Source organism: Rattus norvegicus, chromosome 15 (genome assembly GCF_036323735.1).
Source record: "Rattus norvegicus strain BN/NHsdMcwi chromosome 15, GRCr8, whole genome shotgun sequence".
Classification (NCBI taxonomy): domain Eukaryota; kingdom Metazoa; phylum Chordata; class Mammalia; order Rodentia; family Muridae; genus Rattus; species Rattus norvegicus.
Window position 1 is genome coordinate 44,182,403 of NC_086033.1, and position 142,300 is coordinate 44,324,702.

The 142,300-nt window shown below is 44.0% G+C and overlaps 4 protein-coding genes, 2 long non-coding RNA genes and 1 pseudogene across 12 annotated transcripts in view; 2 read left to right on the top strand and 5 right to left on the bottom strand.

Moving 5' to 3' along the window:
- Positions 1 to 8,753: 8,753 nt before the first annotated feature.
- LOC134482136 (uncharacterized) lies at positions 8,754 to 16,144 on the bottom strand. The gene is made up of 2 exons (XR_010058184.1): positions 16,000 to 16,144; positions 8,754 to 9,275 (listed from the first exon to the last, which is right to left on the bottom strand). It is a non-coding gene; the product is annotated as an uncharacterized LOC134482136 (long non-coding RNA).
- On the top strand, positions 16,104 to 27,170 carry Pbk (PDZ binding kinase). 4 transcript variants are annotated; one of them, XM_006252103.5, is made up of 8 exons: positions 16,104 to 16,137; positions 19,140 to 19,217; positions 20,534 to 20,627; positions 21,584 to 21,726; positions 22,340 to 22,509; positions 23,635 to 23,764; positions 25,772 to 25,948; positions 26,377 to 27,170. In XM_006252103.5, the coding sequence occupies exons 2-8, from the start codon at positions 19,160 to 19,162 to the stop codon at positions 26,616 to 26,618; spliced, it is 1,014 nt and encodes a 337-aa protein (XP_006252165.1). In that variant the 5' UTR covers positions 16,104 to 16,137; positions 19,140 to 19,159; the 3' UTR covers positions 26,619 to 27,170. The 4 variants fall into 4 exon arrangements, with proteins under 4 accessions (XP_006252165.1, NP_001073406.1, XP_006252168.1 ...); NM_001079937.1 differs by lacking the exon at positions 16,104 to 16,137 and adding an exon at positions 16,167 to 16,395 and having other exon boundaries at positions 26,377 to 27,168; XM_006252106.5 differs by lacking the exon at positions 16,104 to 16,137 and adding an exon at positions 16,183 to 16,452.
- A 551-nt stretch (positions 27,171 to 27,721) lies between these two features.
- Positions 27,722 to 48,383, bottom strand: Esco2 (establishment of sister chromatid cohesion N-acetyltransferase 2). Of its 3 annotated transcripts, none has more exons than XM_063274882.1 (11): positions 48,124 to 48,383; positions 43,909 to 43,986; positions 42,222 to 43,014; positions 40,781 to 40,868; positions 39,614 to 39,668; positions 38,341 to 38,467; positions 36,949 to 37,080; positions 33,844 to 33,933; positions 33,251 to 33,391; positions 30,820 to 30,980; positions 27,722 to 29,372 (listed from the first exon to the last, which is right to left on the bottom strand). In XM_063274882.1, the coding sequence occupies exons 2-11, from the start codon at positions 43,974 to 43,976 to the stop codon at positions 29,240 to 29,242; spliced, it is 1,788 nt and encodes a 595-aa protein (XP_063130952.1). In that variant the 5' UTR covers positions 43,977 to 43,986; positions 48,124 to 48,383; the 3' UTR covers positions 27,722 to 29,239. The 3 variants fall into 3 exon arrangements, with proteins under 3 accessions (XP_063130952.1, XP_063130953.1, XP_003751543.1); XM_063274883.1 differs by lacking the exon at positions 48,124 to 48,383 and adding an exon at positions 46,776 to 47,855; XM_003751495.6 differs by lacking the exon at positions 48,124 to 48,383 and adding an exon at positions 45,153 to 46,748.
- Positions 48,384 to 48,524: 141 nt separating this feature from the next.
- On the top strand, positions 48,525 to 80,915 carry Ccdc25 (coiled-coil domain containing 25). Of its 2 annotated transcripts, none has more exons than NM_001108382.1 (9): positions 48,525 to 48,656; positions 51,280 to 51,327; positions 57,458 to 57,497; positions 64,769 to 64,820; positions 67,942 to 68,017; positions 70,226 to 70,329; positions 70,497 to 70,699; positions 74,306 to 74,351; positions 79,470 to 80,911. In NM_001108382.1, the coding sequence occupies exons 1-9, from the start codon at positions 48,629 to 48,631 to the stop codon at positions 79,497 to 79,499; spliced, it is 627 nt and encodes a 208-aa protein (NP_001101852.1). In that variant the 5' UTR covers positions 48,525 to 48,628; the 3' UTR covers positions 79,500 to 80,911. The 2 variants fall into 2 exon arrangements, with proteins under 2 accessions (NP_001101852.1, XP_063130499.1); XM_063274429.1 differs by lacking the exon at positions 48,525 to 48,656 and adding an exon at positions 62,560 to 62,695 and having other exon boundaries at positions 51,279 to 51,327; positions 79,470 to 80,915.
- On the bottom strand, positions 59,830 to 61,703 carry Nop53-ps1 (NOP53 ribosome biogenesis factor, pseudogene 1; annotated as a pseudogene).
- A 4,071-nt stretch (positions 80,916 to 84,986) lies between the features above and the next one.
- LOC134482135 (uncharacterized) lies at positions 84,987 to 99,630 on the bottom strand. The gene is made up of 2 exons (XR_010058183.1): positions 96,532 to 99,630; positions 84,987 to 95,399 (listed from the first exon to the last, which is right to left on the bottom strand). It is a non-coding gene; the product is annotated as an uncharacterized LOC134482135 (long non-coding RNA).
- Positions 99,631 to 133,019: 33,389 nt separating this feature from the next.
- Positions 133,020 to 142,300, bottom strand: part of Scara3 (scavenger receptor class A, member 3) — a 32,995-nt gene continuing 23,714 nt past the window's right edge. The window contains exon 6 of the mRNA NM_001108870.1: positions 133,020 to 134,765. Within this exon, the coding sequence (NP_001102340.1) occupies positions 134,314 to 134,765 (452 nt within the window). The 3' untranslated portion in view covers positions 133,020 to 134,313. The remainder of the gene's footprint in view (positions 134,766 to 142,300) is intronic.

The following is a 142,300-nucleotide window of genomic DNA, read 5'->3' on the forward strand; positions in this document are numbered from 1 at the left end:
CCTCCAGCCCGTACCCTATGTCCTGATGCAATGTTCAGGTTCTAATCCTTTTTTTTTTTTTTTTTCCGGAGCTGGGGACCGAACCCAGGGCCCGAACCCAGGGCCTTGTGCTTGCGAGGCAAGCACTCTACCACTGAGCTAAATCCCCAACCCCAGGTTCTAATCCTAATGACAGTCACCTTATACCTGCAGCTTTAAATGTGCCCATGCTTCTTTCCTTACCAAACTGTATGCCTTTACGTCTTTTTGCTGACTCTAAACCTGGCTAAATATAGGCAGCAGTAACAATGCCACAGCCACGATGGACAATGCCCTGCTGTGCTGTGGCAGATTAATGAATTCATTACTTTTTAATTCAGCTCACTCAGAATTTTTGGGCATGGGCAAAAAGAAGTCAGATCTATTGTTTTTATTGCCAGAATGTAACACAGATGCCCTCTAAATCAGTTCCCGATAGATTCCTTATTTGTGTCTCAGCCCCATGGACAGTTTTACTCCCCATACTTCCGGCGGTAGTCTGGCCTTCTGAACTTCCACAGAATGGTTCGTTAAGTTCTGCATACAGTAGTCTAAGACTTCTTTCACATTTTTCCTGAAGTCCAGCTCCAAAGCCAAAGGACTAAATCATTGGGTTTATACAGCAGTGACAACACTCCTGGGCACTATTCTCTGCATTCATTTCTATTCTCATCACTATGACAAAATGCCAGACAGACACAACTCAAGAGAAGAAAGGTTGTTTGGGCTCAATCCTTCACAGAGGGAAGGGCAAAACAGAGTGTTCGGTCATGCAGTGAGAGCACATGTCAGCAGCTCACTAACATGACTGTAGATGAAGAAACAGAGAAAATAGGCCAGAGTCAAAAGCAAGTATAACTTCAAAAGCATACCCATAGTGGCCTACTTCTGTTAGCCAGAGCCTACCTCCTCTGTGACCCACAGACTTCAAAACAGCGCCACAAGGCTAGGAACTAGGCAATCAAAACATGAACCCACAGGGGGACACTTCAGACTCAAACCATGAAATACATTTTAGAAGGTTAAATGAGCCAAATTATACATTTTGGAAGAAGCCAAGACTTAATTCTTGCAGCACATAAAATATCAAAACACTAAATGGATATTCACTTTACAGAATTATCCAATAAATATCCCTTCAACTAGATAGACACCCTGGTGTGTTTGCATTGTCATATTTAAATAGTTGCAATGAAACTTTATGAAATAGAGGGATTTCTCCAGTAAGAGAGATAAGGGGATATAAACTGACATTTAACTATGAATGCAGATTAAGCACGCCTAAAACCATAATATACTGAATGGGGGAGTAGGATTTACATAACAGTTTCCAAGAATGCTGTGAATTATGGGATACTCATGGTCTTTAATAATACGACTTGAGACTAAATCCCAGGATGCTCTTTGGCTCGCTTAACATCTCTCTGAGAAATTCTACACTTAAGGAACACTGCAGCTGCACTGGACGTCATCCAGCTCAGGCTAACATCTCTGTAGTTCTTCCTACATCTAATAAAGTCTCTGGAGGCTTCTTACTGTGATTAAATGCTAGCAGAGGCCTTGCCAAAGCCACTTAGCAGAGAACTGGCACAGCAGGTTTCCAGTAACCGAGTGGCCACAGGCAGTCAGCACAAAGAGCAGAATCAAGTTCTATGGAAAATACATTGCATTTGAAAAAGCGAGGTGGCACCCTTTGTGGTGTGACCACTCCTGAGGTCATCCCCCACGCGGTGCTCACCCAAGGTATATCGTGTGCCACCGGATACCTCCTTTTCCATCTCTAATTCCATGTTGCTCCTCCAAAGAATTCTAAGGGGGTTTTATTTTCTCTTCCTTCTTTCCTCTTTGCAAGGGGAATCAAGTCATCCAGTCTTCCCACAAATTATCTGGCGTAGGACAATCAATGGTGCAAAACAAAATACCCACCCCCAACAAAGTGTCTTTTCTTCAGAACATTCTGTAGACTATAACATGCTTAGAAACAGATCACAATTCTGGAAAGATCTCCTCTTGTATTTAGAGTGTGGGGAGGTAACATTACAGCCTGAGCAAGCCAGAATCCACATTCTGGTATTCCATGCTTCATAGGGTGGAGTGGTTCTCTCATGAAATTCCTTTTGTGTTTGAGAAGATGCCTTAGAGTCAGAATGCCCCAGGAACTTTGCAGGTATGAGGGCTTTAGTTGTGGTTTACAGCTGTCCAAACCAAACAGCACCTAGGAATCAGAACTGTTGGCATTGCCTTGGTAACCAGTCAGACCACATCAAGGTTAGCAACAACAATAGCAACAGTCACAGAAGCAGCAACAACAAGAAGACTTGTGTCGATCCGTTCTCTGTTCTTATAAAGCATTTGAACCTGGATCGTTTGGTTTCTTAGGCTCATGGTTCAGGAGGCTCAAGGGCATGGAATGAACTCCACTTAGCTCTGGTATGAGGTCACAGAAACTCACAGCCCAGTGGTGGCAGCTCGGACAAGAGACAAATGGCACATGCAGAAGAGACATTCTGGAGAGGTACAAAGCAGTCCATTCCTGCAGGAACTAACCCAGTTCCAAGAGGCACACATTAACCCTTTCTGGGGATGGTGCCTCAAGAGTCAGTCACCTTCACTATTAGCTACTCTTCTATTACTTAAGCAAAACGCTGTGCCTGAGGCAATTTATAGAAGGAAGGGCTTATTTCGGACTTAAGGTTCCAGAGGGATAAGAGTCCATCACCATCAATGTGTGGAAGCATTTCAGCGCAGCTGAGCACAGCAGCAGGAAGAGCTGAGAAGCTCACACCCGCAGCCACAGGCAGCAGCTAGCACACAATGAACATGGCTTTGGAAAGCTCATTTAAATCCCCACGCCTTCCATGATGAGATTACATCATCTTAGCACTGAAAAGCTTGGAAATGCGGGGGGGGGGGGGGGGTGGGGGGGGTGGGGAGTATAACCTCCTAGCACATAAACCTTTGGTAGACACGAATCATACCAAACTACAGCAAGAGCCTGACTACAGAATCAGAAAGTCCAGATCAACTGCATATGTGCTGAATCTAGAGGGGTTCAGGGGAACACAGGCTTGCGGGTCTAAAGACCCAAGTAATGAGATTACCATGGCACACACAAGGCAAAGGCAGTGGAGTGAAAAGAGACACAGCAGGAACGACTTGTTCCCACTGGGCCATCTCATCTCAGGCAAGCTCAGGGGAGCTTTAGTTCTTTCCCATTAATATTTATTGAGGAGCGATAAAGCCCTTGGATTAAGATTATCAGGGTGAGGCCTGGAGCGATGGCTCAGTAGATAGAGTGCTTACACTGCAAGCCTGGGTAGCAGAGTTCAGATGCTGTGGGCAGACATGGCAGCTGCTGGTGACCCCAGCACTAGGGAGATACAGGAAGATAGAGACAGGGGCTTTCAGGGAAAAGCACCCTGGCCAGACTAGCTATGATCGGTGATCTCTGGGTTCAGCAAGAGACCCTCCCTCTATAAATAAAGTTAAGCGCCATTGAAGAAGATTCCTAACATAAAATTTGACCACACACACACACACACACACACACACACACACACACAGGAAAATTAAGAAATAAAATCAGGATAATGAGAGACTCAGGGCTATAAGACGTAGACTGGACATACATGTTGTTTCACTGACTTTACAAACCATAGTAAAACAAGAACAATGCGTATTATTCCTAGACACACAGTTACAAGAATGAGGCAGTTTGGGTGGTGCAGAAGCACAGCATTTCTGAAAATGGAGGTGACGTATAAGTGTCCTAGGACCCGGCAGACATGAGTGAAAGCTAAGGCTGGGGGGACCGGGGGGGGGGGACGACGGGACAGTGACTTCCAGATCCTGATGCTTATTAAAGGAGTTGACGACTATCATCTGCACAGAAATCCACACATGGACATTTATAGCAGCCCTATTCACAATGCCAGAACACAGAAGCAGCCAAGCCACCCTTGGGTGGCTGGACAAACACCCAAGCAGCACACAACGGCTGTTATTCAGCATTGAAGATACATGATCTGTCGAGCCGTGATGTGAAATCCAGGAACCTTAAACGCACATCACTCTGTGAACAAAGCCATCCGAAAAGGCTGCATGGCTTTCAGTATATGACATTCTGGAAAATGCAAAAGTGTGTAAAACGTAGAAGACAGTAAAAACATTAGTGGTGAGCAAGAATCCAGGATGAGAGAGGGGTGGGAAGTTAGAACAAAGAAAACCTGGGGATGTGGAAAGTTTCTGCATGAGAACGTCATGGCACAGTCACTATACATCCGTTCATATCCCTGACCTGTGTGAGGTCAAGGGTGGACTCTGATGTGGCAGTGTGGGCTGTGACAACTGTGTCCCTCTGATGGAGGATACTGGCAATGTCTGGACCTATGTGTGTATGGGGGTAGGAAATGCATAGAAACTGTATTTACTGCAAAAAATCTTTTTGTGAACATAAAACTGCTTGAAGGTTGCTCCTCCCCCCCCCCCCCATGACATTTTTTTAAAAGTATTTACTGGAGCTGGAGAGATGGCTCAGAGGTTAGTTAACACTTACTGCTTTTGCAGAGCACTTGGTTTTGGTTCCCAGCACCCACATGGGGACTCATAACTGACTAAAAACTCCAGTTTTAAAACTAAAGTTTTGGCGGGGTGTGTGTGTGTGTGTGTGTGTGTGTGTGTGTGTGTGTGTGTGTGTGTGAGAGAGAGAGAGAGAGAGAGAGAGAGAGAGAGAGAGAGAGAGAGAGAGAGATGGAGATCCAGTGCCATCCTTTGGCCTTGTTGGGTACTGCACCCATAAGGTGCATATGCATCATGCAAGCAAAACATCCATTCACAAAGTAAAAATAAACACATAAAAAAGTCTTTAAACATATTTATTTTGTGTGTGTATGAAGTATGTGTACATGCGGGTGTAAGGATGTGAACATGGGGATTAGAGGATGACCTCAGGTCTTGGTCCTTGACTTTTACTGTCTTTTTTTCTGAGATTTGTTTATGTGGTTGCTGGGATTCGAATTTGAGTCCTCTGAAAGAGCAACCCTGCTCTTAACCACTAAGCCATCTCTCTAGCCTCTCCACCTTGCTTTTGAAGTGGGGCCTGTCCTGTTGTTTGAGGCTGCAGTGTGTTCTCTGGGGTAGCTGCAATCTTGTAGGAGAATCTCTTATCTCTGCTTCCCGTCTCACCCATACCTACACCCAGAGTAGAATCATACACAACTGCATTCAGCCTTGTCCATGAATTCCAGGAACCAAACTCAGATCACTGGGCTTTGGTGGCAAATGCTGTGCACAGATCCATCTTGCATTATCCTGACACCATCTGTTGTTTTTGTAATCCAAGACCTGCAGCTGGCAGCTTGGGTTCTACTCATCAGCGTGCTACATAGTTTCCCTTTCCAGAAACATAGGCAGACTCCACAAGGTTTCTTTCTTTTTTTTCCTTTTTCTTTTTCTTTTTTTTCTTTTTTTCTTTTTTTTCGGAGCTGGGGACCGAACCCAGGGCCTCGCGCTTGCTAGGCAAGCGCTCTACCACTGAGCTAAATCCCCAGTCCCTCCACAAGGTTTCTTATATCCTTGCTTTTGACTGTTCTGGCTTGCCGAGTCAAAGCAACCGGAACGTGAAGCAACTCTGATGTGACATCGCTCAATGATTAACTCTTCTATCTGGGCTTGAGAATCAGAATAAGCAACACTTGAGATGCCTATTCCACCCAAGAAATTTCAGATCTCACCAAGAGATCCAGCATAATGGTGTGGCTGGAGAAGTGGGTCCCACAGAGCTCCTCTTGTGAAGGAGAAGCCCCCCACTTGACTGTGTTCTGTGCGTGACAACAGTTGTAGCAACTGCAGCCAGTTCCTTTCCATTTCACCAACATTTTTTTTTTTTTTTTTTTTTTTTTTTTTGTAGCTGAACCTCTTCTTTCCTCTCCTAGGAGACTGACTGAAGTCAGCCTACCCACAGCGGCCCCTACTGGTCAGTTTATGAGCAGTTCCTAAACTGCATTCCTTCCTGGGCTGAAGAGATAGCTCAATGAAGTAATAAAGAATCAAGAATAGAATGTATCCCCTCCTCATAGAATAGTGAGTAAAGGCTTCATAGTAATGAATTCAATGATCTCTCATAATTGCACTAGAAGAGAAATAGGCTTGGGACGGATCAAGGGAAAACATTCATTCTAGGTCAGGTCCAAGGATGAAGCCACAGGTGTGCACTGTGACAAAGCAAGGCACTGTGAAACTATTGTTTTGAACTTCTAATGACCTTATAGAATGAAACACTGCTTTGAACTTACTATTGACATCCTTTGGGGGCTGTGTCCCATCCACCAAATGGGGTGTGTGTGTGTGTGTGTGTGTGTGTGTGTGTGTGTGCACGCGCGCGCATGTGATTGACTTTTTTTTTTTAAGTCCTCAGTGGCACTTTATTCAGTCAGTTCCTTATATCAAGGTGTTTAGAAAACATCATCATACAGCCTGCTAGCCCCACAGGGCCCTGGGTTAGCCTAGAGTCTAAGAAGTCCTTCCTTGTCAGCTTCTACAAAACGGCTGTATCACAGGATGAGGGTATATGGGCTTCCCCAGGTCCCACAAGTCATCAGCCTGGAACCAAGGCCTGAGCTCCCAAGTGTGAGCTGGCACTCAGGGGCTGAAGGGAGGGTTAAACACCATTAAAAGCTCTGCACACTTGGTGGTCACAGCACAATCATTAGAGCTTGAGGTGGTCTGAGTTTCCATTTAATTTCTTGAATAGATTGCTCATGGTTCAGAAGTATCACTTTGGGCTGTTACATGAACATGGAAAACGCCTACACGTGATTTAGCTGAGCCTCTGAGACCCCTGGAAGACAGAAGAGGGTTCAAAACTTGCTCCCATACCATGGTCCTAGGAGGCACAGCCCAAGACCGTGAAAATGGCTTTTAAGAACTTTATGGTGCCCTTCACATTTAAGATGTTAATAATCCAAAGAAGCCTGGTATTTAGGTGCCAGCTTCCCAGATCCTGTGTGAGGAGGTCGTATGGACTGGAGGGAGGAAACGCCAGACTCCTGTGTTGAAACCTTAATTTCATTTAAGAGGTGCAGGGCGCCTGACTACTACTACTACTACTACTACTACTACTACTACTACTACTACTACCACCACCACTACTATTACTACTACTACTACTACTGCTATTTCTTCTTCTTCTCCTTCTTCTCCTTCTTCTTCTTCTTCTTCTTCTTCTTCTTCTTCTTCTTCTTCTTCTTCTTCTCCTTCTCCTTCTCCTTCTCCTTCTCCTTCTCCTTCTCCTTCTCCTTCTCCTTCTCCTTCTCCTTCTCCTTCTCCTTCTCCTTCTCCTTCTCCTTCTCCTTCTCCTTCTCCTTCTCCTTCTCCTTCTTCTTCTTCTTCTTCTTCTTCTTCTTCTTCTTCTTCTTCTTCTTCTTCTTCTTTTCTTCTTCTTCTTCTTCTTCTTCTTCTTCTTCTTCTTCTTCTTCTTCTTCTTCTTCTTCTTCTTCTTCTTCTTCTTCTTTCTCTCTTTGGCTCATGAAGAGTTAACAGAGCTCTAAGCCTCTTGCCTGGCCAGTGAGCCAAAGCCAGAGAGAAAAGAGCCCAGGTAACTAAACTTTCCCCCCTAATCCCCTGTTGCTATCAGCAGGAGTTAAATTGCCAGAAGCCATCAAATTTTGGTCACAGAATAGCAAAGAATTAAAAAATCTAGAAATTGCCAAAAGTAATCAGCTTTGGCTATGATAACCAACTCCATACCTCCCCTCAGCTGCCTTCCTCAGTACCTGAAGGCCAGGACTGGCCTCTGGCACACCTCCTCCAACAAGACCACACCTCCTAGTTCTTCCCAAAAAGTTCTACCAACTGAGAAACAAACACTCAAGCATATGAGTCTGTGGGACTCATTGAAACCACCACACCTTCTTCTACTACTTTAGCATGAAGTTTTCTGAGGACATTCAAGTGACACCTTAGTGACTTGAGCCACTTCACAGTGCTTGAGGAACCCTTATCCCAAAGTGTCAAAAAGACATGATGCTGAGAAGGTGACTTCCTAGACAAGGAGTCAGGACAACTACAGGTTTTGAGGGGCTAGAGAGATGGCTCAGGGTTAAGAGCACTGACTGCTCTTCCAGAGGTCCTGAGTTCAAATCCCAGCAACCACATGGTAGCCATCTGTAATGGGGATCTGATCCCCTCTTCTGGTGTGTCAGAAGACAGAAACAGTGTTATATATATATCTTTAAAAAGAGTCTCTGCTTTGAACAGCTCCCTGATTTTACCATCTTCCTCAAGGGGCCAATGATTTTCCTGAGAATATCTGGTTTATTTCTCTTCAAATAGTATTGTACAGTTAGGGTTGTTAGAGGACCAGAACTGATAGGATATATATATATATATATATATATATATATATATATATATATATATTCATAGGGGCAGGGTGGATGCAAGAATAGCTTGAAATGGGGGCTGGGTAGCTCAACAATTCATCTTTGAAAGGCTGACAGCTGTTAACTGCTCAATCTGAATGTCTCAGTGATCCCAATCTTTTACTGAAAGAATAGAAAATTTTTAGAGGATTTCTGCCTTCAGTCTACATTCCAAGTGGGAACAGGGTAGTTAAAATGCAAACCACCGGGGGTTGGGGATTTAGCTCAGTGGTAGAGCGCTTGCAAGGCCCTGGGTTTGGTCCCCAGCTCCTAAGAAAAAAAAAGAAAAAGAAAAAAAAATGCAAACCACCAAAATTTATTTCCTGTCATTCATGGATTCATTGGAAATTGAGAACTGATACTTTTTTTTCTGGCTGAGTTAGAGTGAAGAGAATTGTGGAGCAGAAATGACGTCAGGACACTGAGGCTGTGGCCAGCTGCTAGGGCCAGCCTGGAGTCTTATGCAATCATAGCAGATGGAACACTGTCAGTGGCCATCTTCCCTCAGGGAAGGCTTGAATTCCCTGTCACATCTTCCCAGTGCACTGAACCACAATGGAATCAGGATCTCATCAATTATATGCATCTGAGATCATAACACATTTTCTAAAGCGCTCTTGTTTTTCAAGCAAGCCCTATGTTTCCAGAACCAGCAGATTCCACTTCTTACTGGAAGCTGTATTGACACTTTGAGGTTGAGCAGGGGCTGTGCCTTCCAAGCAGGTAGCTGTGAAGGCCTTCCTATGTCTTTCCATTCTTTCTCTGCAGGGCTGGAGCTGAGTCTTCTCTCCCAGATGCTCGGTTGCTGGTCCAGTGCTTTTAATGCCTCGGTGCTTCCTGGGTGATGGACAGACACATCGGTTGTTCTTATAGGTTCCTCACCAGAAATACAGAGGCATGATTAGAAACAAAGAACTTACAATCCACTCCCCATCCTTGGAGAGAAAGTGAAAAGCAAAGATTGAGTTAATAATTTACCACAGCTATATATAATGAAACCTCCATAGACATCCCTAAAAGATGGGGTTCAAGAGGCTTCTAGATTGTTAAACATGTCCATGTGTCAAGAGATTGGTGAGCCCTAACTGCCCAGGGACAGACATTCCTGCTTTGGATATCTTACTGGGCCCTTCTCTACATTTTTTCAAATAGATGAAATATCCTCTGTAATAACTGACAATAATAAGTCAACTCTTTCCTTAGTTCTATGAACAGATGTAGAAAATGAGTGAACCTATGGAGGGGTGGTCACAGATTTGTATTAAATTATGAGTAACCTGGGGTCCGAGTACCTGAGGTTGTGTGCTCACATGAAGGGCAGTGCTATGGGACTGTGCTCTTAGCTATGGAGTCTTTACTATCTTTGATTAATGTTATCATGGTGTAAAACTGGACACTTAAATGATATCAGGGACTTGGTGGCATCTTTTCTCCTAAGAGATGAGTCCTGTCAAACTAGACACCAACCTCCAGACTTCATCCAGATTTCAGTAGTTTCCAAAGGAGGCGTCATCTCTAATATCACTAGAGTAGGCTCTAGGGAATTCAAACAGGATTTTTTCCTGGGGCACGGGGGTGAATGTAGGCATACGGCTCGGCAGTGGCAGATAGCAAACGTGGGCTCAGGGACTGCGACTAAACATTATAATTTCACCTCAGTGACTATTCCCAGACCAGCTGCCATGTCACCGAAGGACAGATAGAGTCTCTAGGAAAAAGAGTTTGTCCATTTTTTTACTCTCTCCTTTCTGAATACACACCCAGGAGCATGATCTAGAACTGATGCTGTAGGAGGTAGACACAAGAGACTTCCATTGTGTTGGGATGTCCTAGACTAGGAGAACAAAGCGGCATAGCCATGATGGTGGACTGTGTGAGAGAAGAGGAGTCTCAACCAATAGTGGAAAGTGAGGTGATGCTAATCCAGACAGGAAGGGCATTGGTTGCTGAGAAGAAAGTGTGTGTGTCTACGCCAGAGAAATGAGAAAAAACAGGAGCTCTCCTGGCACAGCCACACTCTGAGTCTTTACCAGAGCCCAGGGACCCAATGAGGTAAACTCTAGGAGAAGACACTTGGGGTCAGATCACAAAGATGGTGAGTTTTGCCCTGAAGTTTACAAGGTCTCTGGAGGATTTTGGGTTTGGGCATGACAGAATGAAGTTTCCAGACAAAAAGACTAAGCAGACTTCAAAGTGAAAAGCAGCAAGAAGGGAGGAGGGGCCTGTAGCAGGTGCTAAGCTGGGAGGTTAACAGTGTTCTGAGTGGGAGTGGTTGGAGGGCTGGTGGTTCAGGCAGAGAAAGGAAGAGACTTAAAGATACAGGGGAAAGGGAGGTCAGAACAGAGATGAGGGAATAAAAGTGTCTTAGTTAGGGTCTCTGTAGCTGTGATGAACACCATGACCAAACAAACAAGAAAACCCACCAACTTGGGGCAGAAAGACTCATTTTGTTTCTAAGTCCAATTAACAGCTCACTCTCAGAAGCAGCGAGAGCAGAAACCCGAACAGGACAGGAACCTGGAGGAGGAGCTGATGCAGAGGGTGTGCTGCTGACTGGCTTGCTCTTCACGGTCTGCTCAGCCTTACACAACCTTACACAACCTAACCTCAGCCCAGGGACAGCCCCACCTGCAAGGCCCTCTCCCATCCATCACTAATTAAGAAAATGCCTTACAACTGGATCTTATGGAAGCATTTTCTCAGTGGCGGTTCCCTCCCCTCAAATGATTTTCACTTGTGACAAGCTGACAGCAAACTATCTGAGATAAAAGGGAATTTCCGGTTCTGGCCCTCTGGATACAGATAAACAAAAGCCAGCACATGGGAGCATAAGCTAGAGGCAGCGGTGTCTTCACCTTGGGACTTAAATGTGGGTTCCCAGGCCAGATGAGGAAAGAGTGCTGCCGGGATACACACCCCCTCCCCCCAAAGCTCTCAGAGAGCACAGTAGGATTGGGGCTGCTCCCTACCCAAGTCAAGCTTGGGGCTACTCAACCCAATAGAGACAAAGGCCACATCATGATAGACCCAGTTAAGCTTTGGTTTCCACAGCAGAGAACTAACTTCTCAGAAACCATGTGACCTACAGCCTGCTAATCTAAATATTAAGGCAAGGCTCCTCCAGCTTGCCTGATATTTGAATTCATGCTCCTTAGCCTGTCTTCAATCAGGTCCGCATATGCAAATTAGGTGAATTTCCTCTCTTGTCCCTTTTCTTCCCCTCTTCACAGACTCAGTTATATGAGCTAGCCAACCATTGCCATTTCAATAAAGGCGCAGCCTTCCCACACAACCTCCTGTGACTTTGTGCCCAGCATACCCACTGCCACCAGAGACTTTGTTCCTTAGCTTCCCTGCATCTTGAGTCGGGAACAGGAGACCCACATCTAAAGACTTCAGGACGCCAGAACTTGCAGCATGTCTAGGACCATGTAGCATGTCTAGGACCATGCAGCATGTCTAGGACTGTTTGGAAATACAGAAGCAACAAGAAAAAATATTTTTTTCTTCGTTCCTAAACAAGTTCACCATCCTTGTAGCTAATCAGCAGTGAGGACACAACCTCAAAGAGAAATAGAATGCAGCAGCCATAAGAGAAAGAGGAGGGAGACAACACTCTAGAAAGGAAGAAAAGCATTAAAACTCTCCAAGTAAGGTCTGGGAAACCGAAAGTCCCTAAAATGGCTGGCGTGGGGATGTGACATCGTTGTTTGCAGGAAACATCCCTGCACTGCGTAAACATGGCTTGCTGGTCTCCACCCACAAGAGGAAGGGGCAGGAAGATCGGAAGTCCAAGGTCATCCTTGGCTACATAGCAAGTTCAAGCTGGACAAGCTGGTCTGTGGGAAGCACTGTCTCAAAAAACAAGCAAGCAGGCAAGCAAAAGAGCCATGTTACTTTGAAGCCAGTCTGCTAGAGTCAAAGTAGAGCTGGTTCTTCTATTAAAGAGTGGGATTGGAGCTTTACAAGAGGCTGATCCAGGTTGGAGCTGCTCTCTATGACAACCGACTAGCAGGCAAGGTTCTGAGATCACCGGATGCATCCACAGGCAATAGCAATGGACTTGTGATGGTCACGTGTTCCTGGGGGTAATATCTGGGGGTTCTTTTAGAGAGCAGGATAGTCGTAACTGTTAGGCAAGGGTCTTTATTTCTACTGATTCTTTAGCCTCAGTTTATACTGTGCCAATAATTTTATCTCCCTGGAGAGTCCTTTGACAAACAGTGGTTAATTAAGAAGCTTTTGGGTCTGGCTTTAGGCAGAATTTTATCATTTACTAAGAAAATTACACAGAAGGCTTATAAAAACCTAAGACTTCATAAAAATGTAGAACATTATAGATATTTAATGAAGGCAAGGTGTATAACATCATATTTACACTCACAAAATATATTAAGATAGGGCTGAAAATATTAAGATAGTGCTCACTGGGGCTGGAGAGATGGCTCAGTGGTTAAGAGCACTAACTCCTCTCCAAGACATCCTGAGTTCAAATCTCAGCAAATGTGAGTGACCTTCATTTTATCTGAATAGCTGAAATTGTTGGGGAGCAGAGCTGCATGTGACAGAGCTCCTTATCAGCCTCCACGCTGGCCCCTTCCCAGCATGGATTTCCAACAGTTGTTTAATGTACTACAGGGCAAAGAATAAACAATAAATTCATTTTGCTTGAATAATGTCAGATAGTTCAAAAAAAAAAATAGTTCCCAGAAAAACTCTCTGCACTTAGAAAAGAAATCATGGGGCTGGAGAGATGGCTCAGTGGTTAAGATGCTCTCCCAGAGGTCCTGAGTTCAATTCCCAGCAACGACATAGTGGCTCACAACCATCTGCAACGGGATACGATGCCCTCTTCTGGTGTTTCTGAAGATAGCAACAGTGTATTCATACACATGAAATAAATAAATGAATGAATCTTGAAAGAAAGAAAGGAAGAAGGGAAGGAAGGAAGGAAGGAAGGAAGGAAGAAAGAAAGAAAGAAAGAAAGAAAGAAAGATAGATAGATCATGGTGCTGGAAAGGTGGCTCTGCAGCCGAGAGCACTGGCTGCTCTTCTGGAGGAGTCTTCCCAGCCTGCTCTACATATCGGGTTTCAGGTCAGCCAGGGCTACATACTAAAAAAGAAAATATGTTAGTGAAAGCATTGAGAAACTGAATATAGAATATTTAGAAATTTTCCTAACTTAAAAACTTACTGTGAGTGTGCGTGTGCGTGTGCGTGTGTGTGTGTGTGTGTGTGTGTGTGTATCTGCCACCCACGTTGGGAGATCAGAAGACACTGCAGAAACTGGTTCCGTCCTTTCCCCTCAGATTCCTGAGATCTAAATCAAAAGGTCAGGCTCTCACAGCAAGTCCTTATCCTCACTGGGACATCTCACTGGCCCAGTTTTGTTAATTCTTGGAATCTTTGAATTCTTTGAAATTGTAGAAAATAAAATAGGTATTAGTGCCAATGAAATAGATGTCACTAGACAAGTATGTATGCCAATGTATATAAACATGTGAATATGTCTGAGTCATGGCACTGTGTGATACTCTCTTAGTAAGGAAGCTATCCCTATCTATCTGGGCTCAGACTTGTTGTTGTAAAAAAATAAAAAAAGTATATCTGTCTTTTATCCCCCTAGGTTGTGCACTGCTGTGTCCCAAGATACCTGCTGGATATCTTAATTCTCAGTCAGCAAAGCCTCTCACCTGCTTTGCTCCATCCATATCACACTGCCGAAGGCCTCTCTCTGAGCCTGGCAGCACTCTCTCTCTACCTGTCTATTCCCAAGGCAGGTTTCCATACCAGAAACACACATCCCAACTCCATGGAGGCCCAGACCAGCCGCCCCACACTCCATTACACTTAAATCTACACATGAAAGAACACACAACACAATAACCTTTGACCCAATTGATAAGATATAATTGCCCACCTAAACATACTATCACACAGCAGGGAACCTACAGCCAGCCAGCCCAAGCTGCTTCCCTGTTTCTTTGTTTAAATTCCCAAGCTTAAGAGATCACATGACTTAAAATGGCACTGGCCTCCTCTTACTTAGAAAATAAAACTTCCTCTCAACTCTTTGGATTACTAGTGGATTCTTGCCCACAGGTTGGTTCGCCATCTATTGTAAAAATATAAAAAATAAAAAAAAAAGTATTGTTGTCTTTTACCTCACTAGGTTCTGCACCACGGTGGCCCAAGACATCTGCTAGATATCTTGGCGGAAACACATACCAACTCCACAGTGGCCCAGTGTCTCCAGCCACCGTACACTTTCCTACACTCAAACTGTCACATAAAAGAACACACAACACAATAATCTTTGACCCAATTGGCAAGATATAATTGCCCACCTAATCATACAAAGGCCAGTACCATCCATCACTTAAGAACATTAATAACAAGAGCAGAATCAACATCGACTGCCATGGCTTCTCGCCCTCTCCCTCCTCTTCCTCCTTTCGGTTCCAGTCTCCTCCTCTTCCTTCAAACTTCTCTCCCACCCATCCTTCCTTCTCCTCCAATGACAGGCTTCCTTCTATCCTATACCTGCCCCTCACCTGTAGTTTACAAATTCAATGGGGAGAAGTTCTGGTGAAGTCACCTGAGTCCGGAGTACTCACTAGGCAGCTGTCCTTGGGGCAGTGGAATTAGCTTCAGAATACAGACAACTCCAGGGCAAACCACAACACAGACTGTGGTTTTATTTCTCAACGCCACGCCACACAGAGTGCTCCTGCTGGGGAGGCTTCTCAGTGTTTCTTGTATTCTGTTGTGTGCTTTCTATTTTGAAGTATCACATGGTCTTTGAGCCTCCCAAATTTAATTCATTTCTCTAGCAGTGAACACGGTAGATTATGTTATGCAGTGGGCAGTCAAGTGCAGATACCTGGCACACAGTAGGTGCTCTGAAAATATTTGTTAAGTAGAATGTGGTAATTCCAAGAATTAACAAAACTGGGCCAGTGAGATGTCTCAGTGAGGATAAGGGCTTGCTGTGAGAGCCTGACCTTTTGATTTAGATCTCAGGAATCTAAGGGGGAAGGAGGGAACCTGTTTTTACAGTGTCCTCTGACCTCCCATGTACACGCACACGAGTAATAATTTTTAAAGTTAGAAAAACCTCTAAATATTCTATATTTATTCCCAGCCCCGAATAATGAAACTCTTTTTTTTTTTCCCTTTTTCTTTTTTTCAGAGCTGGGGACCGAACCCAGGGCCTTGCGCTTCCTAGGCAAGCGCTCTACCACTGAGCTAAATCCCCAACCCCAATAATGAAACTTTTTTTTTTTTTTTTTTGGTTCTTTTTTTTCGGAGCTGGGGACCGAACCCAGGGCCTTGCGCTTCCTAGGTAAGGGCTCTACCACTGAGCTAAATCCCCAGCCCCCCCAATAATGAAACTCTTAACTACACATTTCTAGTTAGTGTTTTAAGATCACACAAATCTGCAATAAAACATCTTACCTAATTGCATATTCTGAGCAGTGTTTGTAATTTGGGTACATTTGCCTTCAAAACAGACACATATTTTGTTTTTCCACTAGCATCTGTCTGACATTTGCTATACCTTTCTAGCCATTGATCTGGAAGGCTTCTTCAGTCTAAGTCAAATCTGGAAGGCCAAGCAAACCTGGGCGGACTGCGCGAAGGCTTGAGTTTTGGCCCCAGTGCCGCTCCGTAGTCTTCTGGCGGGACCTTTGAAAGCGTGAGTCTTAAACGCAGCGGCGGTTACTGCGAGTGTTGGCGGGAGGGAGCTGTTCCTGCACTTTCGGAAGCAAGACAGCTTTGAGTTCTAACTCCAGTGTCTCCCGACCGGCCAGCGGCCTTTAAAAACGCGCGCGCCCTAAACGCCGCGGCGGTTACAGAGTTGGCGGGAGCTGTTCCTGCACCTTCCGGGCTAGGTGTCCAGACAGCTTTGAGCCAGCTCATTACTTTCACCTTTTTACCCGAGTGTGTGACTGTGGTAAGGGAAAGCCTGGCTGACTGGAGGGTTGACTGGAGGGTTGACAGCGGACAGGGGGTAAGCGATGGAGTATCGAGGGTCGGAGGGGAGGGTTCGCGGACAGGAGAGAGACTTCCTCTACGGGAGGATCCAGGACCTGGAGGAGATCTGCGCGGAAGAACAGCAAACTGAGGGTACAAAGCGGCTAGAGAATGATTGAGGGAGCACCCAGGGAAGACAGCGGATGGAGGAGAGTAGGGGAACCCCCTTGGAATCATCGTGCACCTCCAAGTCCCTGTCCTTGAGCTCCTTGGTCGCAGAGAGTTTGGGGGTTCTGGGAGAAAGTCACCCCCTTCCCCATGAAGGAGGCAGGGAAGCACTTCTCAGGTGAGGCCACAGTCGAAAGGTGGCCTGTGGTAGGGCAATGACTCATTGGGTACAGTCTGTGCCCAGCATGCATGCAACCCTGGGATCCATCTTCAGGACCCAAAAACCTGGGAGCAGTAGTAAGTGCCTGTGGTCTCAGTACTAGGGAATGGAGACCGAAGAAAGGACAGGTAGTGTGACTGTGAGTAGAATTTTATACATGGGAATCCTGGTATTACTTTAAAAACATATTTACATGCGTCTATGAAAACTCATAGTGAAACTCATAACCATGTAGAGTTAGCATATGCTAATAAAAAGATACTTTTGAAAAGTCAAGTAGTGCTGTTTAACACTTATAAAGTTCTGGGTGGAGGACACTGGAGCGTTGATTCAGTGGTTAGAGCCTGCGGTGCTTTTGCAGAGGCCCTGAGCTGGTTGCCAGCACCTATGTGGAGTGGCTCACAACTACATGTAATTCCAGAGGAGGCCATCCTTCACTTCGGGCTCCTGTACTGTTGTGCATATACCACACACCCCGTGCCACACACGTGTGTGATGGAAAGTATATGATGAAAAATCTTAAAAGCAATTATCAGGATAACCAAGCATGGTGCACATGCGTGGGGATTGAAGCAGGAGTAGGTAATGTCCGATACCAGCTCAGTATGCAGAGCCAGTGGACGACAGTCTAAGTTATGATGAGACCCAGACTCAATGGAACAAAACACAAACAGGGCTTAGAAAGCCCATCGGTAGATGCACCAGCTCTATCAAACATGCCTTTTGATCCCTAAGCCTAAAGGTGATGTGGTTTGAAGACGGTATAGTTATTTAACAATTAGTGCCTATGGATTACGACAGTATCTAAGACAGTACAGACTAAGGCTCAAACTCAGCCAGGAAAGAAATACCCCATTAAACAACTGAGCTGTGTGGGACATAGGTATTTTGGTACAAATACGGTAAGTAGAAGGTAAGGCATTTTTGAGTGTCCAGAATATAAGGGAATGTTGAAATGTCTAAAGCTAGGTACCTTAATCTCTTAAAAACACACTGTGCCTTTTGTATCCAGTCCTCAAGCTGTGGTGGCAAGGACGTTCTCCAGGCCACTCTTTGCCAAGCATGTTGTATGTGGCTCACTTTCAAAAGGCTGTTTTCCCGCCTCCCTGCCCTGAATCAGGGTCTTGAGGGTTGCACCCTTTCTCATCTAGGATCTCAGCTTTAATCCCACGTCTGTCGATAAGCCCACAGAGTCATGTTGGCTTTGTTCCATATCTGTATTTGGCTTCCTATTCAACCTTGCCACCAAGATGTCTAATAAAGCATTCCAAAATGAGCTCCCAAGCTCTAGTATCCACTTTTGCTTTTCATTTGTTCAATCTAGAAAGCCACCTCCTTCCCTGTCCTCCCCCCCCCCTTTTTTTTTTTACTTTTTTCTTCCTTGCCACAGTTAAGCCATCAGAAAATCATGTAGTTTCTGGACAGCTCTAGATATGTTCAATCAATGGAATCTTGTGCGTGGCTTTCTCTATCTGGTTTCTTTTGCTTGTCGTGTTTTCCTGGCTCATTTGTGTTGTACATAGCCAAGTTTGTTACTTTTTGCTCTGCATTCATCACCTAATGGGTACTTCTGTTGTCTGTTTGGACTGTTAGGAATGACGCTGCTTGTATGGATGGTTTTCTGTTTTCGTTTTGTTTGTAGCAGGGTCTCACTGTTGCCCAGGGTGGTCTTAGCCTCCTAAGTGCTGATATTACAGGTATGCCTATAAGGGTTGTCTTAAAGGCTAATGAGACATGTTTGTAACTTCTCTTGGGAAGTATGAGAGGGAGACATAGTATTTACCTTTAGGTTTCATCAATGGGGATTGAACTCATGGCCCTGTGCATGCCAGGCTGACACTCTGCCCATGAGCTATATTCCTAGTTTCTGCTAACCTTTTTGAACTAGGTAGTATTTTTTTAATTGAAGTTATATATTTAAAAGTTTTTACAATTATATTTGTTTCTATGTGTATTGTGTATGTGTGTGTGCCACATAGTGTGTATGGTGGTCAGAAGATAACTTGTGGGAGTCAGTTCTCTCTTTCTGCTACATGAGATCCAAGAATTAAACTCAAGTTGACAGGCTTGGCAGTGAGTACCTTTACCTTCTGAACCATGTCTCTGACCTCTAAGTATATATTTTATAGTTAAAATTACAATCCCTAGTCACTGATAGTATGACCACGAGTAAGTGGTTTCAGTTTTACCTTTGTAAATAAAATTGGACTAAGTATTTGCTGAGGTCATTTTCAGGTCTCAAATTGTATATTTCTGTGATAAAATGATGTCATGGGCTTCTCACAATGAGAGTACTTTAGATAGTTGTAGTATAACTTAGCTTGTTTTTATTACAGGACCTAAAGTGATTGCTACAATGGAAGGAATCAGTAATTTCAAGACGCCAAACAAATTATCTGAAAAAAGGAAATCTGGTAAGATTGCCAAAGACCTTCTCTTGTTGCTGTTTCTACTAGAAACATCTTTGCGTTTGTTCCTTTGTCACTGTAAACAGTCATGGTATTGGTCACTATGACAGTGCTAACCATAATGGAGATTCTGATAGCACAGGCCAGGCTTTCTGTCTAGTTGCTGATGGTCGTTCTGGATTTTAGGACCTGCCTAGTAATGGTCTTCTGGCTTGAACTAGAGGGTAACAGGAGTTGTATTCCTTGTAGATGGGATCCAGGAATCAAGCATCAGGCTTGCACAGCAAGCACTTTTGCCTGTGGAGGTGTCTTAAGGATTGTTCAAGATGTCTTTAGTTGGTCATATATAGATTAATAGACATTGAGACTTTTTTCCACTTCAGTATCTATGACTTTTTTTAAAAAAAATTATCTTATTATACTGGCTCAGCATATTTTTGAGTAAAGGTGATAGTGACATATTAGTGTTGTCCCCAATGTATCTATTAGATATTGCTGTCCACAGATGTCCTTATTAGATTTCAGTCTCTCTACTGCCTCCAAGTCCTGAGATTACAACTTGTGCTCCCATACCTAGCCTATGAGGATCCTTCTTTTTCTCTCAATGTATTTTTATTAATTTATGATGGATGCATGTGTGCACCACATCCATGTGGGTGCCTTGGAGGCCAGAAGAGGGCATTAGATTCCCTGGAAATTGGAGTTACAGATGATTATAAGCTGCCTGATATGTGTGCTGGGAATCAGACTCGGGATTTCTGTAAGAGCAGCAAGTGCTCTTGACCACTGAGCTGTCTTACCAACGTCAATATTCTTTATTTTTAAGTAGCCTTTTAAGAATGTAAAAAGCTGAGATGGCTCATCAGGTTGACCCAAGTGTGATCTGCCCAAATAGAACCAAGTTCACAAAGTTCTCCTCTGACTTATACATGTGTGCCATAGCATTCACATCTACACACAGAGACATTTAGACATACCATGTACATACACACAGAATAATTGAATGGATTTTTCAGATCCTTATCTTGTAAGCCATAAAAAACAAGCCATTTACACTAGTGTTACCATGAGAGTTGCAGAAGTCGTCCTAGTCACAGGGTGTCCCCACACTGTAATAAAAAAACCTATGCCGGGTTGGGGATTTAGCTCAGTGGTAGAGCGCTTGCCTAGCAAGCGCAAGGCCCTGGGTTCGGTCCCCAGCTCCAAAAAAAGAAAAAAAAAAAAACAAAAAAAACCTATGCCATTACTAATCTTACAATAGGGCTTTAAGATGATTTTGTACTGCTGTTTTCAAATGCTAAGTTTTTGCTTTTGTTTTTTAGTATTATGTTCAACTCCATGTGTAAATATCCCTGCCTCTCCATTTATGCAGAAGCTCGGCTTTGGGACTGGGGTCAGTGTTTACCTAATGAAAAGGTGAGTGAGTGAGTGAGTGAGTGAGTGAGTGAGTGTAAGATTCTGCTTGGGGGACTGTAGGTCTCTTGTACTTGGATTGGGGAAGTTTCTCATCACACCTGAAGGCCACATTCCAGTTCTAACTGCTGGAGTTCTGCCCCTAATACTTTACTTCTGGATTCCTCCTGCTAGGTTATGAAAAGGGAAGTAGCTTAATCATTTTCCTTTTGGTTCTATAAGGAGACAAAGTGGTAGAAAGATCCGAGAACGCAGCGTTGAGTGTGGTGAACAGGTGGAGAGTGTTCCATGTGGAGCTGAAGTAGCTGATAGAGGAGAGGAGAGGCTAGGGATGGGGAACCACAGTCACTGGCTCTAGGGAAGGGAGAGTCACTTCTCTTTAGGGATGCAGGCCCAGAGAGGCTACCCGTGCACTGAGTGGACTCGGTGGGCCTAAAAAATAAAAACACATGAAGTTAGGAGGGAAGTAGTGGTGGTGGAATAGAAGAGGAGCTGGAGGAGAGGGAGTGGGAAGTAGATTTGATCAAAACAAATATGTGTGAAATTTCAAATTATAATAAAAGAATAGAATTCTATTATATAGAAACTCTAAATTTTCAATATTAATTAAAGCATGTCATAAATCATCTCTGATACATATTGATAAACATTGATTAAATAGTAGGCTGACATGCCAGGATAGAAATGTTAGAAAATAGTGTAGCAGTTCTAAAGTTTAATTGTACTTTGATAAGTTCCTAACAGTCCATCCTTATTTTTGTCCTTTAATCCCTTCTCAGAGCATAGATATCTTATCAGGTTCTGATTAAATGTTGACACTGATTTACTCGAAGCAGAAATGTAACAAGTGCTGACCAGCTAAAGAAATACTTTTAAAAACCTATTTCTATGGAGCAAAATTTGAGTGTTGGTGTTTCTTATTTGTTTTGTATCACTAAGTTTACATATGTATGTTTTAGATCTCCGAGAGGGTTGTCCCATTCTCCTTGGGCTGTGAAAAAGATAAATCCTTTATGCGATGATCATTATCGAACTGTGTATCAGAAGAGACTAACTGATGAAGCTAAGATTTTAAAAAACCTTAATCACCCAAACATTGTAGGTAAGTCTACATTTACTTTGTGGCAATATGTGGTAAGCAATGTTCTGTATAGTATCTGGTTTTGCTAATAATGTTGGGTCTACACGTTGTTGGGGAAAAGTTAATGTGAGTTCACATAAGGGGCTGGAGAGATGGATCAGTAGGTAAGAGAACCTATCATGCTTGCCGAGGACTCAGGTTCAGTTCAGGCATGCATGTGGTGCACATATAAACATGCAGGCAAAATATAAAATAAATAAAAAAATATTTAAAATGCACATATTTTAGATCTTTAAGTATTTGTATTTAACCTTCATGGAGTTGGGTTGGAAGTAGTTGTTTTAGTGCTGGTTCTGAGATTTCTGGGATGTAGAATGGTCTTCATGTAGACCATTCATGTTCATTTAGATGGATTCTTGTGCTGTTTCCACTTTGCATTTTTGATACTAATGAGGCTGGTGGAATCATTGTTTACAGAAGCATAGTAAAGTATTTTGATCTGTGCTGCTAGACACACCCGAAGGCATCTGAATTATGCCTCTGGGCTTTGTAAACAGTAGCTGCTTCACTGTGATAGTCCAGGTACATGTTACATTATGAAGAGTTTAATAGAGAAATGTTATTTTTTCTTAAGGCTATCGTGCTTTTACTGAAGCCAGTGATGGTAGTCTGTGCCTTGCTATGGAGTATGGAGGTGAAAAGTCTCTGAATGACTTAATAGAAGAGCGGAACAAAGACAGTGGAAGTCCTTTTCCAGCAGCTGTAATTCTCAGAGTTGCTTTGCACATGGCAAGAGGGCTAAAGGTAACTATTTCACTGGATTTTAAACAGCTTTGGTGAACTATGAAGAAATGAACATGTGTTGTACCTATTTTGTTTGCTGTGCTTTTGGATAGGTAGAAGATAAGGGAAGAAAAGAAATGGATACATAGCTGGGCACTGGTGGCACATGCCTTTAATCCCAGCAGGCAGGAGGCAGAGTTTTGAGGAAATGGCTACAGAGAAATTCTCTCTGGGGGTTGGGGGGATTATATTAAATACTGGTAATAGTGACTCTAGAGAACTACTTGCAGTGTAATAATAGAGATGTTAGGGTTACATGTTAAGGTTTCATAGGAAATTGGTTTTTGGAGCAGATTGAGAAAAAACATTTTAATTATAATTTTTAGTACATTTTTAGATAACTTTAGATAAGATAGAGCTGGCGTGGTGATACACACCTTTAATTTCCAGCATTTGGGAGGCAGAGGCAGGTGGATCTCAAGGCCAGGGAGTTCAAGGTCAGCAGGGTGAGTTCCATGACAGCCAAAGGATAGCAGCATCCGAATTACTCACTGACTCATGACTTGAAGTATGTATATATAAGGAAATGAATAAATGACAGTGTAACCATGTTGGGGCCTCTTCACCACATGATAGGCTGCATTTGAAATAAGGCAGATCACAGCAAGAATGGCCTCTCATTTCACAGTTAGGCTCACAGTGTAGTACTCAAATGCTGCCAAATGAACAGACAGCCATTGTGCAGCACTGTTCAAAATGTGACTATAATTGTTTGCAACCCAAGAAGTTAATGTATAAAACATAATATAGCTTTGCATTACATTTTTGCTTCTGCTTATGAATTATGGTGGCCCCATCTCACCTGCTTTTCTTGTATTATATCAAAGTTGAGGTAAGTTGTGAAGATTCTGAAATTAAGTCTAGAACTACTGGCCGGCCTCAAGTGAATCTGGTGTTTGGAAATCTTCTGGATAGAAAATTATCTGGGCTTTGAGAATTCAAACATCTTTAAGAAAATTTTTAGAGGACGTGGCATGTTCCCTTCCTGGCTTCAAATACTTGGACAAGTCTAGTTACAAAGCCATTGTTTTAAGAGTTTTTATTCATTTTTCTACTAATGTATTGGATTGCTTTTTCCAATTTTAGTATCTGCATCAGGAAAAGAAGCTGCTGCATGGAGACATAAAGTCTTCAAATGTTGTAATTAAAGGTGACTTTGAAACAATTAAAATCTGTGATGTAGGAGTCTCTCTGCCATTGGATGAAAATATGACTGGTAAGCAGCACTGTTTTAAATTCATACAACTTTGCATTGTAAACATAATAAACCTACATGGTTTAAAATTAACTTTCTCAAAAGTGTATAATAGAGTGTCTTTGCTCCTTCCCTTGCCACATGAACACTTACTGACTTCTTGGTAGTAATTTTTTGTTTTTGATTTGTTTAAATACGTCAGTTGAGGATGGCCTTGGGCTCACAGGCCTCCCAGCCTTCAGCCTGTGGCCACACTGGCCCTAATAGCCTGGATTGTAACTGAACAACTATAGGCAAGACGTGCCCACTAGGTTAGAGCTTCCCCAGCTCCTGGGCATTCTTATTTAATCATGCTAAATAGGATCAACTATTCCATCTTCCCTTTTCTCTTCAAATGTTTCTTTCTTTACTTGTAATTTTATTGAAAGCCTCAAAATAGAATTTAAGATTAGCTTTGATTAAACTGCTTGTTTTTCTCTCCTGTTTGGAATGAGTTAAAAGCATTTTGTTTTCAATTGTATCCTTATTTGTGTGAAAATGGAGATTATAGTAATGAAATACTGAAAAATTAATACACTTTAAAACTATCCAGTGAATTTGACTTATCTTAGTTACAGAATAGTTTTTAAACTTGTAAAGCAAATTCTGCCTTAAGGAAGATATCTTAGGTATAATACTTTACCAGAAAAAGGAATTAAATTAGAAACTACAAACAAAATATCCAGGAGAGCCTTGGATATTTGGAACTTGAACAATGTAAATTTATGTAATTATAGAACGGTATTTAGATCACAGAGAATTGATTCATAAACACTAGTAGCTATTAGTGATTATGTTAAAAAAAGACAAAACTTGCCCCCACTGGCTTCATTTCTTTGTCAGCCAGGAAAGGAAGAGCAGAGTCTGTGAAAGAAATAAGGACAGGAACAGAAGTCAAGAAAAACAAATCCTGAAAAATGTTAGTAATAAAACCAAAAGCTGGATCCTTGGGAAAATAAAAATTCTCACCAAGATTGAGAAGAGAGAGATACTAGGCATGAAGAGGGTCTCAGCTGCATGCTCCACACATTTGTAAGGATGGCTACAGATAGCTGTATTCCACCAAGTTGTGAGCATAGATGAAAATGATTATTTCCTAGAAAAATATATTATCAAAAGAACTAGGAAGGCCAAAAATCTCTGTCTAGTAAAGAGACAATCCTATAAAGACTTTTACATGGTTGATTTTAGAAGAAAAGTGGTACTAGAATGACTGAAGTTACCAATTATATTCCTATATATTAGTAAAATAATAGAATGAAAACTTAAAAATTCCATGTATAAAATCCCAAGATATTTAAAAATCTGAGAATTAAAAAAAATGAATAAATCCATATAAGTTTAAGTCTCTAATCTGGAAGCCCTAAAGCATCATTAGGAGGGAACTAGATGGAGAAAGGTCTCTGTATTAGAAAACTGTTAATGTGGCATAGCACACCTGGAAGCACTGAAGTGTCATTCGTCTCTCGAACTCCGACTCTGCTGCTTGCAGAAGACCCAGGGCCCAGACTTGAAGTGCCTGCAGTGTCACACAGGCCAAGCAAGGCGTGCATCTGTACTCTTTATATTTCTATCACCGGTTAATTGAGACGGTTTATTTGTGTAGCTTTGGGCTGGCCTTGAGATCAACCTGCCTCTTCCTCTTTTTTTTTTTTTTTTTTGGTTCTTTTTTTTTTTTCGGAGCTGGGGACCGAACCCCGGGCCTTGCGCTTCCTAGGTAAGCGCTCTACCACTGAGCTAAATCCCCAGCCCCCTGCCTCTTCCTCTTGAGTGCTGGAATCACAGGCTCGAACCACCACTACCTGGTTGAACTGTTTTCTTACATTCCCACCAACTGATGAGATTTTTTAATACTTGCCAGTCTGATAGAGACAGATTCTTTATAGTGAGGTTGAATATAGTGATTAACCTCTGAACTCCCCAAATGGGTTTTGCTTGTGTTGTTTTGTTGGTTGCTCTCATGACTATTCTACTTGCATTTTGTTTTAGTGACTGATCCTGAGGCCTGTTATATTGGTACTGAGCCATGGAAACCCAAAGAAGCATTGGAGGAAAATGGCATTATTACTGACAAGGCAGATATGTTTGCTTTTGGCCTTACTCTTTGGGAAATGATGACTTTATGTATTCCACACATCAACCTTCCAGATGATGATGATGATGAAGGTATAACCACAAATAGGTTTTAACATAAATCTGAATTCCTTCTAGTAGATTAGTGCATACAATTGTCTTTCTGCTAAATCAAAATTTAGAGTTAAGATTATAGCAATACTGTGATTGGCTAGATTTAATCCTATATAAATGAGATAGACTGATAATAGGAAGATAAGGGTATTCCTCTCCCCACTCATGGGTTCTTATTTTTTCTTAAACAGTTTTACATTAGGTGGGTGGGGGTATCTAGTTGAATAGTTTAACATTTTGGAGAGAAAATAGCTAAACTCTGTGGCAGGAGATTTGGACAGACAGCCTGTGGTATATAGGGGAATGTGTACTGGATAACCCCCTCCTTGCAGGAGGGTAAATCATTGAGCTATTCCATGACCAACTTGATTTTGCTTGTTTTCATCTCTTACCTCCCTCATGTGCAGATGCAACATTTGATGAGAGTGACTTCGATGATGAAGCTTACTATGCAGCTCTGGGGACAAGACCATCCATCAATATGGAAGAACTGGATGAATCCTACCAGAAGGTCATTGAACTCTTCTGTGTGTGTACTAATGAGGATCCTAAAGATCGCCCATCTGCTGCACACATCGTTGAAGCTTTGGAACTAGATGGCCAATGTTGTGGTCTAAGCTCGAAGCATAGCTTGTATGGGAACTGTTAACTAGATGTATTTATTTAGCTAATATAACTTATAGTAGCTAGATTCTAGAAGTAGCTTATTTTAAGACCATTGTACATAGTTAATAATTGTATAACCTTCTGACATGTTATTTCCTATATATGCATTTATTGTACTGGATAGTCTTTGAAGTTTAAAAAACTCTCCAGGTATCTAGATGCTGCTGCCCCTACTGATTTAAACACTAGTGACCTCTGTTCTAAGATGACTTAGAATCAAGGGACCATTGCTTTGTTAAAGACCGTTTTAGATATTCTTGCTTCTTTAATGGGTTACTAAAAATTTCACTATACACACAGTACAGTTAATTGTCTGCTCATAGTGTCCACCTTTTAGTTGGCCTGTTGGCCCATGTGCCCTGAAGCTTAAGAGCTTGGTGCAGAAGCATAGCCCCTAGAATGTTTCAGACCCTGGTTACTGTCTTGCCTCTCTCCACTCCTTAGCATCTAATTTACTTTGTTTTTACTGACTGTATACGAAGTCTTCTAAAAGCTATGTAAGAATAAACAATAAAAACAGTTTTAGTACCAGGCATCTCAGCATTATCTTCTGTTTTTGTTGATGTGTTAACCATTAGATTTGTGGAGTGAATGTGACTTCTTTCTCTCAACCTTGTTTTCTTATGTATAAAGTGAGGTTAAATTGTGTCAATTGTTTTGAGTCATAGCTCCTTGCAGTTACCAGAACTTACACCACCTGGTTTCACCATTTAGTTCTCTACCTTGGCAACAAATAGGAAGCATTAATTTCTAGAATTTCCTGGTAGGTTCCTCTTAGGAGTATACCAAACAGATCACTAATTAGCATATTGTTCATCTAAACAGTAGGAAAGTGACATCAAACTGAAAATTTACTTATGGAAAAATTGTTAAAGTGTGCACACAGGGACTCAGCCTTATCTGCTCCTTCTCTGATGTGTCATTTTAAATAGGTTTGCCCAAGTGACAGGTTCTACTTACTGGCCATAAAGCATGAATTGGCTCAAACATATACACTGGCACTTTGAGAGATATTCCCTGTAGACACCCCATTTTTCACATATCACTTTATATCACTGTACCTGTCACAATAAACCAGTACTGAAATGCAATTCAACTCCATACTTTATTCAGATGTACTGTTCAGTGACTTTTTCTGTTCCAAGATCCCATTCAAATGCCACACTTCAGGATGTCATGACCCTTTGACTAAATTTCAAACTTTTGTTTTTCATTGCTTTTGAGTCTTAGGGTATGGTGGTTATATATTTTGTACAACTGGGACTTGTCTTGAGGTTTAGTTCATGTTCACATGGAATTATACTTGAGAAAGGTAAATACCTTTCTGATGTAGCAAACCAAATCTCAACACAGTAGCACTGGCTGTTGCTATTGTCAGCAGGGTACCTGCTAGTGTGATGCTCATTTTCCTCCTTTCCATTGCTATACTCTAATGCGCAGTCTGCCTTAGGACTTAACTGTTGTCCACAATTCATTTTTTGGTATGGACTCAAATTATTACTATATGTGGTACTTGCAAAAGCCTGGCTATCTGACTTGGATCCTTGGAAGCTATGGTAGGGGAGAAGTAACTCCCAAGGGTTGTTCTCTAACTCCATGGAGGCACCTTGAAATGCATGCATGACACACATGCACACTAGCAATAATTAGAACAACTGTGATTGGCTTCTCACAAGTCACTGAACAATGGAATGGTAATAAAATATAATAAACATTTAAGATTTTGTGCAGAAAATAGCATTAAAATGTTATAATTTTAACACTTTCTCACTATTTTTGGAAGGATTACAGGCAAATTAGACTAAAGATGAACCAATTTTACAAACAATAATACAACCTAGAAACAAAAATTTCTTCCTTAATGTCTCATGCCAGGTATCAGTTAAATGACCTTTAACAATTAAAACCACTTGAATTTTTTGTTTTAGAAATGAGTATCAAATTCAGAAAATCTAAGGTGAACTTAGGTAAACTGAGTATTCCATAAGGTCATTACGTTCTTAGGTCCATTAGTCTGATTCATGACTTTCATTACCTACCAGCAATTTCATTTAATAAAATCAGATAACAATGCCAAATAGCCTTAATTAAATTTTATGATAAGCATGCTTTTGATTAATTTTCTAAGGGATTATGGAATTATTTTACCTAAGTAGATATGAATAATGATTTCTGCTATCTAAACCAGAAATTCAAAATACTTTTAAGTATTTTCAACTTAGCTGCTACAATATGCTCATAAAGTAGGATCACTACATAAGGAATTCCGGAATTGTCTCATGGCCTGTGTTTAGATTTGCCTCTACTGATGTAACATGAGACAACCACATGGTCTAAAAGTGAGTTCACGTGTTCCTTTTAAAGTGGCCCAGTTTTTGCGAAAGCTACCGTTCTGTGAAGTTTTTCAGAATTATGAACTCAAGAGTGTATATGAAGATCTTTTTTCCCTTTGAATCTCAAACAATTCTCAACAAATTATCTAACACATAAAGAAAAAACTTGTATGTACATGTGTACAGTCTTACAATTTTCATTCTGATACTAATTAGTTTTTATCTAGCTGAACTTTTCCACATAGTACCAGATTTGTGGTTACAATTGGTTTTAGCTATGAAAATTATATACAAGGAAATTAGGGGTGTTGCAATACTTGGTTGCAAATAATTTGCCATCTGGTGTTGGGTCAGAAAATGCAATTTCATTAATGCTGAGGAAACAGCCAAACATGAAGCAATTCCTACAGGGGGAAAAAAAAGAGAAAAGACCATTTATCAACTAAAATTTTGGATTTCAATTAAACATTAATACAACAATATAAGCAATTGGCTAAAACTATTATAACTATTATTTCTGGTAACAAAATGCCTTGGACTTAGAAATGATGTCTCATGACATCATCTCAGATGAGAAACTCAAAGGTCCAGAGTGAAAGGAATAAGAAAACCAAGAAACATAACCACTATGCAATGCGATCGTACATTAAAAACAAAAACTAGTGAAAGGTATTTGAAATGAGGAAAATGTGGCCCCGGGTTCGGTCCCCAGCTCCGAAAAAAAGAACCAAAAAAAAAAAAAAAGAAATGAGGAAAATGCAACCTGGACTACCAACTAGATAAAGATGATGTTGATGTTAAGTTTCTTGAACTTGACCATTCTGTAGTTATTTAAGAACATAAATGTAAGAAAAATAAATGGTGTGTTGGGGGTGATATAGAAGAAATGGCTCACTGGTTAGTAGTACATATGTACCTGTAGTAGTCTGAAAGAGAATGGCCTCATAGGCTCATATATTTGAAAACTCAGTCCCTAGTTGGTAGAACTATTTGGGAAGGATAAGGAGGTGTGACCTTGTTAGAGGAGGTGCATCATTAGGGACCAGTTTTGATTTTCAAAAGCCCATGCCATTTCCAGTTAGCTTTCTCTCAAATACTGCTCTAGGACTGTGCCTTCCAGCCTGCCTACTGATGTTATGGACGCTAACCTTCTGGAACCATGAGTCCCCAAAGTAAATGCTTTTATAAGTTGCCTTGGTCATACTGCTTTGTCACAGTAATGTCTGTAACTGAAATAGTTCTGCCCTTGCACAGGACTAGAGTTTGGTTCCCAGTACTCACATTTGGCTCACAATTACCTGTAACTCCAGCTCCAAATCTGTTATTTCCTTCTGGCCTTCAAACATTACAACCACATGGTTTATACCCACTACACATGTATACAAACACAGACTTAAATAAAAACAAAGAAAAAATGAGGGGGGAGCATAGTGGTGCATGTTTGCAATTCTAGCAATTGAAGTAGAAGGATCAGTAGTTCAAGGCTGAGGGATAATGAGACCCTATCCCAAACCATGAACCCCATCTTTAAAAAATAAAGGCAAGAAAGAAAGGAAGAGAAAGAAGAAAGAAGAAGGAAGGAAGGAAGGGAGAGGGAGGGAGAGAGAGAGAGAGAGAGAAACAAAGGAAGAAACAGAAAGAAAGAGGAAGGAAGGTATAAATTATACCTAAGCTTGGCATGGAATGTATATCACATATTTCCTTCTAATGTTAACATCTGCCTTAGTTTGACTTTGACAGTATTTATAAAGAAATGTTTCAGCAAGATTCTGTTTTGCTTGTGAGTCAAGGAAGGTTCTGGGAAAGCCAACAAGTCATTGTGCAAGGTCTAGAGCTATTCTGTCTCCTTACCTGACAGTGTCAACCAATCGTCTTGCAATGCGTTTTCTTCTTTTTAGTTTGAAGACCCAGATTCTACTTATTCCACAAATTGCAGGTTCTGGTACATCTGAACACCGCCAAGCTCTAGAACATTCTTTAGTGGTACTTGGTTCTGACAGGACACGAAAGGCCTGCAATGACACACAGAAGTGTCTACAGCTAAACACACAAGTTGACTTTTCTTTTAAAAAGCAAACAAAAACCCAAACTTTAAACAAAACCTGTTTACAGTTTATCTACAAAAAATATTGTGTTACTCTTTAAATAATATTTATTTATGCATGTATGTATGTGCACTTGTGTACTTGTGTCTGCAGGGTCAGAGAGGGTACTGGATCCCTGGAACTGGAGTAACCAATGGTCATGAATGCAGGTTGAAATTAAACTAGAAACCTTCAGTGTGGAAAAGCACACAACATGGGGAAAGACAACTTAGGAGAAAATATTTACAAATTGTATATGTCAGAGGTTAAAGTCCAAAATATACAAGAAATTCAACTGAATAGTAAGAAAATAACCCTCATTTTTAGATCTGAACAATGGTCCAACAAGATGGTTCAATAGGAAAAGCACTTGCTGTATAAAACTGACAACCTAAATTTTCTCCCCAGATCTCAGAAGAAGCAGAGAACCCCACACATGTCACACTCTCATACATCACGTAATAATACAATTTTGAAAGTGGGACAAGGGCCTGACTACACCTCTGGAAAAGGACCTACAAGTGTCTCACAGGTGTTTGAAGAAATATTTACTACTACTATAGACCAGGAAATGCAGATGGGAATAAGGAAGTATCCCAGCACCTTAGAATGGTTGTTATGTAAGAGCCAAAAGTCTTGGGCAAAATAGGGAACAAAGGGAACCCATGCACACAATCAGTAGTGGAAACAGTATGAAAGTTTCTCAAACACACCAAAATCAAAGTAACTAAAACTATATGACTCCGTGCACCCACTTCATGGTATGTCTCCATCAGAAAACATGGGAGGTTACAGATGTCTAGGAGGTTCACTGAAGCCTCACACAAAATCCAGGGCACAGAATTAACTTAAATGTCCATCATTGAATGAAATAAGATAGCTGAGGAAATTCTATTCAACTATAAAATGAATCTTGTCATCTGGGGCAAATGGATGGACCCATAGTACATGCCAATCAGCCATCACAAAATGGCAGATCTTGCACAATCTAACAAATACAGAATCTGAAATTTGTCAATGTTTCATTCTACCTAAGGCCTCCACAGGTTTATATGTTTAAATGTGTGTATACACACACACACACACACACACACACACACACACACGCATGTATATATGTATGTATAGGGTTATAGTTAAGCTGTAGGTAAGTCACACCTAATGGCACCTTGAAACATGTATGAGACTGAGGCAGAAAATCATAACTTCAAGGCCCACAGAATCAACTGCAGAGAATTTCAAAAAGTACAACCTGCTGTTTAAATCTATGGTGACATTATGAGTTAACTAAATCAAGACAGTTAACATTTTTAACACTATACATAGTTTCCCGTGAGGAAAACATTAAAGATGCAATTTCAACATTCTTCTTCCTCTTCCATTATTATTATTGTTGTTATTTATTATTACTTGGTTTTTTTAAGACAGGGTTTCCCTTGTATAGCCTTGGCTTTCCTGGAACTCGGTATTTAGACAATGCTAGCCTCGAACCACCTTCCTCTACTTCCCAAGTGCTGGGATCAAAGGTGTCCACACCACTGCCTGGCTAATAATTCACACACACACACACACACACACACACACACACACACACACACACACACACACACACACACGGGATTAGACCTTGCACCTTATGGATGTTGCCCAAATGTTTTACTGCCCTTGGGTTCTTTTGTTGTTAGTAAAGTGGTTTCTTGGTGTTCTTTCCAAGCACCGACTTTATTAAGGTGTGACCAACAAATGATTAAGGGATATCTGCTCTTTACTGGTAATGCTCAAACTGCTTTTCTCTGACTTTTAATAAGAAAACCATTTTCTAGAACAATGCTAATTAGTGTCTAAAGTAGATTGTAGTTGGGCATAGACACAGACCTTTAGTCCCAGACTCGGGAGGCAGAGGCAGGAAGACCTCTGAGTTCCAGGCTAGCCAGAGCTACAGAAGCTATCTTTACAATAAATAAATATTTTAAGTGAGGAATGAGTAATGATTATTTTGTTAAATACATCTATCTGCTGAGCTGCGATGTAATAACTTAGGTCTACAGATTCTTACATAAAATCTCTACATTTTTATACTTCTAGGTAGGGAAATGGCTACACAAAAACAGATTTTGCTAAGTACTAAATACAATTTCAATGAATGAATTTAATTACAGTCAAAGACATTTTAATAACATAAAAGACATACAACACACCTGTTTGATGGGTTCCGCAATTAAACATCCAACTACTCTCTTTTCATCAATAAAGAGGAAGGTTTTGGTTTTGTTTGGACACATGGGAACAACTTGCTGGAAGCCCAATTCCAGATCCACAAGTTCTTGGACATCCTCTACCTAACAGTGTTAAAAACCAGAAGTGAATTTCTTTTAAAAAAATCACAACAAAAACTAAAAATGTGTTATTCCCATGAAACATGATCACTATTATTTCTATTTTCTAAAATTATATTCCCTCATACTTATTTCAGAATTGATACACCCGGTACTTAGGGAAAAGGCTGTTTTTTAAAGAATGCTTTTAACAGACATTTAGAATCCTAACAGAGAGGAGTCAGAGCCCCAGGCAGATTTGCTTTAGCTTTGTCATCCCTGTTGGCAACATTCAACTCAGGAAAGAGAAGCAACATCAACAGAGAACACACACATCTGACCAGGATGCTGCACAAGCCAGGATGAACCCTTAAGCCTATGCAAGAAGGAAGGCTGTTGGCACACCAGGATAGCAGTTCACACTTCACTGAAGGTTTTCTTGAGAGAAGAAAGGAGAAAAACAATTGCACACATACCTTTTTGATGGCATAACTTGGATCACGTGGCAGGACCAACACAATCTTCCCATCCCAAAACTCTGCTACTATCCGTTCTCTTTTCCATCCCTGCGAAAGCAGGTAAAGGAGAAAACATTGCTGAATTATGAACAGAACACATAAAGTACTTTGGTTAGGAGATGACAGTCAAGTAATGAGTGACAAGAAAGGCAAGATGGAGGTTCTGGCCTTGACTAACCATGGTGTAAACCAGTGATTTTCATCCTGTGGGTCAAGAGCCTTTACATAAGACCATCAGAAACATCAAGATATTTAATATTTACATTCTGATCTGTAGCAGTAGCAAAGTTAGTTGGGAAGGAGCAACAAAAATAACCTGTAGGGAGTAGGTCTGGTGCTGTTATGTATTCACATGCTAAATTCTGTACCACAAGCTCTGGTTGTACCAAGACTAATGAATTTTCCCGTGCACCACCTTACCAGCTTTTGTTGTGCAAAGTCTGCTCCCCTACTTAAAGTTAATTGGTTAATAAAGGCCTGATTGGGCAGTAGGCAGAGAATGGCAGGACTTAAGGATGGAGTGAGGAGTCTGAAGCAAAACAAAAGAAAGAGAGAAAAGGAGAAAGGGAGGAGGCTGGCATGAGTACTTGGCCAGGAGGAACAGCAAGTAACAAGGGATATATGGCTGGGGTGTAGGTTAGAATAGTTCCAAACCTGCCCAATCTAGGTTTACAGCTAGTAATTAAATACTATGACTTTGTGTCTTTTATATGGCTTAACTAGAATTTATAATTGTTCCTACAATAATCTTATGATGGGGGGGGGGGGTCACCATAACACGAGGAACTAACTGTAATAGAGAGTCACAGTGACTATTCTCTCTGCAGTGAATGGTGCAGAGTACCCGCAGCTGTTCAAGGTCTGAGAACAAGGTACTGATGAATGTTTAGCTCCAACAGGACATTTATACCAATCCCACCAAGGCTCAGAGAACATTGCAGAGGAGAAAATATGAAGAGTGAGCAAGAAGCTGGGAAGCTATGAAGTGCCATCTTCTGGGTATGACACAGCAACTATATTTCTGAACTCATAGTTGTAGCCTGCATTGGACCTGAATAAGACCTGTTAAACTATCTGATGTAGGCAGCTAGGCATGCCGTAAGCCAAGTTTCAAAAAGTGGAAGATTATAGAGAGGAGGCTCAAATACTTTTTCCTTTCAGGAATTCTGCATAGGTCTGACCCTAGATCATGTTTGAATGTGAAATGTCTCCCACAAGTTAATGTATTTGAATACTTGACCCCCTACTGACAGTGCTGTCCGAGAAGGTTGTAGAAACAGAGCTTCACTGGAAGTTAGCTACTGGGGGGTAGGTCTTGAGGGTTAATAGCTGGATCCCATTTCCTGTTTACTCTGATTCCTGACCACAGTATGACCAGTTGGCCTCCTCCTGCTACCATCCCTGAAGCTGTATCTTCACCATAATGGGATGGTCTTGTCAACTAACACAGAATAAACCCTTCCTTCTTTAAGTTCTGCCAAGCAAGAACTTTGCACAGTAAGGAGAAAAGCACCTAACTAGCTCTACACAAAGGAATGCAAAAACTCTCTCTCAAAGATTCCACCTTCAGTGTCTCTGCCCACATCCCTCTAAATGTGCAGACCCTTACAGGGATGCAGTCCTGAAGAGTCTACTATTTGTGCTAAGTTATTTCTTTACTTCCATTGAAGTGGAAATTTCTGGTTCCTTTGGAGACACAGTTGTGTCTCCTGATGTTTTTCTGGAAGCGGTCTTCTGAGAGGATGTTTTTGCAGAAGCAGACATTTGGGAGGATGTTTTGCTAAGAACAGAACGTGGTATTTCTCTGGCGTGTGATGTTTTGTTAGAGCAGATGCTTGAGAGCACACATGATGTTTGGAAAGGATCGAAGTATAACCCAACAGACAGTGGACAATGCTGGATGGTATTGGAATGCCTTATTCTTTGCTGGTCATCACTGGTTGTGACTTCATAGAGAGAAATAGACCAACAAACTGGTGGTGTTTTGGCAGCAGGCTGATTGGCAGAGCCTTGCAGTTTCTTCTGGATTGATGTGCTATTGCTGATTTGTGCAAACTGAACTGCTGAAATCCTGACAACGCAGATTGGATTTCTTCCAAATAAATATTTTTAAATAGGTCCACATCCTCCTTTGCTCTATATTAACCTTTTTTCTATCCAGTATTCTGGTGGGTGGTGGACTAGACAGTAAGTTAAAGCATTTAAGAACCCTTATTAAAAGTGGGTTTTGAAAAATCTGATGATGAGCCTTCTCTATACATGTGCGGTGTGAAATGTATGCAATAGCACTGTCCTTACATTTTTAGCTCTATATTTGAAGAGTGTACATTCATCATTTTATCCCTCTAACCCCAATCTCCTGCAAAGTACAGAGGTTCGCTTAATACTGTACAGTGGATTGCTAAACCTGAAACAGCATTATATAACAACCTAACCTTTAAGTTTAGGTACAGCTTCACAGTAATGTTTGCCTGGCATATGTTAAGCACCTAGGTTTGATGCCTAGCACTGAAGGATAACAAGAAGCAGCCAACTTTTAATACCATGAACCTCAAGTATTTTTATTTTCTAGGTTTGTATATGTGCCAGCTAGATGAGGACATTATGTGTCCTGCTCTATCATTCTCTGCCTTATTTCCCTGAGACAAGGTCCTCACTGGATCTGTAACTATGTAGGCACTTAGCAGAACCCAGAATCCTTCTGCATACTCCCTCACAGCTGTGGGATTCCAGGCTCCTATGCAGCCACATCTGGTGCAACTAGCACTCTTACTCTCTGAACCTTTTCTACAGTCTGTTATATTTGTTTTCTTGAGACAAGGTCTCACTCTTACAGCCCAAACGGACAAGCTGGCTTGAAACTCATTATGTACCCAAGATCAAATCAGAACTCAAAATGATTCTTATGTCTCAATCTCTTCCTAAATGCTGGGATCACCAGCTAGCGTCTACTATAAGCAATGAAATATTTATGGATATATAGATCTTTCAACAATTATGGAACAAATGCCTTCATTCATATGGTTTTACTTTCAGAACAAACTGAAAGATTTCTTGACTCACCACATATTTAATTCCCTCCAGAAATCGGTGGTGATGTTGGAGATGTTGTATTTCATCTTCAGGGTTGGAAGCAGTATAGATCATGCCACAAGACTTACACATAGTCGTCCCAAAATGTTTCTGACCCGCGTCCTACAATGGAAGAACAAGCAAGCAAGCAAATAAGATCATAAACCCAAAGAACTGGGAGAATAATAGACCTTCTTTAGGAAGGACTCACACAAAAGACCAAGAAAAAGAAAAGGCCTCATTTCAAACAGAAGGGATAACATTCTGTATTAATCATAGTGTTTTTTGCCTTAAGTCGTCTAGAGTGTTAAATTCTTTATCTGTAAATGTTAAATTCTTTGCCTCAAGAGTTAAGGCTCTATGAATTCCACTCATAAAACATTGTTTTTAATGTCATTGAAAATACTAAATTCTGAATTGCTATTTAAGACAGTGATTGGCAGTTTTTCTGTGAAAAGGTAGAAGTAAATACTTTAGGCTTTTCAGACCCAGAGTGATCTGCACTGTTGTATTTGAATAAGGAATGTATTTGAATACTTGGTGCACAGTAGGTGGGGCTGTTTGTGGAGGTTACATACCTTTAGGAGGTGCAGCCTCCCTGGAGGAAGTCCATCACTGGGGGACAGGCTTTGCAAGTTTATAGTCTACTTCCTGCTGTTGTCGCTACTTCCTGTGTGTGGCTAAAATGTGACCAGCCAACTGTCCACCCTGGCTGCCGATTATGTTTTCCTTATCATTATGCCTTCCCTTCTGGAACCAGAGGCCAAAAGGAACTTCCTTCTGTAAGTCATGGTAGTTTATGTACCAACAAAACATTAACTAATATAGTTATGTATTCTTCAAAACTTCTAAAAGCCTGGCCTGGAGGCACAGGCTTATAATACAGCTGCCTCAAAGGCAACAGTAGAAAGATTAAGAGTTCAAGGCCACCTTGGGCAACTTAGTGAAATTCTTTCTCAAAATAAAAAGCCTCTGGGGTGCAATGTAGCTTAGCAGCAGAGCCTTGCCTGAGACCATCAGGCTCAATTCCTAGAACCAACCAACCACACAAAAAATGTTAACTATACTTTTCAACTCACAGACTACAGAACTGAATCCAGTCCACAACCACGGACTCCTCAACTTAGTTAATTTAATGTTGCTATTTCCACTGCATCTTTTATTGATCAAGAATTTTCTTACCTGGAAATAAGCCAGTCATAGCATCTACTCAAATACTAGCACTGCCCAAAACTATGAGCTCCATAGTCCTGACTAGCATTGAATGCTATCACAACAAAACTGGTAATTACAAACTTGGAAATCTACAACCCAAGATAACGATTCTGAAAGGCTGACTGCATGTGCTAGGTGTGGAAAGACCTTTGTTTTAAATTTACTCACAATAACAAGCTGGTCTTTTCCTCCTTTATTTGTATCTCTGAAATTAATATTTTTCTGTACATTTGTCTGTTTCAAGAAGTTAGTACATGCAGTGGATCCCACAGAAGACTGTTCTTCAGATGGAGACCTTGAAAGAGAAAGTAAGTAAATATGGGACGGTGCCAGAAATAATCACTTACTCAGAGGAACATAATGAGTAAATTCAGTGTCAAGACTCAAATCCAGATCTGACTTAGAGTCAAAGAACTTGCCTCTGTAGTATTAGACACACATATAGAGAATTACTTTGGAAGCTAAGTGAACTCGAAAAATGGACTTTTCTTTGCTCTGTCAGATCTTAGGACAATATCTACCCACTTAAGTACAAAGAAATTCCTAGGTAGATGTTAATGTTCAATCTTACAACCCAAAGCAACCATAGTCACAAGCATAATAGGCTCCAGGAACATTTTACTTGGGCACTTCCACAGGCTTGTGTATATATGTATACAAGTGCCCACATCAATGTACACACACACACACACACACACACACACACACACACACACACACACACACAACGTGCAGGGGACTAGGCCCAAAATTTCTTTTCTGAATACCTAGTCATTCAACAACAAATGAGTTAAAAAAAAAAACATTGTTCTTTTAGCAAGATGTTCAGACAATATAAAACTTAGACCCTCTACTTGTGTTTTCTACCTACCCACACCACTTCCCTATCATAGTACTTAGCTTCAGCCACAACTTAACGGCACTAAACTACTATTACTTCTCTGGTCACAAATTTTCCCACCTGTAAAATTAAAACTACTAGTACCTATAACATGATTATAAATTTTCATTAAGGTTTAGTTATTGTTAATAGTTCGTCATCTAGGGGAGGCAATAAAACCCAATGGGCTTTTGATTCAAATATGAATTCTATTCCTGGCCCCAGCACTAAGGACCTGATAAACTTTGTCATGGTGGTTAAATTCCTCAGTTTCCTCAGATGAGACGATTACAATTATAACAACCGTGTTTACCTTCTAGATTGTCTGAGGATCTTTAAGTGAAATAATAAACCAATTTCTACAGGCTAGGTACTATATAGTAATGTAACAATTTACTCAAGTCCATCTGTATAAACAAAGAAACTAATCTCACCTTCTATTCTCAATATTATTCTTACTTCCCCTTAGTGGTAAAGAAGAAAATAATGTAGCATTACATGAGAGAAAAAGAAACCTATAAATTAATAAAACTAGGACATCAAAGCAAAAATAACTCCTACCTTTTTGTGTTCGTTGAAGAAACACTGAAGATAGAATAGACAGACTCCGAAGAAACTGTTAGGGGGCAAAGTAGCAGAAGGTTGCATTACCGAATACATTCTGAGCTCTGACTCATAAGACTCTGAAGGTTAATAAGAACAAAAAGTTTACACTGCTTTACTTCAAGAGCCAACTATAATTAAGACAGTATAAACTGCCAAAAAGAGACAGGTAGGTCAGTGGAGCAAAGAGATCAGAAAATGACCCATACAAATAAAGCAATGATTTTGGCAGAGACAAAGGTAGTCTTTCATAAATGGTGCTAGAACTGGGCACCCAGTCAAAATGGATCACCAATCAAAATGTAAATTATGTGATGGTGGTGCTGGTGCAAGCCTTTAATCCCAGCACTTGGGAGACAAGTGGATCTCTGAGTTCAAGGGCAGCCTGGTTTACAAAAGAAACCCTGTCATAAAAGAAAAAAAAAAATAGGATAGAGATGAACTCAAGCTAAAACATGAGGAGAAAGACTCACAGGAACTGTGCTCTCCAAGGCACATCTGGGAGCAATAGCACTCTAGTAACAATCATACATAGACACTGCTCAGATCTTAATTTCTAAATACAATTCTCTACTAAAAGGAGTCAATGTTCCGTGGAGAAATTGATAATTTTGGGGCTAGACCAAGGGAAATGTTGAATGAGTCCATAGAAACTAATACAGTGCTCAAAAAAACAAAGATACGAGACATGCCAAAGTGAATTAAGCTGAAAATGATCCTCATGATCAAAACAGAATAATTTCAGCAATAAAAATATATTGGATTTAAATGCATAAAACAAGCATTTACTTATCCGTATCGACACATATCCGTGAGCTCATTGGCTTATTTAAGTGAAAGAATAAACAAGAGAGATAAATGTGAGAGGGTGTAACTCCCTAAGAGAATGTATGTAGGTAGGGTGTAGATGCCTCAGCAGACAAATCACCCAAGGTGGAGGCCTGATCCCAAGTTCAACCCATGGAATAAAAAAAAAAAAAAAAAAAAAAAAAAAGGCAACAGTTCTCCGGGGATAATCAGATGATAGACACAGTAATTTTTAAAAAGGCCCAGAAAATATTATATATGAAATCTCATTGATATGCACAAGTTGCTAGGCTAATTAATGCAAATTTTCTTACTTACTTGTCTTGTTCTCAAGTGACTTCTCTGAAGGAAAATTATGTTTACCAAGTTTACACTCCTTTGAAGAAACTACTGCACCTGAGGAATTCTAACAATAATAAACAGGTTAATAGAAATGAAGAAAATCCCTAATCCTTAGTTGTATTCCCTTCGAATGAACAAATCTAAACACAGTATAGAATGACTCATCAAGTTTTCCATCTATCTTTTCGGAAATTTCCCCTGCATTCATTGAATATGGTTCATCTTTTAAATGTGAGAGAAAAGACATAGACTGCAATACTTATAAAAACGCATGTTTCAAGGGTTGGAGAGATAGCACAGTGGTTAAGAAAGTTCTGGCTACTCTTCTAGCCAGGTTTGGTTCTCAGCACCTACTTAGTGGTTCAACTGTCTCTATAGCTCCAGTTCCAGGAAGTCCAGTTCCCTTTTTAGCCTGAGGGCACTACTCACACATGCGCTCGTGCGTGCACACACCTTTAGACAGGCAAAACACTCATACACATTAAAGCTGATAATAAGCTTTTCGGTTCTTTTTTTTTTTTTTTTTTTTTTTTTTTCGGAGCTGGGGACCGAACCCAGGGCCTTGCGCTTCCTAGGCAAGCGCTCTACCACTGAGCTAAATCCCCAGCCCCGATAATAAGCTTTTAAAGAAAATATATGCTTCCAGATGAAGATGATGTAAAGAAAATTATATACTGTTCTTTCATTAATGAAGTTAACTTTTAAAAGTTAGCAAAACTGGAAAAAAATAACAAACTTTCTCTTAAACTAGTAAGGGAAACGAGTTTTCATCATGGACTAGAGATTGCTAAAGTTTTAGGTTGCTAAAGTTCTTGCTGTGCAGTATGAGGACCTGAGTTGGACCCCAGCATCAGTTTGTGCTTGTAATCCCTGGGCCAGGGAAGGAAAGACAGGCAGCATATATAGTTGGAGCTTGGGCTAATAAGCTCCATAGAGCCCATCTCAAAAAAAATCCAAGGTGGATAGATAACTGAGAAACATTTGCCATTGACCTCTCTCAGACTCCTGTGTATGCGTGTGTGTGTGTGTGTGTGTGTGTGTGTGTGTGTGTGTGTGTGTGTGCGCGCATGTGCACAAATGCAAACATACACAGAATAGTAACCACATTCTGAAAGCCATTTGAGGGAGTTTTGTCCACAACAGTTCCAACTTTTTAGTAGTAGCAGATAAACTACAAAGCAAAGTAGAATACTTCCTGCTGACATTCCAGAACATACTACCTAAAGTCAAAGGAAAGTTCACTTTTTTTTCTACCCATCTTTAACTTTATATTTTCTGGTTTTATAAAGGTGGCCCTCCAAACTATAAAAAAAATCAAATTTCACTCACTTATCTGATCTACATAAATTATATACACATAATTTATATCTAAGCATTATTAAATCACCAGCTATTATTAAATGGTATTTGGCTTTACCTTTCCCAGTTTCTCTTCACTTTCACTTCTTGCGTCTAGTAGCTCAACATTTGATTTCTCTCCCACTAACAAGGACTTTGGGACTTGCTTTGCCTCAAGGGCATCTTCAGTGACCTCTGGTTCATTTTTCTGCAAAAGTATTGGTAATGGCTTATCTTCTAGAGGTGACTTTTTAAGAAAGTTTCTTTTTCTAACAAAAAATGCTGCTCCACCTTGGAGTGTAACTCGTGGTCTTATTTTCTGGCTTAGAACCCGAGGAGGAGAATTTGGAGGATTTTCTGGGGGAAAACAACTGTTCTCTTTGTCCACAACTGGCTTATAGGTCACTTGACTTGGCTTGGAATTTTTCAGGTTTCTTGATATAGACTTGACGTGCTTGTAATTTGGTTGATGATTAGCAGTTAAACTCTTCTGCCTTTTTTTATTCTTGGTACAGACTGGTTTTCTCTGAATTTTTTCTGTCACACTGGGAAAAGGTTTATCTTCATTTTTAGTTGCTAGACAAATAGATTTACACTCTCTTATCAACTTCCTCTCCAGTGGATTGAGGTAGTGCTTATTTTTATTGTAGAAAGATACAGTAGACACAACTGGTTTAAATAACGAGCTGTGGTTTGCAAATGACAACATATTATTTTCAGTTGTTTTGAGTGGACTTGAAGAGAAATGTCGTTGGTGGGAGCATGGCTTTTCTTCCTTTTGAACACTGCTTTGACAATTATGTTTCTTATTAGGTGATGAATATAGATTTTCAGCAAATCTTAGTTTGCTTGATGAAATATCTGTTAATAGGCTACAAAATGGAAAGAAGGAAAGCTCTTTGGTAAGTTTGTGGTTCTTTTTCAAAATTCATTTAGATCTACTAGTAAACTTCTCCCTACTAGTCATTCAAAAAACATCCCTCTCCATTGTTTGACATATTATGTATTAGTTTAACAGGATCCTTAAAAAAATACATTCATAAGCTGGACAAGGTGATACACACCTTTAACCCTAGCACTTTGGAGGCAGAGGAAGGAGGGATCTCTGTGAGTTGGAGGCCAGCCTGATCTATATGGAGTTCAGGACAGTCAAGATTACACAGAGAGACACCGTCTCAAAAAACTAGCAGATAACATTCATAAAAGCAAATAGTGCTTACAAAGAAACTTTAATATACAAGTAAGTGTATTTCAAAATCGATTTCTCTGTCTAGGCTATATAAAAATTATTCCACACTAGGTCTGGGCATGGTGGCACTTACCTTTAATCCCAACACTTAGGAGGCAAAGGCAGGAAGATCTCGATTAGCTTGAGGCTAACCTGATAAAAATAGTTAAGACTGTTTCAAATAAAACAAAACGCCAAAGGGGTAGAGGGATGGCTCAGGTGATAAAAGCACTGGCTGTTCTTCCAGAGGACCCAGGTCTGATTCCCTGCACAGTCTGTAACTTCAATGAGCATTGCACACATGTGGTACACAGACATAAATACAAACAAAACATCCACAAGCCTCAAATAAGTTTTAAAAGCTTCTTATGTACAAATTATTCTCCATGTATTTTCCCAATTAGTCACTAAAATAACTCTGATAAATTTTCTGTAATAGAAATATTTCTATTATATTTCTGTAATATTAGAAAATCCAGTCTCTGGCAAAACTGGATTTTTCTTCTTAAAGAGTTCATATGCATAGGTTAAGGCTTACCTATCATCATTATCAGCCTTCAGTGTATGTCGCTTCCTCTTCCTTGGAGTAAAAGTTGCCATCATCATAACTAAATTCCTAATGGCAATAAAGGTCAGTTATAATAATCAAAGTCATCAAGTGGATAGAAAACGTACTATGTCAAAATTGTATTTTAAAACTCTGGATTACAAATAAATACCCAAAGGAAAACTTGTTTTTGAGATAGTGCTTCACATAGCAGAAGTTAGCTTCAAATTCAAACTCACTCAGTCGATCGCCTGAAGTTTTGAGCTTTCCAGGACTGGAATTACAAGCTAAGCCACCAGGCCTGGTTCCAAGAAACAGGTTAAGAAAAAAAACAACCAAGCAACTAACCACAAAAAAACAAAACAAGACAAAACAAACCTATTAGGGTTCGAGGATGCTAATGGGAGGCTGAGGCAAAGGGATCCTGAGTTTGAGGCCAGCTGTGATACTGGGGTCTCAAAAAAAAAAGAAGTAAAGCAGTAAATTATTTTAATAGAGACTTAAACAGTGATAAGAGAAGGGAAGGCGAGTGGGTTGGGGAAATCCTGCACCACAGTAGATGAGAGCAGGGAAAGTAAGGATGTGTTTCTAGCTGAGAGGTATTCCACTAACAAGGCCAGGTGGACCCTAATTAGGCGTACACTTTCCTTTAGTTAAACTAATCACATCAAGTTTGAGCACTCCTAGTAGGCCTTCTTTGGCACTGCCCTCCTTCCACACTGCCAGTTGATGAATGCTCCTGTCTCCAGCTTCCCTCGAACACTATGCCTCCTCCATATTCCACTCAGCACACTTTCTGACTAACCAACCATCTTCACAGCCTGCACGTTCAGTGAAGGCAGAGCCTGTTCGGACTCTTCCTGGAAATCTGAGCAAGGTAATGTGGGAAGGTCAGTCCCCCCCACAGGTTCCAGCTGGGCTCCCTCACAAGAGCTTCCTTATTTACAAACGACCCCTTCCTCATTAGGGAGCTGCTAAGGAGATACAGCAGACAAGCCTCGTCCCTAAGGGAGATAACTCTAGAATGTTCTTTCCTTCCTTTCCCCTTCCTTCGGATAGGGTATGTCAGTCACACAGAATTCCACAAGCGCGACCTCTAAGCCAAACAGAAACTCTACCGGCATCAGAGAAGACCTCTCCTGGCTGCGTGAGAGAGCTGGCACCCAGAGCACGAACCCCGCGTGAGGAGCAGACAGCGTGCGCCCACATTCAAGGCCCTTGCCCCATGACGCTACCTTCGTTCCTCAGTCTCCCTTTGGACCCGCGTCCACTCCTGCGAGGGACCTACGGAAAGATACCTCAGCACCTCAGCAAGCGAACAAATCTGCTCACAGGAGCCCGGCGCCCTGCCAGTGCGTTCAAATTCACGCGCGCTACTTGAGATCAACGCTACTGCGTTCTGATTCGTCGCTGCTCAGCGCTTCCTAGAGCCTGCGCCGTGATTGGCTTCTAGCCAGTCATTGCCCCGCCCTTCGGCGAGGTGGTCTCCAAGATTCTCCCGCCCTTGAGAGGCAAAGCTGGTCCCGGGGAGGGAAGGGAGGGGGGGGGACAGAAGGAAGCCACGCCTCCTGAAATCCGGCAACAACTTCTGGCTTCAGACCGCCACCCTGTGAAAGTGCATTCTGGGAATTGTAGTTTGTGGATCAGCTGAATGCGAATAAAAGTCTGAGGCACTTTAGTGTTTGCAGTTAACATAAAGTGACATCTCCTAGACACTGGAGGCTTTTATTTTTCATATTTGAAACCCTATTGTTGATTTTGCATTTTAGAAAAAACGGTGAAATTTTAGGTTTATGTGGGTGCTAGGCATTGAGCGCAGGTTTTCTGTAAGAGTAGTATGTGTTCCAGGTTGGGGATTTAGCTCAGCAGTGGGGCGCTCACCTAGCAAGCACAAGGCCTTGAGATCGGTCCTCAGCTCCGGGGGGTAAAAAAAAAAAAAGACAAAATAACAAAGAGTAGTACGTGTTCTTAATAGCTGAGCCCAATCTCTTGGATGCTTAACATATTTTGTTTCTCGTTCTTCTTTTTTTTCCTTTCTTTTTTTCGGAGCTGGGGACCGAACCCAGGGCCTTGCGCTTGCTAGGCAAGCACTCTACCACTGAGCTAAATCCCCAACCCCGTTTCTCATTTTCCTTACACAATCTGTGAAGATTGTACTATTATTTCTCCTTTACAGAGAATGAAAATGAAGGCCTGAACATAAACACTATAGGGAAGGCCTGTGACACTCCAACTTCACTGCATTTATCAAGTGTCTTTTGGCAAGCAGAAATGTTCTTAAAATAGTCATAGGCTTTTAAGGAGTTATCACTGTCTAGTTCTAAAAAGTTTAAGTGATATCCTTCTTCATAGAACAAAGCTTGCTGGAATGAATTGACAAATGACTAACAGATATTATTGGCTACTTTCAGGGTTCATGAATCAGTCAGCTTCTGTGTTAGAAGCCAGAATAAAGGTTTCCAGTTGGCAATGGTAGAACAGTATGTTTTGTTGAGGGTGATGTCTTTTTTTTTCTTTTCTCTTTTTTTTTTTTTCTTCTTTTTTTCGGAACTGGGGACCGAACCCAGGGCCTTGCGCTTGTTAGGCAAGCGCTCTATCGCTGAGCTAAATCCCCCACCCGAGGGTGATGTCTTTAAAACCAAGGCCTCGCTACACCATACTCCACTACAACTCTAGAATCTGTTTTAGAATTCTGACTGTAATATGGCCCAGACCCTAACAGAACTGACTCCATGATGAAAGTGTCAATTAGTCTATAAAACTAAGCCAGCACATAGACAGCACCACCTGTCATAATGAAAACAAAGACCTAATCCATCAGAGTCCATAGTTCTGGGAAAGTCTCTAAATGTACTAACCTTGCATTTTGGCTTCTGTAGTTCCGCTTCTGCAGTTCTTAACTGAAGAATGCCAACCCAGAACAGTGTGTGTGTGTGTGTGTGTGTGTGTGTGTGTGTGTGTGTGTGTGCTCTTAGAAGATCACCAGGAGACCCAGAATAATAGGTTTTGTAAAGTAGAAGAACCAGAACAATAGGGGAAACTGGTTAGGAAGAGACTATGACTAGTTTCTTCTTTTGAAAGAGTTAAAGCCGGAGCTGGAGAGATGGCTCAGTGGTTAAGAGCACTGACTGCTCTCCCAGAGGTCCTGAGTTCAATTCCCAGCAACCACATCGTGGCTCACAACCATCTGTAATGGGATCTGACTCTCTCTTCTGGTCTCTGAAGAGAGTGATGGTGTACTCACATACATAAAATAAATAAACCTTAAAAAAAAAAAAAAAAAGAGGGCTGGAGAGATGGCTCAGCGATTAAGAGCACTGACTGCTCTTCCAGAGGTCCTGAGTTCAAATCCCAGCAACCACATGGTGGCTCACAACCATCTGTAATGGGATGCTCTCTTCTCAAGTGTCTGAAGAGAACTACAGTGTTCATATAAATAAAATAAATAAATCTTTAAAAAAAAAAAAGAGTTAAAACCAAGGAAGGGGATTTTTTTTTTTTTATCTTGCAGGTTCTACTTGACCAGAATTTCCTGTTTTATGAAAGACTAGGCTCTCAAGGGATGGCAAAACTCCTTTTTTGTAGCACTTTTGTATGGTCTGACTTTTGGGACTGGTTGAGGGATGGGGTCCAAAATAGACTCTCATAATTTTTATCAGAAATAAGAAAAACTACCAAGTCAAACCTAGGTGCTGTGGGAACATTTTGTAAATTTATAGCAAGAGTTCTGAACTCAGAAGTTTGTTATTTGTTCAGTCTTGTAGGTAATAAGGGGCAGACATTAGATTTAAAGGAACAATAGTCTTGAGTCCAAATCCCAATAGGCATCCTACCTTTGGGAAGTAACAGTAACAATTCATCTGAGAACCTTCTATATTCTGCCCTTGATGTAATTTAGTTAATTGTGACAGGGCAAGGCAGTGCAGCACTTCTTCAGTCTTGTATTCTTACTGAGACCATCTCAGGTTTAAATATGGTTTGATGGTAATTACCCAGCTCTATTCTGACTTGTTTGGTCAAGCCAGCAGCAACAAAACCCTCACCTATGTCAAGTAGTGGGAGAATGCCTTCATTTAAAATTGCTTCTTACTGAGTGCCTCCTGAGGAAATGGGTACAGGGACCCTTAACCATACATGAAAAAGGCAAGTTCTGTATTCACAGAGCCCACATTGGGTTGAGTGGGAAGACAGATAAAAAACAATTACCAGGGCCGGCGAGATGGCTCAGCGGTTAAGAGCTCTGAGGTTCTGAGGTTCCAGAGATCCTGAGTTCAATTCCCAGCAACCACATGGTGGCTTACAACCATCTGTAATGGGATTCGATGCCCTCTTCTGATGTGTCCGAAGCTACAGTGTACTGATATAAACAAAAATACAAAATTTTTTTAAAAGCAATGACCAACTCTCATTCCCACTTAGTAGAGCCTCTGAAAATAAAGTCTGCTCATAGCAGTTATGGCTTCAAACAAGATGTATTTTCCAGCTAAAATTCTTCAACTAGAATTTTCAAAATCCCCCGGAACACCTGCCCTTCCGCCAACACTCTTCCCTCCGCCAGGACTAAAGATGGCGCTGACAGGACGGCGTTGTGACGCGACCGCACGTCCGCCGGAAGTGTCCGGCGGAAAGTCTGGAAGCCGGCTCACCCTCGCGCAGGTGGTATCTCGAGCTTCGCGTTTTGAGCAGGAGTCGCCACTCTTCTACCAGGATCATGGTATTCTACTTCACCAGCAGCAGTGGTGAGTGACGCCGGGGCCCTGCCTGCAGCTGCCTCCAAAGCCGGCATTCTCCAGCCACCGCTGGACTTGGACTTAGTCCTGAACCGCGTCCTACCGCGGGAGCCTCTCCCAGAGCCTTCTGGTTCCCTGCTTGGCCGTCACCTCAGCTGCCTGGTCGTACCCTGGTCCTGGTGGTCGCGGTGGGAATGGGCTCCCACTTTCATTACACCTGGTGATCATGCTTATTCCCGCTAGACAGACCCGCCAACGCTTCCTGGACTGGGCAGTGTGTGGGTTCCTGCATAGCCCGCCTTCCCTCCCCGTCGCAAGCCTTTGCCCTAGCATTCTGCCGGCACCTTGGAGAGATACTTGACCAGTGAGACAGGTGCCAACAGTTGTCTCCTACAGGAAGAGTACCTTGCCCGTCTACGAAGGGAGGGCCTGGGATGCCATGGAAAGCAATAGAAAGCTAGAGTGTTAGTAAAACCCCTCCCTGGGCAGAGTTGATGCTCCAATTGACGTCTGGTAATACTACTGAGTTGGTTTTGGAAGGCCAGGTGGTGTTTTGGTTTCCAGAAAATGCCGCGTCAACTTGGTTTCTCTGCCATATTGCTCTTATCCAGAATCAATTTCTAATTTTAAATTCTCACCCCGTTAAAGTGGCTCTTGACTTGAAGACACCGTGTGAGACCCAGTTTCCATGTCAAGATTAAATATACATTTTTCTGGACACCCTTAACATTCCTTTCGGACCGCTGTCGTGTGCCATTAAAAGCTGACTGCTTGAGCTACACGGCAGGTCTCTTGAGAGGTAGTCTGTCTAGCATAGTGCCCTACTTGACTGCTGTGTTGACCCCGCCTCCTTGAGACTGTGTGTGTCAGGTGGTTCCAAACATAGACCCTCTTGCCTAAAGACTCCCTAATGTTGACATTCCTTTCTAGGTCCCCCAATCTGGAGTGAGTGATTGATGGTTTTGTCTCTTAGTACTTTTTAGTTTGTTTATTTTTGAGGCAGGATCTCATTACTTAGTCCTTGCTAGCCTAGAACTCATTGTGTAGATCAGGCTGGCTTTGAAGTTACAGAGATCTGCCACCTTCTGCTTTGCTGCCCCAGTGCTGGGATTAAAGGCATGCACTACCTTACCTTTCATGATAATTTTAATTGAAGCATTATTTTGTGAACTGTCCCTCAGTGTGAGGGTGTTTCTTTGTTTTTCTTTTTTATAGTCATACTATTTCTAAAAATTATTTTATGTCTGTAGGTATTTTACCTACATGCACATCTCCAGTGCCTTTCAAGGCCAGAAGAGGGTGATGGATCCCCCAGAACTGGAGTTTAGTTGTTTGTTTGTCTAGTATTCCTGAAGTCTGGGGTTTGATCTCTAGTGCCACATAAACTGAGTGTGTAGTCCACACCTATCCTGTGATTCAGGGTATGGGAGTAAAGGTGCCCTGGCCTTCTAAATGGATAGCCTCTTAACTTTTTTGTTTGTTTGTTTGGTGGTTTTTTTTTTTTTTTTTTTTTTTGAGTTGGAGTCTCAGATAGACCAGATTGTCTCTGAGCCAGCCTATGTAGCTAAGACAGGGTGAACTCCAGACCCTTGTCCCTCTCAAATGCTGGGATTATAGGCATACAATGCCATCACAGCCCTGTGTGTGTTCTGCTCAGTGGAAAGACTCTAGCCAACCCTATTTCTACCTACCAGGCATTGTGCTTTGTTGACTGAAGACCGGGTCACAAACTTAGCCCCATTTGGGGTCCACAGAGTTTTGGTAAGGTGTGCTTGGCAGCCAACACCGAGTCCTTTTAGGTCTAATCTTGTACTTTAGAATCATGATTAAGGAAAGCTTTCTAAACAACAAAAATGCTCATTACTTCATTGTAAAGATTAGGATTTAGTTTGTTCAAGGTAGCTGGAGGGGGCGTTGGTTAGAGCCAGCATTTGGAGAAGTTTGAGGACTCTGATTCCCCTGAGTGGAAGAGGGCATCCACTAGTGTAGCACAATGAAATATAAGTAACGCCAGTCAGAACAGACTATATAAAAATAACAGCTAGCTAAGTGTAGGAACACACACACACACACACACACACACACACACACACGCACACACATTTACATGGTTTGGAGACAGGGTTACTGTGTAGCCCTCCCTGGCTGTCCTGGAACTCACTCTGTAGACCAGGCTGACCTCAAACTCAGAGATGTGCCTGCCTCTGCCTCCAAGCTGCAGGCATCTGTTTTTAAATGTGCAGTAGAGATTGTCCTTTGTTGTGGGGAATAATTGCTGCTATTGCCATTATCGTTGAGGAAGGCAAAGGTATAGGATTGAGCTGGAAATTGCCATTAAACTTTATCCCTAAAGGGAAATAGAAAATAAAGAGAGATTTTTCTTGAAAAGGAGGAGAGCAACCATTCAGCCATAAAGATTGCTAAACATCTTTGGGGACAAGAAACTATTTTAAGCTCAGTATGACTTATTCAGTCACTAGTTTAATCTTGGCCTGCCGCTATCCGTCATTTGAAAGTATACAACTTCTTCTTAACTCCAAGGATGTGCAAGAACAGGTAGGTAAGCCAGGTGTGGCCCATGACCATGCTCTGCCTCCCCACTAATTGTCTTTTTGTTTTTGTTTTATTTTAGTTAATTCATCTACTTACACTATTTACATGGGAAAGGACAAATATGAAAGTAAGTTTACAAAAGCATTTGATTTTGAAATTTCAGACAGGTAAGTGCTGTGCCTGTGCCCTGTTTGTGGGTTTATGGGTTTTGTTCTTGATTTCTTTAATTCCTTTTGAAAATTAGACTTGGCAAACGACAGTTGCTCACATTTTCAAATACAGAGTTTTGATATGTGCACACATTGTGTGATAATCAAGTTGAAATCCATAGCATATCGCTCACCTCAAACACTTATTATTCCCTTGCAGTATTCAAAATCCTGTCTCCTACCAACTGTAGCATAGACTTTGATTTACTCTGCAACAGAAGTCCAGAAGTGCTACTGACAGATCATTGTTTTACCGATTGACTAGCCTCTCCCAGAGCTCCCCAGCCACTGGTAGCCTCTACTTCTATGAGTTTGACTTCTATTTCTCCTCTGCTTGTCTTGTTTAGCTGGGTCTGGCATGTGGCTTAGTTTGTAGTACATGTCCCTTGTATGTCTATGATCCCAGCATTATGGGGGAGAGTGGAACTGAGGGCCTCATGAAGGCCAAACACAAACACCAGATCCAGTTGAGCACCTTTTTTTTTTTTTTTTTTTTCCACTTCTCAGACAAGATTGCACTCTATATAGCTCAGAGGCTTAGAATTCACAGCCATCCTCCTGCTTCAACCTCTGGAGAGCTGAGCTTACAAATATGAACCACTCTGACTAGCTCAAGTTGACCTTCTTGGTGGCTAGGAGAACACGGAGTTTTGCAACACTGATCCTCACTCTGAAGGTGAGAGAGGCAGAACCTCAGAAGGAGCTGAAGAGAAAGAGTGCCATTCCTCAAGATTGGAAAATACAGGTAGTGTAAGAGTTTAGAAAAGACAACTGTGAAGTCATGGCAGAATCAGCTCCCCAGCAAACAAGCTGCAGTTACTCAACCTCTTCAGACTTCTGAGTTCTTAGACATAAGAGGCTCATGGGCTGTAGCTACTGCAGAGGGTTGTATAGATTAGGGAAAAGGTCCTGAACGCAGTGTCTTAGTTAGGGTCTTACTGCTGTGAACAGACACCATGACCAAGGCAAGTCTTATAAAGGACAACATTTAATTGGGGCTGGCTTACAGGTTCAGAGGATCAGTCCATTATCATCAAGGTGGCATCTAGGCATGCATGATGCTGGCAGAGCTGAGAGTTCTACATCTTCATTTGAAGGCTGCATGGAATACTGACTTCCAGGTAGCTAGGACTAGGTTATTAAAGCCCCTACTCACACACAGTGACACGCCTACTCCAACAAGACCACACCTCCCAACAGTGCCACTCCCTGGGCCAAGCATATTCAAACCTTCATATTCAACTCCCTGACCCCCATAGGCTTGTTCAAACACATGAGTCTATTGGGGCCATATCTAGCCATAGCATGATTTAAAAAGTATAGTCCAAGGTCCAAAGTCCCCATAGTCTATAGCAGTATCAACAATGTCAAAAGTCCAAAGTTCAAAGTCTCTTCTGAGATCCATCCAATCACATAACTGTAATCCCCAAATCAAAATAGGAAACCAGCTGGGTAAATTCCAAACTCTGCATGTCCATGTCTGCTGTAAAGCAGTTTTCGGATTTCCAACCCCTTTTTCCTCTTAACCAAAACTAATTTCTTTTCCTGGGCTGGTTCCACTCCCTATTAGCAGCTTGCCTCAGGAGATAGCCTAGGGCTCTTGCATCTTGAAGAATCTTGGGGTTGCCAAGGCAACTTCAGTGTTGAAGCTTCTTGTTTCAATGTCTGGGATCCACACATGATCTTCTGGACTCCTTCAAAGGGCTGGCATCATTTCTCCAGCTCTGCTCTCTGTAGCGCTCTAAGCTCAGGTTGATCCACTGAATTGCCACTGCTGTTATTGATGGTCATCCCATGGTACTGGCAATAGGCTTTACCAATATCTCTCTCATAGGCTCTCTTCATGGTGCCAAACCTCAAATCTTTTGCATAACCTTTTCTGTCTTGGGTCAGCTACTGCAACTGAGGCTGCACCTTCACCAATGGCCTTCCATGGCCTCTCACAGTGTTGAGCCCCAGCTGCTCTTCATGACCCCTTCATGCCTTCAAAATCAGTACCACCTGGGTGACTGTTGCACATTGCCAAGTCCAGTCACAGCACAAGGTACAACTGTGACTATCTCTGGAACACAACCTCTTTGTGCTCTCAGAAAACACTTCCCAGAAGATTTCACCTCAGTAATGCTGGTCTCTTCTTAATTGCGACTAATTTCTTAGCTCCAGGTGACCAGCATCAATTGTCCCAGTAATGCAAAGGCTTTGTTTTAGTAGTTCTGGTATCTTGTTAATCACAGCTGATTCTTCAGCCCCAGCTAACCAAAAACACAGAATCATCACAATCAAAATAGCAACAGCCCTGATAAGAATCTTTAATCTTCCCTCTGCAATTTCACAAGCCAGGCCTCCAACTTCTGCACTGTTTTCAACATTATCTTCCAAGTTCCTACAGAACATCCCACAGAGCTCTTAACATCCCAGTAGCTCTTCTAACTCAAAGTTCCAAAGTCCTTCCACAATCCTCTCCAAAGCAAGGTCAGGTTGTCACAGGAATACACTCCCAGTACCAATTTGTCTTTGTCAGGGTTTGTATTTCTATAAAACATCATGACCAAGAAGCAAGTTGGGGAGAAAGGGATTTATTCAGCTTACACTTTGGACATTGCTGTTCATCACCAAAGGAAGCCAGGACTGGAATTCAAGCAGGCCAGGAAGCAGGAGCTGATGCAGAGGCCATGGAGGGATGTTACTTATTGGCTTGCTTCCCCTGGTTTGCTCAGCTTGCTTTCTTATAGAACCCAGGACTACCAGCCCAGGGATAGCATCATGCACAATGGGTTGGGCCCTCCCCCCTTGATCACTAGTTGAGGAAATGCCTTACAGCTGGATCTCATGGAGGCATTTCCTCAACTGAGGCTCCTTTCTCTGTGATAATTCCAGTTTGTGTCAAGTTGACACATAAAACCAACAAGTATATGTTATGACATCATGACCAAGGCAAGTCTTATAAAGGACATTTGGGCTGGCTTACAGGTTCAGAGGATCAATCCATCATCATCAAGGTGGAAGCAGGGCAGCATCTAGGCAGACATGATGCAGGCAGAGCTGAGATGTAGATCTTCATTAGAAGGCTGCTAGTGGAAGACTGGCTTCCAGGCAGCTAGGACTAGGGTGTTAATGCCCACAGTGACACACCTACTCCAACAAGGCCACACCTCCCAACAGTGCCAAGTGTATACAAACCATCACACAGTACCTACCCCATAGGAGTACTTGTTAGCTGGTAGGCAGAATCCCTGGAGCTTAATCTCTCAGATTCCACTCCCCACCTTGCTTCTCTGGGGACATTCCCTTGGGTCGATCCGAGAGTTGTCTGGTCACACTGTTGTCTGTGTGTAATCGTTTGATACTCCTTGTCTGCTTTTCTCATTTCTTTCTAAAACTGTCAGTATCTAGTTTAGTGCAGTTTGACAGTGACCACAGTTAGAATTTGATAGTTTATATGCATTAAAAGAGGCACACATACCATTCTTCAATAAGAGATACTTGACAATAATGAGATAAACAAGTCCAAAATGGGCACTCTTAAGCAGAACTCTGAAATGAGAAACAACAGATCACAGCAAAATAAAGTACCTCACGCTTTTAATCAGTCTTTCATTGTAATAAGTGTATGGCATTGACTAAGGTGTGACCTAATGCTAAGTCATCCATATTATTTTAATATTTAAGTTTTAGTTTCTCCTTGTAGCCCATAATATCACTGGTCCTGAAGGGAAGGAGGCTTTCTCCCTGTTCTACACTGAACAGCAAGCCACTGCTACAAGAGCCATAGTTACTTAGAGTGAAAATGAAAGAAGATTGACTGCCAAGTGTGGTTTTTTTTCTACTACATCAGAGGTGGAGGCTCATGAGCCTACAGCCACTGGGAAGCATCTTTAGCCAGACCGCTTCATGAGGGATACAGGTTTTGCACTCTATAACTGGGGGTGGGAGTGGGAGCTGGGTGGGAGTGGGAGCTTTACATATTTCTTAAGCAAAGGCCTGCACTGTTCTGGTTCACGTGGGTGGACTAGTGGTGGTTCTGACATTTCCACCTGTTTCTCTTTTCCTTCTGTGGTTGTCTCCTCTTTATGGAGGGCTTACATATGTGGAGGCCTCATTCTAGCCTCTGTTAAGAAGACGTAGGTGGAGGTTTTGCTGTGTTCTGGCCTCCAGACATAAAAAGTAGTGTGTATTGACTTTGTTGTTAACCTAAAACTGCTCTGAAATATAAAACATTTTAAAATGTGGACAAAATGCAGTCGTTACTACATTACAATATTACATACTAGCACATGCTGTAGGGGGATGGTGAATGTGGTTGAGAAGCCTTCACATTTGTGGTAGAATTTATGTAGAGACACCTAGATGCAGAGTCCATTTGTGAGAGGATGTCTAGAGCCCTCTGGTGTTTTGTGTCATTGTGTCTGTGTATGTGGAACATTTGCTCATCAGGAAACTTAGAGTTGAGTGGACCTGTCAGCTCCTCCAAAGTAGCCTCATAGGAAAAGAAGCTGCATTTTAAAGCCTCCTTTGGAAATATTCGTGGTATCACCCATTTATTGCCAGTAGTCCGGCAGCTTCCAACCAACTACAACACTCGATACAACATAAGTGGAATTGTTAAGTTGTGTATTTGCTGAACTCTTGGCAGGTCTGTTCTCTTCATAGCCAGCAGATGGCCTCAGCCATTCATAGCACACTTAAAAATGCTTTCTATTAGTATTTTCTTTTACTTTTTGGTTATTCGTTCAGCGTCCCACTTCCCATAGTAAAATTCTGATATCTAGCAGAAAGCTCCTGGTGTCAGCTCTTGCCGGCAGTGTCCTCTCCCAAGGGTTGTGTGTAGCTTAGCCAGTAGGCTGCCCTTTCTTAAGTACATTCAAAGCCATCACATAGGAATCACATGCTTTCCTTGCAGTTTTTAATAGATGTTACCTTTCATGACTTACCTGTCACTTGCACAATTTAAAATATCAGATAGTACAGTAAACACACACACACACACACACACACACACACACACACACACACACACACTCACACACTCACACACAATCGGTTCCCCACCCACAGAAGCTTGTTCCTCTTAATCCCTCCCAGGACTTGAGTTCTGCACCCTACCTTCCAGAGCAATTCCCTCTTTCACACGTCTGCTGCTGCTTCATCTCCACTGACGATCTTTGCTTCCCTTTTAGATTTGTTTATAATATCTTTAAGTATACAGTCAAAGGTTGTTTGTTTTCTTTGTCTTTAGTTTTCTCTCTGGCACTGTTCTAAGACAGGGTCTTACAAGGTCTCACTAAGCTGATCTTGACCTAGCTTTTTAGTCCAGGCCGCCCTCAAACTCACCATCCCCTAGTCTCAGCTCCCCAAGTGTGTGCAGCCATACCCTTTGAGTTTTTGGGGTTTCTCTTGGTCTGCCCATTTGTTTGTTTGTTCTTTTAAGACACAGTCCAATTAAGGCTGGCCTTAACTCCTTAGTCACTAGGAATGGCCTGGGTTTTGATCATCTTGTTAGTTGATGAGATTACAGCTGTGTGATCCACACACAGCTTCTGTGGTGCTGGGATCAAACCTAGGCCTTTAGGAATAGGAGACAAACAGTCTAGCCACTGAACTATATTTCCAGACCTTTATTATTATTGTCATTATTATTATCATTATTACAACATAACCCATTATTTTAAAGTTTGAACAAAATCATATTGACATTTAAGCTTATAGTCAGTCAGTCAGTCAGTCAGTCAGTCAGTCAGTCAGTCAGCGTCTCCTGACTCCCAGCTGCTGAGATTTTTTTCAGTATTCAGATCATTCAAAGGGAACGTCTTTGGGTTTTGGATTAAAGTGTGAAAAAAACCCTGCAGTGTATATTGTCTGACTGTAAAAGCTGTCATTCCTTCTTTTCAAGCTCCCAAGTCCCCGCTGCTGTTGTCTCATTAAGGAAGGGAAAGAGTGGTGGTGGTGGGGGGGTGATGATATTTTTTTCCGTTCCCAACATAAAAATCCCGGTAATATTTCCATTTGATAGTTTCCTTAGTTTCTTTTTCCCTCTTGTACTTGCTGCAGATGAAGATCTGATAAAGTATGGCTGGCCTGAAGATGTTTGGTAAGTAGCAGTTTTTATTCTATTTAGATTGTCATTTAGATTTCAGACTTGGCCATCTACCTGCTGCCTCTAATTTAAACACATGGTCTACATGGTGTTTTTGTTCATGGAATTCCTGAGTGAATAGTGTGGTGCCCTTCAGAGTTCACCCTGTGACCTGAGGGAAGGGTGCGGGTGAGCTCCTGACACAGCTTCTCACCATGGTCTTGTCCATGTTCATTCTCCACTGCTTACTCTCTCTCCTGGAAGCCAGTCTTAACCACTTCAGTGGGTATCTCTCTCCCTGTATAAGTTCTCCTTTCTCTCTCTCCTGGAAGCCAGTCTTACCATTTCAGTGGGTATCTCGCTCCCTGCTTAAGTTCTTGGGTCCTGTTTACTCAGGTATGATGGTGATAGTGCACATTTTTCAAGCACTTAACTGCCAAATACTGTCAGCTTCTTTTTTTTTTATAAATTTTTTAACACTTATTCATTTATTATATATGAGTACACTGTAGCTGTCTCCAGACACACCAGAAGAGGGCATCAGATCTCTTTACAGATGGTTGCGAGCTACCATGTGGTTGCTGGGATTTTGAACTCAGGACCTCTGGAAGAGCAGTCGGTGCTCTTAACCACTGAGCCATCTCTCCAGCCCATACTGTCAGCTTCAGTACATTTAATTTCACAACGACCTATAAAGCTACCGGGCCCATCTTTCAGCTGAGAAACAGAACAGGTCTGTACTGGTTATTACTGGCCCAGCTCAGTTTCTAAACCATTGCTGTTGATTTTCCCTCACCTTAGGGCACCATTCTTCCTACCTCAGTTCACTGCTCCTGCTGCCCCTCCCCCACCCCAGGCCCAGGCCCATTGCTGGAATTCTCTGCAGACCTTTCCTCCAGCTGTGAGCTCCCCGTCCCCCTGATTTCCTTACAGTACTGTGAGGTTGGATGGCTACTTTTCAGAAGAGCTGGTTAAGTTTTCAGTAAGGTGGACAGCCTTGAGCATCATATATCATAGCAACAAGCCATTTATTATCTTACAGGCATTAGCTCAAGCTCCCACTTACGTGTGGCTTTGTTTGGAAGCCCCATGTATTTGTGGGGCTCCCCAAACGGGACTTTTATCTACTTGGTTATGAAGGCTCTAGTTCATGGCTCCACTGGGCATGTTCTCCTACCATTCCAAAGTTCACACTGAGAGCCAGGAGATGGCAGGAACACGAGGAATTTCAAAGGTTAAAAAAAACGAAACTGTTCCAGCACAGTGTCCTAGCTTCTGCACTCAAATGTACCACTGGGTTAGACACTGCTTAGGTAGGCCCCTTTGCTCAGGTAGGCAGACTACTGCTGGGAATCTCTGGCCTTCCTTCAGAAGGCCCTACAACCTCCATAGGACAGTGGTTTGCCTGCTTTGAGAACAAGAGCTCAATGGCGCTGGCACATAACTATAGAGTTTATTCTTGACTCACTTGCTGCCTTCATAGGAACACACATGTCGAAGGCTCCCTCACCAGGAATGCTTCCTGGTCTCCCTTTGTGTATCTGTCATCTCCAGCTGTAGCCTCTCTGATGCCAGTGTATCTACCTCTTGGGTAGATAGTCACCTGCTATTTCTTTGTCCCCCTTTATTTTTTTCAAGGTAGAGTTTGACTATTTCAGGCTTTCCTGGAACTCACTTTCTTGCCTCAGTCTTCCAGGTTCTAGAACCACAGCTACTGTGTTCACTTGTGCTGTGCATTAGCCTACAGATTGACACATGGCTGCCTGTATAGGAAAGCTTATATATTCAGATACATCTTGAAAGTCAGTTTACCATACCTTTTTTTTAAAAGACTTTTTTAAATTAATTTTTATTGATATGAGTACACTATAGCTGTCTTTAGACACACCAGAAGAGGGCATTGGATCTCATTACAGATGGTTATGAGCCACCATATGGTTGCTGGGAATTGAACTCAGGTCCTCTGGAAGAGCAGTCAGTGCTCTTAACCACTGAGCCATCTCTCCAGCCCCTTTACCATATCTTTTAAGCATTTTTTTTAAACACACAGGTAGAATTTCTAATTTATTTAGACAGATTCTAATTTAAAGCCCACACTAGTAAATTACAGCTTGAGAGTTTTTTTTTGTTTTTTTGTTTTTTAAGGTTGAAACTTACCAACTTATCTAGGCTGATAGGTACCTCTTTGGCACCTTTAATAGTTCAGGGATGAATGACCAAAGCTCAGCACAGTTGACTTTTATTTTCAGAGCTATTTAAGAACTCAGGGAAGCTGGAGTAGCCCCAAACCTCAGGACCCATTCCAGTTCATGTGTTGTCAATCCTGACAATCTTCCAGGGAGCCAAGAGCCACTCTGAGCTCATGTACAGGGCAGGGTTTTAGCCTGGTGCTCTCTGATGCTGGTTTGCAGAGTTTACCTATTACAGCATCTGAGTCTGTCCTGGTGAGCCTTCTGAGGTTCCTTAAACAAAGAACTTTCTTTTTTGGGGGGCAGAAGCGGGGTCATAGCACTTTATTGAGGGACAGGGCTCCAACATCTGCACAGCTACAACCTGAGGACAGAGGGCAGAGCTGAGGTGGATGAGTGGAGGGTGCACCCCACAGCCTTTCTCACTTAATGCCCCTTCTGATTTGAGACTTTCGGATCTCTTAGGCACCCTCTTTACCTCTAATTCTAGATTCCTGGGGCCCCACTGGTTGACCAGTCATGGGGTTTGGGAAGGGCAGGACACTGGGAGCTTTCAAAAGGGAGGAAGGCTACCACTGGGCAGACCATAGCTCACAGAGTGACAGTCAGCCACATGCTGTGGAGCCTGAATCTCATGAAGGCCCCCTTCTCCACCAGCTTCACTTTGTGTTTGCGCTTGAGCTTGGCTCGTTCCCGGGGCTCAATCATATATCTCTTCTGGAAGGTCTTGAACCTGTCTCAGAGGATGTTACCTTCTTGCTTCATTCTGAGTGAGCCAGACAGCTCAGAACTGAGCTGCACATCAATGTCAGGGGCCTGGTACTTGAGCCATCCCAGCCTTTCGGGCTTGTCAGCCTCTACCAGTCGCTGAATGCGGCACTGCTCCCTCTGGCGTGCCAGTTCTGCCAGCCTTTGGGCCACCTGGGCCTTGATCCCACGCAGCCTGAAGAGTTCTTGGTGCTGAAGCTGGGCTTCCTCAGCACCCGCAGCCTGTGAGCAGCCTTCTCCTGCCTCCGCTGCTGCTGCTCCTCTGTCTTCTCTATCCTCTTCTCAGGACCAGCAGCACTAGTGAGTAAGGTCTCAGTGGCCCCATCATCAGCCTCTGGCTGCTCAGCACAGCCTGGCCCCTCCTCATCCTCAGACTCTTTGAACAGGCCCTCACACGTCTCCCGAAACACGAACTCCTGGGTAGCAGCTTGCTCTATGGTGGGCAGGGCCAGCTGTTGCTCTGGCTTTCCTGTGTCTTTCTCACTCTGCAGCTCCACCTCCTGGGCCTTTCAAAGCAAGGCCTGGTGATCTTCAAAGCTTGGGTTGTAGGAGGTGCCTCCAGGAATCACCTCCACTGCGGGCACCTGGCAAGGCTTAACGTGGAGGTGGGGTGGCTTCCTCGTGCCTTTCTTGTTGGTCTGCTCCAGAAAAAAAATGCATCCTGACCAATCAAAGATTTGCCCAGGGTGTTTTTTGGGTTCCAGAGGTCATAGAAGGGCGGCTCAATGATGTCCTGGGGCCCAGGTTTGACCTTTGGTGCAGGAAGACTAAGAAATTGGGCCTGTGCCTTGGGCACATCCCTGGGCAGCTCACCCTGCTTTGCCAGTTTCTCCCATTGCTCCTTCTTTCGCCTGAGCTTCTTGGCACTGGGGACCTGCTGTGCGAGGTTGTCTTTGGGAGCGGGGATGTTAGAATGATTCTCAAGGGCAAGGTTAACCTGTAGGGGGTTTTGGAGATGGCTGTGAATTCTGGACCCAGGTCCTCTTCTCGCTTAGTTCTTTTCACTTGAATCCAGTGTCCGTGAAGAACTTTCGTTTGGGGCCTCTGCCAACAAACCACCGATCGTGCGCTCTTGTAGACGTACGTCTTCCAGGAACTGGTCTCCCTCTAGCCCCAGTGGCTCTTCAGTGAGCCTCCTCCAGCCGTGCTTCTTGTTTCTGGGGCCCTGCCTCTGCCGCCTCAGAGAGGCATCCACTGAGGTGGACCGCAGCTCCAGGAAGCCAGAGTCCACCTGGCACCGCCCCTGTTAACTACCAGCAGCCATCATAGCTTAGTCGCTCAAATTCCAATATCAGTAAAGAACTAAGGATTAAATGAGATTAGAAACAAATTAGTTTTTAAGTGAGGAAAGGAGAAAAGCCTCATGAGACTGTGTAATGAGTAGTATTTTCATGGGCCCCACTTTAAGGAATTGAGTAACTCCCTGGACCTCTGCATCCTCCAGTAATTGTTGCTCTTTTATTGAAAATTTTAGTCTCTGAATTAGTGAGGGAAGGCGAGAAGGAATGAGGACACAAGGACAAGAGGCTGGAGTGGCCATAGTTTAAACTCTGAGTAAGTGTTTCTAGTGAAGCTGAAAGATGTTTCACAGGAAGCAGCTTGTGCTGAATTGTTTCAGGGGTAGGTGTTTCAGACCCTGCACTTCTGTCTGTCTCTGCCTTTGTAGATCTAAAACATGAAATGAAGCCTGAAGATGGTGTATACAATCTGGGAAAAGACACCATGACCACAGAAGCTCTTAAGAGGAAGCATTAGTTGGGCCTTGCTTACAGTTTCAGAGGCTTAGTCCGCTGTCACCATGGCTGTCACGCTGGCACCATGGTGGCACACATGGAACTGGAGCAGTAGCTGAGAGATGTATCCTGATCTAAGGCAGCTGGAGAGAGACACTGGGCCTGGCATGTACTTGTGGCGCCTCAAAGCCCACTCCCCAGTGACACATTTAAGCCAATAAGACCACCCTTCCTAATCCTTTCAAAGAGTTCTACTCCCTGGTGACTAAGCATTCAGATATGAGCCTCTGGGGGCCATTGTTATTCAAGCCACCACTCTAGCCAGAATACTTCTCTGTGCTTTGATTACTTAGGTATGTTGAATTATTTTGGTGTTTCTATTGACAGCATTCCATTTAAGAGACCTTGAAGAAAAGAACAGAATCTAATAGCCACTCTTGCTGTGTAGGAAGAGCCGTTATTAATAAAGAGCTGTCACTAAGCAAGCAGGAGCCAAGATGGCAGGTGCACCCTTTCAGCTGAGGTCAGTTCATAGCATGATGTTTTTCTTAAGATCCCGAAAGGAGAATGAGATGTATAAAATTTCTAGATTTGTAAAAGATATGAATTTTTCTGGGCAGAAAAATGCCCAGCTAAGAGTGATATTTACTATGAATTTTACAAGGGAATGCAAATGAGTAAAGGAGCAGCTTGGAAAAACATGACTCGAATCTGATGTAATGTCCATTTTTGGCTATCAGTAATGACTCAGAGTAAGAGGCAGCTTAAATCATTTGCCCAAAGTCTGAATATTGTTCTATATAAAGAACAAATAGCAGGATATTTAGCTTCTTTGAGGGCATAATCTGAGCCTTCATACCGAGTCATACTTACTATATCTGGTACTGAGTGTGTGACCCTTTTAACACCTAAAATAGAAGTTGATACAAGAAAATGCCTGAGGACGTCTGTACTGGGATGCAGTGATGCTCCCGTCCTTTGGTTTTTGTTTGGTTTTGAGATAGGGTTTCCCTAAGTAGTCCAGGCTAACCCTGAACTTACGGTACTCCTGCCTGCTGGAACTACAGACCTTTGCTACTCTGCATGGTCTCCATAGGCTTCCCCAAACCTTGTTAGGAACAGTACCCGCTGAAGTTAACAGCGTCACAGTGTTCGTGTCAGTCATGTGTAGCCTTGTTCATTGTTGATGCTTAAATTCTAGGCCCATCTCTGTGTGTTGCAAAGTGAATCAACTTTATTTGACGAATTATATGAAAGAAAATCACTTCGGTTTTAAAAGATTCAGTTTTAAATTGATGGAACCCTGTCTTAGTTAGGATTCTTATAAAACTCTATGACTAAAAGCAGGTTGGGGAAGAGTTTCTTTCAGTTACAGTTCAATTTAACATACCATCAAAAGTAGTGAGGACAGGAACTCACACAGGACAGGAACCTGGAGGCAGGAGCTGATGCAGAGGCCATGAGGAGTGCTGCTGACTGGTTTTCACAGTCTGCTTTCTTATAGAACCCAAGACTACCAGCCCAGAGGTGGCCATACCGACAATGAGCTGGGCCCTCCCCATCAATCACTACTTAAGAAAATGCTCTGCAGGCTTGCCTACAGCCCCATCTTTTGGGGCATATTGTCAATTGAGATTCCCTCCTGTGATGATTCTGCTTGTGTCAAGTTGACATGAAACTAACTAGCCAGTACAAATACTAAAGAAAAGTGAATTTAAGAATTTAACTAAAAGTCGTGTCTTACCTTATTCCCAACAGTTAGGAGGCAGAGGCAGGAGATTCTCTGTGTATTGAAGGTTAGTCCAGTTTACATAGCAAATTCCAGGCCAGCCAGGGCTTTGTAGTGAGGCCCTACCTCAAGAAAGGGAGGGGTGTGCTGTGGGCCATTCTGAATAATTTCCAGACAGTTCCAGGGCCATCTAGGCTTAGGTTCATCCAGGGGTGCATGTTGATGTCATGAGGAGAGAGAGAGAGAGAGAGAGAGAGAGAGTGTGTGTGTGTGTGTGTGTGTGTGTGTGAGAGAGAGAGAGAGAGAGAGAGAGAGAGAGAGACACACACACACACACACACACACACACACACCTTGGTTTTGATTGCTTTGCCATCACTGGAAACCTAGGGCTATCAGGAACTTCCCATTGTCCTCTTCTCCAGACCAAAGTCCTGCAAAGCTCCTAGGTCAGCAACAGTGGCGTTTCACTGACTTCTTCCATCCTTTCTCGTCTGAAATTCTTACCCTGCTTTTCTTCTTAGCCTGTGCTTTGGTTGGGCCAGCCAAATCTCAGCTCTTCCACAAAGCCATTGGTCACTGATAGCTCTTCTTGTCCCTTGAAACTGCACTCTACCCAGGATGTTTCATGTTTATTATCTGACTCACCTTGGCTTGGAGCCATGCACAGCTGCACACCTCTCAAGTTTCTCTTGCCTCTCCAGCTGGCTGGCCAGCCTTTGGAGATGGTGACTGTCTTATGCTCTCCATGGAACCTCATGGGTGATAAGTCCCAGAGAATACTATTTAGGAATGAGATGCTTTCAGTGCAAGTGGACAAAGACATGGTTGTCTTGTTGTTGCTAAAAGTGGTTTCCTTCTTTGTAGGTTTCACGTGGACAAACTTTCTTCGGCTCATGTGTACCTACGATTACAAAAGGTAACTGACTGAATGGAAACATGACCTTTCCTCTACTAATGAACATCATATATTCTTTTCATGCGATTAAGTTGCTTAAATAATAAATGTGTTCAAAGTCATAAAGACTAGTAAATGTCTTCCTCCTACCCAGAAGATTGCTACAGAAAATTCTGGATGATTTCCCAGGTAGAAGCCCCAGGTTGTCTAGCCAGCTCAGTGCATCGCCTGTCCCTCTGCTTGTGTTCCCCTCAGCTCAGTTGATGCTGACATCTATTTCTGGTGGCTGCTGCTTCCCAGACTCACCCAGTCCACCTGGCTCACGAGGGTGCTTGTTCCCCGTTATCAGTGTCTTTGGACAGTCTAAAACAGTAGTGATAATTCAGGAACAAAGATTCCATGTGCCCGGGTAACACAGCACCACCATTCTTTTCTAATTTGCTTGTATTTGTATTTTCAATAGTATGTAGTTAAACTACATAGTGTATGTACTTGTGCTTGTATGTATTATGTTTAAAGTTACAAAGGTCATATGGCTCCCCGGTTGCTAGCATCTCACATTACATGGCAGACATCTCAACCAACAGGCCAAATCCACTCACTACTGTCAATTAATTCTGGACTTGATTTGAGCAGTTTTCCCATTAATGTTTCTTTTCTCTTCCAGAAACCATTGTGAGGTATCATGGTGCACTCACTTGTCCCTTCTGCCCTGACTTTGATGACAATGTTCCTTTTTTATGACTTAACAGTTCACTTAGTGATCTTATATGTGTCTTAGTTTTTCTCATGACTACATAGAATCACAGAGTGGGGGTGGCCTCGTGTCTTAGCGTGACTTACACTAGTAGCATGAGCCTGGATTGCCTGCCCAGGGCTATGCCTGCCACCTTTCTCCACAGTGGCACTACATTTCCAGACTTGGTTACTACATAGCAAGTTGGGGTCCAGCTTCTACTCAGGCAGGGACAAAACGCAGTTCACGTTTTAGAGTGGGGTGGTTTCATTATTTGGGGCTCATGCAGGATGGGACTCTTCTTCCCCCTCATTTGCATAAGCGAGGATTTGCATTTCTGTCTGCCGTGGGCCTTATGTGTATTCAAATGCTGTATTCTGTTGCTCTGTGTTGTATCCAGCTCTGGTGAATTCCCCTTCAGCCTCCTGTGCTCTGCCTAACCCACCCAACCTCTTATTCATTATTTTCATAAATAAAAAATGTTACTAATTTTTAAATTTTGTTTTGAGACAGTCTCATTATGTAGCCAAGGCTGGCCTTGAACTCAAAGAAATCTGTCTGTCTTTACTTCCTGAGTGCTGGATTCAAAAGCATATGCTGTCATGCCCAGTCCATAAAAGGTTTTAACAAAGTCTTGCTATGGAGACCTGGTCTGGAGCTTACTAAGTAGAGCAGGCTGGCCTTGAACTTGTGATTCCCCCTTCTGAATACTGGGATTACAAGCATACATGATGGTAATTTATATGATAATCTCTTAAATCTGAGCTGCAGCAGCTGGCAACATCGTTCCTTGCCCTCAAGTTGTATGGTGGCATGCACCTGCTGTGTGTTTGGAGTCTCTACAGTGACGTCACCAGGCAACATGGGAAGTGATGCCAGAAGGGTTTGATTATGAATTAATTTGGGATCATTGTGAGTTTCAGAAATCTGCAGTTGGCAGACTGTGAGACTGCAGTTCAGGTTCTAAGCAACTGAGAAGTCAAGGACAGTGGTGTAATGATTTTGATCTTCTGCTTTGTGGTTTTCATCCAAAACATTGTTACCGAAAGTTCAATTTAAGCTGAGGTTTCTGTTCTGTCTGCGTATCTGGGATGTATTTAGACTATTTAATCTTGGCCTACAGCCATGCTATCCCAAGCTGATGGAAGTACTTCTTAGGGTCAGGGTTTATAAACTCGGTGCTGTTTTCTTGTTTGTTATTTTGATTGCTGTAGTGAGCTAATAATAGTGGCACAGTTAATAGGAAAGTTACTGGGTCAGAATTTAGATTGTGTGCAGCTTTTCAGCATTATAAACCCTGATTTAGAAATGCTCGTTTGTTTTGAAAGAAAGTCTCACTGTTGGCCATGCTGCTCTTGAACTCTTGGGTTCGAAAGACCTTTCTGCCTCGGTTTTCTGAGTAGATGGGACGGTAGGTGGCCATCCACTGCTCATCTGACTTTGGCCTTTTCCCCCCCTTTTTTTTCTTTCCTTCCTTCCTTCCTTCCTTCCTTCCTTCCTTCCTTCCTTTGTCACTGTGGCTGGTGTGGAACTTGCTAGGTAGAACACCCTGGAATCCTGACTCTGTAGCACATAACTGCTTACTTCCTCCTGTGTAGAAGGGACCGACTCTTTCCTTATTGAGCCACTGTGAGGGTTAAGACCTGGCATATCTTGAAGCTTTGCAGAGTGATGTCAGACAGGTACTGTGTGCCTTCAATGTGGTTTGAATCCAACCCAAAGCATGAAGACCCAGACTCTCAGCAGTGTTTGCTGCTACACAGCCAGTTTGCATAGAAAAGTCATGACCGTTGGGAGCTTTTTTAGCTCACTAGTGTAAAGTGACTCAAAGCAAAGTTGTGGCCTTTACACTTTCTAAGTTCCTAGGCTCACTGGTGTGAGCTCTTCCATTGCTGCTGCTGTGTGGCCTCTGCTGCCTGCTTTATCTTCTATTGGGAGCAGCACAGCAGGTGAAGAACATAAGAACTTCACCCTGATTTTGATTCGAGGTAGATGGCCGGTGAGATGTTTGGGATCCAGAACTCCAAGGCATCTGTTTCAAAGGAAGGTCACGGGGACCTCAGCCAAGAAGATGTCTAGATGTCAGAATGGACACCATTTTCCCCCAAGCTTTCCGGAAATGAATGAGAATGTCAAAAACTACTGAGCCATAAGTGCAGTGAATGTCTTCAACATGGTTTACAATGTGCTAAGTATAGTCTTCTGTTAGTGCCTTCTCTCGGTTCAGGTAGCATTCTGTAGTGGGCACGGTAAATTGACTTCATCTGTCAGTGTTCTAGCATTCTGTAATCCACCTGAAGAGCCCTTGCTTGTAAGCCGGGTCCACTAAGGCAGCAGCAATGCCTTGTGAGTGCTCCAGTGGCCATCAGTAACCCAGAGGAGTATTTGGTTTATTTTGTGTTGCAGGGAGAGAAGATAGAAGACATTCCAAAGGAGGTTCTGATGGACTGTGCCCACCTTGTGAAGGCCAATAGCATTCAAGGTCAGTTTGCCCAGACGTGTTTTCTAAATCCACATGCACCTTTTCTATGTCTGGTCACAGTCCACGTTAGCAGGCATGAGTCTGGGGACAGCAGAAGACATGTCTGAGGAGGTGACCGCTTGTCAGAGAACCAAAAAGTCAGAGCCACTCCTCAGTTTTACTGTCCTGTCTGTCTCCACTCTAGACTTTCCCTTTTCTTGAACAGGAAGGCATCCAGCTCTGCCTAAGACTTTTGCCAACATGGCTGTGTTGATAGCTAAGGACATGTGTCTGCCTCCGTCACTTGTCAACAGATTGTAAAACTAGGACGGTTTAGCTCAGTGTTTTGGATTTTTTTAAAAATAACTTTATGTGTAAGGTGTTTTGTTTGCGTGTATGTCTCTGTGCTGTGTGTATGTCTGGCGCCCTTAGTGCCCAGAAGAAATTTCGGATTCCCTGGAACTGGGGTTACAGACAGTTGTGAGCCACAATGTGGTTGTTAGGAAATTGAACCCAGATCCTCTGGAAGAGCATCCAGTGCTTTAACAGCTGAGCCATCTCTTCAGCCCCTCATTTGGATATTTTGAACCAGGATCTTGATATGCAGCCCAGGCTAGCATGGAACTCACTGTGTGGCCCAGGCTGGCAACTCGAAATTCTCCTATTTCAGCTTCCTGGGTACTGGAAGTATAGTGTGTTTAACTATACCAGGCTTAGCACCAGAGTCTTTAAATCACACGTTTTTCTCCTCCTCTCCCATGCTTTTCCTTCATTTAACATGTGAAGGTTTTGGGTCATTTGACTCTGTTGTCCTCCTTACCCATAAAATCTTACTTAGCTGATCTAGGTGGTCTGTGTGTGTCCTTATCTTCCAGGAACTCTTTGGGTGAGTCCAGTGTGCAGTGTGGGTTGGAAACAATCTCCTTATGTGTTTTAGGCAGTAGTTAAAAATACTGGGCTTGGTGCCTGTGTAATTCTAGCTAAGATTAAATCTAATCGGAAGCTGAAGGATGTTCCAAGGGTGGGGATGGCAGTATGAAGAGGGTTGAGAGAGGGAGATTTTAGGGGTGGGATGTAGATCTGGGTAGAAAGAGAGAAGAGGTTATAAATGAAGTTGGGAGGTGATCCAGAGCAAACACAGCTGATAACAGGCACTGGAGTTCGTGATTACACAAGGAGAGCTTGGCAGCCTTCCTTCGTGTAGCCTGGTGTCTTTAGTCTCAACCCAGGCAGCCTTAATTGCAGACCAGGTACATAGACTAAGAAGCTTAAAGTTTGCCACCTTCATAGTCAGCAGGTTGTTCTGAGAGAAGATGCTTTATTTTATGAGTAGAGTGGGATGTCTCAGATCTTCAGCTACTGAAGTAAAGAAGGAAACAAGCAAGCTGTTTGCTCTGTGCTTCAGCCTCTTCCACAGAGCCTTGTTCTTTCCCATGCCCCTGGCTTGCAGGTAAACCATGGTCCAAAGAGCTATAGACTCCTTATTCTTGGCTCGGTTTCTTCTTAATGTCCTTAGAGTTGATGAGTTCTAGAGAAAGCAGGGGAAGAGTCATGACATGGGATTATTCCCTTCCTTCCCCAGCACAGCAGAAAAGGAGCTAGGCCCCAGGTTCCACTCTTAATGAGTACCAGAGGACCACGCCGAGGACTAAAGAGAATGGTGAACATGCAGAGGACACTCAGCTGGCAGCTCTGTAGTTACCAAGTTCTCTCTTGCTCAGGACCGAGGGGACAGGCATTAAGCTTGCTGGTTTCTGCTAAATTGGCTCATTTTGGTTCAGACTCATAGGTTTTGTATAGGGGAAAAGGCTTCACTGTTAACCCAATAAGCCTTCCTAAACATGTTGATTTCCTCAGTGCCAGACGGGGTTAGTGAGTGATAGGCACTCCCCACTTGGTTGGGTATTGCCAGGCTGTGGCTAGTTAGCCATTACCGAGTCAAAGATTCATTCAAGAGTCTAAGGAAACTCAGTCCTTTTGTCTTGAAAACTATGTACATGGTAAGTTTGCATTCAATAATAGGGACTTTTTGGAGGTCATGGACCCTTGCTTTTTCTACTCCAATACTGTGGCATAATGTTCAACTTCCCACTCACCTTTGGTGCTTTGGGACATTGGAAGTGAGCTCTCCTTAAGCCTTGCCTGGGGTGGCTGATGTTTTGCTGTGGGTGAGGGCTGTGCTACTCAGTCTCATGTTTCCTGCCTGTTGAAGACAGTCTCTCTTGACAGGCTGCAAGATGAACAACGTTAATGTGGTTTACACGCCATGGTCTAACCTGAAGAAGACAGCTGACATGGATGTGGGGCAGATAGGCTTTCACAGGCAGAAGGATGTAAGTGTTCATACCCCTGCAGGAGGTGGGGCCTGACTCCAAGCTGGGTGTCCATGCTCCTTATGTGTGTTAAGTTGGGTGGCTAAAACCCTGGAAAGTCAAAGCCTTGCCCTCTTAGGGGAGAGAAATAATTACGGCTCAATACTTTCCTCTTACCTTCCTCAAAGGTAAAGATTGTGACAGTGGAGAAGAAAGTGAATGAAATCTTGAACCGATTAGAAAAGACCAAGTTGGAGAAGTTTCCGGACCTAGCAGCAGAGAAAGAAGGCAGAGACCGCGAAGAGAGGAATGAGAAGAAAGCCCAGATTCAGGAAATGAAAAGGAAAGAGAAAGAAGAAATGAAGAAGAAAAGGGAAATGGATGAGCTTAGGTACACTGGGCTGGGGCCTTGCTCTTCACTTGGGTTCTCCCCACGGGTTCTGAGGAGGAGGCCCCCTGGGCTGGAGGCCACATAGAAGCTTGGAGTGTTGACTGAGTTGTTTAAGGTGTTGTGTTTATGTGGTAAATCCCCCTGTTATAGAGGTGTTGGGTGTGAGTGAGCAAAATGACAGATTCTACTTCACCATAAGCCACCATGGGCCTGCCTCAGATGCCAGCTTATTCGTTGGGAAGGAAGAGGTATAGGCGTGTGTAGCCCTGTTCAGCTGGGCCGTTGGAACCATGATGTGCAGCCGAGCAACACAGAGCTGCTTTCAATGCCTTTCCTGCCTTTTGGAAATTGAGCGTAGTTAATGTGACAAGACCTGCTTCCGTCCCCTACAGTTTTAATGAGCAGTTAAACTACAGCGTGGCTCCTGAAATCCTAGTGAAGGTGGCCATAAGAACACTGACTGCATCCGTTTTTCTGTCACGTCATTTTCATTCAAACCACTACAACAGCTAATGCTTGGTTTTAGTTTGGAGTAGGGGGAAATTGAAGAAAATATGCCCTTCTGTTTTCTTCTCGTCTTTAACTATTTCATGTAGAAACATGGATGATTTATGTTAGAAACACAATATTACTTCATCTTGCCAAGGAGGAATGGCTGACACTTTTAGCATTTGCCTCTTGACTCACACTGATCTTGTAAGTGCTGCTTGCATGTCCTCACTCAGCAGCGACATTTCTCTTACCTGAATTTGTAAAAAGAACGTGAGTCTGAATAGCCGTAAGCATCCTGCTGAGAGTTTCAGCTAAGTGTGTCCTCTGACTCTTAAATCAACACATTGACAAAGTTCTGCTGAACTCTAGTTAATTCAGTTTATACAACATTCCTTCTGTCTTCTGACCTCCACGGGCTTGCTGCACTTACACACACATACACACAAGACATCATATTTTTTTTTAAGTTTCAAGCAAAGGTGATGAGGCTCTGAGTGGGTGAGTGAGTGGGTGGGTGGGTGAGTGAGTGGGTGAGTGGGTGGGTGAGTGGGTGAGTGGGTGGGTGAGTGGGTGGGTGAGTGGGTGAGTGAGTGGGTGGGTGAGTGAGTGGGTGAGTGAGTGAGTGAGTGGGTGAGTGAGTGGGTGAGTGAGTGGGTGAGTGAGTGGGTGAGTGAGTCGGTGAGTGAGTGGGTGAGTGAGTGGGTGAGTGAGTGGGTGGGTGAGTGAGTGGGTGAGTGAGTGGGTGAGTGAGTCAGTGAGTGAGTGTGTGAGTGAGTGGGTGAGTGAGTGGGTGAGTGAGTGGGTGAGTGAGTCAGTGAGTGAGTGGGTGAGTGAGTGAGTGGGTGAGTGAGTGAGTGGGTGAGTGAGTGGGTGGGTGGGTGAGTGAGTGGGTGGGTGAGTGAGTGGGTGGGTGAGTGAGTGAGTGAGTGGGTGAGTGGGTGAGTGAGTGAGTGAGTGGGTGGGTGAGTGAGTGGGTGAGTGAGTGGGTGAGTGGGTGGGTGAGTGAGTGGGTGAGTGAGTGAGTGGGTGAGTGAGTGGGTGAGTGGGTGAGTGAGTGAGTGGGTGAGTGGGTGGGTGAGTGGGTGGGTGAGTGGGTGAGTGAGTGGGTGGGTGAGTGAGTGGGTGAGTGAGTGAGTGAGTGGGTGAGTGAGTGGGTGAGTGAGTGGGTGAGTGAGTGGGTGAGTGAGTCGGTGAGTGAGTGGGTGAGTGAGTGGGTGAGTGAGTGGGTGGGTGAGTGAGTGGGTGAGTGAGTGGGTGAGTGAGTCAGTGAGTGAGTGTGTGAGTGAGTGGATGAGTGAGTGGGTGAGTGAGTGGGTGAGTGAGTCAGTGAGTGAGTGGGTGAGTGAGTGAGTGGGTGAGTGAGTGAGTGGGTGAGTGAGTGGGTGGGTGGGTGAGTGAGTGGGTGGGTGAGTGAGTGGGTGGGTGAGTGAGTGAGTGAGTGGGTGAGTGGGTGAGTGAGTGAGTGAGTGGGTGGGTGAGTGAGTGGGTGAGTGAGTGGGTGAGTGGGTGGGTGAGTGAGTGGGTGAGTGAGTGAGTGGGTGAGTGAGTGGGTGAGTGGGTGAGTGAGTGGGTAAGTGAGTGAGTGGGTGGGTGAGTGGGTGGGTGAGTGAGTGAGTGGGTGAGTGAGTGGGTGAGTGGGTGAGTGAGTGAGTGAGTGGGTGAGTGAGTGGGTGAGTGAGTGGGTGGGTGAGTGAGTGAGTGAGTGGGTGAGTGAGTGGGTGAGTGAGTGAGTGGGTGAGTGAGTGGGTGAGTGAGTGAGTGGGTGAGTGAGTGAGTGGGTGGGTGAGTGAGTGAGTGAGTGGGTGAGTGAGTGGGTGAGTGAGTGAGTGGGTGAGTGAGTGGGTAAGTGAGTGAGTGGGTGAGTGAGTGAGTGGGTGAGTGAGTGGGTGAGTGGGTGAGTGAGTCAGTGAGTGAGTGGGTGAGTGAGTGAGTGAGTGGGTGGGTGAGTGAGTGAGTGGGTGGGTGGGTGAGTGGGTGAGTGAGTGGGTGAGTGAGTGAGTGGGTGAGTGAGTGGGTGAGTGAGTGGGTGGGTGAGTGAGTGAGTGAGTGGGTGGGTGAGTGGGTGGGTGGGTGAGTGAGTGGGTGAGTGAGTGAGTGGGTGAGTGAGTGAGTGGGTGAGTGAGTGGATGAGTGGGTGAGTGAGTGGGTGAGTGAGTGGGTGAGTGAGTGAGTGGGTGAGTGAGTGAGTGGGTGGGTGAGTGGGTGAGTGAGTGAGTGGGTGAGTGAGTGAGTGAGTGGGTGAGTGGGTGGGGTGAGTGGGTGAGTGAGTGAGTGGATGAGTGAGTGAGTGGGTGAGTGGGTGATTGAGTGAGTGGGTGGGTGAGTGAGTGGGTGAGTGGGTGAATGAGTGAGTGGGTGAGTGAGTGAGTGAGTGTTTTTGAGACAGCATGTCTCTGCAGCCTGGCCTGACCAGGAATTCACCGTGTACTCTAGGCTGACCTCACACTTGTGGCAGTCTCCTGCCGCAGTCTTCTGAGTAGTAGTTTTGCAGGCATGGGCCCAGCTGACAGGCATGAACCCAGCTGGCAGCATACGTTTTAGTAAGAGCTCTTTGCCTACTAAAGATTGTAAGGTGGATTATAGAGGGACCCAGAGGCAGTGGAGACAGAAGTTCAGTGACTGGCAGGGGTCCAGACCATGGACGATGAAGCTTGGACTCAGTGAGAGGGAAATTCACTGGTAAAGTTGTAGGACTTGGTTTGATGGTATTTGGGTTGAGGGGCAAAGCTCAGAATGGCTCCTGGGTTTGAAATGGAGAGGACTGTGATGCTGTTCTAGGCAACAGGAGAACTAAGTGCATTTGTTTCCATAGAGAAATAGATTTTGAGTTGGATATAGACCAAAAGTCTGGGACTGCCTTTTAGGAATCACCAAAGGTGTTGGGGCAGTTGGGTTAATAGGGGGCACAGAGAAAATGTGGCCTTCAGAAAGGTACAGTCATGTGCTGCTTTCTTTAGAGTGGGAACACTTAGCCCACTGAGCCTTCCACCACCGTGGTGACCATCTGTGAAATGTTTGTTGACACAGTGCCCTCATTTGGGTTTTAGGTTGCTAGCCGCCCACAAAATGCTTATTGAGAAATAGCCTCAATATGACTATTTTCTTTTCTTCTAGGAGCTACTCATCACTAATGAAGGTTGAGAATATGTCCTCAAATCAAGTAAGTTTCTTGCTCTAATGTTGTGCCTTGAAATATTTCACAGAGAGTCTTTGGTAGTTGAGTTATTGGTTCTTGTAGTGTTTCAGATTGCTCACCGTGATTGGCAGCTGGTACTCAGAGGAGGTCGAATGGGTGCGGGGGTAGGGCAGTGTCTGCCCTGTGGTCTTGTGTTTGCTTTTGTACAGGTCACTTTAAAGAAAGGGTCTGATCCCTCACCTGCTGTGAAGGGCAGGCCCACTAGTATTAAAAGGTGTATCAACCAATCAGCTTTCTCTTACTCTAGCACAATACCAAGATAATCAATTTAGGAAGAAAGGAGCTTTATTTTGACTTGGGATTTTAGAGGTTTGGGGTATGGTCCATTGCCCTGCTGCTTTGGGTCCAGTGTTAGCGTTGTGATGGGAACACAGGACGTGGCAAGCTGCTCATCTTCCATCGGCAGAGAAGCAGAGAGGTGAGGGGAAGGCAGGAGTCCCAGCATCTGTGAAAGACATGCCTTGGGTACCTGACTTTCTTCACACTGGACACCACTTCACCCTGATGGAGCACGGGCTAGAGACCAGGCCTTTAGCACATGGCCTTTGGGGACATTTCCAGACCCAAACTATGGCACAGCACTGTAGTTCAATTCTTTTCTCCTTTCTAATTTCCTGTTACTATTTCCAGGCTTTGCAAAAACAAAACGAAAAGGAAGTTAGTAAGTTTTCATTTATTAATATCTTCTACTAATGGTGCTATAAATGTCACAATATAGTTAAACAGAGTCAGAATTGCCCCTTTAAATTAGAAATAAATGTACCAAATACAGAGACCGTGTGTAACAGCCTGACACCAGCACTGATTCTTTTCTTACTCGTTAGGACCTGGAATAAGTGTTGACATGTTTCGGGATTTTGTTTTGTTTTTGAGACAGGTTTTCCCTTTGCTGCTCAGGCTGTCACAAAGCTCCCCTTACCCAGTCACCCTCAGACTCAGTCTCCTGCCTCCGTGCCCCAGTGCTAGGACTACAAGCAGGCACCGCACACTTGGCTCAGGCTCTCTCAATGTGGCTTTAAATGTATGCTTTCATTGTATTGTCAGATATGCTAGACATGAATTGCAAATGCTGTTTAAATGAAAATTAAGTTTGGAGCCTGTGTGGCCATATGAGCTTTGTGTGGCCGGCGGCTACTATTTCAGCTCAGATAAAGAACCTGCCATCACTACAGAAAGCTCAGTTTCCTGCCTAAGGTTATCTACTCAAACTCCATGTTAAGTGCATGATTGGAGTCAGTAGGATTTTAGACGTTGCTTATGTCCAGTACCTGTCCAAGAACAGGAAAGAACAGATCTTTACTACCATGTCTGTGAAGAACTAAATTTTTGAGGCTCCTTTATGAATCAAGATATGACTGTATAAATTATTTCTGAAAATTTCCAAAATAGCACTGTGCACATCAGGACTGAATGTGAAGTCAGGAGATTTAAACTGTCACTGGATTGAGCCTACTATATTTTTAGCCTTTTTAGAGGGATTATTGCACAGTGTAGAGACATTACCTCATGAGGTTGTTGTAACCTGTAAACAAGGGTGTGTGCCCTGATGCTAACTTGGCCATGTCATAGGTAATTGTCATTAGTCCTTACTTGGAGCCCTGAGTTTGTTTTGCCCTCGGCATATTATTCTTGGCCTTCCAGAAACTCAGAACATTTTAACCTTAGCAGAGGCCTGTGATAGATTCCAAGTCAAATTCAGTAAAAACTAATGCTCCTGTCTCTGTTGTGCCAACTGAAAACTTTGAAACTTTATTTTGAAATCTGGCCTGTGTTTCAACCTTGTACCTGTTGTTCCCTATGTGCATCTTTAAGAGCTTACATATTCTTCTAGAATTGAAACACATACATGTGCATGCACACATACTCATATGTATACATGTGCATGTACACACACATACATTCACACACACCATCTTTTGAAATTTTTGAGGCATTGGTTCCAAGGCCCTACGAATACTAAAATCTAAAATCTGTAGGTGCTCAAAACCCTCATGAAATGGAAAAGTAGTCTCATGTAACTCATGTTTTAACTCCCCAATAATATTCTGAGTATTATCACTTACACCAAACAGTGTAAATGCAGGTGTAGATAGCTGTCACACTGTAGTGCTTAGGAAATGATGACAAGAAAAAGGCCAGTGCCTGTGTGTGGGATTCCTAAGTGCTCTCTATGTTTGGTCGGATCTGCAGACATAGACCCCACCAATGCAGAGGACCAGCCATGCATGTGTATGCAAATAACTGTCATTAAGAGTCCCAAGACTACAGCGTTTGATGTGAGACAAATGCTCCCCCAACTCCTGCTCCATTACTCGATGCCCTGGGTGAGGTGCTCGAATGGAAAGGCTTCAGTCTCCTGGGAACATTTTCTGTTCCGTTAGCATCTTGTATTGTACAACCTAATTTGTAGTGTGATCACTTGATCTCCATTCAGAGGTTGATGCTTATGTGAGAGAGGACTGTGCAAGCTCATCAGGAAGAGTCCTGGTCTCTGTCTGAGCTAGGTGTTCATCAGAATTTTTAGTTTTCCACTTAGCATAACCTCTTTGATCTGTAATTTTTAGTCCTTTTTTAATGTGTGTGTGGAGGCAGAGATAGTTGCTATTACATTCCTCCTGCTCATCAGCTAGCACTGGGTGACAAGAGGCCCATCTGTAAGCTGAGTAATAGAGGGACTGGGAATCTGAAATGTGATAGTTGTCCAAGGACATTCCCGGATCTCAGACACATAGTTAAACATTCTTGTGGTGCCCGAACACCTGCCCTTGGGCAGTGTGAACTGCCCAATCCACATCCAATGAGTAGCCCCTCTAGGAGAGTGTGCACTGTCACACATCCAATGAGTAGCCCCTGTAGGGCAGTGTGAACTGTCACACATCCAGTGAGTAGCCCCTGTAGGGCAGTGTGAACTGTCACACATCCAGTGAGTAGCCCCTGTAGGGAGTGTGCACTGTCATACATCCAGTGAGTAGCCCCTGTAGGGCAGTGTGAACTGTCACACATCCAGTTAGTAGCCCCTGTAGGGCAGTGTGAACTGTCACACATCCAGTTAGTAGCCCCTGTAGGGGAGTGTGCACTGTCACACATCCAGTTAGTAGCCCCTGTAGGGACTGTGCTCTGTCACACATCCAGTGAGTAGCCCCTGTAGGGAGTGTGCACTGTCATATGTCCAATGAGTGGCCCCTGTAGGGCAGTGTGAACTGTCATACATCCAGTGAATAGCCCATGTAGGGGAGCGTGCACTGTCATATGTCCAATGAGTAGCTCCTGAAGGGAGTGTGAACTGTCACACATCCAGTGAGTAGCCCCTGTAGGGGAGCGTGCACTGTCATATGTCCAATGAGTAGCTCCTGAAGGGAGTGTGAACTGTCACACATCCAGTGAGTAGCCCCTGTAGGGGAGCGTGCACTGTCTTTGTTACCAGCTGGGTGACCTTACAGAATTGTTTGTCCTTGTTGGCTGGGTAAAGAAGCTGGCGTTGGATGTCTCTGACGCTGCTCCTGAAGTTTAGGCCTCTGAGGCAGTCAGTCCTACTACTGGGACAAAACACAAATAATTGAGCCAAGTTTCCCATTGTTCTGATTCTTGTGCTAATAAAAGAGAAGCACATGGATTGGAGGCATGGCTCTGCAGTAAGCAGAGCTTTCTGCTCTTCCAGTAGACCTGGGTTCTGTTCCTGGCACCCACACGGCAGCTTACATCTCCTAAGACTCCAGTTGTAGGGGATCCAGTTCCCACTCCTGACTTCCCAAGAGTTTTTGCATGCATATGGTACATGTACACATACACTAAAATAAACGTATTTTTAAATAATCTAATTTAATTTATTATTTTGTATAGGTGTTTGGTGTGCATGTATAGTGGTGCAGCACATGCATGCAGTGCCCTAGAGGCTAGAAGATGTTGGATCCCCTTGACTGGGATTATGGATGGTTACAAGCCAACATACATGTTCTGGGCGAGCCTGGGTCTTCTGCATGAATAACAAGTGCTTTAACCACTGTACCATCTTTCCAACTCCTAAAATAAGTATTTTTTAAGAAGAGGGGGAAGAGGAGCAGCAGTAGGAGAGAGAGAGAGAGAGAGAGAGAGAGAGAGAGAACGCTCTCTCATGGAATGAAGCCAGAAAAAAAACAGCCTTTATAGAAACTGCGTTTTCTACTCTCACCTGTCTTCCTACCATTTTCAACAAGGGTCCTTAAAAGAAAAAGAAACCTAAGTCCGAGCCCTGCCTCTGGCGTACTGGTGTTGAGCAGTAACGGATAGCAATGGAACTAGTGCAGTGGCTACTGCTACACAAGCCAGCCACGTGCCAGTGTCTGAAGAAAGGCACCTGGGGCTGTCAGCCACGCAGTAAGATTGCCCTTTACCCATGTGCTGTCGGGTAGGAGAGGCCAAGCTGACTAGCTTGAATACTGGCCCACATTTGGCGTCTTAAGGACTTTGCCTATTAAAAGGAAGGAAAGCAGTCAGCTTTCATGTGAAATCACAAATCTAGGAAAACCAGGAGGTCCAAAATACTGAGATTTAGGGCCACAAATATTTTATATATGGTAGTGTTGTTGGCATAAGGAAGCAAGTTACTGTTCATATGGTGTACTTGTATACTTGTGGAGGATTGGTCCTTTCCTAAAATTGTGTGTGTGTGTGTGTGTGTGTGTGTGTGTGTGTGTGTGTTTCATGATCTGATATGACATAAACTATGTTCAGAGAGTAAGGTCACTCCAGGAGAACAGGTTCCATAACGCTCTCTCAGTTACTATTTAAAAGTTCAGGATTTATGCTAAATGATTAGCTATTCACTACGCCTCTGCAGTTACAGTTTCTTGTACTTATTCTTGTCCCATCTACTTGGAAGTTAAAGTAACTTGAGGAGGTTGAGGAACTTGGAGGCTATATTCCTTGGTCATACAAGAGCTAATGACAGCAGACATTGGTGAGCTCAGTCATCTTCCTGCTAACTTTCTACACCCCTGCACCCTGAGATTAGGACTGAGAGCGGGCTGCGGGTTAGCATGATTGTGGCTGTAAAGAACTGTCTGGTGGGCTCAAGGCCTTCACACTCTCTTTCGTCTCCTGCAGGATGGTAACGATTCTGACGAGTTCATGTGAACTGAGCAAAGGACCCTGGGAAGACACGAGTGTGCAGACCACTACAGAGCTTCTGATCTCATCTGGGTTCTGAGTACAGAGACCAAGCAGCCAGCCACACTCTACCTTCATTCTACATGGACATCATTGTGTTTGGAGTTAAAAACAGTCATCTTTCTGCTGATGAAAAGAACAGATGTATAATATAGTTGAACTTGAAGAAAGTTTAGGAAAAGGAGACTATTTTTGGCAGAACATACGTCAGTACCTCATGAAGGCTGACTGCCTTTGCTTTTGAGATAGACATTTGAGCAGACCGACTCTGGAAAGTGTTTCTGTGGCTGTGGTCTGTCCTGGAAATATGTCATGAAATGCGTTAACTATTTTTAAAATACCTACTTCTCTGAAGAGGACTGCTGGGTTTCTCAGGCTGGGCCCTCCTGACGATGGTTTACTGACTAGAAGGAAGGCTCCGGGTTGAGGGCAGCAGTACTTACCTAACTGGGATTTCTCTTGCTGGCGTCAGAGTAGCTGGCCCAGCTCTTAGCTTCTTCTAAGGGTTATGTTCTCACTCCTCTGAGGTGAGGGCCCCATCTAGCATTGTAGTTACACAGTTGATCTTAACCAAGCTTTAGGAACTCATCACCCAAAATCACAAGTGATCCTAGCCACAGATGTGACAACTGGAGTCTGAAGCCATTTGTGTGTGTGGAGGGGGACAGGAAAGGGTGCTCTACTAGTTGTGAGAGTGACGCAGATTGCCTCATAATTGTCTTGACTGTATCATGAAACAAAAGTCCACCGTGGATTGCAAGCTTCAGAAAGAATCAAACATTTTTCCTAGCCAGCCAAGGCATCTGTTTCCTTACTTTGGAATAATATTTATGTTGAATTGTAAGCCCACAGTTGTAGGCTCAGTGACTTCACATGTAACATTGGTACTGGTCTAAGCCACCTGCTATCCAGTAGATACCTTTTTGCTACAGTGTTTAAGGGAACCCCTGTAGAGATTCAACAGAGCAGTGAGAGAGGAGAGAGCATAGCCGGCAGGGTAGTGAGTGGCATGCAGATCCATATTCTAGCCCACCACACAGTGCCCACAGCTCAGGGGTGCTGAGCCAGCAGAAATGATTTCTTCAGCAAATGTACACCAGCTGTCATCACTGACGTATGACAAAACCAGACTGATGATCCCTGGTATTTCAAGTTGAGTATGAGTTGAACTGGAAAATTCTCTGAGGCATAACTTGTTAGCCAATTTGAGGGGTATGAAAATCAGCACCAGAAATCAGTGTGCGCACGTGTGTGTGTGTGTGTGTGTGTGTGTGTGTGTGTGTGTGTGTGTGTGTGTGTGTGTGAGAGAGAGAGAGAGAGAGAGAGCTTTAGACGAGTTCTGTGATTTAAAAAATTATAATAAAGTATCATTTTTATCAGAAAGGACATTGATATATGAAATCTTAAAGCTTGTTTTCTATAAGAGCAGCATCCACCTCCAGGCTGGTTTGAGGCTAATTGTGCTGTAAAAGCTCATTTATCATAGGTTCCTTCTGTGAACTCGAGGTCTTCTGCATTTGAAGTAAGCATTGGACCACAGCCCCATTTTCCTCAGGCTCTGCCATGGGGTCTGCAAGGGTGGCCTCCTTTTGTCAGATCTGAGCATGGAGAAGTTTGAACTGAAGGGAGGCCTGCACAGTCCCACAAGCCCTCCTGCCTAACTCTGCAGGCATTCCCTTAATGCTTCTTCAGCTCCTTTAGTTCTTGGCTACAGACACCTCAGTGGGAGGCTTTGCTGCCAGCATTGGCTGTGTCCCTCGGCCTCTGCATCTACAGGACCCTGGACTCACATAGGGGAGCTTTTGAAGATTGTCCCTTCAACTTCAGGTGCTCAGCTTACATTTGAGGGTAAGTAGTTCAGAGCTCAGCTCACAGGTTTAACATCTGGGCCTCTGCTGAGTTCTCAGGGTTGAAAACCTGGCTCTCACCCCTCACCTTTTTAGCTGTTCCGTGCCTAAAGCTACTCCCCCTTCCCCTCCCCACCTCTCTGCCCCTGTTTTGTTTTTCCAGTTCAGTTGGTCTCAGGGAAAAGCAGAGACCTGTTCTTTTAAGGACATAGTTCAGGAATCAGACTGCCATCATCAAAGCCATTTGTTTTTGCTGCTGGCTTTTGTCCTAAGTGTTTGATAAGGAAGTTCCAGATTGTTCTATGCTTATGAATTACCCCTTTGATCACTTCTGTGTGTGAGACCCCTGCAATCTCTTTCCAGTTTCCTGGCTGTGCCCTCTGCAGAGGAGGCCTGCTTAAGTACTCAATTAACTTCACAAGTTGCTGTTGGCATGTCTAGGTAAATTTAGCTCTCTCATTTCTTACCGTTGGTGTGAGGTCAGATGCCTGGGCAAGGCAGCTTTGACCAGTGCTTCTATTTACCAAATCGACAAGGTTTTAGCATCAACAGGGTAGGTGAGGGCTTTAGTTGAACCCATCTGGGACCTTTTTGAAAGTGTAGATCCTAGAGAGCTTTTAGTCGTTCCTTGTCAGTGGTCCTGTCCCCTAGCATCCCCAGGAAGAAGTACTGTAAGCCACACAGCGAGACTCCAACCTACAGCTAAACACAAAGCCAGACCAGCCCTGTGTGTAGGGGCTCTTGTTTCTCCAAGGTGGGACCCTTTAAGGGGAAAACTGAGCAGGGTGGCAAAATGGAGAAGTAATAGTCTTCCAGCGTGTCCTTGGCCGGGATACTGCTCTGCTTTTTCTTTGAATGCAGTTTGTGAATAGAATCCCAAAGTTGAAAATGGTCATATTAGAGTAGATGGGTGACTTTGCAGTTTCAAAGTAAAGCACCAAACAAGCTATAATCAGAAGTTGTAAAGTTAGAAGCTTAGATTCCAGACCTAATATCAGCCTCCACACGCCTAGTCCAGCTTTTGCCCAAGCAAGTTCTCAAAAGCGGTCAGTGCTGGTCGGTGCTTAGGGAGTGCTCCTTGCGAGGCACCTGAGGGCCCAGCATAGGCAAGATTCCACCTGCATCCTGTATTTCTGTCGTGAGACAGTCAACCACGGACACGGAGTTCTGGAGGTGTTTTCTGTAAAACACAACAAAACCTTATCGTTTAAGTAGAGCTATGTGTGTGTGCAGGATTTCTTGTTTGTCTTCTAGGGCTCAGCCTCTATAGTGGGATATGCACAGTGATTTTAAGAGGGTCAGAAAGAGAATCCTCAGCATGTGACCAGTGATACCTTTCAGTTACTTCTGGGCCTGAGCAGAGGGAAAGGGGCAAATCAAAGGTGAATGTCACCCAAGAGTCCCAGAACCAGAAGCAATATAAAATAATGATAAAAACACTAACATCTGCAATTTGATTCCCTGTCTACTTCAAATTCTTAACTGCTCTGCCTGAACTTTGGGCTGGTAATGTTTGTTCTCTGTTGCTATAATCTGACTTGAAGCTGGATAATTTATATGCAAAAGATTTACGTGGTTTTGATGTTGGTGGCGAGGCCAGGTACCATGGTGCTAGCATCCCAGCAAGGGCCCTCTTCATTGCATCATAACAGAGAAGAGGAAGGAAAATGGCTGCATGCAGAAGGGAAGCAGGGCATAGGGTCAGGGCGAGCTTTATGACACTCTTGGGAGAAACTCCTGTGAGACCCATCAATCCATCATGCCTCCTCGTAGAACTTCAGCAGTATGTCATGGAGCAAGCTTCCAGCACATGAACTTGTAGTGGGCAACCCCAGTAGCTGGAATGAAGCTACAAATGTGAAGACTTTCTGGATGGTTTCCCTGGCGACCAGAGGGCTCCGGGTTCACATTGTTGATTCACAATTCACATTTCACTCCTTCATCACAGCATACACTTTATTGTTACTATGTGTTTATAGAAAGACAGGGTTTTCTTCTCTCAGCCAGGAAAGTATTTGAATTCTTTTTTTTAAAATATACTTTAATTTATTCTTAGTGAATTTCATACATGCATGTAATTTTTATTTCAGTCATACTCACCCTCCACTTCTCCAAGTCCTCCCAGATGCCCTCCCATGTCCACTTTCCAACTTCATGTCCTTAAAAAAATATAGTTCACCACTTTTGCCCGTATCTGCATGGGTGTGGCTGGGCTTATCTGCAGGAGCATGGTCTTTAGGACCACACTCCTAAAGAAAAATGGCTTGCCCTCTCCTAGCAACCACCAACTGTCAGTAACTCTTCAGTTAGGGGTGGAGGCTCCCTCGCACACCGCTTCATACTGACATGGGTTACTTTCTGCCTTTCTGACTTCAGAGCTGCATGAACTGTTAGAACTCTGGTGTTTTTCCCCCCACAAAAGTTATGACTGGATTGCACCCCAACCACACAACACAAGATAAGACCTTACTGTGGACATGCTCTGCCTGGTCCTGACTCAGCATCTTCTACATATGTGACAGCCACAGAATGGCAGCCCTTGGAAATAATTGTTCATTCAGGAAAGCCATGTAGCTTTCCCTGGTTCTCAGACCTGGTGGCTAGGTGTTAATATTTAAAGCTGAAAAAAAAAAAAAAGAATTCTCCAAAGTCAGTATTGTGCTCCCTTCTTACATCTGGCCCTGGAGTTGGGGGATAAAAGCACTTTGTCACACAGGCCAGATGATGTGAGTTTATATTCAGAGCCTATGCAAAACAACAGGAAAAGGACACAGTAACAAGCATCAGTAATCCTAGTGTCCCCAAGTGAAATGAGAGAGACAGCAAACTCATGGTCAGCCAGCCAGCTGTACCACCCAACAGCAGAAACAGCAAGAGAGATCCTGCCTCAAAACAAGCTGGAAGACAAGACAACTCCCAACAGTTGTCTCCTGACCTCCACATGTAACAAACCATTGCTTGCAAGCTTGCACACATGCACACACATGCACCCGAGCTCCATGGGAAATGAACCATAGAGAAAGCCATTTGTGTGTCTATGGAGGGTACAGAGGGAGCATGCATAGGTAGGAACAGGACTCGCCCTGGGCAATTCCAGGCCAGTGCCCTCTTGTCTTTGATTCTCTCCCCACGCTCAACTCACTTCCTTAGCCAGACATGGGCTGACATCTCACCCCATCAGAGAAACCAGTAGTGTGGGAGAGGAGATAGGGAAGAGAGGTAAGCAGTACTTGCACACAGCTCTTTTATTCTGTGTGACATGTCTCCTCTCTGGGCCACCATTTGTCCACTGGAAAGTGAGGAATAAGACCAAAGCAGAGACTAAATTCCAGTATCAGCCTATATAGGGCAGGTGACATATTTAAGGATGTCAGGCAAGATGACTACGGACATCCTAATGATGCAGCATGTCAGCTCAGGCAATGTGCTGCCTCAGGGAAGCCAAGCTTACAGTCAGTGACCTTCGTTGAAGGAGCTAAAGGACACAGGACAGGACAAAGGCAGCCTTTCCTCCCAATCCTTTTCAACAGGGTTTCTCTACTCCACACCTTAGGGACAGACTAAACTGCCCAGTGCTCCAATGCAACCCACTTAAGAACGGCTTCCTTAATTTTTTTAAAGATTTATTTATTTATTATTATATAAGTACACTGTAGTTGTCTTCAGACACACCAGAAGAGGGCATTGGATATTATTACAGATGGTTGTGAGCCACCATGTGGTTGCTGGGATTTTGAACTGAAGACCTCTGGAAGAGCCGCCAGTGCTTTTAACTGCTGAGCCATCTCTCCAGCCCCAAGAACTGCTTCCTTTTAAAACATTTCTCTTCTCATTTTAACCAAAACTTCCTAATGAAACAATCATATATATCTTCAAGCCCCCTTCCCCACCTCCAGGCCTGAACCTTCCCTCTGCCTCTTCCCCAGCAGCCAGCTCTAAGGGGTCAGCTACTGAATAGTTCAGGATGGGGTAGAGGTTAGGGACTGGATAAAGGGGGAAAGGCTGTCTGGGTGCTGGTGGTCTCCAAGAACAGATGACACAGTGCTATTGTTCAAGGTTCTCCTGTGGGTTCTTGGAGCTCTCTCAGAACAAGTAGTAGATGCCACATCTGATCCAGGGTGATTTCTAGTATCTCCTTTATGCCTGTCCCTGAGTCTGGAGCCCACTTGCCTTGGTAGGCCAGTCTTCCTAGTGAAGGCTCAATTTACTTTGCCTGTAACCCACCTTTCTCCTGTTGCTTCATTTAACCAGAAGGAAATTCTATGCACCAAATGAGGCCTGTTCAGTTTGGTCAACTGTAGCATTGTCTCTTCGCCTGGCCACTGTGGACAGTTCCAACCTGTGTCCTGTCTATGGAACTCCCCAGGCAGGTTCAGTCTCTATGGGAGACCATACCAAAGATGGACCTGCAGGCACAGTGAAGCCTCGCTGGGAGATGACCTGCTTATCTCTCCCTAGGACTTGGACCTTGCCTACCCCAGGCCAGCCATAGGTTCTTGAAGGATGCTGAGTATTGAGGAACTGCTGCCACCCTGAAAGTCTATGGATTCACTTCTGTGTGCTCTGTGTGTCCCTTTTGAGTTGTGCCTTAAAAGGCTGTGGAGGTGACTGGCTTTGCTGTCACTTGGCAAGACCCACACTGCCATGTCTTGGAACAGGACTACAGTTGTACAAACCACTTCTTGCTCTCTATTTTAAGACACCATGATCACTCACTAATATGGTGTTAAAAATCTAGAGCTCTAGATAAAAATGTCCACATTTTTATAGGTTGGCTTCAAGTGCTTCCATTGCTCACAGACGACCTCTCAGTTCTAAGCAGGATCTTGTTGATTTGAATTGACAGGCTTTCTCCAAGCCCTTATCCAAAGGTTTGTCGTTCTCTGGAACTTTGTATCTCTGGGGGATAGACGCTCTTAATTTGTACCCTCCCAATCAGGGACCATCAGCATCCTACACAAATTAGAGATGGAGGGGAGGACCAGCAGAGGGCAGGAGAGAGCAAGCCAGTCTCGGTTTCTGTTTCTGGTAAGTCTGTGAATCCCCATCACACTCCTGCAAATACTCTAGCTGTTGAACACAGTATCCTGCAGCCATCTGGACGACTTACACTCTTGGGCAGCAGTGGTGTCTCAGATCACTTTATCATTGGATTAGTAGAAATACAACAACACTCATTGACTTTAAAAAACAGTCTTGCTATCAAGAAGACATGGCGCTTGTATTCGAAAACAAGGCTGGTCCAGGGTCTGTTTCTCTTATGTGCACACAAAGTACAAGTGTCACAGTCTCATCTCGTGGATCGAAGGTGAAGGGACTTCAGGGATTATCTGAGCTCTCTTACTTTTCTGGGGTACCCTTTGCAGTGGCCTAAACAGGAGACCTGAACCTTGTCTGGGACAGGAGCTCAGGACTTCGCACAGGTTTTCTTTTGTTAGGAAGTTAGGCTGTTTATCCAGGGTCAGCCACACAGTGGATTCAGCTAGTCGCCATCCTGGCATCTGGCACTGCAGAGACCAGGCCAGATTCCCCTGTAGAATAACAGCTTGGGAGGTTTGAAAACAGCTGTCAGCTGCCACCTGTGGCCACTCCTCAACACTTCATTTGTTACAATCCAATAGGAAAGCAGGCTCCTCACATCCTGTGGGGTGTGGGCCCCCAACAACTCCAGTACGCCTGAGTCCTCAGAACAGCCCTTGGGCTCTGCAGGGTCTCCAGCCAGGACCTGAGATGGGCAGAGCATGGCACAGAGGATGCTCTGCTTGACTGGATTATTCTGGGATTTGATATTTCCTGCACTCTGGTATAAGACTTTAAAGGTATCCCTTTAAAAAGATTAGCAACGAATATATAAAAGAGTATGTGAACAAATACAGTCATTTAAAGAGTCACCAAATGACAGACATCCCTAACCAAGATCAGAACAGCACCGCCCCCCTCCCCCGCCGAAAGCCTGCTTTGGACAGTTTGCTCCATTCCTACAGCTCTTAACTTTTTCCTAACTTTTTCTTGCTTTTCTCCATCTTCCACCCCCATGGGCATTCCTCTAAACAAGGGACAGTTAGTTTCTCCTCACTTTGAACTTCAGGTGGAACCTACTATCATTTTTCTCCATAACTTCTGTTGACTATCGTTGATCTGTTGGTTTGTCTGTGAGGTCTTCTCAGAAGTGCTGTATCATAGAAGACTGGTCTTGAACCCTTAGTCCTCCCGCATTAACCTCTGCAGGTGCTGACATTATTGGTGTGTGTCACTGCTGCTAGCTCTCAATATTGTTTTTGATGAATTTTCCTTGCTGGAATCCATCAATGAGCTGATTTGAATTCTAATTAGTTATCCTAAGATCACTTTGTGGAGTATGTGCATGCGTGCTATTGTGTGTGCAGACACATGTATGTATGTTCAAAGTGTGGAGGACAAAGGTCAACTTTAGGTGCTACTCCTCAGGCGTCATCTACTTTAGTTTTTTTGTTTGATGGGTTGTTTTGGTTTTTGTTTTGTTTGAAAGGGGGGGGGTCACAGTGTCTCAATGACTTGGAGCTCACTGATTAATATGGACTGGCACTGGGATTGCAACATAAGCCACTGTGCCCAGGCTCTGCTATCCTGGTCCTGGGGTTACAGCATGAACCACTGTGTCCAGGCTCTGCTATCCCAGCCCTGGGGTTACAGCATGAACCACTGTGTCTGGGCCCTGGAGATCACACTCCAGTCACCATACTTTTACAACAAGCACTTTATCAGCTGACCTACCTCCCCAGCCCCACAATCACACTCATAATCATCATCTATATGTCTGCAAACTCCCTGTCTATATTGTCTACATTCTATAAACATTCTGTCTATATTATCTTTGTGTCTGTAAACGTTCTGTCTGAATCAGCTACATGTCTGGACGTGTTCTGTCTGTATCATCTACATGTCTGCAAATGCCTTCTGTCGGTTATCTCTGTGTCTGTAAGTGCCCTGTCTGTATTGTCATTAGGAAATTGGAGAAGCATCAAATGCAGCTGGTCTCGGACCTTTACCGAACATCTCCTCCTACAGAGATCCATCCAATATTCAGCATTACTTAGCACAGACCACCAGTTACAAATCCTCCTGATTTTGCCTCAATGTAGATGTTGTTTTTTTTTCCTCCTTGCTCACATGGCTATTAAAACACACCTTGTTTGAAGTGCAGATAAGGATTTTTGGCATCTTCCTGGTACACCAGTCTTGCAGCCTTGAAGGAAAGGAAGCAAGGCTTAGGGACTGTGTGATTTCACCTGCGGCCAATGGCAAACTCACTCTCTCTAGAGTCCTGGGAACACCGGTGACCTTGGAAAATCAGAACCACAAGTTCAGATCCCTGCCTTGCTTTTCATACTTGACAGAAGCGCTTAAGTGGTCTTTTTTACAGGTTCCAATACCTAGGTATCCTTCACATGGGCCAGGAAGTCAGGGCTCACCAATGTTAGGGGCCAGTTCTGCTGCAGAGAAGGGATGGGGCCAAAGTCCTTAACAGTCAGCTTCGAGAGACTGGCAGATGACATCACATGTGACTTTGAGTATCAGCAGTGGGATGGAGGGCCTGGGGATGGAAGGGAAAGCTCACCTGTGGGAGAGATGAATCATGAGGTCCCAGAGAAAGTGACAGCCAGAAAGACTAAAGCTGGTCCACTCTCTCCATCTGGAATAGCACAGCCATACTGTAGATAGAAGTGCTAAGTGACACCCTAGAATGACCTTAAGTTGATGAAGGCCAAGTCAGTGTCTCAGTGTCTCAGACCCCTAGCAAGGAAACCAGATGTGAAAAGGGGTGCCATGGTAAGGTGAGTGAGAGAACCTGGTGTGTGTGTGTGGGGGTGTCTGATGAGAGTTACGGTAGCAAGGGGGAGGTGCTGAGTGTAAGACTGAACAAATGGATGTACTGACAAGGATGGCGGTGTGGTCTGGGGGTGCCAGGCAGTCTGCTGAAGAAGGGCACACAGGTAGGAAGGAGCAGGTTGGCTGGGGGCGGGGGGCCCTGAAGATGCTGGGCAGCAAGAACACACCAGAGGACAGAGAAGGGGGTTGTTGGCGAGAGTAACAGACCCAGTGGCCTGTCAGGCTTTTTGTGGGTGATGGTGATGAGTTAAGGGTCTGGTGTCCTGCATGGCTGTGGAAATAAGAGGCAGAGGTGCTGGCCAGGAGGTAGCCATCTTAGATAAGGAGAAAGGAGACAGGGGAAATGGAGTTAGGATGAAAGAAGCTGAGAGGGGAAGGTGAGGGATGGCAGCCTCTGTGAAGGCAGCTCCAGGGCTAAGCGTTCAGGATGGTGACAGGATACCTCGAGGATTATGATGTGGACAGTGACACAAGGGGCTGGCAGACCGGTGTGATCTGATGCTGACTCATAGCTTCATGCGGAGGAGAATATGACCTCACTAAACACACAGAAACCCAGAGGCGCTCTGACCATAAGCCAGAAGTGTGCTGTGGGCAAGCACTCCCAGCAATACTATCTTCCCTGCTGGGGCTCGGGGAGGAGTTTATTGCCAGGTCTCATCCATCTCCACAATGTGCACCTTTTCAGTGGTGTGGGACAGATGTGCACTGCCATCCAGACTGAGACAGTGGCCAGCCACAGGATAATGATGTAAAAGCCAGCTTTGGGGCTGCAGAGATGGATTAGCAGTTAAGAGCACTGGGTGCTCTTCCAGAGGTCCTGAGTTCAATTCCCAGCACCCACATGGTGGCTCACAACTGTATTGTGGGACTGTAATTGTCCTGTGGAATCTGATACCTTTCTCTGGTGGGTATACATGCAGACAAAACACCTATATACACATACATGAATAAATAATCATAAATAAATAAACATACATATGCTACATAAATACATATATGTTGGCTTATCACTTACCAGCATCTCATTGAAGTTAAGTTACTCAATACCAAACATCAAAATTCATTCTAGGCTAAGGGCTACTTCTAGAGCCCTGGATAAGAATGTCAACCCCCCATCCATACATGGTACAGTATACTTTTTCCTATATGTTCACACGCCCAGTAACTTTTAGTTCATAAACAAGGCACAATGAAAGAGTACACAGCTATTCATGCAACAGAACAACGATGATAATACACTCCGATGAAAGTTATTTGTAACTTATAGACTGCTTATTTCTGAATTTTCCATTTAACTTTTCAGACGGGAGTTCACAGGAGGTAATACCATGGAAAAAAATTGCTGATAAGGGGGGCTGCTGTGCCTTCTAGTGTTACATTCCAAACATAACCACTGCCTCTTTCTCCTGGCTGTGGCGTGACTCTGAACTTGGATGATTTGGAGGGAGGGAGGTGATGACGGCTCTTTCCCGTTTGAAAGAAGCACATGAGAATTGTTCTCTGGGTTTCTGTGGTTACAAGAACACAGACATCTGACCTCAAAGAAGGGGAGGAGAAAGGCTTGCACTTTTTGCTTCCATCGTTCGCTGCAATTTTGATTGTCAGGAAAGAGGGAGAACACACCGTTGCCGTATTTGGGGGGCTGAAAAGCTACTTTTACATAGCGGCAGCTGCCACTATGGCCTGAGTCAACTACTCCATTCTTTTGCACCCTTTCCCCAGGAAACACTTCTCATTCCCAAGGGACCCAGAACCATGTGTTTGAAAGCAGCAGAGCTGGAGGAGAGGTCCAACAGGCTGAGCACCAGGGCTCTGAGGAGCCTGAAGAGTACCCACCCTCTTCAAACCCATCCTTTTCTTGATTGTCTTGGTCTAGTATTTTCACGAGAACTTTTCTTTATCTGTTTTAATTATGTTAAAGTTTATGGGTCACTTGTCCCCTTCCAGCCTGGTCTGAGTGCTTGGTGAAGAAGACAAGCCTTCCTGAGGCACTGGTGAGGTCACTGCAGTCTGATGTCTTAACAGCTGAATGGTGACCAGATGACAAGGGCCCTGAGAGCCCAGAGGAGAAGCGATTCCCAGGCCTGGGCCAGCAAGGTTTCTACAGAGAAGGTAGTGTTTCATACTGTTCTCCAAGGGCTGCTCGGAATGTCACAGGGTGGCTACAGGTGAACCAGACAATGCCACAAGTATGCGGAGTGCTCAGGGTTACCTGGGGTGCATAGTAAGTACCTTTGTGTGCTGATGGCAGGGACAGCACCTGAGGATCTGGGGTGGGCTTGGGGGATAAACTAGAAATGAGGACAGCAGGGAAAGTTTGAGGGGCATACACAGAGGGTAATCATAAGGATGAGAAGATACCTTCTCTGAAGATCCTTTGCTAGCCTTAGCCTGAGAATAACCCTTCCTCTCTGTTCTCCTGAACATTTGTCCTCTGGTCACCAGGCGGCTGCTAAGTGTATTCTAACTGCTTTATTTCCTGGAGAGTTAACTATGATTATGTAGTTTAAAATAAAACTCGTATTTTATATTGAGAAGTCTGGCCCTACTATGGCTCTACCCATTCATTCTCCTATACATACCCATTCTATCAGGCTGGGTTTAAACATGTATATGCATCAGAGGCAGGAGAGCTGGCTCAGCAGTTCAGAGAACTTGCTACTGTTGCAGAGGACCTGGGTTCAGTTCCCAGATTCCCACATAGTGGGCTCATCTATATGTAAAACCTAATGGGTCTACTTAGTGTTTCTAACATGCACATGTGTTTAAGGCTGACCAGGTGGGGTTGGAGAACCCAGGCTTACCCTGGAGAAGACAGAGCCTCCCTCACTCAGCACTCACTGTTTGCCTGTACCTGTTCATCTAGGAGTATGCTTGATAATTCAAATTTTACCCTATTTGACAAGTTCTAGCTACTGTTTAAGTCTTTTCATATTTCCTCATTATTCTATGAATATTTTATTTCCTGCTATTAAAAAATCTAGGCTCGCCTTTTTAAAATTTAATTAACTAATTAATTAATTAATTTTAATTTTTTAATAGACTCAGTCATTTCCCATGGTGCCTTAGTTAGGGTTTTACTGCTGTGAGCAGACACCGTGACCAAGGCAAGTCTTATGAAGGACAACATTTAATTGGAGCTGGCTTACAGGTTCAGAGTTTCAGTCTAGTATCATCAAGGCAAGAACATGGCAGTGTCCAGACAGGCATGGTGCAGGAGGAGCTGAAAGTTCAGATCTTTGTCTGAAGGCTGCTAGCAGAATACTCCATTCCAGGCAGCTAGGATGAGGGTTTTAAAGCCCATGCCCAGTGACACACCTACTCCAACAAGACCACACCTACTCCAACGGGGCCACACCTTCTATTAGTGCCACTTCTGGAGAAGAGCAAATATAAACCATCACACATGGGCTCCTGGATCTTCTAATACAGCACCACGTGAGGCCCAGTTGCACTGGCTTACACGGGAGTCTTGCTGCTCTCTGGCTTCTCTACCTCCTTCTTGCACTTCTTCCCCTTCTGTCCCCTTCTTGGCCCTCTTTCTCTACTAAATGAAGGAACTATACCACTACTTCCAATTCCAGCCTGCTCCACACTGGCCTTGTTCTGCCTCCTCATGTGTTTACACTGCTTTTGCCTAACAGCAAGGGAGCTGTCCCTGTTGTCCACATGTGTTTTACTCAACCTGGGGATGCAGCTGCCACTGGACTTCCCCTACATGCCCTGATTCATTTTTGTAAGGCTTCCCAGTATCGATCACCTCTAATAAGTGGCGTTCAGCCACTTTTATTTACATCCTCTTGGTCAGAACTCAGTCGATAACTCATCTGATTACAAAGGACGCTAAGAATCATATCTGCATTGTGCCCAGGTGAAAATAGGAAACATTTGGGGGACAATAGCTTGCCAGTGTCTGCCACACACATAGACACCATTTCTGGAGTATGATTAATCATTGTATACCCTGGAGATCTTTCTTATCAATGTACAGAGAACATCCTTATTCCTTTTTTAAAGTATGGAGTGTGCCCTTTTCATTTATTTGTTCTCTCTGTGTGTAGGTGTGCGCTGCAGATGCCACATTTTGTGTGGAGAGTCAGAGGATCCTACATGAATCAGTTTTCTCCTTCTACCCCGTGGGTTCTGGGGATCAAACTCGGGTTATCAGATTTGGCTTCAAGCATCCTTACCCACTGATTCATCTCACTGGCCCAGTACTCTATTCTGCATGTGCCATTTTAAAAATAGTCCTACTAGAAGGGCACTTGGATTAATTGTTGGGAGGCTGGAGTGAATAACCCTCTATGAAGTCATTTTGTACACGTTCAGAATTACTCGGTTAAAGAATTATTCTGATTTATAGGCAGATGAGACTTTTGCTCTGATACAATTTAAGTGAATTCCCCCTAGTTTGTCATCTTTGGAGCTTACAGTGTACTTTACACGCAATAGTTTTTATGTAATTGTGTTTTCTTTCCCTTTATGGAATCTAGGTTCTGATTGGCTGTTGGAAGGCATCCCTTTTATTGAGAATGGACTAGGGCAAAGGCAAAAGGGAGGCAAGGACAGCTTGCAGGACGCAAAGAAGGGTGTTTGTTCCCTACAAAGTGACAAATCAGTATGCAGGTAGAGCGAGAGATGGAATGAGGAAGCAGGTTTCTGCCGGCCTTTAATAACGTTCCCTCTGTTTCTGATGCTCTGGGCTCGTCCTGGGGTCTAAGAGGTGGAATAGACATTCCCTAAGCAGTATGCTCAGCTAGTGCCCTGATAGCGGTCCCACTGAAGGGAGTCAGGATTCCTCAAACAATGTCTAAGACAGGAGATGGTCAAGATAATTCAAGAACTTAAAAACATCATTTTCTGGGCTGGAGAGAGGGCTCAGCAGTTGAGAGCACGTACCTCCTGAGGGCCAGAGTTTGATTCCCAGCACCCACATCTTGTAGCTGACAACCACGTGAACTGGAGCTCCGGGGCTCTCTGCTCTGCTGACCTCATTTGCATGCGTGTGCACATACTTACACACATACACACAATCAAACATATAACTTAAAAATAGCATTCCTGAAGGGAAAGGAGCTATCAAAGACAACAGAGGCTGCATTAGAGGAAGAAACAAATTTGAGGAAGCCAAGATGAGATGATTGACAGAAGTAAGAGCAATCAGTGAGACGGACAACATGCACCAACATTGTTAAAACACACGAGTTTACGGTAAAACAAGACTTAGCTTATAGGTCTCCTGGGACGACATGGTAAAGAGCAGACTTATTTGGTGTAGTAATTATTTAGTCTCAGATCGGGGCTTCTATCTGCCTTAGATCATTCAGTTCCCAGATAAAAGACAACCACTTTTATATGTATGATAAGTCTTAATCAGCACTAGAGCTGGGCAGATGTCTACCCTCTATGCTATGATGTCTACTTCCCTATCAATGACCGAGAGTTACAACTTCCCATGCTCCATCTGGGTTGCTCTTAACCCAATTGACCAGCCCTCATGACCATGTTTTCATAATTCATCTACCTGATGGCTCTTGTCCCTTCTCCACTTCTTTTTTCTTCCCCCTTGTGATCTTCCCACCTTCACCCCAAGCCCAGGAACCCAAACCCTACCTACCTCTCTTTTGCCCAGCTATAGGCTGTAGGCATCTGTATCTCAACCAATAGTTTTAAATTGAGGAGCAAGGTCGCATAGCATTACCTCATGTGCATGCAGATGTGCAGATTCTCTTGTCCCTGGGGGCAACAAGGCCTGGGGGGTCAGATTTAGCATCACAATACACAGCAAAAGACTGAACCTGAAACGCTTATTCTGAAAACTGTAAAACAACAAAAGCAGCAAAGAACAAGGAAAGGGGTAGCCAGTTCTATCTACCCATCTTATAGGAACAGTACTGGAAAGGACTGGAGTGATGAGGTAAGGCTGGAGGAATCACAGCTATTAAATGCAGACATTAATACCAGCACAGCCATTTTCATTGACGCTTGAACCAGAGCCAGTGAACTTAACTGACTGTCAGTGTCCGTGGGCATCAGAGAATCAGGAAACACTATGTGCCTCCGAATGGAGCAGACTCCGCAAAGGACTTTTGCTCAGAATTGCATCTCCTCTTCTGGGATTACAGCTCCAGCTCGTCACAGGAAACACCTGGGGCAGTATAATATTTAAGACATGCAGTCAGCTGTTGACACAGAAACACAGCGCTCACCTTAAAGGGAATAGAATTTACTCTAGAGCCAAATACGAGTGACCAACCATGACCCAGTAACACAGAATCAAGTTACCTCCTTTAACAGTGTTATGAAGTTTTTATAGTAACAGAATAAGGAAAGTCATACATTAAGTTTTATATATGTATATATATATATAGATATAGATATAGATATATTCTTATTTGTTGGTTTTCTTCCTTACATGCACGTGTGTACATGTGTGTACATGTCAGAACCGAACTTACAGGAGTCAGTTCTATCTCTACTGGATGTGGGTCTCAGGGATGGAACCCAAATTTCAGACTTGGCAGCAGGTACCATTTACTGAGCCATTTTGCTGGGCTCAAATCAAGGCATTTAAATATTTATTTTATGAGTATGAGTGGTTTTGCGTGTGTGTGTGTGTGTGTGTGTGTGTGTGTGTATCGCATGTGCAGTGCCTGCGGAAGCCATAAGGGGGCATTGGATCCCCTGGAACTGGAGTGACAGACAGTTGTTATATGCCAGTGGGTGCTGGAAATGGGACCTGGTTTCTTTGTAAGAACAAGTGCTCTTAACCCCTGAGCCATCTCTCCAGCCTCAAATCAAGGTGTTTTGAAAATACATTGGTTTTGGGATAGGGGGGCTGGAGAGATGGCTCAGCTGTCTCTGCTCTTCCAGAGGGCCCAGTTTCAATTCCCAGCACCCACACAGCAACTCACAACTGTCTGTAACTTCAGTTCCAGAGGCTCCAACATCCTCACACAGGTATACATGCAGGCAAAACACCAATGAATTAAAAATAACTTTAAAATGCATTGGTGGGAACATTGCGTTGGTGGTGAGTTAGAGTTAAGTAGGGGAATCTCTGCTGGGGACCTCGAATGATATGTGGTGATATTCTTAACCTTTGAGTTGGTAGAAGGTGGGAGTCTGTTTACACATTCCAAAGGTTTTACCTAATAACCACAAGGATATTAGATCACAATAAATGGCTATCAGGAAACTAAGAACAGCCCAAGAACCGGATTCTGAGCCTGTAAGACTCTTGTCTCTCCAGAACCACAGATGTTATCCGTTATCCCCACCCGGCCAGCCTTGTAGAGTGTGTAACAGGTGCAGCTTCTCTTTGAGTTCACACAGCACAATCCAGACTGTGTAATCTCTGTGGGGAAAATAACCTGGTTTCTTCAACAAATAGCATCTATAAGGGAGAAAGGAAGCAACAGCCTGTAAACCCAGAGACAGCAAAGAGTGTATGGACATGGGAGTTCTGACTGCATACTGGGTGGTATTATGACTTTGCCTCTAATGAATTCCTTTGTCACAATGGGAGTCAGTGGTGATGGCACACACAGACAAAGATGGGTGCCGCTTTTGTTTACTTTTAGACATTCTATGGCTGGGATTTGTGGGTCACGGATCACTTCACTCTTGCTAGTGCTGAGTTCTCATCTTTTCGAATTGTTTTTATTGGTTAAACTTATCCTTTGGCAATTTTACTCATGTATATAGTGTATTCTGTTTTCTCTCACTACCTTTTATCTTCCTGTCACCCCAATTTCCCCCTCTTCTTCCTTACGAATCTCTTTCCCACATTCGTGCCTCTTAGCTTTGCTTTGTAACCCACTGATTTTAACCAGGAGTGCACAGACTGTGTTTGGAACTACCCACCAGAGCTTGGTGGGCTCACGATTGGGTACATAACTGAAGACAGTGACTCGCCCTCCCCAGAGTCCATCAGTAGCCAATAGCTCAGCATGGTTATTGATACGAGCCCCTCCTTCATCCGTTACTGACTGTTGATGTGGCAACCTTGTGCAGGCCCAGTGTAGGCCACCGTAACTGCTATGAGACCATTTGCCATGGCTGTGTCTGCTTGAAGTCCTTCTCCCTAACTTCCAACTCTCACATTCTTTCCACTCCTCTGATGTTATCCGAACCTTAAAGCATGTGGTATTAATGTCCTGTTTAGGGTCAAGCACTCAACCATTACTTATCCTAAGCACCTAAATCACTTGCCATGAATGTCTCTTCATTTACTGCGCCATTCACTGAAAAGCAAAGCCTGATTAAAGCCAAGATCAGTCTTCTTTGGCCTGGCCCAGGTATGCTGGGGTGTTTCCTATAGAACATATTTCCTTGAGACACTAAAGCCAGTGTGTGCTATGAATTTCTGCCTCTACTGTTCCAGGCCTGGTGCCTCCCTTAGCCTAGTTCCCACCACTCCTGAGGAACGGCAGAGCCCCTTTCAAGTGTTCATAGCATTTCCTTTGTAGACAGCCTTTCCTGTACTCCTACCAGAAAGAACTAGAAGTTGGTGAGGAAGGCAAAGCAGGATCTAGTCTCAGAGGCCTCAGTAACAAACATGGCTGTACAGGTCAAACGTGTGAGGTAATGTGTGCAGAAGAGTTTGAAGAGAGAAAATGGTATGTAAACCTAAGGAGAGACTTCATTTTCAATTCCTTCTTCTCAAGAGAAGATTGTTCTTGGCCCCCAAGTCATATGAACATAAGAAATGGGAGTGAGGAGGAATTGTTCAAGCATAAGAGAAGTCTCTCTTTGACTTTTTACAATCAACCACAGTCTAATCCATTGACCTAGGAGTGTTAATGCTGCCTCTGAGGGCAGAAAAGCCCAGGTCAGTCCTTTAGTCACCTGGAGAGAGAGAAGAGGGTGGTTGGGGGAACGGGGAGAGGAACAGGAGAGTGTCTAGGATCTGGTGAAGGATTGAAATGTGTGAATCAGAGTTGCTGTGACTAGGCATCTCAGGCATCTGGGTGAGTCAGGTGGCACAGATGGATTTTCTGGCTCCAGGACTAAGCCCTATTCCTCTAGACACAGGAGGGTCCAGCAGCTGACGACTGGCCTAGGGGAGCCACTGCTATTAAGGGTAAGGGGAATCTGAGAGTGAGCAGGTGAATCTGAACTGGCTTCCACTGGACCCTATGCATGAGATCATGTGCAGAGCACATGTAGAGGCCAGAGGATAGCTTCCAGGAGTTGCAACTGTCCTTCGAGCTTATTGAAACAAGGGTCCCTCTTGTTTCTGCTATGTGTTTACTCCACATTAGGGGTACCCTCACTAGGGATTGGACATTAGGTCTTAAATAGAACAAGCATAGACCATACCACTGAGCCACATCCCAGGCAGAATTTCTATGTCGTTCACATTAATGATGACTTCATCTGATGACCCGTCTTGCAGAAGGGACCCTGTCTATAAACAACCTGGGACCTCCATTTGGAAGTTCTAGTCCTTGTCTGCTCTCCAAAGAGACCATGGAAAGATGGCCATGGGCAAAGATGACAAGAGGAAGGTCCAGGGAACCAGACTAGGTTAGATTTCTGTCAATCACTTTATTTTGGTTTTCAATCTTACCTTCAAGATGGGGTCTGGAGCCCCAAGTCCCTCCATTCCTCCTCTTGAAAGTCCTGCTTCCTCCATTCTTTTCCTCTTGAGAAGGAGCCCCAAGCTCCAGCCTAAGGGCAGGTATCTGACCTCCAGCACTTAAAAGGCAGAGGGGTTACCACCCTCCATTTCTTGCCTCACCCACCTCCCTACCCAGTACCCTCACTTTTTTCTGAGCCTCCCCATTGGGCTCTGTGGGGTAGGCCAGCTTTCCCCAGAAGTATCCTCCCAAACCTGCACCGGTTCCTTCTGCTGGAGGAGTTGCTGACCTCCCACTCCCAGGTCTCCAGCCCTCCTCCCCTCTGGAGAGTCCATTTCTTCTTCCTCTCTGCCCCTATTACTCTGTGTTCAAACATGTGTTGTCTCTTGATTTAAATTCAGCAACAGCACTCAAATGGAAACTGTCCAATCAAGTGCAGACTCTAGGCTTCTGATTGGCCCACCGGGCCTCCATGTTTACTCTCCTTTCCTCCTGGACTTCTCCATAGCACACGCTCTACTCCCTCTGCTGAACCTATCCTTCTCCTCCATGCAGCTGTGCTGCTCCCTCGGCTCCAGCTCTCTGCACTCCCTCCCCTTTTTTGCCATTTCCTTTCCCAGGACTCCTCCTTGCTTAAAAACAAAAACAAACAAAAAACAAAACACCTCAGCTTCGATATCACTTGTGCCCCCCCAATCATTTGAGTAGGAATGGTCCCTGCAAACTCATAATGTTTAAATATTTGCTTCCCAGTGAGTGGAACTGTTTTAGGAGGTGTGGCCTTGTCAGTGCTGTTGCTGCTGCTGCTGCTGGTGATGGTGGTGGGCTTTGAGATTTCAAAAGCCTTGTACCATGCTTGGTTTCTCTCTCTCTCCCTCCCTCCCTCCCTCCCTTCTTCCTTGTTTTTAGCTTTTGTTGCCATGTCTCTGCTCCAACATCATGGACTCTAACCCTCTGTAACAAGCACAATATATATGTTCTTTCATTCTGGGGACAGAAATTAAATGACCGTTATGTCTCCAAGTGCCTAGCATAGTATCTGACATGTGAATGTATAAATAACAATTAGATTCCCTTGGTCAGGTTAAAAAAAGACGTATGGTAATTTTAATGAAAAAGGCCCCAGAAGATCCTATATTTGAATATTTGGTTCCCTGTTGGTGGAACCACTAGGGGAGAGTTAGGAAATGCAACCTTGTTGAAGGAGGTATGTCACTGGGGGTGAGTTTCGAGGTTTCAAAAGCCTCTCCCCATTCCCCATGTCTCTCTGCCTAATGGTTATATCTCAAGGTGTGAGCTCGCAGATACGGCTTCCGCACCATGGCATGCTCTTACCATGATGGCACAGGACTCTAGCCCTCTGAAATCATGAGACCTAAATAAACTCTTCTGCAAGTTGTCCTGGTCACGGTGCCTTGACACAGCAAGAGGAAAGTAACTAAGACAACGTTTGAGCCAAGTGTGGGGGCACACGGCTCTAATCCCGGCACTAAAGAGGCAGAGGCAGGGTGGGGCAGGGATGGGGGCAGAGGATGGGGGCGAGCAAGGGCAGAGACAGAGGAGCAGGCCAGTTTCTGAGTTTGAGACCAGTCTGGTCTACAGAGATAGTTCCAGGACAGACAGAGCTACACAGAGAAGCTCTGTCTTGAAAAACAAAACAAAAACAAATAAAACCACTCCCCCCCAAAAAAAACAGTTTTAAAGAAGTCAAGCAAATAATTTAAGGTCACCCCATTGGGGTCTGACCCTGAGGCCCCGTGGTTCTCAAGCCTGGGAAGTTCTTTGGTGATGGAGTACACCATCTTCAGAGCTGCTCGTGTTTCCTCCCAATACCCCCAACCCCTGTCCTGCTCCAGCACAGAGGTGGTATTGACTTTGGCTCTCTCCACCCAGTGAGGATAAAATTCCCCGGGGCCCTTGGGGCAACTTTACCATCAGCCTTGATCTCCAACTGGTCCCACTTGAGTCTGCCAAAGTCTAGCAGAAAGTTCTTGTCAAGTAGTGTCCCGTAACCAAAGACGCCAGTCCTGGAGGGAGGCAGGTGGAGGTCACTCTGCTGTTGGTGCCAGGATTCTTTGGCCTGCCCCTCCCCTCTCCCTTAGAGCAGTCATTTTCTCTGGCCCTGGCACCCAGGGACATACAGGCTGTGCAGAGTTTTATAGGGACATGGAGTGGAAAGTGTGAGGAAGGTTCCCACTAATTGGTGGCCTAATGGCCCCCTTAATAAGCCAGAATGTGAGTTCCTATTTGGCTGAATCCACGTAAGGTTGCATCTCTAGGGAGATGCTGGGCTGGAAGTTTAGATGATTCTGGAGCTTTTAAAGCAAATATCTACTTAGAAAACATGATGTCATTGAGGACGGTTTGATTACCCTGCAGGGAGCTGGCAGCAGAGGTCCCTCCTGCCTCCGTTTGTATTAGCTTAAGGGAGGGACAAGAAAAACAGTTTTAAATAGGAGGGAAGATGCTTCTGGATGGGTGTGTGTGTGTTGGGAGGGAGAAATAGCAAAGAGTGGGGGAGACAAGAGAGAGACAGATGTGAGAGAGAGAGAGAGAGAGAGAGAGAGAGAGAGAGAGAGAGTAAATATGCCCAAGCAGAGGAAAGAAGAGAAACAGAGGGGGGAAAATGAGACCCAGACACAGAAAGCACACCACATATAGGGACTCATATAAGGACGGTGATTTTACGACTGATGGAAGTACTAGCTGGAGAAGCCCCGCTCCCTTCAGTCCACGGGTCTTTAATACTGACCCAAAGGCAAGTGACCATGTGGGAGTGAGGGCACTGCCCTTGATTCTGTTTTAACAGGTCAGTGCTGAGCCCTGAGAACCTTTGAGGTTCTCTGTGGCTGGTGCCCGAGTTCTTTCTATCTTCTTTCCTCTCTTCTCCTCTGGCTTTGGTTTCTTTCTCACTTCCTCTCTTCTGACATTTCTTTCTTCCCCCTCTGGGGCTTGAGACAAGGCCTCTAGCCCATGCTGGCATCTATACGCAGTGTCTGGAGTGCTGGGACACTGGGCTTTGAGTAAGCAAAGCAATCACTCTACAACTGACCCACACCTCAACTAAGCTTCCCTTTTTCTTCCTTTCTGATTCCTTTCCTCTCCTCTTTCTCACCTTAGAGAATACTGTCTACGTTTGTTTATCTTGTATTTGGCCAGCCCCTCATTCTGCCGAGTGCCTGAAGTCTAGTGTATCATTTCATCAAAATCCCCTTTCCCCTCTATTTTTGCCTAGATCATTCTTGCTTCAACAGGAAACATGGCTAAGCAAAAGACAAAACAAAACACAACTGAGAAACGGAGTAACAAACTCATTTCATTGTTGATACTGACATTCTGTTATATAGCCTCTCACATTTCTGTCTACAAATGGGTACTCCAAGGTCTTCTAGGAGGTCAAGCCTGTAATCCTAGTACATGGAAGGTGGAGGCAGTAGGATCAGGGGTTCAAGGTCACCCTGAGCTACCCAACAGAAACCCTGTTTCAAAACCATCAGGACTGGAGAGTTAAGAGCCCAGCAGTTAAGAGCACTGGCTGCTCTTACAGAGGACCTAGGTTTGGTGTCCAGCTCCTACACAGAGAATAACAATAGTCTGTAATGCCCAGTTTCACAGTATCCTAGGCCCCCTTCTGGCCTTTTCAGGCACTGATGCATCTGTTGCACATAACACACATGCAAGACAAAGCAATCATAACCATTTAATTAAAGAAAAACACAGAACCAAACAACAGCAAAGCCCCCAACCAAACAGACCCCAAGATAAACAAGGAGAGTGTTTGTAAGTGGGGGCCTAGGTTTGAAAGAGTAATGTGATCTTGGTTGACTCAGTTTCTCCAGGCCTTACCTGGAAACAGTCTTGGCAATGCCAGCTGGTAACCATGGCCAACACAAGCTGAGACTATATTTCTCTCCCAAAGAAGCTTTCAGATGGTCTCCTTTTGCCAACACACAAAGGATAGACCTGGTTGCTGGGCGCACCCAGCCACCCCTCCCTTCCTTGGGCCTCACCCTAACCTTCTCCACTTTCACCGTTTCTGCAGAGTCTTTGGAAATCTCTGCACTCTGGCTTCCCATCCATCTGTACCAACAAACTCAAAAGTGCTGCTCCAGCGCTCTCTGAATCCCTAGGGTGTCCTCAGGGATAGGCACTGCGGAATGCATGCGGAATTCGGAATGCGAATGGTGCATGCTGGGGCTTGTGGTAGCACCTAGGGAAGGGGATGGAAGGTGTCCTCCTCCGGTTGGGGGATGGTTTTTCTCCTGGACTTTCTTGGCCTAGTTTCTGTGGCCCTGTGCTCAGGCCCTAGGGCCAGGGCTATGGGCGGGGGCAACCTTGAGGCTCTCAGCAGGAAGTCTTTCAAGTGGATGCCAGCTGGACTCAGGTGCGGGTGCCTTGGGCCTGGCAGTGAGAGCTGCAGTGAGAAAAACACTGTTGGAGAGCTGCCTGGTGGGAAGGGCAACAAGAGTAAGTAGACCTACAGGTCCCAGCGCCAGTGTAGGCAGAGATCAGAAAGGCCATCACGTCTGTGCAAAGGAGCCAAACAGCCTCTTTCATCAAAAAGGAACCACTGCAGGGGCATGAGGGACATTCTGCCTACCCAGGTGGAAAACAGTTTCTGAAGGCTGCCTTAGTCCCCACCCCAGACTCAGAAGCCTAATCAGGTCAAGCAGGCTCCCTGGACAGACACACTGGCATTGTTCAAAGCCACTACCTTCCCCCACTCCTGTCCCCAATCCCCACAGAGACCACAGTTCTGACAAAGGAGGACTGGAGGGACAAGGCTGAGAGGACAAGGTCCAGGGTTCCACAGAAGCAAGGGCGCTTGCTCACTAGGCTCTCTCTCTCTCTCTCCAGCTGGCTGTTTTCTATCCCAAGCTGCCAGCCCTGGCAAACTGAAGGCTGTTTTTGTTTGCTTATGGGCACTTGAGCAAACTGCTCCGAAAGGTCAGTCCTGGTCCCAGGAGGCCTGGGGCTGGGCAGCCTATCTGGGAGGTGTGGGGAGAAAGGAAACTACAGTTCCCTCCTACCCCCCCTTCCCAGATGACTTCATTGGAGCGGGAAATGAACGGGCAAGTCGAGGGAGGCTGTTTCTGGAATACTCTGGCTACCCTATAATATTTAAGTAGGGCTGAGGTCAGCCGTTTATCTGCTTTCCAGAACACCCCACAGAGGGGTAAGATCTCAAGACCTGGGTGAGCCTTGGTTTGCAGAGAGATCAATCAGTCACTGCCTTAGGTTTCCTGTCCCCCCCCCCGCTCAGCACTGGCCACCCGAAGTTGAACTTTGAGGTCTATTCTAGGCTCGGGCAAACATTACTAAGCATACATAACATGCCTGTTGCCCAGCCCTGGATGGAGACAGAGGCAGCCAGGGGTTCTGCAGATGACAGTCAGCCCTCCAACTTGCTTGGGACTTTCCCAGTTTTGATCTAGAGCCTGTTCTGTCTCGGGAGGCTCAGGAAACCACTTAGTTCTGGGTGTACTTGGAAAGTTGCACATGGGACTCTAGGACCAAACAGCTCCTGGTTTGGAAAGTACTGATAAATGAAGCCGAATGCCAAGGGGTGCAGAAATGGGGATTGACTGGGAGGAGGCAACGCCAAGGAGTGCATGCAGGAATGGGGATTGACTGGGAGGCGGCAAAAGCCCTCTTGGAAGGGATGTATCTACTGCTTAACCTGTTTGTAAAGCTCATTCCAGTCTGTGTATCTGGAGCTGGGAGAGAGCTTGCTTAGCGTCTGTGAACTCCGTGATCCCTGAGGCACCCCATACACCAGAACTGGTGGCACTTGTCTGTAATCCCAGCACACCCACGGGGATCAGAAGTTCAAGGTCGCCTTCATCTACAAAGTGAGTTAGAGTCCAGCCTGGGCTACAGGAGACCCTGTCTCAAAAAAGCAAAAGCAAAAGCAAAAGCAACAAAACAAAAAATACCAGCACAGAACAACAACATACAACACAAACAATAACAACGACAGATGTTTAAAATATCCTTATTATTTCATTCTCTCTGTTTTATGTAATTGCTACATGGCTACTTAGTATTCTTAATTTATAGCAGTGCGGAGAATGTGTCCTACGTTGTAACATTGGTAAATTAATTTAGTACTATTTTTTCTGGTAAGTCCCTTCAAATTTTCTGTATTTGTCTATGAGGTCTATGATAAAGACATTTTGTCTCTGCTTTTCCAAGATTTGGTTGCTGATCTTGTGTCATCGTAAATGATTTCCAAGTAAAGCATTGAATAGAAGTGAAAATGGAAGTATTACTTCATTCCTGATTTTAGAAGAGAAAAGCTTCCCCTCTCACCACTGAGTATATGATAAGCAATAGACTTAAACATATAAATTAGTGTTCTTTATTAAGTTGAAAGGTTTCCCTCAATTTGTAATTTGCTTTTTATATTCAAAGGGGGTGGGGAGGTTTGAGCCTTGTGAAATGATTTTCTATTGGAATGGCTAAGCAGTTTTTCTCCTCTGTCTTGCCAGAGTGGTGAACGATACTAGTTGTTTTTCAAATGTCAAAGCAGTATTACACTTACTGGAATAAAGCTTATTTGATCAAAATACATTTTTCCTACTTATTATAGTCAACTTGACTCATACTTATGTGTATGTATGCACACAGGTGTAGAGGCTAGAGGTCAACGTCAGAATGGTTTCTCAGGAGTACTTCTCCTTGTTCTTTGAGACAGAGTCTCTCACTGGTAGACTACAGGGACTGATCTTTGACAGCGGGGAGTCACCAGCCTTTGTATACCAAGGGGAGCTGAGATTACAGGCCACATTGCCACACCTGGCCCTACACACAGGTTCTGGGGAATCAAACTCAGGTCTCAAGCTTGTGAGGGACTAACTATACCATCCCCCTACCCTCCTTTTTTTTTTTTTTTTCTTTTCTTTTTTTCGGAGCTGGGGACCGAACCCAGGGCCTTGTGCTTGCTAGGCAAGCGCTCTACCACTGAGCTAAATCCCCAATCCCCCCCTTCTTAATAATTGTTAATTTACTATTTAGTAAATTTTGTTACTAAAGTTATTCATGGCGTTTGTCTGCAATTTGTTTTCTTTAATTTTAAAAAATTTATTCACTTTACATCCCCATCACTCTCCTCCCTCACAGTCCCCTTTCCTATAGTCCCTCTCTCGGTCCCCCTCCCCTTCTGCTCTGAGAGAGTGGAGGCCTCCCCTGGGTATCCCCCAACCCTGGGACATCAAATTTCTGCAGAGCTGCTTGCTTCTTCTCCCACTGAGGCCAGACAAGACAGCCGAAGTCAGGGTAGTGGATTCCACAGACAGGCCACAGCTTTAGGGACAGCCCCTGCTCCAGTTGTTTGGGTCCCACATGGAGATTGAGCTGCACATCTGCTCCATAAGAGTGGGAGTGGGGATGCAGGGGTCTAGTTTAAGCCTGTGTATGCTCTTTGGTTGATGGTTCAGCCTCTGAGAATTCCCAAGAGTCTAGGTTAGTTGACTCTGTTGGTCTTCCTATGGATTCCTCTCTGCTTCAGGGCCCTGAATCCTTCCACCAACTCTTATGTAAGAGTCCCCAAGCTCCATCCACTGTTTGGCTGTGGTCTCTGCATCTGTCTGAGTCAGCTGCTGGGTGGAACCTCTCAGAAGACAGCCATGCTAGACTCCAGTCTGCAAGGATAACAGAGTATCATTAATAGTGTCATGGATTGGTGCTTGCCCATGGGATGGATCTCTACTTTGGCCAGTTATTGATTAGCCATTTCCTTAGTCTCTGCTCCATCCCCTGGCCTACATTTCTTGTAGGCAGGAAAAGTTTTGAGCCAAAAGTTTTGTGGGTGAGTTGGTGTTCCTATTGCTCCATTGGGGTTCCTGCCTGGCTATAGGAGGTGGTCTCTTCAGGTTCTATACCCCCAATACTGTGTGTCACAGTTAAGGCTACCCCCCCCACATTGACTTTTGGGCACCTCCCAGGTCTCTGATCCATTTGGACTTCAGTTTTCTGCAGACTGATAAATATAGATCTATTTTCATTCTTCTACATGTAGACATTCAATTAGACCACCACCATTTGTTGAAGATGCTTTCTTTTTTCTTTGTATGGTTCTAGATTCTTTATCAAAAATCAAGTGACCATAGGTATGTGGGTTTATTTCTGGGTCTTCAATTTGATTCCATTGATCAATCTGTCTGTTTCTATACCAATATGTGCAGTTTTTTTAATCACTATTGCTCTGTGGAATAGCTTAAGATCAGGGATGGAGATTCTTCCAGAAATTCTTTTATTGTTCAAGGTTATTTTGGCTAACCCGGGTTTTTAATTTTTCCATATGAAGTTGAGAATTGGACTTTCAAGACCTATTAAAAATTGTGTTGGAATTTTGATAGGAATTGCATTGAATCTGTAGATTGCTTTTGGTAAAATGGCCATTTTCACTATATTAATCCCACCTATCCATGAGTATGGGAGACCTTTCCATGTTCTGATATTTTCTAAAATTTTCTTTCTTTAGGGACTTGAAATACTGATCATACAGATCTTTCACTTGCTTGGTTACTCCAAGATATTTTATATTATTTGTGGCTATTGTAAAGGGTGTTGTTTCCTTGATTTCTTTCTCAACCAGTCTGTCATTTGTATGAAGAAGGGCTCTCTCTCTCTCTCTCTCTCTCTCTCTCTCTCTCTCTCTCTCTCTCTCTCTGAGTTAATTTTGTATCCAGCCACTTTGCTGAAGCTGTTTATTAGCTGTAGGAGTTCTCTGGTAGGATTTTTTGGGTTGCTTATGTATACTATCACATCATCAGCAAATAGTGAAACTTTGATTTCTTCTTTTCCGATTTGTATCCACTTGATCTCCTTTATTTGTCTTATTGCTTTGGCTAGAACTTCAAGTACTATATTGAATAGACAGAGAATGGGCAGCCTTTTCTAAAGTTTCTCTCCATTTAGCTTGATGTTGGCTATTGGCTTGCTTTGATTATATTTAGGTATGTGCCTTGTATTCCTGACCTCTCTAGTACTCTGAACATGAAGGGGTGTTGGATTTTGTCAAAGGCTTTTTCAGCATTTAATGAGATGATCATGTGTTTTTTTCTTTCAGTTTGTTTATATGGTGGATTACATCATATATTGAACCATCCCTGCATCCCTGAGGTGAAACCCATGATGGATGATGTTTTTGATGTGTTCTAGGATTTGGCTTGCAAGTTTTTTATTTAGTATTTTCGCATCGATGTTCATAAGAGAAATCAGTCTGTGTTCTTTTTCTTTGTTGAGTCTTTGTGTGGTTTAGATACCAGGGTGACTGTGGCTGCATAGAATGGGTTTGCCAGTGTTCCTTCTGTTTCTATTTTACGGAATAGTTTGGGGAGTATTGCTATTAACTCTTCTTTGGAGATCTGGTAGAATTCTGCACTAAAACCATCTGGCCCTGGACTTCTTTTGGTTGAGAGACTTTTAATGGCTGCTCCTTGGAGGTCATAGGACTGTTTAAATAGTTTACCTGATCTTGATTTAACTATGGTAAGTGGTGTCTGTCTAGAAAATCATCCATTTTGTTAAGATTTTCTAATTTTGGGGCATATAGGCTTTTGAAATAAGACCTAATGATTCCTTGAATTTCCTCATTGTTTGTTGTTATATCTCCCTTTTCATTACTGATTTTGTTTATTTGGATTCTCTCTCTCTCTCTCTCTCTCTCTCTGTGTGTGTGTGTGTGTGTGTGTGTTTAGTTAGTGTTTAGTTAGTTAGTTTGTTTGGCTAACTGCTTGTCTATCTTGTTGATTTTCTGAAAGAACCACTTTTGGTTTTGGTAATTCTTTGTACTGTTTTCTTTGTTTTAAATTGACTGATTTCGGCCCTGATTTTGATTATTTCCTGCCTTCTACTCCTCTTCTGTGTGTTTGCTTTTTTTCTTTTTTCTTTTTTTTTTTTTGGTAGAGCTTTCAGGTGTACTTTTAAGCTATTGTTATGAAAACTTTCTAATTTATTTATGGAAGCACTTACTTAGCACTATGAACTCTCCCTTAGCACTACTTTCACTGTGTCCCTTTAATCTGGGTAGGTTCGACCTTCATTTTCACTGAATTCTAGAAGGTCTTTAACGTCTTTCTTTATTTCTGCCCTGATTTACAGATCATTGAGTAGAGAGTTGTTCAGTTTCCATGAGTGTGTAGGCTTTCTAGTGCTTCTGTTATTGAAGTCTAGCTTTAATCCATGGTGATCTGATAAGACACAAAGTGCTATTTTAATTTCTTGTATCTATTGATGCTTGATTTATGACAACAATCTGGTCAATTTCGGAGAAGAATCCATGGGGTACTGAGAAGAAGGTATATTCTTTTGTGTTTGGGTGAAGTATTCTGTAGGTGTCTGTTGGGTCCATTTGATTCATATTGTTAGTTAGTTTCATTATTTCTCTGTTTAATTTTTGTCTGGATGACCTGCCAATTGATGAGAGTAGGGTGTTGAAGTCTTCCACAATAATATGTGGGGTTCAGTGTATGATTTAAGCTTTAGCAATGTTCCTTTTACAAATGTGGGTGCCCTTGCATTTGGGGCATAGATGTTCAGAATTGAGATATCATCTTGGTAGATTTTTCCTTTGTTGAGTATTAAGTGTTCTTCCCTGTCTCTTTTGATTAATTTTGGTTGAAAATCTACTTGATAAGATATTAGAATGGCTAGTCTAGCTTGCTTCTTGGATTCATTTGTTTGGAAATTTACTCTGAGGTAATATCTATCTTTATTGCTGAGGTGTGTTTCTTGTATGCAGCAGAATGATGGATCCTGTTTTCATATCCATTCTGTTAGCCTGTGTCTTTTTAATTGGGGAAATGAGTCCATTGATGTTGAGAGATATTAGTGACTAGTTATTGTTATTGGATTGATGTTGGTAGTGTGTGTGTGTGTGTGTGTGTGTGTGTGTGTGTGTGTGTGTATCCTTTGTTTTTGTTGGTATGGGATTACTTATTTTCTGTGTTTTCTTAGATGTAGTTATCCTCCTTGGGTTGGAGTTTTCCTTCTAGTATTTTCTGTAGGGCTGGGTTTGTAGATAAATATTGTTTAAATTTGAATTCGTCTTGAATATCTTATTTTCTCCATTTATGGTGATTGAGAGTTTTGCTGGCTATAGTAGTCTAGGTTGAGGCTATAGTAGTCTAGGTTGAGGCTATAGTAGTCTAGGTTGAGGCTATAGTAGTCTAGGTTGAGGCTACAGTAGTCTAGGTTGAGGCTATAGTAGTCTAGGTTGACATCTACTTTTTTTTTTTTTTTGAGATTGCAAGGTATCTGTTCAGGACCTTCTAGCTTTTGGGGTCTCTGTGAGAAGTCGGATGTAATTCTGATAGGTCTGCCTTTTTTCCTTGCTTGCTTTTAATATTCTTTCTTTGTTCTATAGATTTTGTGTTTTGATTATAATGTGGATTTTATGTGAATTATTATATGGGAGGATTTTCTTTTCTGGTCCAGTTTAATTCGTGTCTTGTACGTTTCTTGTATATTTATAGGCATCTCTTTAGGTTGGTAAAGTTTTCTCCTATGATTTTGTTGAAAATATTTTCTGATCCTTGGATCTGGGGCTCCTCACCTTCTATTCCTATAATTCTTAGGTTAGTTCTTTTCATTATGTCCCAGATTTCCTAGCTGTTGTGTCAGGAATTTTTAGAGTTAACATTTTCTTTGACTGATGTATTGATTTCTTCTGTTGTATGTTCTATGTTTGAGATTTTCTTTTCCATCTCTTGTATTCTGTTGTTCCTGTTCTCTTTCCTGGGTTTTCCATCCCCAGGATTTCCTCAGTTTGTGTTTTCTTTATTGCTTCAATTTTTATCTTCAGGTCTTGAACAGTTTTATTCACCTGTTTAATTGTATTTTCTTGGATTTCTTTAAGGATGTGTTTCCTCTTTTAAGGCATCTAACTGTTTGATTGTATTTTCCTGTATTTCTTTAAGGAATTTATTAATTTCCTCTTTAAAGGCCCTTATCATCTTTGTAAAGTCAGATCATTTTCTTGTGTTTCAGTTGTGTTAGGATATCCAGGACTTGCTGGAGTAGGGTAGCTGTTCCCTGAAGGTGTCACAATGCCCTGGTGTTTGTTGATAGTATTCTTTCAAGGGCCTTTAGCCACCTGGATTGCTTCAGTCCTTGGATGTTCCTATTGTAGTAGATATTAGGAGGGGGCCTAACCTTGATGATCATGGTGTGGCAGGCTTCTGATGGGTATCTTTGGGCTGTATGATTCTGGATCAGCGGATGAAGGTGGGCAGGAGAGGTAATGGGATAATGGTGGTTCACCGGGGAGTGCAGGCAGCTCAGGGTCACTGGGGGTGCAGGGCCACTGGGGGTGTAGGGAAGAAGGGTGCAGGAAGGGAAATGAATCTGTATGTTTCCAGGTCTGCAGGTCTGATGAAGGTGGGCAGAAAGGTGAGAGAATAATGGAGTTCCACCCTACAATCTTCTTTATTGCCTTTGTCTGATTTTATTATCAGATTTATACTGACCTTATAAAATGAGTCAAGATTACTTTTTATTTTCTGACCATGCATAATAATTGCATTACATAATGCTTAAATCTTTTATAGAATGCAGCTGTGGAAGCACCAAAGCCATATTTTCTTTGTGAGAACTTTTTGTTTTAGTTTTAAAAACTCAATTTCTTTAAAAGGTTTAACTGTGTTACTGCTTTTTTTTTTTTTTTTTTTTTCGGAGCTGGGGACCGAACCCAGGGCCTTGTGCTTGCTAGGCAAGAGCTCTACCACTGAGCTAAATCCCCAACATGTTACTGCTTTTTGAGGTTTTTTTTTTAATAAGTTGAATAAAATTGTTCAAGACCTGAAAATGGAAATAGAAGCAATACAGAAAACACAAACTGAGGGAATTCTAGAAATTGAAAACCCAGGAAAGAGAACAAGAACAACGGATGCAGGCATCACCAACAGAATTCAAGAGACAGAAAAGAAAATCTACAACAGAAGAAATCGATATATCATTCAAAGAAAAAGTTAACTCTAAAAAATTCCTGACATAAACAGCCAGGAGATCTGGGATATAATGAAAAAGACTAAGAATATTCCTAAGAATAATAGGAATAGAAGAAAGTAAAAAAATCCAGCTCTAAAGACCAGAAAATATTTTCAACAAAATAATAGAAGAAAACTTTACCAACATAAAGAAAGAGATAGCTATAAATAGTCAATGATCTGCATCTCATGTATTATCAAGTAGATTGGCCCTTATTTGTACAAACTATTTCCTTATCTTCCCTTTAATGTCTATAGGTCTATGTAATAGCATTACCTCTTTATAGTATTGAGGCCTATGCTTTTCTGTTAAGTTCAATTAGTTTTTTTGGGGAGACATCAATTTTATTAATTCTTTCAAATAACTATGGGATTTTCTCATTCTATTGCTTGTAGAGATTTATTGCTGCTGCTGCTGCTGATAATGATGGTTTTTATTCTCATAGTTCTTGCTCTTTTTACCTCTGTTTACTTTCAGTCTAATTTTCTGTTCTCAGTATATTTAATATTTAATCGAGATCTGGTCTCATGTATCCCAAGGTGGCCTGGAACATTCTGAGCAGCTTAGGCTGGCCTTGAACTCTCCTGGCTCTTTCTGCATCCATTTCCTGCAAGTTGGAATTATGAGCACATGCCAGCTGGAGTGCCAGGGATTGAACCCAGGGCTTTGCACACGCTAGGCAATCATGCTACAAACTGAGTCCCAGCCCCAGCTCTCATGCCAGCCTCCTTATGCATATTATTTTCATGGCGTATCTTTTGCCAACCATTACCCTGGTAATTAAAGTGCACCTAATGTAGATAACATCAGGTTGGCTAATTTAAATTTTTTTTAAAGATTTATTTATTTATGAATGTTTCCCTTGCATTTACATCTGTGCTCCGTGTGTGTGTGTGTGTGTGTGTGTGTGTGTGTGTGTGTGTGTGTGTTACCCACAGAAGTCAGAAGAGGGCCCTGGATCCCCTGGGACTGGAGTTATGGATGTTTGTGAACTGCCATGTGAGTGCTGGGAATCAAACCTAGGGCCTCTGCAACAGCAAGCGCTCTTAGCTGCCAAGACATCTAGCCCTGGTTACTTTATACTTACATAAATGGAAATCTCTGAACTTTAGTTATTTAGTTCTTCAGCATTTAACATGCCTTTGGATAAAGTAGGGATCCCAGCTGTCATCTTTTTTCCCCCATTTGTTCTGCTTTCTACTCATCTATGGCTCTATTTTTGCCTCTTCATGAGTTAACAGGATAGTGTTAAATATTCCCCTTTATTTTGTTTTTGCTTATTAGCAACATATTTTATTTTAGGGCTTGTTCAAGAGTTAGGAATGTGAATCCTTAGTGTCTCAGTTGCTTTTTCTGTAGCCGTAATAGAATACTCTAACAGAACAACTTAGGGAGAAAGAGTTTATTTCAGTTCACAGCTCATCATGATGGGGAAATCATGGCAGAAGGAGCTTGGGTAACTAGTCTCATTACCCCTACAGTCAGAAGGGATCAATAAATGTATGCTAGTGCTCAGTTCACTTTTTCCATTCTTGTACAGTTTCAGGATCCCCTGCCTAGGGAATGGTGCCGCCCACCCCAGGTAGCTCTTCCTACCTTACTTACCATAGTCAAAGCATCATGTCACAGGCATCCTCAGTGACCTCACTCCCAGGTCATTCCATGTTTGATCAAGTTGACAGGCTACCTTTACATTTAGCTTAGAAACGTCTGTTTAGAGTCCACATTGTTCCCTTTACATTTTATTATCTGCGTCCTACTTCCTGTATTACACTCTCTTATTAGGGCAAACAAGAGAATCTGTGTCAGATGAGGTAGAAGGTATCTAAGGCATAGATAGTAAGGTTGGTTCCAGTCCTCTCTTAAAGGCAGGTTAAACTTAAACAGGCCACACACACAGTAGGACATCATGTTAAGCACAAGTCTTAAATGATATCAAAACATGTTAATAACTTATCCATGAGGTCCAGAAAAACTTAGTCTCTTTGAAGATATTTTCAAAAAAATATATCACCGCACAGGAGTGTATTTTTATTTCTTCTTAGTTTTTTTCACTGTGTGCCCAACTTCATGTGTGTTAGACCATCTGGAAATTCCCCAACTGCCCTTGAAGTTCTGTTTTTTGCTGCTCTTTTTGCTCTCTAGTTAGAGTAATTTCTACTGATTTGTCTTCAAATATACATTCTCCTTGTCCACTTCTGCTGAACCACTGGAGACATCCAGTATGTGTATCAGTTATTCTAATGTTTTTTTTTAGAAATTCCATTTTTTCTTTTAAAATTTTTTTAGTTCTTTGCTAAAATTCCTTATTTAGTTCATCATTATGGCCATATTTTCCCTTAGTTCTCTGAACATATTTATTATCAAAGTCTCTTGTTTTTGCCTGCTAGCATGTGTCCTTTTAATCTTTACTTCTATTTTTATCATTTTTTACCTTCTATTTTTTTCTTAACCAGAGGCTCACTTTTTTTTTCAAATTGAGAATGCTTGTAGTTTTTACTGGACACTGCAAAAGATGTGCCTTTAGAACCATGGGATCTCTTATTGTCCCCTAAGAGCATTACTTTGTGTTCAATCACCAGCTTAGTCCCACCCATTCGCCTGGACTCAGTTTAGGCAAATCTGTGAGAAACGTGTGAGAAAACCCACATATTTTCCTGATCTCTAAATGCACGCTTCAAATCTAGATTTTTTTTTTCCGGGTTTGTCTTTAGGGTTCTTTCTTTTGTGTGGACACAGACCTTACTCTAATGTGCAGTCTCTCGCCTCTGCATACCTCAGCCTGAGGTTTGAGATGCTGATGAATCACAGATGACGCTCTCTCCCACCTCTGTGCTCCAGATCTCCAATCCTAACTGACTGACAGCCTCTCTGTTGCCCCGCCCACCCCCAGCAGTGCTTCCCTGTACACGTGAAGCTCCGTACTTCCTGAGGCCTCTCGATGGCCCAAACACAACCTGACTCCCTCTCTGCAAACCTTTACTTCCCCATGCCCTGCTTTCAGATCACAACTGCTGTAGCTGCCTTACACTCTCGACTCTTACTCCTAAGCTGAGCAAGACTGTTATGTCTTATTTTTGAGACAGGGTCTCTCTACATTGGCCTGGATGTCCTGGAACTCACTCCGTAGCCCAGACTGGCCTCAAACTAAGAGATTTACCTGCCTCTGCCTCCCAGGTGCTGAAGTAAAGGAAGGAGTTTGCCACAATACCCTGCCAGACTACTATTGGATCAGATTTAAAAGAACATCTCAAACCCCCAACCTTTAAAAATGAGCATGTGTATATGTGTGATGTGTATATGTAAATCTGAGTGTTCTCTCTCTCTCTCTCTCTCTCTCTCTCTCTCTCTCTCTCTCTCTCTGTGTGTGTGCGTGCGCGAGCGTGTGTGTGCTTGAGTGCATAAACACATTCCTGCATGTACATGTGGCGGTCAGAAAACAATCCAGAATGTTTCCTTCAGAAACTGTTGCCCATCTCTGTTGAGATAGGAGCTCTCATTGGCTTGGAGTTCATCAAATGGATTGATTAGACTGGCTGGAGTCTTCCTGTCCCTATTCTGTCAGTGCTGGGATCACAAGTACACACCACTATACCCAGTGTTTTCACATGGGCTCTGGGGATGAATCTGGCAGCATGTTGCTGGAGACTGAGGAGGAGGAGGGAGAGGGGATGGGAGAGGAGTGATGGAGAGAGACAGAGAAAGAGAGGCAGAGAGACAGAGAGACAGAGGAAAGTGATCTTGTGGCATGAAGGTCAGAAACGAGAGTGGGAGGCAGACTCATGGGCCAGCACTGATTTCTTGGGATTGAAGTTATTTTAGGAATCCTTCATTACAATTCCCTACCGGAAAGCTGAGTGACCTGGGGGAGAGAGGGGAATCTGTGATCAGATGTGGGAAAACTATAGAGTAGGAGAGCTTGGCTGAGGGGAGCAAAGATTTAAGTACCTGCAAAAGGCAGAAAGAGAATTCCAGGACCAACAAGGAAATGGGCATGGTGGTTGAGAATGAGATCAGAGGAAGGACACAGGGTCATGTGTGCGTTGAAACTTAACTTACTGGAATCCCAGCGGGATGGGCATGGGGAGGCAGGCTTAATGTAGCAGATAAGAGCCTTCCTACAGGCAGCTTACAAGAGAGAGGGCAGCACAGTGGGAAGCCAGCCTCCCCTTCGATGCTGGGGGTGTGGGGGTGGGGGTGTGGGGGTGGGGGGCTTGCCGCCAGCTTGAGTCATTGCCATACTGAAATCACTAAGTATCAGAGGCTGTGAAAGTGTGTTGAAATGAATCATGATGTCATGACAAGTGTCAGATGGGAGAGAGAAAACTGAACTGGTTAAAAGCAAGCACTTCCTGTTTTGTTAAGGCACCCCCCCCCATTTAACTGGCTTTTTGTTTGTTTGTTTTAATGTTTGTTTGTTTTTTGTTTTGTTGTTTTGTCTTTTTTTTTTTTTTGGAAAGAGGTATGTGCATGAGTGTGTGTGTGTGTGTGTGTGTGTGTGTGTGTGTGTGTGTGTGTTTAGGTGGGGGAGACAAAGGGTGTCACGCATCCCTATTGTCCTTAAGCTCCCTACATAACCAAGGATGCCCCTGTCCATCTAACTACTCCTGCCTCCACCTCTCATGTTTGGAATCATCTCAGGGATAGATCACCATGTCCTGTTTGTGTTGTGCTGGGGATTGAACCCAGGGCCTTGTGCATCCTCTGCCAACTGAGCTCCACCCCTAGCTCCATCTTGACTTTTAAAATGTTTAAAAATTAAAACAGTTGCTTTACACAGTTGTTTGATTTATTTATTTATTTATTTATTTATTTATTTATTTATTTATTTATTTATTTATTTATGTAAAGACAGGGTTTCTTTGTGTAGCCCTGGCTGTCCCGGAACTCACTCTGTAGACCAGGCTGGCCTCAAACTAGATCTGCCTGTAGAGCTGTCAGGTCCATCTATTTAGTTTCTGAAAGTACACAGCTTTCTTATAGGCTAAGGGTCCTCGGCTGGGTCCAGCACAGCATGACTAGAGCCCAGACAGCCCATATGTCCTTCCTTCTATGCTACCAACCTCTGTGAGGCCCAGGGACTGAGATGACCTGGATGGGCCACCCTTTCAGACACAGGGGCCTCCATATTCTACGTCGATCAGATGCCTTTTGCACTTTTATATCCAAGTACAATAGGCCTTTTGTTCCCACGCACAGGGCTTTGGGAATCCTGTTTTCCCACCTGAGTACCTTGTCTGTGTTGTGGTAGGATTATGAGGGACAAATATGCCACAGCTCAGTGTATAGCATCAGTGCCGTGATTGGCACTGGCTTAGCTTGGAAGGTCATAGATTAATCGGAGTTTGTTTTTAGCAACAGATCCTATTTAATTTCCTTCTTCCCCAGAGGCTTCCAGTCCCAGCCAGGCACAAGTCCCGCTCTGCTTAATGTGCTGGGTGGGAACAATAGCAACCTCTACTCTCCCCCAGGTATCCTTTGGTTAAGAGCAGGTCTAGAGATTCTTAGCCCCAGAGAGTGACTTTATTTCTGCAAGTGATTTAGGAGGTCGTTCTTCTTGGGTCCCTCTTACATTATTTGGAATGTTCTGCAAGACTGCTTCTGGCTTGTATGGCCTCTTCTTAATGACTTGTCTGGCATTGTGTTCAGAATGTTTCTGATGGACTTCCAGCATGTGAGGGGCTTATCTGGAGGCTGTTACAGAAAGCATCTCGGAACACAGAACCCCCACGCCCATTCTCTCTCTCTCTCCTTTACTTCCTTCCTTTTTAAAAACATTGTGAGATAATTTATTCAGAGTAGTAGAAAAACATACCTTTAAAAGAAATTGTAAGGGGTTGGGGATTTAGCTCAGTGGTAGAGCGCTTGCCTAGCAAGTGCAAGGCCCTGGGTTCGGTCCCCAGCTCCGAAAAAAAAAAAAAAAAGAAATTGTAAGGCCAATACTTGAACCCTTGAAGAAGTAGGAGACTGCCAGCCCCTAAAGCCCCTAATCCCTCCCTGTGCCATCCTCTCCAGTCACTTTCTGTGTGGGAGTTGCAGGTTCCTAAGCTAATCTGGAAACTGTTCATTCAAGTGTGTTTTTTCCTGACACATCCATAGAAGCCCTCTCCGCATTCAGGCATGGCTTGTCTTGTCTTCTTTCTGAGTCCCTAAAACCATGCTCTCACATCTGTGTTCCTTTTGGCCCCTTTACCCTTTCCTTCCTCACCATTAGTCACCGCTCACCACCAGGCATGAGTGCAGCACATTCTCTCCTGTAGATGGAAGCAATTACAGAGGACAAACCCCAAATGTGCCATTAATTATAGACACAAAGGCCAGTTACCAAATACCAGAATCCACGAGATACAGGAGGCATTCAATACGGACTTTCGGATGAATGAACTTCTTGGGTTCATCCTATTACTCTGGCCTAGAATTCTCTTCCCACGGACCCTTAGGAGGCCGGTTAGCTTCCTAGCTTCCCCTTGTCTGACTCATACATCCTCTGTCTTCCTTGGCCTTTCTGGGTGGGTGTACAATATATAGTGCAGTTGGGAGCAGAAGCCATAGCAGGTAGTGAGAGAATTTGACACAGACTTAGTGACAGAGACTTATGCCCTAGAGAAAAGGCAAGGGGAAAAATCCTACAAGGTTGCAGAAGTTGCAATCCTAGGAAGCCATCACTCCTCTAAGCTAGAGAACAAGGAGGAATGTCTGCATTGTCAAAACTCACAAACATTGAGGAGCAGCCCACAGAGCTGAAGGAGAGCGATCTGAGGAGGGAACTCAGTTCTGGTGTCTCTGATCTCGGAGAAGGCGTTCTAGACATCTGAAAACAGGCTGGTGTTAGGGTTTTCAACACAGGGAGGATGCATATCTTGGGGAAACTAAGCCAGGTTCATTGGCTGCCACGGGAAGGAATTGCTACTGTGATTATGGACTGAAGTTCAACTGGGCATTGCTCACTGGATGGGAACCCTGTCCTGTGGCAAGCAGCAAGCAGATAGGAGAAGAGGTGAATCTCCTTCTGAACTCCAGGACTGTGCTCTGTACTTTAAGGGCAGAGCTAACTAGGCAGAGGGATGTGGTTGGGCAAGGGAAGAGTTCTTGCACAGCATGGTAAAGTGGGCACAGGGCACAGGACTGAATCGGGGTCTGAGGATCAGAGTTTATTGACGCGCTAAGTGAGTAGCAGAGTAACACAAGAACTCCCTTAGACCACTAGCTCAGATCTTTCCTGTTTTGACTCACACAGAGCAAACATCATCTCTGAGATTAGTGAGGGAGAGATGCTCCTGGGACATATTACAGCTCGTCAGCTGAACACACATGTACTCAGATAACTATGGTGCCAGGTGCATACGAAAAATGCACCTCATTCATGTGAAATATGCTCAATTTAAAGTCATCCACCCCCACCCCCACACTAAATAATTTCTCTATTTTAGAGAGAGTAATCACGGGGCCTCCTTCAGAGGAGAAACTGAGTTTTGAATAGTTCTGAAGGCTAGGAAGGAATCAGTCATACAAAGGTTATGAGGGAGAATAGTTGACTATGACATTCACATGTTTATTCCCTGAGAATGGGACCTGCTAGGCCCATGTTAGAAGCTCAGGAAGGTGATATGTTTGAGAAAACAAGAGAGAGGCTGAAGAACAGAGAGAATGAAGTCAGCAGGTCAGCAAGTCCTAAGCAAGCACAGCCCAGGAGCCTTGTAAAATGTATGGATTTGAGGTGGCAAGATGGCTTGGTGGAAAAAAAACAATTTACACACAAGCCTGTGGTCTCAGTTTGACCCATGGAACTTGCAACAGAAGCATGGACCAACTCCTGATAGTTGTCTTTTGGTCTCTACATGCATGCCATGGCATACACACACACACACACACACACACACACACACACACACACACACACACTATAAATTTATATTTTTTTCCAAGTGGGATGAGAAACAATGCAAAGGTTTTAGGCAGAGCAGAAGTGATCTGATTTATGCTAACAAATGCAGAAACAGATAAAACTTAAAACAAACAAACAAGACAGTTGCTCCACAGAGAACTAAATTGGGGATGTAAAGAGCAAGACTCAGAAGTGTTTGCACATCTGTAATTCTGCTTCCGGTTCTAGAAGGGAAGAGGGCACCTCTCCCCAGAGCTGTCTAAATCATTCTAAAAAAAAAATCCATCCATCCATCTGTCTATCCATCAGTCCATCCATCAGCCATTCATCTATTCATCCATTCATCTATCCATCCATCCATCCATCCATCCATCCATCCATCCATCCATCCATCCATCCACTCTAGGTGCTCATGTGATTACGGTGGTGCATGTGTGGAGGTCAGAGGACAACTTGTCGGAGTTCTCTCCTTCCACCTTGTATGAGTTCTGAGGATCGAATTCAGGTCATCAGCCTTTACTGCAAGCACTTCTGCCTGATAAGCCATCTTGCTGGCACTCCCATGAGCTAACGAGGAGCCAGCTAGACTTCGAGAATAGCAAAACAATGGTTTAGGTCTAAAATGCCCCCACAGGTTCCTGACTTGAATGCTTCGCTCTTCTGAAGGCTTTGGAACTTCTAGGAGGAGGGGCCACACTGGTACAACTAGATCACCAGGAGGGCGGGATTAGAAGGTTATAACTGATCACTAGTCTGCTTCACTGTCTTCTGGGATGTCTCCCACACAGTTCCCACACCAAGAGCTGAGCTGCACTGCCAAACAATGGTTGATGAAGACCCTTGAAACTAAAATAAACCAGTCTTCCTGGGGGTGGCTCCTCTCAGGTATTTTCTCACTGTGAAACTAAAGTAAGTAAGACAGAGAGGGATGAGATCCCCTGACGAACGGGAAGTAGCAACCACACAGAGACCAGATGCATCCAGTTCCTGATAAAGAGACATTGCAATGGGAAGTTATTGACTGAATTAACACAGCTCTGCAGAAAACAAGAGGTGAGAAACAGCTCACACAGCAGCAGGCCCCTTGGTCTCCTTGACAACTTCTTTCTTCCTCTTCTCTGAAATTTGATGAGCATCCCTTCCAGTAATGCATGCCGCATTGGTGTCAGGTTCTCTCCTTGTCTTGTGTTTGGTCCCAACGAGTAAATTCTCCCTCTTCCTCCATCTCCTCCTCTGTCAGTCCATCTGTCATTTCCTTTCTCTTTCTGTAATCAACAACACTGTTGTTGTTGTGGTCATCATCATCACCATCTTCATCACCACCACCATCACCATCACCACCACCATCATCGTCATCGTCACCTCCACTATCTTTTAATCCCTCTTCTCTACCCCATCTTAGTTGTCCTACCTCTGTCTGTCCTTTCTCAGGCAAAGGGGTTGTTTATTAACTAATATACTGGAAGACTGAGGTGGAGACCTGTTTGGTTGTGTTTATGATCACACTAAGCACCAACATCTGTGTCTCTGTTCTACATGGTGGCTCCTGTCCTGGGCAGGCTCTGCTTACACACTGAAGCAAATAGCCTCAAGAAATCCAGGATCTCACCTGAGTTGACAAACCAGTGGGGGAAAAAGTGTCTCTTATCTGATCCTTCCAGTAAGTCTGGGAGATAATCTGCTGCTCACTGACAGCCTTGGGCTCATGCCCAATGCTGCAGTCATTGAGGCGCTATCACCAGCCTGACCTGAGTCACTTGTTATCCTCTGGAGGGAATGTGGGTGCTGAGGTCAGCCCTGTGTGAACCACATGGTGCTCTCTTTAAAGTGTTTATCCGTAGAACAGCGATGTTGATATCTGCAGTGTAGGGGAAGGACGCTTGGCAAACTGGTACAACAATTATCTGCTGTAGGCAGCGTTTGAAGAGGGCTTCAGTAATAAGCTGGAAGAGCTTTCTGGGAGGGGATGAGGTCAAGCCCAAGGTGCGGACTGGAGATAGTTAACCAGGAAGCAGCCTGGTGCCCGGGGGCGGGGCTTCAAGACCACAAGGGAGGAGGGGCTGTCTCTTCTTTTCAGAAGAGCCTGCTGCAGCTCTTACTGTTACACCTGTTGTTCCCATCTTTTGAGTTCCATAAAGGAAGAATTTAAACAAACCCAAAGACAAAACAGACCAGATAACCAACCCATGTGGGCTTGCCACCCCGCTTCCCAGTTATGAATGTTCTGCCAATTTTAGGTTATTGACCTTCCCTAGTGGAGTGCCCTAAAGACAAACCCCAGACACCACGTCAGGTTTCCTCAAACCCTGTTCTGCATTACGTAAGTCAGCTGTTCATTGCTGAGATGTAATACTGGAGACAAACAGTTTAAAGAAAGAGAACTTTGTTCTGCCTTACAGATCCAGAGGTTTCTGTTCATGGTCACCTGGCAGTGTGCTTCCAGGCTGGTTGAAGGGTATCAATGGAAAGCTTCTTCCCTCCTGGAGGCCAGAAAGCAGGGAGAGCAGCATGAAGCGGTCAGGGACAAATACGTCTTTCTAGGACATATTACTTTTCCCATTGCTGTGAAGAGTTTCTTCCGGCTTACAGTTTGGGAGTGCCATAAGAAAGCCAGGGGTAGGGGGTATGGGGGGCGTGGGGGAAGACGAGGCAGCTACAGTCAGGAAGCCAAGAGTACGGATACTCACATTCAGCCGTTTTCCTTCCTCTTCTTCTCTTTGTTATTTGCAAAGGATCCCATATGGCACTGTCCATATTCAGGCAAGTTTTCTATCCTCACTGGAAAACACCCTCACAGACCAAGATGTGTATCTCCTAAATAATTCCAAATCTAATCAAGTTGAAAATGAAGATTAACCTTTACATAGGGGATGACCCCGTCACCCACTTCTTCCAGTGAGACCCTGTGTCTCATAGTTTTATCACCCCTACATAGCATAGTCTATTCAAGTTTAAAACATATTAATTCCATATTAATTCCATACATAGTTACTCCATAGTAGCTTATACATTTAATCCCAGCACTGTGAATCAGAATCAGGTGGATCTCTGTGATTTTGAGACCAGCCTGGTCTAGATAGTGAATTCCAGGACACTGCAGAATGACATAGTGAGAACTGTGTCAAAAACAAAACAAAACAAAACAAAACAAAACAAAACAGCATCAATTTACATCTTGTGTCCCATAGACCCCTCAAATATCAAGGCTATTGTCAAGGGTGTTTGTCATTCTTCATAACCTGATGGTAACGCTCTGTTGCTGAAGACAGAACTTATGTTTTTGAACATGGTGAAACCGAGCTGGTGCCCAGCTAGAAGCTTCACCCCTGCTGACTAGCATTTAAGAGTGCACTGTACATTAATGAAGGAGAAAAAGAAATGTCAATATCACCCAGCTACAAACTCTGTGGCCTAAACAGAGAGCTTTCTGAAAGATACTCTGGTGCAGCAGTGGTACACATGTTATATGGGTAACCAGCTGCTTTTATAAGAATCGGATGTAAGGTCCACGCCATGGGATGGTGCCCATCTCCGTTAAAGAGCTAAACGTAGTAGTGCTATACTGCTAAAGTGGCCAAAACCTGAGACAAGACATGTCACAGGCTAGGGGAAGCCTACTACTATTGTTCTGATAAAGAAACACAGCAATAAGATTACTCCTAATGGCATATACTGCATAGGCACACCCCTCTCATCAGAGAAGCTTCTTCTAGCAGTAAAAGGTAATCAACACAGAGATCCACAACTGGACAATGGACAGAGAGTAAGAGACTTTGGATAAACTCAGTCCTATGGGATGCCTTTTTCAAATCTCTCTTTTCAACTCAGGGATCTATGTGGAAGAGTAGGTTGTAGCTGGTTTTTGGCTTCTTTGTGGGTTCTTTTTTCTTCCACCCTTCTCCATGCCTTTTCTTCCATCCTTTCTACCCTCTCACACTAGGTAAGAGAGAAGAGGATAGAGGGAAAAGGAAAGAGCTACCTGAATAAAGCCAGGTGTCAGAAAGGGGGTGCTGTTATCATTAGACTACTTCCTGCTGATTAGGGCCATCCAGTCCCTTGGGACAAATCTGATCATTGCTATCGGAATATCTAATTTCTTCTTGTTGTTTCTTCTTTGTGCATGACGACTTAACAAACTGCGACCAACAACAACCAACCAGCAACCCACCATACCTCTCGAGGCCCTAGAACTTATACACCTTCTGAAAGGTCCCCAGATTTACAAATGTCACACAATCACAGAACTATCTGTAGCTGGCAAAATCATACCCCTGCTAGAGCATGAGGCAAATCATAGTCACCTGCTGTGAAGCAGCCCCATATCCCCACACCTGGGATTAAAACAAAGACATATTCTTATAATATTTCTGTGGGTTTTTTTTTAAATGAAACAAAAATTCTAGAATTCTCTCTACAGTAGGTGGAAGGACCATAAGAACTCCAATGGTGGATGGCTCCAAAGAAAGAGTCTTTTAGATACAACAGGACTGACACACATATGAACTCGGTGATGTTGACGGCACACGAGACCTGCACAGGTTCAAACCTGACAAAGTCCCAGCACAGAGAAGAGGGACACAAAGCCCCACCCCAACCAAGAACTTTTTACAGTTAACATCTGATGAGAAAGGAAAAAAAAATCAGTGTCTCACTGGTTACATGACCCACACTCAAGAGAAGCCTCCACACCCAGGAATAGTTTGCCAGCACAAAATAGACTCCATGTTTTTAATGTATGTGTGTGTGAGTTTTTTTGTTTGTTTTGGTTGTGTTTTTCTTCCTTCTCCTCTTCCTCCTCTTCCTCTTCTTCTTATTAGTTTTCTATATTTTGGTTTTGTTAGCCTTGATTTTCCTCTTTTGTTTTGTTTTATTTTTGAGAAAGAGAGAAAGAACTTGAAGTTGGGTGGATAAAGAGGTGAGGACAGTCTGAGACAAGTTGGGAAGGAGAAGAAGATGATCAAAATATATAAAATATTTAAATAAATAAATTAACCCATAATCCATCAACAAAGGCAGAGCCCTCATGATCCAATCACTTTTCCAAAGCTCCATCTGTGCATCCAACTCCTCTGTCAACAAATGTCTCTCTAAAACACAGACACTTAAAATTTAGAGTCATGATGCACCACCACATTTAACACTACTTTTAATGTGATCTCATAATAAATTTGGGTTCAAATTTATTTCATTTTTTTTTCAAAATACTTTCTTAAGTTGTTTTGTTTGAGGTAAGGTCCAAACCCTGGCCACATCTTGTATTCATTGAGATTTTTTTTAAATTCTTTTCAGTAGACTTCTTTTTTAAAAAAGTTTTTTTATTAACTTTTATTTATATGAGTACACTGTCACTGTCTTCAGACACACAAGAAGGGCACAGATCCCATTACAGATGGTTGTGAGCCGCCATGTGGTTACTGGGACTTGAACTCAGGACCTCTGGAAGAGCAGTCCGTGCTCTTAACCACTGAGCCATCTCTCCAGCCTCCTTTAGTAGACTTCTATTTGAAGACTAATTTCAAGTCTATTTAGTGTATAACATTCTCTCTGACTTTCCATGCTACTTATTTGTCAAAGAAACTGGGTTTGATTGGCTATCACCTCAATATCATGAAAACATGGCTTACCATATTTCCATCTTTGGATGTTAACTGTAAACTGGAGGGGGGTGTAGATGCTGCATTATATTTTCAGTCTGTTCTCTTTTCTTTCTTGTTTTGGCAAGACACCTTCTTAGTGACAAGTTTGCTGTGGCGTCCTACCAGGAAACATTCAGCGTCTGGCTCTTCTAAAGGGAACACTTCCAATTTTTCATCTTTAGGAAAGATACTTGTTGTGGGATATTTTTTCATAGATATGAAGTATTAGGCCTAATATATTTATTCTTATTTGATAACATTTTGTAAAACTTGCTTTCAGGACTGAGCCTTGCTTCTGTATCTATTTTATTTTCTGATTTTGAAAAATGTTTTCTTTCTGTCCCCATAGAACAAGACAGGAAACTGCGCCCCACTTTTCCTGTTCTTTGGAGGAGTTTGTGTTGGATGGGAACATTGTCTCTGAGTGATCTGTAGGGCTTGCCTGTAAGTCTTTCTCCATGGACCTGATGTTTTTCTTGTGGGAGCATTTTCAACCACTTACGTGGTTTCAGACCTTTTAGGATTTTTTTCCTTCTTGAGTTTCTTGGTGAATTATATTTTCCTACAAATTTGTTTATTTCATCTGAGTTTTCAAAGTTATTGGCATTGGCTTTTCATAATAACTTTTAATTCCACCTTTCTCATGCTAACACTATTTATACCTTCATGAACTCTTTCTGGTCAACATTCCTTACAGAAGCAGTTCCCAACCTGTGGGTCACGACCTCTTTGGGGTCAAATGACCCTTTTACAGGGATCACCTAACACCATTGGAAAATACAGATGATTACATTCTGATTCAAAACAGTAACAAACTTAGTTATGAAGTAGCAACAAAAGTAATTTTATAGTTGGGGTCAGCACAGCATAGGAACTGTATTAAAGGGTCTCAGCATTAGGAAGGCTGAGAATCACTGCTCTAGGGTATCTCAGTTTTCATGGTCTTTGATTTTGTCGACCCTTTTTATTCCAGACTTTCTTTTTATGAACCATGCTTGGTGGCACATGCTTGTAATCCTAGCACTTGGGATGTGGAGGCAGGAGGATCCCAGCTAGAGACCACCCTCCACTAAAAAGTTAGCTCAAAGCCAACCCGAAATCCAGAAAACCAACTCTAAATTCCAAATTTTTTTCTTTATGTTTTTAGTCTGATTAGTTTCTTCTTTCTGATTTACCGTGTTCTGGTTTACTTTTCCATACTCTGAAGCTGCCATCCTAGCTTTTCTTCTTTGTCTAAAATAATATTTCATGGGTACTAAATTTTATTTTTAAGTCTTGCTTCAGCTGCATTCCTAAACTTCTGACATAATCTCCTCATTATAAAAACAGTTCAAAGATGTATTCTATATTTATTTAAGCTAATTCCTATTCTAATTTCTTTTTGGAAATAAATTACTGCCTTATGATTCTTCTTGAACAGTGAGTTTTATCTTGTATTCGGGGGAATGCACAGATGATAGACCTGCTGGGACAGGTTCACATGCACACATATATGCACACATATATGCATGCAGGAGCCCAAAGAGGCCAGAAGAAGGTGTCTGATCCCCTGGAACTGGAGTCAGTGGTGGTGGTGAGCTGCCTGCTATGGGTTTATTTTAGCTTTTCCACCGTGTCAACTGGTGTGGCTCACAAAGCAGAGTTGGTCAGATTTCCAACAGCTCCTCACCGCTGTGCATGCTCAGTTCTCTCTCAGTTCATGCCTTGCAGCATCAACTGCTCCATGAGGTCTGCACAGAATTGGGGGCTCCTTCTCTACATAGACTCTTCCTGCCCAGTGCATTGTCCAGTACCCAGTTCCCCAACCTGACTTCTCTTTTTTCCTACTGTGAGGACAGTACTTTTTGTAGTGATTCTCAACCTGTGTGTCTCAATCCTTCTGAGGGTCGCATATCAGATATCCTGCACATCAGATATTTACATTATGATTCACAACAGTAGCAAAACTACAGTTATGAAGTAGCAATGAAATAGTGTTATGGTTGGGGGTCACCACAGCATGAGGATCTGTATTAAGGGGCCACAGCATTAGGAAGGTTGAACCTGCTAGAGACCCTTGTTCTCTGTACAGAGGTTTAGGGAGAAGCCTTGGGCAAAAGGCTGAAGGGGACCTGATGTTTGCCTCTCACATTCCTACTGCATATATAATAACAACTGTTGGCAGCTGACCATGTGATGGATGAGTAACACATTCAGTGGGGTCCTCGCCCTCCCTACTAAACTTTGAGATGTTTCTATGTCTAGAAGAAGGGAGTTCTTTGAGTAAGGTCAGTGGTGGATGATGGGGAGCAAGTGAGTTCCAGGTTACAACTTAGGGGTAGGGCAGGCTTGTCTGGGGCATGAAGAGAACCTGGAGTTTCTTGTGCAGAGGTGGCCATAGGTCAAAGTCCGAGTAAAACCATCACATGGAGATTCTTCCCATCAGAAGCAGAAATAACTTCAGTCTTTGGTGTTCAAATGACCTGATCCTTTAAAAGGTTGGCATGAAGTCAAGGAAATGCTATAAGGATAAGTTTCAATATTTGATACAAGCTTCTCGGTGATGGAGCTGGGTCTGCACTCTCACAAAGTTGGGTGCTGGCTTTCCTGGAGGAGAGCACATGACTTCCTTTGAGAAGCTTTCCAGTTCTCATGGTAGACGCACCCTCCCAGGTCTAGCTCCTGCAAGGCTCCTGCTCTTGGTAATTAGAACACAGCAGTTGGAACTGCAGAGGCTGGCAGCCCTTTATTTGGGGTCTTGGCCCACCTTTGTCACTAGCTTGCTCTGAGATTGAGAGGACGCCCCTTTCTGTGGACTTAATCCTTCTCCAAAACACATAGTTCACTGACCTCCTGACCCCGCCACTCTGGAAGAGATAATTTCAGCAGAACAGAGATTTCAGTAAAACCTCCATCCATCTGATTGAACATCTTTTCATATATGTGAGTGCACTGTGGCTGTCTTCAGACACACCAGAAGAGAGCATCAGATCCCCATTACAGATGGTTGTGAGCCACCATGTGGTTGCTGGGATTTGAACTCAGGACCTCTGGAAGAGCAGTCAGTGCTCTTAACCGCTGAGCCATCTCTCCAGCCCTGAACATCTTTTCAAAACCACCAAATTTATTTACTTATTTTAACATTATGCTTATGCATATGCATCTACGTGGGAATACATGCACATAAGGGCAGGTGCCCGTAGAGGTCAGAAGCGGGCATCAGATCACCTGGAGCTGGAGTTACTGGCAGTTGTCAACCCCCGACATGAGTGCTGGGAACTGGATGCCCCCTGCAGGAACAGTATAAATTCTTAACTACTGAGCCATCTCTCCAGGCCCCATTTAACATCTTTAGATTATGTTACTCATCATTTTAGAGCCTGCTTCCTGACCTATAACATGCCAGAGTGCTAGGCTCATGAAGAGGAAACAAGATAATAAGCAGAAACTGAAACACAGTGTGTTCCTTTCTTTATCTCCTACACCTGGGGATCTCAAATTTATTAGGCATCATAACCTCCTGGGTCTTGGTCTGTAGAGAACATTCCCTCCCACTCCCAGCTTCCCAGCGTTCCCACAGCTCTAAACCAGTGGGTTTAGGGTTCGAGCACGGGATGTGCATTTTTAGGGGGCTTTGGGTGGTTGTTTGTCCCATGGTAGGTGGGCCCCACTGGAAGACATTGCATAAGCCTCTGAACGTCTTCTGATGCATCAGGTGCTGCTCTTGCACTTGGAAATTTAAAAGAAAACAAAAGGAGTAGACAGGTGAAAGGCTAGCAAACCAAATGGCCTGTGCTTCTGCAGTCAAGCAGCCCCCAAAAAGGCTGCTCAGTCACCCATGGGGGTAAGGCTTTCGGGAAAAGCCAGCCCTTGGCAGCCTGGCCCTGGTGGAAAGTTCGGTGTGGTCAGATCATGTTTTTCAGCTCTTGCTTGACTCTCCAGAGGTTCTGTTTTGACAGGTGTACCCAGGGTTGGTGTAGCATTGCCAGCTCAGCCCTGGCTTGGAGAGAAAAGCTGGGGGCAGGGCAGGAGGTTTGCCCAGCCCTGTCCTGTTCTGCAGGAAGGAGGGAGGGGTTGCCAGCATGATCTGAGCCTGGAGTTTTCAGAGGTACTGAGAGACCGTGGCTCAGGCATGTGGCCTCCAGGAAGGCCCACGATCTCCTTAGGAAACCCAGGAATAATTTCTGAGCTTTGTAAACTTTGGAATTAAAGGCACATCAACACCAAAGCCTGTGCTTTGGATCTAGTAGCTGAAATCTCACAGGCTATCATTGTCTACAAACTTTTATCTCACCTCTAGTGAGATCCAGTGAAGTGACTGAGCATAATGGGAGGCAGGTAGGGTAGGGGAGGGGAGGAAGACAGCTTGATTAGGCCAGATAAATGTGAGAGTCCAGGCCCAGGGCAATCAAGACCACCCACTCTGTTTTCTGAAGAAAAACCTCATGGTCCAAGAGGTCAGTTATGGGCCTACAAGAAAGAAAGATCCAGCGGGGCTGGAGTGCGACCTGTCCAAGCTCTAGGTCCACTGGTGAACCCTGTCAGGTAGCCCACCCTACTCTCAGACAAGTGACACTCATCTCACCAGATCTCATGAGTCGTACCATTTATTTCAGGCTTTGTGGTTCTGATCACCCACTCCTAAACCCCCAGGCAGCTCTTTGGAATCCCAATAGAATTTAAAAATTGTTCAGATCCTCTAAAGGATTGTGTGATGGATAACATGGGACAGAGGGATGAGAGGAAGAAAGGGCTGAAGGGCTGGCCTCTCACAATGCAAGAAGCATGCTGGCCACCTGCTCTAAGTGTTCATTGGCAGAGAGGTGAGCATCTAGTGACACTTACAAAGCTTAAATTCTGTGTAATGGTCACCACCTGGGTGGAGTCTGATGTCTTTGGAGGACTGACTGCTAGGTACTCTGATTGATTGATTGACTGACAGTTGCTGGGTACCCTGATTGATTGACTGACAGTTGCTGGGTACCCTGACTGACTTATGCAGCTGTCACCTCAGTGAAATCGCTAAGCTTGTGTGAAACCACAGGGTTGGGTTTAAGACTGTTTGCATAAGTGTGAGTCCTTATCTGCCATGTAAGTACGCATTACAGTGGTGGCCATCTGCAAACCAGGATGAGCTGGAACCTTCCCAGCCTCTTGAATTGTGAGAAAATAAATTTCTGTTACTGGAACCATGCAATCTGAGGTGTTTTCTAGTGGCATTTGAGCAGACCAAATACTCTGGGTAACTGGTCAGAAGATCTCCTCAGCAATCTCGTGGGAGGAAATGAGAGAGCAGTTAAACACCTTGCCCAAGTCTGTCTCAACTTGGATAATGTCTAAAAACCCAGTTATGTCTGTCTGTGGCCCAGGGAAGTCAATGCACTGCTTCAAAACTCAGTTCCCCCACCTCCGGGGCAGAGCTTGAACATTATACATTAGGAATGGAAGTAAAGACTACTATTATCCACAGTGAGTTACTGTTTGTGAAGTGACCAGGATCGTATGTAGCCTCTGCCTGACTCCACCATTGCTGTTGTCTGGTGTTGACCTCTGCCTCTGGGCTTGATATGGCCACTACCACCTTGTCATCAGAGCAACTATGATGACTCCTAAGTGACAAGATTGGGCCCACATAATATTCTCTTATGGAAGGGAAGGGCAGGAGGACTCAGAGAGTTCCTGAGGACTCAGTCCTTCCTAGACGATATGTAAGTGGAGAGCAACTTAGCAACTGCTGGGGAGAGAGAGAGAGAGAGAGAGAGAGAGAGAGAGAGAGAGAGAATGTTTCTTGGCGGTGCATTTGCCTGTAAGTTGGCTTTTTCCTGTCAGTAGTCTCAATTTAACTCCTTGCGTCTCCAAGTTAGGCTTGGATGGAGCGGTTGCTTTGTTCTGGTATTGCCCTCTATGTGGGGAACAGCGATGGGCTTCTCAGATAAAGCCATGCAACACTCTCCTGCTGCTAGAGTACCCACTGGGTTTGGCTGCTAGCTAGCCTGTAGTTCATCTCACTGTGAATCCTATTGCTACTCATCCCTGCTCCATCCCTCCACCCATCTGCTGGTGCAGCTCTCTGGGTCAGGTGAACCCTTGACTCAAGGGTTAGCAATGGGACTTTCACCTAGAATCTAGGAATTATAGCTGAAAGGCGTGGGTGAACCCATGGGTGGCCAATCTTAGTCCTCTTTTGCTGGGCCTCATGTAAACAGAAGATGTTGGTCAGAAAAAGGAGACAAGCTTAGAGAAGAGAAATCAGTAGCCACTGAGCGATGGAGAGATGAGCGAGTGGCCAGTTACCTGAGGGGGGTTGGGGAGTGTTTCATGTCTTCTCCCAGTAATCCCAGGATTTGCTAGCCTTCTGGTTCCATAGCTCCTTGCTTACCCACAGAACCCTTCCATGGGGGCGACCCTGTGAATGCATGTATGGGCTCAGTGGTTTCTGACTTCTGTCTGTGCTCTTACATCAAGTGGTTCCTTGAGCCACACAGTCAGGGGCTGGTTTATAACTTAGGACTTTTTATATCTTTGCTCTTATGGTTTTAGATTGATTTTTTTTATTCCTGTGTCTTGTCTCTCATTTTGTCTCCTAAGCCCATCCCTTAGAATTGGTCCCAGATCTGTTAGACTTTAACTCCAAGACACTGGCTGATTCTCTTTCTTGGGCTTTCCTTTATCCCAGAGCCTGGCCTAATTCTTCCCCTACCACTAGTGTGTCAACCAGTAGTTCAAGTTTCCAGGCAGGAGGTTTGCTTGTAATCCAGAGTGTGAGGTGATTCCACTGACATGTCTTTCCCGTCCTCCTTGAGCTACTTACCTGGGTGTCACCCTTCTGAACATGTCCTGACTTATCACCTTGACTGGCCCCACCCCACCCCCAGAGTTCCTATTACTGAGAGTTACCACCTCCTGGGCCCCCCCCAGACTTCTTCCTCCTTTCCCTGCCTGGTTTCATGCAAGGCTATAGCCATGTCTGCCTTCACTAGGAAAGGTGACCACAGTGGGCTTTAGGCTTTGCTTACTCTCATGACCCTTAAGCAGTGAAGTCAGTGACCCACATAGGACAGGTGCTATGGGAAGGATGTATCTTAGTACCACATGGATGGGCAAGGCTCGTGTGTGGGAGTCTCAGGGCAGTTCTTCCACGTTTTTTTACTCCTCCCGAGCACTCCCGATCCATACACACCCTACATCAAACCAAGAGCAGGCTGCACACCAGCTCACACTTGACTTAGCAAACGAACCCACTCTCCCTTAAAACCCCTAGTGGAGCAGACCCTGACTCATTTCCAGGGAACCTAGTTGACCTTTGGTCTTTCCCCTGTGGGGCAAGACTAGCCTGGTCTTTTCCTCCTTTGTGTTCTGTTGCTTTGACTTAAAGAGTACAAGTAGAAGCATCTCTCTAGTGTCTGGGCCTGTCCTGTTTTCCAGTTTCATTTGAGCCAAATACCTACAGAGTCCAGATGCAAGCTTTAGGGATCATATTGTTTCCAGCATGGCTTTGCCATTGGGGGTAATTCCTTAGACTTTTATTTGGGCTTCACTGCCAACCACTAGGAACTCCAAGAAGACCTCTCAGTTCTCAGATTCTGCAACGGAACCATTGACAGGGATACCTCTCTGTAGGTCAATATGAAATGGATCCCTGAAGGGGTCACATCCTCAGGTTGGGAACAAACACTAGAAGACACGTTCCTATGGAAACAGCTCTTTACTGGGCCAGTGATACTGTGTTGCATGATATTACCGTATGTTGACGGGACAATTGTATAGCAGGGATGGATGGGTAGTGCAAGCCAGTTGCACACTGATGTTGCCAAGGAAGGTGGCAAAAAGGCTTTGAACAGGAAGAAGATGACATCCAGGTCTCTGAGGCAGGGCAAGGGAGGAGACAGCTCTAGCCCCTGCTCAGGAGTGTCTGAGTCTGCTGGAGTGGAAGGAGCAGGGCAGCTCTATAGAAAGTGAGTCAAGACGATGCAAGTCATTCCCAGCATCCCTTTCTGCCAGTGTATGCAAGAAGTTCATGAAAGAAGTTCATCAAAAGTTCCTTGTGCATGTCCAGCTTTTCACATGCCTTGTCCAGCTTGCTATTATGTGGGAAGAACTCTAGCCATCTTAGGTCATAGTAGGGTGAGGTCAGTGTGCATCTGTGTCAGGTCAACCAAGAGGAAGAGGCAAGAGCGGCCATGTTATTAGCTTCTTCCTCCTTGGCTATTACTGGAAACAAGGCATGGCAGACTAGGATGAACAAGGGGTGGCTTTGGAGGGAGGAGTTTACCCCTGACTTGTCCTTCCACCTCCGGCCCTGTGGTCTTCCTGGGAGCAGTCAAGCAGAATGTTCTGGAACCTGTAGGCTCTCTGCCTGCTGATAAAACTCTGCTTGGGTTCCTTCCAGGCCACTCTCGAGATACAGAGGTAAGACTGAAGAGAGGAATTTTCTGGATGTGTGGCTAAAAACCCTCCGAACTTGTCAGGGTCACCATCCACGCATGAAGCCTGGGAATGCCAGCCAGGCAGATTTTTTTTTCCTGCCCTGTGTGGGTCAAGGCAGCTCCACATGACTGTACCATGACTTAGTTATGTGTGGGGTGGAAGTTGGGGCTGCTGCTATCCCTGGATATACATTAGTCATCTAGAATGCCCCAAACATTTCCCTGGATTTTTTTTCAAGACCTGTGTTGAGTGGGTTATTGCAGAGACCAGAGCTAGTTACCCCAGGTAGTTATCCCTCCCCACCAGCAGGCTCTCACAGCCTTTCCTTCTAACTAGCCATAGAAACCCAGTAGGTCTCCCTTTGGCCAGCAGAGAAAAGGGGAGGAGGATGAGCTGTTTTCCTATGGTACAGTCATTACTGAGAGGCCTAAGACTCTAAGAGACCTCAGATCTAAGAGACACCCTCATATTAGGATTAAAGAACAAGGATTGTAGATTCTGGCTGCTTTCTCTGACCCCCCTCTCTAACCTGCATGGCAGCATCAGGCCAAAGACTCTTCAGTAGGGGCTCTGGTTCCCTGGTGGACCTGGAGGTCCAGGTAGTCCAGGGGGACCTTGGATGCCGGGTTCACCCTTAGGCCCTGTGGCCCCTCGCTGGCCTGGTGACCCTGCCTTTCCTGAAATCCCTGGCTTTCCCTGAGGCCCTGACGGTCCTTGAGACCCTGGGGGCCCCTCTGGCCCTGGGGGTCCCACATCCCCTTTGGGGCCTGGCTGCCCCCTTGGCCCTCCAGTGCCAAAGCTGCCCTTTGAGCCTTTGAGGCCTGGAAAGCCTCGGGGGCCAGCTGGCCCTCTTTCTCCCACAGGTCCTGGTTCCCCAGGTTGTCCCTGAGGACCCTGAGGTCCGGGGGGTCCCAGACTGCCAGGATCCCCTTTAGGTCCTTTGTTACCAACAGGTCCTTTCATGCCTGTATCTCCTTTGAATCCTCTTGGTCCGGGAGGGCCGGGGACACCTAGGATCAGATAGAAGAAGAGACTGGTCACTCTCCAGACTTTCTGTGAGCAGAATGGGTACAGGGATAGCTGAGATTTAGACAGACACTTGACTTAGAGCTGCCACCTCTGGGCTATTAGGTGACTGCTTTACTGTTGCTGAATTGGGGGTTAGACCAGTGTGTTCTATGCAAGAGCATGTATCAGTGTCTTGCACTGGGTCTGGTGTACTGCTAACACTCCCAGTTCTGACTTCCAGGCTCTCCTGCTGCTTCACACACACCAAGCAGGACTGAGAGCATAGCCGTATTGAGGAAAGGCCACAGTAATCTAGGATGCTCCCATCCTGCCCCAGGGCAGCCTGGTCATCTAGATCCACTCCCTGCCATACATCCTTGAACTGCTGGGCCTCTGGGATCAGGTGTATGCAGTCAGGGACACAGAGGAAAAAGGGAAGACAGTAAGGTGAGACCTAACTCATAGAAGCATCCCTAAGAAAGGCTACCTCTCCGGAAAACCTACTCCGTCCATTCCAGCCTCATCTATGAGCCCTTGAGGCTGCTGCTTTCGGAGTCCTTTACTGACACACGGAGAAATCAGTAGGGAAAGTCAGCAGTAGATGTGTATCTTATGGATGCTGGTAAACCACAGAGTCCTCGGGAGACAGCAAGAGCCATTTCTCACCATCTTAGCACTGGACACAGAGTCTGCCGTGCAGCTGAGAAAGCTCAGAGATTGTTAGAAGAGGCCATTTCTCAAGCCCTGGAACTTTATTTTAGGCCTGATGATGATGGTGTGGAAGAGACGTGACTTTCAGCATGGAGGTCACATCAGGAGTTGATTGACCTCCCTTCCTCCTATCTTTCTGTGTAAGGCTGAGAGTCATCACCTCTCAGATCAGTACCAACCCTGAGGGCACGTGGCAGAGAGTAGCTGCCCCTCTGCCAGGGTGTGCAGAATGCTTTAAGACCACAGGCGACAGAGCGTGATCTGAGATGAGGAGAACGGTTGTGGAGAAAAGAGCTCTCACCAGTGTGGAGGCAAGGCTTGGTGCAGACCCGGTTTTCTTCTGTGGTCTCTGTGGGGGTGAGTGTCAGGGTTGATGGGAACTGCGAGTCCCAGAGCCTGGCTCAGATCTCCATGAGAACTCTGCTGACTCCGTGGACCCTTAGCGATGCAGTGTCAAAAGGTTTTGAGCTAGGTGGGATCTAGTCCTATTCCTTCAACTAAGATCTGGATAGGGAAGTAAAATCCCATTGGTAAGCTGGGGAGTCCCGGATGAGGGATGGTGGAGCTGTTGGGTCTTTTTGGATAGCCAGCCTAGCCTTACCGTCAAACTCCAGGTTAATGAGATCTAGAAAAAAGAAGTCTCCCAAAGCCCAAAACCTTAGGTCTACATATACCTGTATACACAGATGGATCCGCAAGGACTTCAAGGATATCTCTCCCTGTCCCTCTCCTGGTCCCTGTTCCTGTCCCTCTCCTTCTGCCTCTCCTCCCCCCCAACGTGTGTGTGTGTGTGTGTGTGTGTGTGTGTGTGTGTACATGATCAATTCTACAGACTTCTCAAGTGAAGACTAGAACTGAGTGGGTTCTTTGAGGGAAGGGGTGATGAATGTTGAGACCTGAGAGCTCTCTAAGTTGCCAGACTCTTATTCTGTGGCTCTGGGTCACCTTCAGGCTGGCTAATGTGACCTGCTGACCCAAGCTCCTTACCTTCTGCAGTCCCTCGCATCTCCTTCTCAAAAAGTGTTTCTATGTGGAAGTGGAACCAGGTCAGTGAATATCTATTACAGCCCAAACTGGAAACCAGAGTCTGACCAGTCAGTCCCACTAGAGCCAATAAAAATCTTCCAGTCAGCTCCTGCCACTGCCTGCCATGGGACACTGCTCCACCTCAGCTCACGTGGCATGCCAGCAGAGGTGGTTTCGGGCTGAGGACAGCTGATGGGTCAGAGAAGCAGGCTGGCACTAGAAAACCCAAGAGATAGGGCCTGCCCCTTTATTCCCAGAGAGTCCCTCACCGAAGTTACCAGCACAGCACAGGCCCAAGCTAATGCCCACACAGGGTCTACCTCCCCCAGCCTGGCAGGTCTCTCTGGGAACTGGCAAAATCACAGTGCCTGTCCTTATGCTGCTCCTGGCATCTGGACCAGCTGAGATTTGGAGAAGCAGAGGGCCATTGAACAGTGGAGAAACCCTTGAGGCTGTGCGGCTGATGGGGCAGTGCTGAGAAATCCTAGCTTACTAAGTATCATCTGCAATACAGCTGAATTGATTTTAACATGTACAGCTTAGGCTATTCTTGATGTAACATTCACAACTGAACACCAAAGCGCCCTGCGGTTCCACAGCCCCTTGTCTTGAACCCCACCCCACCCCCATGACTAGATGGGCACTTGCTTTATGCCTCCTTGCCTGTTCCTGCTTGGAAGTTTCTTCTTCCACCTGCCATGGGAAGAGAGGCTGCCCCAGAGACATCTCCAAGTCCCCTGGTTCACCACTCTTTTTTACTTCAGGAGGGAGGGGATACAACCCATGTCCACTCTCAGAAATCTCATCACAACAAAAGTGCTCTGCCCTGCCCCCAGGGCATCTGCTATGGCCCCGCTTTCTCCTTGGGGTCTGTCTTTTCTATTGCCACTGTCTTCTGGAAACAGCTTCTCTTCCTTGACCTAGAGGAGCACAGAAGCCACTGGAAGGGTATCTAGGCTGTCCATGCCAGCAAAGGAAAAAAACAGAGCCAAAAGCCTGCTAGGTCCAAGGCACCACCAATCATTCCCTGGGTCTTTCCAGGGCAGATCTGAGCTTTCTTTCTCTAGGAAGGTAGTATGTGCCCATCATCCTTAGGGTAGACATTTGAGGAGAAGTCTCAGCCTCTGTCACACCCCCATTTGGTTGTCCCAAGCATGAGTGCAAGGAAGACGCAGAAGAGAAAGGCCGTCTCTTTCTCTGTGCACACTCTTGTGGCCAACACTGCTGTTCCCAGCCCCGAGAACCCAGATGAATCCTAGGTATCATCAGAATAAATGATGGGCCTCTCTCCTTGGCTTCATCCCACAGACACCACCTCTGCCCCCAGCACCCTCCAAAATGTATTTCTGAGTCTTTTGCATCCAGTTTGGAGCTGTCTGGGGAAGGGAAGGGGCTCTAGAACCCTTCTCCGAAGACCGCCGAGAGGTCCATAAAGAGTAGGACGAGCCAGGCATGATGGCTGTAAGCTGAGCATTTGAGAAGCAGAGACAGGAGGATTGGGAGTTCTGGGCCATCCTGGACGACATAGAGTCTGGATAGCTAGACAACAAGACCCTGACTTGAGAAACAGCACTTGCCCAGTGTGTGCAAGGTCCTGGGTTCTATCTTTGGTACTTACACTTAAAAAGGGGGAGGGGGATGAAAGGCTCTTTTCTTAGATTCTCAGGTGATCATAAGACTTGTGAGCTGGAGGAGCCCAGTCTATCCAGGGACAAAGTCAACAACCAGTTGTTAGCACAGTGGGATGACTCAAGGCTAAAACCAAGGCTCCCACCAGGATGGGGTTTCAATGACCTGTCAATAATAAGACATTGATGAGGACAGAGTACAGGGCAGGGAGGGGGAGGCGCTCAAAACTGCTCTGAGCAGCCAAGAAGCAAACGCCAGCATGGTAGCTGAGGTAAGGAGTTCAGGGAGGCCAGTCATTATTCAGGAAGCTACAGACTATAATTAGGCTCTTGGGCTCATTAGGAGCCGACCACAACTGACTGTATGTCTGAGGTAAGTAGAGTGGGTGGTGGCTCTGTGGTCCATACCCAGGATTAGGGAAGATGAAAGAAATGGGAGTGGCCAGAAAAATCTAGTATCTTAAGACATGATACTACCCATCCATGGGCTAGTGAGCCCTTGGTAGGAGACATCCATGATGCCTCTCATAGTCTGCTCATTAAGAAAGAAGGAACTAGAAATACAAGAGATATTCCTTGAGTGGTTAGCCCAATGGAAGATGCCCTGTCCTGTACCCTGAGACCCAGGTTGGAATGCCAGCTCTGGCATTAGCATGTTAGGTGGCTGGGCCTGACCTCCCCAACCCCCCCACCCTCTCTGTTCAACGACGTCATTGACCTCGGCCAGGGGAGTTTCAGTGGTAGCTATAATCACTCAAAGAACAGTGAGAAAATGCTCATGGACTTGTGTGTCTGCTGAGGATGGGCTGGTGTAAATCAGCCTACACTGCCAACCAAGGGTAAGAGAACTGTTAGAGATGAGGCAAAATGTCTTCCTGGGAGCTCGGGAGTGATGCCAAGTCCTGAGATCCTAGGAGAAGCGGCTCCCTGATGCCAGCCTGCCAACTTCTGCTGCTTCTCAAGGCACTGTGGGGAGTGATCGTTCTATATAGAGTGAGCCTCTATATAAGAGAGGCTGGGAGACCAAATGGAAGAGTGCAGCCAGGGCACCAAAGAAGACTCTCGGCATATTTTCAAGGCTGGGCAGACAAAAATGAGGCTCCCAGCTACTGATGCCTCTTCACTGCCAACTGCATGCAAAACCCCTGTGCCAAACAGAACAGCCTGTCTATCAATCAGTATCTATCTACCTATGTATCTATTTATCTATCATGTATGTATATATGTATGTATCTATGCATGTACCTATCTATGTATCAATGTATGTATCTATCTGTCTGTCTATCTATCTACCATCTATTCATCTATCTATGTTTCTATCTATGCATCTATCATTCTATTTATTTGTATGTATAGTGTAGTATTTGCATTATGTGTCTGAGCATGTGGTTGGAGGTCAGAGGACAACTGCTGGAGTCAGTTTTTCCTCCTTTCTTTCAGGCCCTAGCAGTTGAACTCAAGTTATCAGAGTTGGCAGCAGGCACCTTAACCTGGTAAGCCAACTCGCCAGCCTTGCTGTTCCCTTCTTAGTATGTCTGAATCCTTATGGGTCACAGCAGGATATAGCAGGTGGTACTTATGGAACAAGTCTGCAAGGTTAATTCCTCTGCACACTTGGCATCTCCCCTCTGTTCATACTTTCATTTATTCGTTCACTGAGCCTTGCAGTGAATGGTTAGACATTTGTGAATTGGGCGATGAGCCTGTGTCATCAATAATTTCACTTTGGAAGGATGCCTTATGTTAACATAGCCTTTTTAGGTTGACATTATTGTTGGCACTGATCCTCACAACTTACCCCTGTGGTATAGGCAGGGCAGGTATTAATGATCTTGTTTATGCTGGTTAGTTTTAATTGTCAATGTGACACAACCTAGAATTACCTCTAAAGAGAGTTTTAATCAGGAATTATCTTGATCAGGATGGCCTGGGGGCATGTCTATAGGGAGTTGTTTTGATTTGTTAATTGATGTAGGAAGTCAGAGTTCCCTGTAGGCAGCCCCATTCCCTAAGCTGGGGGTCTCTGAACAGTAGAAGAGAGGAGGAACCTAGCTGAGAGTAGACAAGCAATTGAGCAGGCAGGCTTGCATGAACTCATTTCTCTCTGCTTTTGCCTGTTGGTAGGATGTGACTAGTTGCTTGAGTTCCTGCCTCTACTTCCCCTCAGTGATGAGCTGGAATCTGGAATTGAACGCTGAATAAGCCTTTTCTTTCTCAAGTTGCTTTTTGTCACAGCAACAGAAATGAAAGTAGAACACAGTGGGTGACGAGACAGAGCTGAAAGTGGCGAAGAGCCCTACCATCACTCAGCTAATGAGTGGTGATTTCTTGGCCTCTAATTCCCAAAAGATAGTCCTAGCAGAGACACTGTCTAGCACAGACATTTCTACCACAGACATAAAAATTATCCCAGAGACTAAGAAGAGATAAAGATTCTAGGAGAGGTGTAGCCAGCATGGATACACCACAGGATTTCTGTTTCGTAAATGGAGGCTTGGAATTAGAGCTGGAAGGGGCTGGTCCTACCCCTTCATTTACAGATGACAGAGCACAGTTGCAGAGATGAAACAATTCTGCCCGAAGTCCCAGAGCAAATTATAACCGAGCCTCATTTTCTTCAGTAGATGCTGGGCAAGCCTCTTCACTCTTGTGTTACTACCATCTCCCCACCTGTGTTCCTCTGCTTACCAGCTCTACACCAGCCAGGCAATCCTTTAATGCCAGCTCCAGTTTTTGAGCCTCAGTGCATGTTTGAGGGTGGGTGACAAGTTCCTTCTTGGGTGGGGTGTTCAATTTACCTGGAAAGTTCTTTCAGATAGGAGAAGCTGTGGATGTGATGACTGAAAGATCAGGAGGAATATGGCCAACAGACATAACTTAGACTTGTGCCTTAGAGGCCACACACATGGCATCTTCTCAGTGAAGTGGTATGGGAAGCTTTCCATTCCCATGGAAACACTCAATGCCTGATTTTGTTGTATAAACATAAAATCAAACAGCAATTAAATGTGTTCTCCCCTACCATACCTCACCAATCTATATCCAAGAGAAAATGAGCTCAGGGGTATCAGAAATGTGAAGACATTGAACTGAGGGTCCCATGGACTCAAGCAGATGGTCCACAGTGCTAAAGATGAGGTTTTGTGATAAGAACTCTGTGATGATCACGGCACTGGCAAATGTCAATCTCCAAGAACTTCTCCAGTTACTGTCTCCCCCATCTCCATCTCTTGCCCAGTAGTGAGGCAAAATCTAAGTAGAAATGTCTGAGATGCCTGCAAGCTTATACTCTGAGCATCTCCTTTTATGAGTGGACAGTAGACACATTTTGAAGAACTAAAGTAGGGCCAGCGGGAGGGAGTGGGGGAGGAGAGAGAGGGAGGGAGGGAGGAGAGGTGGGAGAGAGAGAGAGAGAGAGAGAGAGAGAGAGAGAGAGAAGATAGCGTTATAAATCCTAGCTATGTCCACTAGATTGATGACAAAAATAAGGTGTGTATGTCATGAGCATGTCCTCCTTGCCACTATGACCAGATCTGTGTGCACATTAAAACTTTGTTTCATCTCCTCTCTCAATCAGTCCTTTGTCATATGTCCATTAAAACATAGGACACATGGACTACATTGACCTCCCAGTATTTGAGTTCTGAGAAAGGAAGAGAGAGAAAATTGTTCTATAACCCTTCTTCTGTGGGAAATTTTAGTATGTGTGCTTTGATTTTACACAGGACAATTCATTGTATCTTGTGGTAGCTCAAAACATGGCCTTACTAGCAACTTCATTTGGAGATTAAGAGTTTCATTTGGAGATTAATAAGAGTATGGAACAAGGAACTGTGTATGGGCAACAAGTGGACAAGAGGTAGATCCAAGATGTTTAATTTTATGTATCAACTTAAAGGGGCCATGAGGCTCCTACATAATTGATCAAGCTTCATTTTGAGTGTTTCTGTGAGGGTGATTTTTGTTGAGGTCGACATATGGATTGGTAGGCTGAACAAAGTTGATTATCCTCTCTAATGTAGGGTTAGCCTCGTCTAATCAGTTGAAGGCCAGAATAAAACATAAAGCTCAGGTTCTCCTGAATAAGAGAATTCTTCCTGCCTGGTATTCTTCCCATTAGGTCTCTGCAGATTGGACTTGCCAGTCACACAAACCGATTCCTTATGATATCT

What these genes read in the sequence shown, in the direction of transcription:
- Pbk (XM_006252103.5), top strand. Translation starts at nt 19,160, where the DNA reads ATGGAAGGAATCAGTAATTTCAAGACGCCAAACAAATTATCTGAAAAA. An exon ending in TAATCACCCAAACATTGTAG is followed by an intron (nt 21,727 to 22,339) that starts GTAAGTCTACAT and finishes TTTTTTCTTAAG; the next exon opens with GCTATCGTGCTTTTACTGAA. An exon ending in ACATGGCAAGAGGGCTAAAG is followed by an intron (nt 22,510 to 23,634) that starts GTAACTATTTCA and finishes TTCCAATTTTAG; the next exon opens with TATCTGCATCAGGAAAAGAA.
- Esco2 (XM_063274882.1), bottom strand. Translation starts at nt 43,976, where the DNA reads ATGATGATGGCAACTTTTACTCCAAGGAAGAGGAAGCGACATACACTG. An exon ending in GTCACTTGAGAACAAGACAA is followed by an intron (nt 39,669 to 40,780) that starts GTAAGTAAGAAA and finishes GCCCCCTAACAG; the next exon opens with TTTCTTCGGAGTCTGTCTAT. An exon ending in GAAAAGACCAGCTTGTTATT is followed by an intron (nt 37,081 to 38,340) that starts GTGAGTAAATTT and finishes CTTCCATTGTAG; the next exon opens with GACGCGGGTCAGAAACATTT.
- Ccdc25 (NM_001108382.1), top strand. Translation starts at nt 48,629, where the DNA reads ATGGTATTCTACTTCACCAGCAGCAGTG. An exon ending in GAAGGCCAATAGCATTCAAG is followed by an intron (nt 68,018 to 70,225) that starts GTCAGTTTGCCC and finishes CTCTCTTGACAG; the next exon opens with GCTGCAAGATGAACAACGTT. An exon ending in GCTTTCACAGGCAGAAGGAT is followed by an intron (nt 70,330 to 70,496) that starts GTAAGTGTTCAT and finishes CCTTCCTCAAAG; the next exon opens with GTAAAGATTGTGACAGTGGA.